Raw genomic sequence first — 144,179 nt, forward strand, 5'->3', positions numbered from 1 at the left:
ATAGTTTCATAATTTCAAACTTCAGTGTTTCTAATTTACACCTTTCTTTACTATATTTTACAAAAAAGGTAGAAACATTAATACATATATCTTTCTGTTTAATTGCTATTAAAATTTAAAAAAATTAATTTCCAGGGGGCGCTGAGTAATATTTTTTTCTGGAAAGGGAGCGGTAGGCCAAATAAGTTTGGGAACCACTGCAATAGACTATAAGCTTCAGTGTGAGAATTCACTGAATCTATCTGTCTTTAGAGTGCTGAATGTTTTAAAAAATATATATTTTATTAATTTTTTACAGAGAGGAAGGGAGAGGGATAGAGAGTTAGAAACATCAATGAAAGAGAAACATTGATCAGCTGCCTCCTGCACACCTCCTACTGGGGATGTGCCCGCAACCCAGGTACATGCCCTTGACCGGAATTGAACCTGGGACCCTTCAGCCCACAGGCTGACGCTCTATCCACTAAGGCAAACCGGTTACGGCAAGAGTGCTGAATGTTGACTGGACTTGGGTTGGTGAGAAGCCTTTTTCCTGATTAGCAGGGAATTAATGATAATACTTTTATAGTATTTTAGTATATCTTCACAACATCACTGAATGTCATTTTAAAAAATCCTTATTTTATGGATGAAATGGAGGCTTAAAGAGGGTAAGATATTCCACTTACCAAGTGGCTGAGCTGGATGGAATTAGAAACCAGATTTTACAAACCAAATGTATCTCTAGGGAAAGATGATTTTCCATTTTGGTGAAATCAGTGAGTACCTTCATGGAGAGGGCCACAACATCCTTTGATTTCACTTTCAGGCGGTCAGTTAAAGTAAAATCTGAAGAAATCAGGGCAATTCATGTTGCCAGATCATTCTAACTGTAGAATTTTGATCCACCAATACTGTGGCTAGTACTGTATCCTATATAATAAAAGGCTAATAAGCAAATCAACCGAATGGCAGAATGACCGGTCGCTATGACGCACACTGACCACCAGGGGGCAGACGTTTAAAGCAGGATCTGCCCCCTGGTGGTCAGTGTGCTCCCATAGGGAGCTGGGCTCAGTGCTGGCAGCTGGCAAGTGCAGCAGCATGGAGGAAGCCTCTCCTGCCTCCTGGGCAGCACTAAGGACCCCTCAGGGGATGTCCAACTGACGCTCCCCCACCCCCACCCCCGTGCACAAATATCGTGCAGTGAGCCTCTAGTATGTCTCATAAAGGACTATGATTCCCAGCATGCCACGAAGTACCGTCGGGAAGACTTCGTCTCCCAGCATGCTGTACTTTGGAACTCCGAGTCCCAGAATGCAACGCTCGTCCTTGCTTCCAGAGGCGGTGGAGCCTACAGTTCCCAGCATGCAGCAGCACCGCCCCCAATTTTTGGTGCCTCGCCGGACCCTGCTTCGGAGAGACCTTTTCGATTCCCGAGGGCGAGTTCTGGCGCCCCGGGCCCCTTTGGGACGCGTGTCTGCGGGGGAATCCTGGCCTGCTGGGCCTGTCCAGACTAAATCTCGGAGAGATGGGTTGGATCCTGGGCCGGGCTTCGCTCAGGCAGCGTTTCAGACAGCCCTAACGGGGTCCTCCTGGGGCCTTCCTCTCTTTGAACCACCGAGGCGGGCCGGCTCGCAGTCTCCGGCTCCCCTCAGAGCGGGGCCCGCCATCACCATGGCCACGGTTGGGAGTTGGCCCTGCGCGGGCGGGTCGCGGGACATCTTGTGGCGCGTGAGTGCTGCGTTCGCTGTGCTGTGCGCGGGACCGCAGTGGGGGCCGCGGGGGTTGCGGGGCCTGGGCGCTGACCGCGCGTGCGTGCTGGGCGGGGGAGGGACCGGCCGGGTGTAGCGTGGGGAGCGCGTGGGGCAGGGACCTCCTAAAGGGGAGCTTATGACAGGGCTGTCGTGGCGTCCTGAGTGGAAGCTCGTTACCGGGTGGGAGGAGTGTGCTCGGGAAAGCTGGGTGCAGGGTGTTTGGGTGCGGGGTGTCCCGAGTGCCAACTTGTTCGGAGGTGAGAGGGGAGTCCAGAGTGGAAACTGGTGGGAGTGGGAGGGCTGACGTGCGTGGGACTCGGGCTGGGAATGGGGAAGAGTGTGCCTAGTAGGAGGTGCAACATAAATGACTTGTCGGTCCGGGATTAGAATGCGATGAGTTGGAGAGAATGTGAATGGCGCACTCAGCAGAGGCTGGGGTGGGTTAGGTACACGGGACAGGTGCTCCTTGTTAACTGTTAGAGCAGCGGTTCTCAACCTGTGGGTCGCGACCCCTTCACAGGGGTCGCCTAAGACCATCGGAAAACACATGTATAGGGTGTCCCAAAATTCCACGCAAGATTTGAATTTTGTGTGAGCATTAACAACAACAACAACAACAAAAAATAAAAGCCTATTTTTTTTTACTTGGTTTATTGAATCAGATTCTGATATCTGTTGCCCTTTGATGTCAATCCCTTCAATTTGATAAGCATTACCAAGTACCACTTATGGCCCAGGAGCAGGGACAATGAAGACCATGGCTTTGCGTATGTGCCAGCAAAGCCGTGGAGGCCATTTACCTGATGTGCTATTCCATACACAACCCTATACTGTATACTTTATGAATCAATCAAAAATTTACAATTTTCAATTATAAACGTGTTTTCTATCAAAATTACTTCTTGCGTGAATTTTGGGACACCCTATATAATTACATTACAATTCATAGCAGTAGCAAAATTACAGTTATGAAGTAGCAACGAAAATAATTTTATGGTGGGGGTCACCACAACATGAAGAACTGTATTAAAGGGTCGCGGCATTAGGAAGGTTGAGAACCACTGTGTTAGAGGAATGTGTGCGCTGTGCGGCTGAGATGAGCAAGTACTTCCTAGCTGATACCTCCTGTCCTGCATCCGTTCTGTGCAGGACAAAGAGATAAGGAGTAATATCCCTTTTAGGCTGCCCCAGCGGTACCGCCAGCTACCCTGTATCCCAAGCTAAGAGCTTTTGAGTCTTGAAGTCTTACCTGTTCTTTACCGCCCCTGGGATCAATCACCGCTGTCCTGTATAACGTGTTTCACAGACGTGGATCCATTTCCCCCTTTAAGCCTCCTTTCCCCTTGCCGCTGCCTTCCTTCAGACACGGGCTGGAACCTTTGGCTTGGGCGGTTGCCCCGTCTGATCCATCTTCATCATAGCCAGGTTACAAACACAGGGTGTTTTACCGCCCAAAATGTAAATCCGATTGTCATGCTTAGAACCCTTCAGTATTCACTTTGCTTTTTTATTCACTTATTCAAAAGTAAATCTTGTTCCTCCTATGTGGTAGGCACTGATGATTCAGACTGAATACCATGTGTCAGTTGCCCAATAGGGAATACGTATCTAGTAATCGTAAACACCATTGCAGTAGACAGATGGTTCCCATAAAATATATAGCTTTTAGATGTTGATATATCTGTCAATTAAACTTAGACAAGTATTAATTGCTGTAAAATACAGTTGTAATTCTGCCCCCCTCATCCCCAGGATATTTAGTGTGGCACCTGACTTTGGACAAACATAACCACAAGTTCACTGATAATGCAAGATTCTACAGTGGTGTGTAAATTAACGTTATTAATAGTAATAACCATTGAGGTTTATGTATACCTGCACAGACTATGATCTGGGTATAAATATTAGTGATTAGCATCCTGTATGAAAAGATAGGATTTGCATAACTGAAATTAGTTTAACTGACTTCATGATTGAATGATTTTGTTGATTTTGTTTGTTACAGGTTTTGGGGTGGAGGATAGTTACAAGTATTGTGTGGTCAGTGCTGCTTCTACCCATCTGTACCACAGTATTTATAATCTTCAGCAGCATTGATTTATTGCATCCTATACAGTGGCTGTCTGGTAAGTGATACTCAATTTAGGGAAAACAAATGTACAGGACCTACTTTTCAACATAAAAATTGCATTATGTTCCAAATTTGTTTTTAATTACCGCTTATTTAGCAAAATAGTCACTGCGGTAATCTTAAGGCATTCCTTTCTAACTTACACCTTTTCGTTATCTATAATAATAAAAGCGTAGTATGCTAACTAGACCGTCGTCCTTCCAGACAACCTCCCAGACAAAGCAGGGGCTGCGAGGGAAGCCCAGGTCCCAGGTGCTGGAGGGAAGCCGGTGCCAGCAGCAGGGGGAAGGAAGGCCTACTCTTGCACGAATTTAGTGCATCGGGCCTCTAGTATAATAATAGGATTAGTAAAACTGTCAGAGACTTTATTATCACATGAAAAAAATCATTAGAAGACCATGTAAAGGAAAACTTAATTTTTGTTTATTTGTCTCTTCTTTTTGACAGCTTTATTGAGATTGTCTTAAGGAGAATTGTTCATTTTATCTATTTAAATATTGTGGATAGAAATATGAGATATCTCTTAAAAAACCTGTCTAAAATTAGGAATACTCTATTTCTATATTGTGGCTAATAAGGAAGAAAGATGAGAAGAGAGAAAAGGAGAAAAGAGTTAAAAACTAAAGAACATAGAGTAAAATGCGAGGATTGATGAGGGGCTATCAATTATCACTATCAACTGTGTGCCAGGCACTGTGCTAAGCACCTGAAGTAGATTGCCTCTTATTCTTCCTACAACCCTGTGTAGTAAAGAGGTATTAACCCTACTTTATAGATGAGGAAACTGAGACTCTGGCTAAAGCCTTCAGAGATACAGCTGGTGAGTAACTGAAGTAGGATTTGAACATTGGCCTCTGACTTCAGAACCAGTGTTTTTCTATGCACTAGGATTTATTTATTTTTAATTCTATACTAGAATTAAAAAATAAAATAAAAAGAGAGAAATGTTGCCAGCCTAGGTTTTGAAGTCTTTAAAGCCTTGCTTAAAGCTAAGAAGCACAAATACTCTTGAAATAATTTTTATATCCTCTTCAACAACAATAACAATAAATTTCTTTTGCTTTAGAAAGTGAGAAGTGTGTTGTTAAATTAATTTTTCAGAAGAAAATGTCAATTTTCAAGGAGTTCAAAGCTTTACTTAGTGGCCTTTGGAGATGTTGCTGCTAAAGAATTAAAGTCATGTTAATTTTTTTGTTGAGATATATCAATCACTTCTTGTATGGATCCCATAGGTCAGATGAAATTAAGCCATAAACCATTGCAGGGATGGCAAGTACTTCTCTCTCCACTTTGCCAGAATCTGTATTACTCATTAATCTTTTGATCTTAGCTGTGTAGTCACAATCTCAGAATATTCAATATTGTAATCCAGAGCCATTATCAGTTGTTCAGAATTGGAATTTAGGGTAAAAACGTTTTGCCATTTCATGGCCAGGTATTCTTTAATCCTAATAGCACTTTCTCACCAGTCTCATAAATTGGATTTGATTTATGCCATTTTTTTCCATCAAATGTTACTTGTCTTCTTTAACTTTTGCTTCACAAAGTCTTTCCAGAAAAGTTGTACTCGTAGCAACTTGGAATAGAATCTGGCATGCCTCAGGTTTTCAGGGGAGGTGATACATCATTTCCTTGGCCTTTCTTTGGCTGCCTACATGTAAAAAAAAAAAAAAGTTGTACTCTTTCCTTACTTATTTCCAATAACATGGATCAATTCTTTCTTTTAGTAGTACAATGTTTGTGTTTAATTGTGGATGCTTAATAAATATTATTTATTTTAGTCAATGAATTATACTTTTAAAAATAATTGGTTTTATAATTGTGTTAATCTATTCAGCAAGCATATGTCCTTGCTGTTTTTATTTCTTTTATTCATGTTTTTAGGCATAATACATACATATTTTAAAGTTTCCCATATTTTTTATATGGATTATTGATGAACTACTCTAAAATGTAAATGTATTAGTATTTCACAGGGATATCCTCATTGTTTTTGTTTTCAGCTAATTTAGATGATTTATGGATTATACTATTTCCAGAAGTGTTACTCTTTTAGCTATAGGGCTAATTGCATCTTGTAGGAAGAAATCTGAAAAATATTTACATTAAAAAAAAAACTTGTTGGTATATTACTAAATGTGGTATTTCAGTTTCACATGATGAAATATATTTGCATATGGTAGTATGTTGTTTGATGTTAACATCTGGGTTATCTAAAAGAAATTACAATATAGCTAGTAGCCCTGCGCAGGAATCTGTGCGCCAGTAGCTTGCTGCCGCCCTCCAGTAGCTACCCCCACGCCCCCCGCCTCCCCAGTAGCTTGCTGCCCTGCCCTCTCCTGTAGCTCTCTGCCACCGGTTTGTGGCTCACTGCCCCACCCTCCTGCTGATCCAGTCGTTACGTGGTCGGTCATTACGCTTCACAGTGTAACAACCATTTGCATATTACATTTTTATTATATAAGATTTTAAAGGACCCAGAGCTTGGTCCAAATAACTCACATTGTAGTTCTTGAGTGGATATCCTATAGGTCTTGTCAGCAGTGTATGAGGACATTCTTAAAGAAAGGATAACTTTTTTTTTTTTAAATATATTTTATTGATTTTTTACAGAGAGGAAGGGAGAGAGATAGAGAGTTAGAAACATCGATGAGAGAGAAACATCGATCAGCTGCCTCCTGCACATCTCCCACTGGGGATGTGCCCACAACCCAGGTACATGCCCTTGACCGGAATCGAACCTGGGACCTTTCAGTCCGCAGGCCGACGCTCTATCCACTGAGCCAAACCGGTTTCGGCGAAAGGATAACTTTAAAATTAAAATTAAAGTTGTGATTCAAGCCCCTTTTCTGTTGCAGTATACTGAATACAACTACACGACTGAATAATCTTTAGTAATTTCTCTTTCTTCTGTTTTAGATTCTTTCAATGATCTATATAGTTCCTATGTAATTTTTTACTTCCTGCTGCTGTCGGTGGTAATAATAATAATAAGTATTTTCAATGTGGAGTTCTATTCAGGTGAGTTTTCAAAAGTTAATTATCTTAAAAATGTCTGAATTTATTTTATTAAGGGCATACTCAATGCATTTTGTATATGAGTGTATAATAGGGGCTGTGTTTTATGTTAAAGTTTTACAAATGGTATGCAGAATCATATACTTTGAACGCTTTATCTTAAAATTTGAGTGCTGATTTCTCTTCTAAAAAAAGTATTTTGACCTCTGCAGACAAATATTATATGATTCCACATAGGAGCTACCTGAAGTAGTCTAATTCATAGAGACAGAAAGTAGAATGGTGGTTGCCCAGGGCTTCGAGGACGAGGGTTTGGGAATTGTTTAATGGGGACAGAGGTTCAGCTGGGGAAAATGGGAAAGTCTGGAGATGGATGATGGTGATATTTGCACAACAATGTGAATGTACTTATGCCACAGAACTGTACACTTAAAAATGGTCAAAACGATAAACTTTAAGTGTATTTTACCACAATAAAACAATTTAGATCTTTTAATGGTTCATAGCTGATGTTCAAGTTGTGATTCACCGTATCTATATTAATAAAAGTGTAATATGCTAATTAGACCAGACCTCCTTCTGGGGAAGCTGGGGCTGCAAGGGAAGCCTGGGTTCCAGGTGCCTGCTGGCAGTCGGAGGGAAGCCCAGGTCCTGGGTGCCTGCCGGCGGCTGGAGGGAAGCCTGGGTCCTGGGTGCTGGAGGGAAGCCAGTGCCAGCAACCAGGGGAAGGATGGCCTACTCTTGCATGAATTTCGTGCATCTGGCTCTAGTGTATTATAAAAGTAACTAGTGGCCTGGTGCACGAAATTCATGCACTCAAGGCAGGGCATCCCTCAGCCAGGCCTGCGCCCTCTCACAGTCCAGGAGCCCTTGGGGGATGTCCAACTGACGGCTTAGGCCCGCTCCCCTCATGGACAGGGAGCAGGCCTAAGCTGTCAGTTGGACATCCTTAGCGCTGCCATGGAGGTGGGAGAGGCTCCTGCCACTGCCACTGCGCTTGCCAGCTGTGAGCCCGGCTTCTGGCTGAGTGGCACTCCCCCTGTGGGAGCGCACGATCACCAGGGTGCAGCTTCTGCGTTGAGCGTCTTCCCCCTGGTGGTCAGTGTGTGTTATAGCAACCAGTCATTCCGCTGTTCAGTCGATTTGCATATTAGCCTTTTCTTATATAGGATGTCTTTGTAGGGTAGGAGATTAGGACAGGTGATTTCTTAGATATTTCTCAAATATAAAAGTCTATAATTCTAAGAGTTTCTCAAAAACTTAAAAATATTATGTTTTACATCGGGATAATCACCTGCTACATTCCAGAGCATTTTTTCCCCCTCAGTTTCTCATCTCTCTCTTGCCTTTTAGATTCCTTGAGTCTCTCGTTAAGATACAATAAGAAGCTTTTTCTCACACTACTTGTTTTAACTAGAATGTCATCCTCTTTTTAGCTCTTCGTAGTTTCTTGTTAGATATGGTATAAAATTTCAAATCCTACTTTGAATGTTACAATACATACCCTTTTCCTTTGCTTTCCTAATCCCTCACTAGCTGACGGATCTTTTTTCTGTTCAAACCATGTACAGGACTCCTTGGCTTATAGCATGTGTTCTTTCACACTGCCCTTTGTAGGCACGTCTTGTGGAGAGGGAGAGGTGATAGCAACCTCTTCCCCAAGGGTCAAGCACCTAAGCCCTTTCCCTTCACACTTTTCCATCTCTGCAGCCTCTTCACTTGGAATATATTGAAAGAAGAATGCCTACATAGATAGGTTAGGGAACCCTGTAATCGTTGTTTCAGTGGTCAACATCCCTCACCTCATACCCACACTCACCTCCCCCAGCTCACTTCTAGAAAACTTTGGATTATCAAAAAGGTATTAGAGCCTGGCCCGTGTGGTTCAGTGTTTGAGTGTGGACCTATGAACCCGGAGGTTGCGGTTCAATTCCCGTCAGAGTACATCACTGTGTTGCGGGCTCAATCTCCAGTCGGGAGTGGTGAGGGTGGTGAAGGGGGCAGCTGATCGATGATTCTGTCTTATTATTGCTGTTTCTGTCTCTTCCTCTCCCTCTCTCTAAACTCAATTAAAAAAATATTTTTAAAAAGGGTATTAGAAATTCCCATATAAATATTTACTTTTGTATTCAGTGTTGTCAGTATTTACCTACTTTGTGATTTATTTTTTACAGATGGACTGTATATTGCTAATCTTCAAAATGCAAATATAACTTGCTAGAAGGCAAGCACTATTTTTTAAAAAAAATTTTTTTTATGACATGAGAGTTCCACTGTAGGTACTATTTGAGCTATTAGGAAATTTTAAAAAGAAAGGAAGTTACTTATACTACCCTTATATTTCATCTTTCTAGGTCCTTTGGTTTTTCTTTCTTTGTGTGCATCCCATTGTATTTAATATTTTCTCAAATTATTTTAACTTACAGATTTTTTAACTAGGACTTTTTCTGTACTCATATACTGCAGATTATAAAGCCACATTAATATGTTCTGTTTGCAGTTGTGCCTTCCATTCCGTGCTCCAGACTGGAACTGATAGGGAAAATCATTCATCCTCAGCAGCTCATGCACTCATTTATTCATGCCGCAATGGGAATGATGGTGGCTTGGTGTGCTGCAGTGATAACCAAGGGCCGATACAGTTTTCTTGTGGTGCCCTGCACTGGTACTGAGAGGTAATATTAGATATTTTTTTTCTAAGGAATCTCATTTAGTTACTAAGCCAGAGATGACTTGTATATTTTAATAGTTTATGGGTATTGTTTGCTTTCTAGACTTATATAAAAGGTGCTTTTTTACATACATCAAATGTTTTTAATGTTTTATGTTTTGAATTCAACAGTTTTTTAGAAAGATTTATTCTCTGCATGGTGCTATATTAGATGCTGTTGGATTTATAAGAGTGATTTACACATAGACTATAGACTCCTTGAGAGTTGAGGACAATAGGGGATTTAACCCATGGACCCCAATGGATGTAATAGAGAAATGGGAATGTGTGAGAAATAGGTTGTACTAGGAAGAAAGTGAGATGTGCAGATAAAACCTGAGGGGAAGCCCTGACCAGTTTGGCTCAGTGGCTAGAGCGTCGGTCTGTGGCCTGAAGAGTCCCAGGTTCGATTTGGGTCAAGGGCATGTACCTTTGTTGCGGGCACATCCCCAGTAGGAGGTGTGCAGGAGGCAGCTGACCCATGTTTCTCTCTCATGGATGTTTCTAACTCTCTATCCCTCTCCCTTCCTCTCTGTAAAAAATCAATAAAATGTATTTTAAAAAAAACACAAAAAACCTGAGGGGAATTCAGGAAGCAGGGAGATGGCATAGCTTCTTAGAGGAAGTGGCAGTTTTTTTTCTTTTGAATTTGTTTTTATTGAAGTATTGGAGATGGGTTGGGATGGGAAATACTCCACTAGGAAAATGTCCATTCTAATCTTCCTGGTATAGTGTTTAGAATTTTTTCTTGGAACTGCTGCTCTTCTGCCAGCAGCTTCTTCAGCTCCACTGCTGACTGGCTGGTCCTTGGATAGAAAGTCCTCTTTTTCTTGGACACCCTCCTGTTACCTGCCTCTTTAGGGTCACTAGCTGGTTCCTCTTCGGGGAAAGATTGCTTCCTTTTGGGAAGACTTCCACTGCCGCTGTTTCTTCAGGATCACTGCTCACCGGCTCCTCCTTGGAGAAAGATTTCTTTTTCTTGGGTTTGGAGAAAGCAGAGACTGACGGGTCCTCCATTTCATTCTCCTGAGGAGCCAAGGAGGTGGCATTGACATGGGAGTTGGAAGAAGGATAGTATGGCAAAAATGAAGAAAAAATCCTAAAATAATTTTAACTAAGCCCTCTAGTAAAATGCTTTCACTGTAATTTATACAGTTCTTGAACACATAACATTGATAAGAATTGCAAGTTGATATCGTGACTTTAAAAATCAGAAAAGTGAAGTGTTCTTAAATTCCCTATTTTCCACCGACTTTAAAACAATGTTCATGAGTACTACAGAATACTTGATTTCCTTTTGTGCCCCAGCTACCCTCATATAAGGCAGTTTTTTCCTAATGGTGATGCATTTTCTTCAGTGAAAAGGATCCCTATGAGGGTTTGCCCAGTTTATGAGACAACACAGAGAGAAGCCAGAGTTGTGGCATCTGGGTGTATATAGTTTATTTATAGTTCCTCTTAGTCCAGGTGCAGTTTTCCAGTTTGTCAGTAGCATTGCTTATATCTCAGGACACATTCTTACCCTTATCAGATTTCTAGGGGATAGATCTAGACAGTTAAGTAAAGGGGTTTTGTTAATCTTTTGCCCACACTTACCTAAACCAAACCATCTTTTTAGAATTTGGGGCATTTCTTAAGTGATTGAGTCAGAACGTTGCTTTCAATAAATACTGAGCCTAAAACAGTGATATGTGTCCCTGACTGTTGAATTAATAACCCACCTTTTTCCCTTCAGCTTAGATGGCCCTGCTGCACAAGCCTGCTTAAATGAATATCACCTTTTTTCCCTACTGGCCGGAGCATTTATGGGCTATTGCTATAGCCTCCTGTATTTTATTAACAACATGAACTATCTTCCATTTCCCATCATACAGGTAAACTATCATTTGAGCATTACCTTATGTCAGAATTTGGCAGAGTTAAAATTGCATTGGTGTATGTGTATATAATTGGCCTCACCTGATTAATTCAAGATTTGATCAGCAAAACTTAGGACTTAAAACTTAGATCTTCACAATGCCATTTGGAGAGGAGATTTGTTCTCATGAGACTTTAGCATGTGTTTGAGAGCTGTAGCCACCTTTCCTGCTGCCACTCTCAAAATTCCGCTTTGCTCCACTCTTTCCCTCCCTGCTAGGTAGTGGCAGTTGCTGTGACCTAGTAGGGTTGGGGGAGGATGAGGATGACATTCATGCAAAGTTCCTCTGTGCAACTGCCAGCTTCTTTTTGAACCTAAGAACTTCATGAGCTTGAGGATGTGCAAGTAAGTATAGAATATGTCAGTTACTGTCTCAAATTCTTTTCACAATAAGGCATGGTGTGTATAACTAAAGCAGTTTTGATTGGTTGGAGTGGGACAGTTTAAACTATCTTTCAGCTAGGTTTTAAAAAGTTTACTAATTGGGGAGGAGCTGTCTCTGGAACTCGGAACCACCTCCTCTGGCAGGTGAGAGAGCGATCTCTTGCAATTTCTCACTGTGGTATCAAGGCTCTTCCCAGCCTGTTCCTACGATTTCCTGACTGTGCTGTTATTTGATTCATTCCCACTCTGGCAGGCTGAGGACTGGGCTTTGGAGCAAACATATTAGAACCAGCCTCTTCCTACTAGAACCCAGTCAGTTGAGAGAGGGATATGTAAACAAATAATGTGTCTTCAGAGTATGAAGTAGGAGAGTGTGGTGGATTATGGTACTCTTGGTTTAACTAAACTTTTTATTTTATTTTTATTGATTTCAGAGCGAAAGGGAGAGGGAAAGATAGAAACATCAGTGATGAGAGGGAATCATTGATTGGCTGCCTCCTGCATGCCCCCTACTGGGGATCAAGCCCACAATCTGAACATATGCCCTGACCAGGAATCAAACCAGTGACCTCTTGGTTCCTGAGTCAACATTCAACCGCTGAGCCACACCCTGCTGGGCGGGCAACATTTTTTTTTTTTTTTATATAAGCAATAACAAGCAAAATTATTGTTGTTATTATTAACATCGTCATCCTTATTTTGGGTGTTGCCTGTCAGCCAACTTCGCAAGAGTATTGTGGTATCATTTTTTATTATAAACTAAGTCCTATAGATAAAGTGAAAGTTTCCTTTGACCTCTGTGACCAGTTTCCATCTTTGCCTTAGAGGTAGAGACTGGTTTAGGATTTATATTCTTCCAGACCCTATACTGTATATTTGTACATATATTTACCTACTAGAGGCCTGGTGCAAAAAAATTTGTGCACTGGCCAGGGGGGTTCCTCAGCCCGGCCTATGCCCTCTTGCAGTCTGGGACCCCTCAGAGGATGTCCACCTGCTGGCGTAGGCCCGCTCCCTGGCCCAAGCTGGCAGTCAGACATCCCTCTGGCAGCCCGGCAGCCTTTGGTGGATGTCCGCTTGCCAGCAGGGAGCAGACCTAAGCTGCAGTCGGACATACTTAGTGCTGCTGAGGAGGCAGGAGAGGCTCCCGCCACCACCACTGTGCTGGCAGCCATCAGCCTGGCTTGTGGCTGAGGAGAGCTCCCCCTGTGGGAGCGCACTGACCACCAGGGGGCAGCTCCTGCATTGAGCATCTGCCCGCTGGGGGTCAGTGTGTGTCATAGTGACCAGTCATTCCCAGTCTTTCTGCTGTTAGGGTCAATTTGCATATTACCCTTTTAGTATATAGACTAGAGGCTTGGTGCACAAAAATTTGTGCACTCAGGGGTGGGAGGGGGGTCCCTCAGCCCGGCCTGTGCCCTCTCGCAGTCTGGGACCCCTTGGGAGATAACGACCTGCTGGCTTAGGCCTGCTCCCGGGTGGCAGAGGGCAGGCCCAATCCCTAGGTGCAGCCCCTGGTCGGGATCAGAGCAGGGCTGATTGGGGAGTTGGGGCGCCGCCCCCTGTCATGCACAGAGCAGGGCAGATTGGGAGGTTGCGATGCCACCCTCAGTCACGCTCAGGGTAGGGCCGATTGGGGGGTTGGGGCACCGCCCCCTGTCACACTCAAGGCAGGGTCGATGGGGAGGTTGTGGCGCCACCCCCTGTCACGCACAGAGCAGGGCAAATCAGGAGGTTGGGGCGCTGCCCCCTGTCACTCACAGAGCATGGCCCATCAGGGGGTTGGGGCTCCATACCCTGTCACGCACAGAGCAGGGCTCATCAGGGGTTTGGGGAGCTCCCCCCTGTCACGCACAGAGCAGGGCCGATCAGGGGGTTGAGGAGCTCCCCCCTGTCACTCACAGAGTAGGGCTGATAGGGGAGTTGGGGCACCGCCCCCTGTCACACACAGAGCAGGGCGGATCAGGGGGTTGGGGTGCCACATCCTGTCACACTCAGGGCAGGGCTGATGGGGAGGATATGGCTCTACCCCGTCACACACAGAGCAGGGCCTGTGGGGGGCGGTTGGGGTGCCGCCCTCTATCACCCACAGAGCAGGGCCGATCAGGGGGTTGGGGCCCTGCACCCTGTCACACACAGAGCCGCAGGGCGATCAAGGGGTTGGGGAGCTCCCCCCTATCAGGCACAGAGCAGGGCGATCAGGGGGTTGGGGCGCCTTCCCCTGTCACGAACAGAGCAGAGTGGATAGGGAAGTTGTGGCCCCGCCCCCTGTCACACACAGAGCCGCAGGGCGATCAGGGGGTTTGGGCGCTGCCCCCTGTCACGCTGATCCCGGTGCCAGGAGGCCTCGCGGCTCTGCTGATCCCGGTGCTGGGAGGCATATTACCCTTTTACTATATAGGATAGAGGCTGGTGCACGGGTGGGGGCTGGCTGGTTTGCCCTGAAGGGTGTCCTGGATCAGGGTGGGGGTCCCCCCTGGGGTGCCTGGCCAGCCTGGGAGAGGGGCTTATGGCTGTTTGCGCTGGTCACCCCCCCTTCAGGGTGGAGGCCCCCACTGGGGTGCCTGGCCAGTCTGGGTGAGGGGCTGAGGGCTGTTTTCAGGCTGGTGGGTGACTGAAGCTCCCAACTGCTCCTTTTTTTCTTTTTTTATTAATTCGGGGCCAGCTTTAGCTCTGAAGCTTGGCTCCAGCTCTGAGGCCTCGGCTGCTGAAAGCAGGTATCTGGTTTGTTTGGGTTCTATAATCAAAACACTGTTTCAACTCCAGCTCTGAGCTCTGATATCCCGGCTGGCTGAAAGCAGGTTTCTGGGGTTTTGTTTAGCTTCTATATTTGTAACAATGTTTCAAACTGCAAGCCCAGAGGTCGGCAGCGGCAGGCGGGGAACATTGGCTTTCTCCATCACTGAAGCAAGCAAGCCTCATGTTCGCTTCAAGCTGCCTGGCTACTGGCCCTCATCTTGGCTGGCAGTTAATTTGCATATCGCCCTGATTAGCCAATGGGAAGGGTAGCGGAGGTACGACTAATTACCATGTTTCTCTTTTATTAGATAGGATTACATATTTTGTGGGGTGGAGTTTTCACAAATAGTTTATATTGTACATATTATTCAGTAAGTTCTTTTATATCATGTATAATAGAAAAAATTAGATCTTTTTAAAAAAAAATTAATTTTAGCCAATTTGCATTAGCTCATTAGATTTTTTTTTCTTTAAATTTGCCTACACTATTTAAAACAGTGCATTAATGATAGATAAGGAAAAGTTGAACATTAGCATGGAATAGAGGACAAAGAAATGGATGCACATTGAGACCAGGCTTGGAAATTTTAGGCCAACAAGACTGAAAGTATTAAATAAGATTGATAGAGCCTGGCACATAGTAAATATTCAGTAAAGGGTAGCTGATAACCAAACCACAGAAGAAACCCAATAGGGAATTGAAAAACACTTGAATTTGGGAGGAAGAAGAGTGTATAATAGCTCTTCTCAGCGTATCTACTGAAATGTCGATCTGCTTCCCTGGCTTCTCAGTACCCGGTGAATAATGGTTAAAGTGAGAGCTACAGTAGGGATAGTCCAAAAACTATGCCAATTTTATTGGTTGGGAGGGCTTGGGGGGAAGGGGGAAAAAAGCACCAACACAGAATAGTGCAATTACATATCTTGCACTTGGAAAATGTTTGAATAAGCCTATGTAACTTGAAGTTGTACAGTTAGTGGCTAAGTATTCACATGGGCTGCTTTTTGTAAGATACTATAGGAATTGGCAGACATGGTAGGAAGATATAACTTCTACCTAAGTTCTATAAATTTTATTGTATTTTAGCTTCTGAAATTCCTTAAAAAAGGATTGGCCCCAATATTATAATAAGCACAAAAGAATTTACATATTCCTTTACATGTATAAGATTATAGTAAGCACAAAAGAAGACCAGAATTTGGAAAGATCATCTTTTGCTCATTAGATTTCCTTAGATTCTTTCTAATAATTTTAAAATATTTTTTTCATTGGCATTTGAGGGCCAAGAACAGGAGAGGGTGTTGCTTGTCAGCCAACTCTTGTTTCATAAGAAATATGTGTTTTGTTTTGTTTTTTCAGGAAAAGTTCGTATTTTTTCTTACTTGATTACTTTCTCTTCGATTGATAGAATTGGAAGGTACCCACTAAGGAACTATTGAGCTGGTTCAGCCTTCTTGCTCAGTGTTGTACGAAAGGGGAGAGCACTATAACTCAGGTCTCCTGTTTCTTAGGCTAGTATCGTCTTCACTGTCTCCTATTTTTCTGAAAATAACATTTAAAAAAATTAGTGTAGAGGCATTATGCATCATCTTTAAGATTACAGGCTCTGAAGCTAGCCTACCTGGATTAAAAATCTCCGATTTTCCTTTTGCTAGTTGGTAATATTGGGTAAGTTACTTAACCTTTCTGTGCCTCCTGGTTTTCTCATCTGCAAATTTGAGGATAATAGTAGAACCTCCTTCATAGGGTTCTTGTGAAGTTTAAATGGATTAATACATGCAAAATGCTTACAGTAGTACCTGATTCATGGTAAGTGCCCAAAGAATGTTAGCTGCTATTATGATGATGATGATGATTTTTTACTTTCTTTGTTTCCATACTCCTTAGTATAATCATAGTTTGATATTGTTAATTTTCTCAATTCTGGTCTTTTATATCAATGATAAACTTGATATAACATCAGAAATAGTTGATACTTGCTTCTAGAATGAACTTTATCTTTTATGCAATGATTGTAGTTTATGTGTGGACTATTATAGTTATGTGCTTGCTTTAGAATGAACCACATCTCTGTTTGGGTGTATTATTTGATTCTGTTTTTCTTTTTCCACAGCAATACAAGTTCTTGCGCTTTAGGAGATCTTTGCTCTTACTAGTTAAACACAGTTGTATGGAATCACTGTTCTTGATTAGAAATTTCTGCATTGTGTATTATTTTCTTGGTAAGAATTTATGCTTTTTGATAGTGTGTTAGCTCATAGCTCAGAAAATGTCAGTGACATTCTTGATTGTTTTTATATGTTTCCTACATTTGTATGTGTGTGATTAGCCTAGCCCAACTGAATCGTTGTTTAGATGGTCAAAAAGTATTTACTTAAGGGAAAATATTGTTAAAGAAAATGTGGAATATACATACAATGGAATATTATTCAACCTTAAAAAAGAAGGAAATCCTGTCACATGCTACAATATGGATGAATCTTGAGGACATTATACTGTGTGAAGTAAGCCAGTCACAAAAAGACAAATTCTGTATGATTCCATTTATATGAGATATGTAGAGTAGCCAGACTCTTAGAAACTAAAAGTAGGATATATTGGTTGCCATAGACTGAAGAGAGGGAGAAAAGGGAGAGAAGTTGGTATGTTCAGTGGGTATAGATACTGTAGAAATATGAAAAAACTCTAATGATCTGTTGCACAAGGCACTTATATCCACATTGCCCACTTAAAAATGTTTAAGATGGTAAATTTTTTATGATGTGTGTTTTTTAGCACAATAAAAAAAAGGTATTTTTTTTTTAAAAAAGGAAAATATATGTGATTTGGTCATTACTTTATATAGAACATATTGCTTTTTATAAATTTATAACGGTACTAATACAATAAAAATATTCTCTTGCTAAGGGAACCTTGTAGAATTTATTAAAGTGAATTTTCGTATAAAAATGCAGCAGCTTCAATATAATGAACAGTACAAGTTAGATGGAAAATATTAATCTCAGTAGCAGCACATAATAGAAACAAAATCCAACGTTCTAAAATACTATTTTCAGACTAATTTTTTCTGTGCTATGGATATAATATATCCATAGAAAAAAGTAGGATCAGAAAAAGGCCATTTTGTTGTCTACCTTTTTCAGTTGTAGTTTATGTAATCCATTTTTCTACATAGCTTTGAAAATTATCATTCTAATGTTAATACTTAATTGTATTAACCTACTACAGTCAGCCTAGCTGTTTGCCCATACAGGCATACTTTGCTTTACTGTGCTTCACATTATTGCACTTCACAGATGTTGCATTTTTTTACGAATTAAAGGCAAGAACCCTTCACTAGCTACAAGATTATGACTTGCTTTATTGAAATACAATACTCTGGAATACCACAATATCTCAGAGGTATGCCTGTAGTTGTATGTTAGTCTGACAAAGCCATGTCAGCGTTCCCATGGTCAGCTATTTCTTTCAAACTTCATTTCTAGTGCTACCACTTTCCATTTTTTTGTTGTACTTTGGTCTTTTTTGGCCAGTTTCCTCTCTTCAGTTATTCATTTTTGTAAAAAGTTATGTGGGTTTACCGTGGAAGACAAGGAGGCAACACAACTACATGCTTCATTGTCTGTGCCTGAACTGCATAACTGATGTGAGCGACCAATCACCAATAGACTTTGAAGGAAGAGATGTGATTGGTCATGGATCTTGCTATCCATCTGTTATCTACATACTTATTTGGTTACTGAAAAGCTAGAAATACTATATTGAGTTGCTCGCAGTTAATATACTATGGTAACTGAAATTTAAATTCAGTTGGAGGACTGGTGTTAGTAACTAAACCCTGGTAATTGAAATATGTACATATCAGAATTGAAAAGCAAAAACTGCCTATATTTAGAAATCATTCTTTTGTCTTGCCCATTCTTAAACAAACTAGACTTTAGACTGAGGTCTTGGTGTCTGTTTGACTATCTCATCAACCTCATATTTCAAAACATGATTAAGGTTTGCTTTTATAACTTTTTATGTTCATAACTTCATATTTCCCCCCCCAGGCCATATTCCCAAAGCTTGGATTAGCACTGCTATGAACCTTCAGATAGATGAGTAAGTGCTCTATGAAAAGTCTGATTTTAACTTTTTTAGATGTTTTCATCCTTTTAGATGTTTACTTCTTTCCACATGCTTTGATTGGTTGAGCCTTTAAGATTTTTAAGAATTGTGTTCATTTTTTAAAAAATTTTTATTGATTTCGGAGAGGAAGGGAAAGAGAGAGAGAGATAGAAACATCAGTGATGAGAGAGAATCATTGATTGGCTGCCTTCTGCATGCCCCCTACTGCATGTGCCCTTTACTGGAATCGAACGTGGGACCCTTCAGTCCACAGGCCGATGCTCTATCCACTGAGCCAAATCAGGTAGGGCAAGAATTGTGTTCATTTTTGAATGCACATAGTTCACATAGTCTAAAATTTCAATGATATATAAAAAGGGCAATGAAGATGATTTATTTTGCTCCTTTCTCCAGTCACCTAGTTACTGTCCCCAGAAGTAATCAATAATTCGTTTATTGTTAGAAACAGCTTTTATATTGTAAAAAAGTAGACTTCTTGAGTTGCGTGGTATGCCTCCTTTTTTCTTTTTTGTCCTCAATAATCATTCTATGCTATGTTGAGCTAGACAGTCATAATGCTGTGACATTATTCTAATTTTGCCTATGAGGAACCAAAATTGAGGAGGGTCATGTGACCAGTTGAAGATCTTAAGTGGCAATCAGGTATATTGTTCTAGTTATTCCCCATGCACTTGGCAAATAAAGCTTTCATCTTGATTTTTGTTTACTTTTTATAAATCTCACCCACAGGATATTTTTTCCATTGATGTTTAGAGAGAGTGCAAAGGAATGGGAGAGGAGAGAGATGCAGAGAGAAACATTGATGTGAGAAACATCAATCGGTTGCCTCCTGCATACACTCAAACTGGGGCCCTGGATTAAACTTGCAACCCAGGTACCTTTGACTGGGAATTCAACCTGAGACCCTTTGGTGCTCGGGCTGATGCTCTGACCATTTTACAACACTGGCCAGGGCAAATCTTATTTTGCAGATAAATGTAAATTTCTCCATTAATGTTCTTTTAATTATTATTCTACTGTGAGACTTTGTGTCATGTATAGTCTTCACTAGTATCAGTTCTTGGGAGTGGGAATATTGGCATATATGGGTGTTTATGAGATATTATGGTTTCTACCGTGTAGATTTCAAAAAGTTCCTAGGTAGTGCCCTGCCTGAGTGACTCAGTGGTTGAGTGTTGACTTCCGAACCAGGAGGTTACGGTTCAATTCCTGGTCAGAGCACATGCCTGGGTTGTGGGCTTGATCCCCAGTAGGAGGTGTACAGGAGGCAGCTGATCAATGATTCTGTCTCATTGATGTTTCTCTACCTCTCCCATCCTCTCTGAAATCAATAAAAATATATTTTAAAAAGTAAAGATAGTTATTTTTAATAGTGCTATGTGCTTTTAACTACGATGGAACTGTTTGTAGGGTATACAGGAGAGGTGCTAGTTATGTTGAATGTTTTTTAAGTATCAAACTAGAAAGCAACCGTAATATAATTTTACTCAACCTCTAGGGGTTGGTTTATGGGTTTGGCTTTTTCTTTTTCCATAGTAAGTGGCAGTGAAGATTTTGAATACAAGAAACTGAGTGCCAGTTTAGGTTTACTCTTCCTTTTAGGCTTCCTTTATGTTCTTTGTTAGAAGGTATTAGGGAAAAAATTCTATAGGGCACAAAATGAGAGGAGTTTATTACCATTACTATTTGCAAATAGGATTTATTTGTTTCTCAGTGTTGAGCCCAAGTCTGTTAAATGCTTAGACTGTATTTTTCCCCATAGGATTAAATAGTAATTTTTGTTTTCATAGGCAATTTCATAGGCCTCTTGATACTGTGAGTGGCCTCTTGAATCTCTCATTGCTCTACCATGTCTGGCTATGTGGAGTCTTTCTTCTGATGACTTGGTATATCTCATGGATACTCTTCAAAATCTATGCCACAGAGGTTAGTACTGATTTTTTTGTTGGTACATTTGTATTTTGGAGTCCTACAGATTTTTTTTAGTAGAGCACTGATCAGCATGCTGTTATGCCCAAAGCCATTTTGGTAAATGGGGTTTTGGTCTCTTTTCTGAGACTTCACTAGGGATGCATCATTTATTAACCATTATTTACTTTGTTGTTTTTTGTTAATTCTCATCCGAGGATATTTTTTCCATTGATTTTTAAGAGTAGAAGGGAGGGAGAGAGAGAGAGGGGAACACATTGATTGGTTGCCTCCCACATGGGGATCGAGCCTGCAACTGAAGTATGTGCCTTTAACTGGAATCAAACCTGGAACCCTTCAGTCCTTGGGCCGATGCTCTATCCACTGAGCCAAGCCAGTTAGGGCTGTTGTTATCCTATATAATAATAGCCAAACATGCAAATTAGCCATCCCTCCGATATGCTGAGCCACGCCCACCAGCCACACCCACCAACCAATCCAAGTGACTATGCAAATTACCCGACAAAGATGGCGGTTAATTTGGATACACAGGTGTCAAGTGCCCCAGATGACGGTGGCTGTGGCCACGGGCTCTCGGGACTTTCGTCGGCCCCAGGAAGCAAGACCATAGCCACGCCTGCGGGCTCCCGAGACTTTTGTTAACCATCACCCCGAGACAAAGATAGTGGCACTCATAGTGGCCGGGGCAGGATGCTGGCGGCGTTGCCCCGGCAACGTGAGCCCAGGATCTGGCCTGGCTGCGTGGAGGGAGGGGAGGGAAGAGGCCTCCGGCAATAAAATATTTCTTCTTTGAATGAAACTTTAAAAATGTATGTTGAAGCCCAGTGGGTGTGGCTCAGTGGTGAACACTGGCACATGAACCAGGAGGTCATCAGACCGATTCCCAGTCAGGGCACATGCCTTGGTTGCAGGCTTGATCCCCAGTAGCAGGTGTGCAGGAGGCAGCTCATGGGTGTTTCTCTCATTGATGTTTCTATCTCTCTCCTTTTCTCTCTAAAATCAATTAAAAAATATATATATATTTAAATATATTTTATTGATTTTTTACAGAGAGGAAGGGAGAGGGATAGAGAGTTAGAAACATCAATGAGAGAGAAACATCGATCAGCTGCCTCCTGCACACCCCCTACTGGGGATGTGCCTGCAACCAAGGTACATGCCCTTGACCGGAATTGAACCTGGGACCTTTCAGTCCGCAGGCCGACGCTGAGCCAAACTGGTTAGGGCTAAAAAAATATTTTAAAAAATGACAAGAGATAACAATACTGGCAAGGATGTATAAAAAAACTATATTGAAGAAATGTTTGTTTATATATATAACTAGAGGCCCAGTGAACAAATTCGTGGGGCCGGCCAGGGGGAGGGGACATGGGAGGTTTCCCAGCTGGCTCCACCCCCAATCAGGATGTGTGGGCGATCAGGGATGGGACCTGTCTGGGGCAGGGGCCCCAGGCAGTTGGTGGGCCGGCCCCACCCCCAGGTTGAACTCCAGTGGAACTGTGGGTGGGTGAGGGGACAATTTGCATATTACCCTTTTATTATATAGGATTTGAATCCTCATCCAAGGATATGTTTTTATTGATTTTTAGAGCGAGAGGAAGGGAGAGAGAAACATTGATGTGAAAGAGAAAAATCGATCAGTTTCCTTTGGTATCTGCCTGACCAGGGATTGAACCCGCAACATAGGCATGGCCCTGACTGGGAATTTAACTCCTCTAGTGTATGGGACTATGCTCCAACAACCAAGCCACCCAGCCAGGGCTGAAGAAATGTTTTTAAATGGATGGGATTTACATTGTCATAATCATCCAAGTGTTTGTCTTGGAAAATGAGTGTTTTCGGTTTCATTTTACCATCTCTGTAGGTTTATATTCTTTAGTGACTTCAAAGAATCTTTGCTTCTAAAATTTGTTTCATTATTGGAAACCAGAAATCTAATAAAATTGGAAGGGTAACAGTTTAGAAAGTAGTATGTTTGGGTATGTAAAGTTATATATACCTTTAATACAACGTATTTTTGCAAGGAACAGTAAAAATGTTAATTTGGTCTCTTTTTATAACTAATATCAGTTAGTACTTACTGACTATAATAAAGCCATGAAAATACTCACTTTCATAGTCCTTTTGATTATGTTTGATAGGCTCATCTGTTCCCTGTTCAACCACCATTTGCAGAAGAGTCAGATGAATGCCTCCCAAAAGTCTTAAACAGTAATCCGCCCCTCATCATAAAGGTACCAGAACTGTGCATTTTATATCTTTACACAGTCATCTCTAACTTACCTTATAGAAGCACTTAATATATAATAATTTAGGTGTTTAGATATGTTTTTTGAGAGCCTAGCACAGTGATGGCGAACCTGTGACATGCGAACCTATGACACCTCTGACACGCGAACTCATTTTTTTGGTTGATTTTTCTTTGTTAAATGGCATTTAAATATATAAAATAAATATCAAAAATATAAGTCTTTGTTTTACTATGGTTGCAAATATCAAAAAAATTTCCATATGTGACATGGCACCAGAGTTAAGTTAGGGTTTTTCAAAATGCTGACACGCCAAGCTCAAAAGGTTTGCCATCACTGGCCTAGCATATTCTAAAACTTTTATTGTAAAAATCACTTACATGCTACATTGCATGCTGTTTACTTTTTCAGTTTTCTTTCCAAGTGACTAAAATGAAAGTATATACTGTAATACGTGTGTACAAGTTAAGCTAATCTACTAGTATATTCAGAATAGATATAAAAATATTTCCACACATAAAATCTGATGATATGCATTAGCTTTTCACAAACACCTCATGGTAGCAAAACAAAGCATTATTGGTTTTTTAAAATCACTGGATCAATATTTATTTTCACTCATGTAGTTGGCCATTATGACTAAAGATAGTGCTTGGTAGTATGTAGACATTCGGTGAACTCCCTTAAGATATGAATACTAATTATGATCCTAAAATAAATTTTAATCCAAAAGAGTTTAAAGAAGTTGCAATAAATTTACAAATTAAATGAAAATAAATTGTTTTAAATTGCATTTTGAAATTTTAAAGTAGATCTACAATATATGTGATCCTGTTAAGAGGTCATAGTAATTAAAAGAATTGAAATAGTTAGAATTCATAGTTTTTATTGTACTGGAAAAGTTATAAACCAATAAGAAAATGAACCACTGAGGCTCTTATTACCTTTAATTATCAATTATGACTAATTAAATAGATAAACAAAAATACCTAACATTGATTTAACAAATCTTTATTGGGCAGGTGTCAGTTACTGCTAGTTACTTAGGGTGTAATGATGAGTAAGATGTAGCACAGCCTAATGGAAAAGGCAGATGCACAAAATAATGAAAATTTACTAGGGTAAGTAGAGTTTGAACCACTTATTCTGCTTGGGACCAATATAAGGAAGCTTTACAAAAGGTATGGTCTCTTGAATGATGAGTGAAGAGGTTTGACAGGGAACAAAATGAAGAGTTTTGGTAAAAAAGTACCACAGACATTGCATGTCTGCTGTGTGCTGGCACTGACTTTGAGTGTGGTAGCAAGCAATACTTTGTTCCTGCCTCACAGTTTAGTGGGTGGAACCAGGTGAGACAAGTAAACAGGCAATTAAAATAAATTATGTTAAGTGCCACAGTTGAGAACTGTGGTGTATGTTTGTGTGAGGGAGGCCAAGGGAAAGTTTCAGGAGGAAGTGATGTTTTTGTATGTTTCCCACCATAGAGTTGGGAAAGAACACAGAAAGTTCTTTGGTTCCATGTAGCGGGACCTGTAGTGAGTGGGGTATCCTATAGAGCAGCAGTGGCCAAGCTTTCAGACCTCGTGGACCACCGGTTGGCGACTGCTGCTATAGAGGATAGAGATAGGAAAGTTCTGGAAATCTAAAAAGGAAGGTTAAATATTATTTTCTTTATGAAAAATTTCAACTGATTTCCTCTTATATACATCATGTTGAGCCCAGTTCATAAGTAAGATTTTATGTAAATATTAAAAAAAGTAAACTTATGTTTTCCCCCCCTTTTAGTATTTGGCCTTGCAGGACCTGATGTTGCTTTCTCAATATTCTCCTACACGAAGACAAGAAGTTTTTAGTCTCAGCCAACCAGGTAATGCTAAAAGTAATAGACCTGACTAGGCATGTGTGTGCAGAAAGTGTTCTATTTAAAATTTTTGGTGAGATAGGTATCCTATATAATAAAAGGCTAATTGCAAATCAACGAACTGACCATTGGGGGAAGACGCTCAATGCAGGAGCTGCCCCCTGGTGGTCACTGTGCTCCCCCAGACGCCAGGCTTGCAGCTGGCAAATGCAGTGGTGGTGGTGGGAGCCTCTCCTGCCTCCGCATTAGTCAGACATCCCCCGAGGGCTCCCCGAATGTGAGAGGGCACAGGCCTGGCTGAGGGCCCCCCCCCCCTCCACCCCGGGTGCACGATTTTTGTGCACCGGGCCTCTAGTATTTAATAAAATATCACACGTGAAAGAGCCCATTAAATGAAGTCATGATTTAAATCTTATAAATAAAACAAAGTGTTTATGTTGTGGTTAGAACTTGTGTCATCAGGAAAGGTATTTTTAAGTTTTTATATTATTTCCTTCAGGCCCCTCATTCCCTTAACTTGAAGAAACTATGAAGTAGATTGACAGTTTTAGAGCGAGAATGCAGTTGAAGAACCCTAAAAGTTTTAATACTGCAGGGGTCTTAAATGTCAGGTGTATCAGGTGGTCTAATCCCTAGGTGGGGGACCTAATTCTCAGAGAGAATAAGTGGCTTAAATAAAGTTAATGTGAGAGTTGGATAAGAAATTTGACTCCCAAGTGCAGAGCTCCCCTTCTTGCCATGCTACTCTGCCTCCCTTAAAAAAATTAGAAAAGAACTAGATTTGATGGTGACCCAAAGATGCTATTGGTGACTCTTACTTGCCAATCTCTTCAAGATGGTAATTGTGCCAGTGCTCTGCCTTATTTCTAGGAAAAAAAGAAACATCCCTAGTCAACACCGGGAAACAGAGAACTGGGTAGCTTTTTACCTTCTTTCTAATTAACTCTTCATTACTTTGCTAAACTTGCCCATTCCCAGATTGTAAAATAAACCTTCTTTATAGTTAAATGTTACATGGAAATAAAATCGAGTTATATAAAATATAAATGAGTGAAGCTAGTCTCCTTTTAGTAACATAAAAAATGTAGCACTGCTGTTGTGGAGAATAACTGTAGCAAGTTTTCTTTTTTTTTTTTTTAAATATATTTTATTGATTTTTCACAGAGAGGAAGGGAGAGAGATAGAGAGTTAGAAACATCGATGAGATAGAAACATCGATCAGCTGCCTCCTGCACATCTCCCACTGGGGATGTGCCCGCAACCCAGGTACATGCCCTTGACCGGAATCGAACCTGGGACCTTTCAGTCCGCAGGCCGACGCTCTATCCACTGAGCCAAACCGGTTTTGGCCTGAAGCAAGTTTTCTATCAGACTTAGGTTAACTTAGGAATTCTCTATTTTTTTTTTTTAATATATATTTTTTATTGATTTTGGAGAGGAAAAGAGAGAGAGAGAGAAACATCAATGATGAGAGAATCATTGATTGGCTGTATTCTGCATGCCCCCAACTGATGATCATGCCCACAACTCAGGCATGTTCCCTTGACCAGAATGGAATCTGGGACCCTTAGTTGCCAGGCCGACGCTCTAACCATTGAGCGAAACTGGCTGAGGCTAGAAATTCTCTATACATTAAATATTTTCACCAGAAATTCAGGTAAACTGTAAGAAGGTGGCATGTTCTCTGCCAGAGAACTTTTTATTCTAGGGCATATTATTAAAATTTAACTGGACCATTACATAGTCCCCCAATGGTCCTGAGTTACAGCAGTATAAAACATTCTAGGGCCTGCTGATGGAGTATGTTGTTAGTTTGCAAGTGAAGTGGTATTCCTCTTGAGTTGCAAAGGGGAAATGTTTAAGGGAGGATCTAAATAAAATGATGATTGGCACCCAGGATGGGAAAACCAGTTTTCAGTGGACTCCTGCTATTCCCAGCACATAATGAAGTACAATTGATTTAATATGACTGACCTAGGAGATAAAAGTCTTAGAAAATCAAAAAGATAATGAGAAAGAAGAGTGTGGGTCATATAGCTCAAGTTAAATATTCAGCAGACATGTAAACTCTTAAAATATAAAGTGTGATTACTACACTTTTACAAATAATGTGTAACTCCTATGGATATAATAGCAAATAGGGACTATTATACAAATGAAAATATAAGGAAGCACAGTGGGTCAGATAGAGGTCACCAGGGGCCATGGTATACATCTCATTAGCATGCTAGTGTTTGTTGTCTTAGTCTTGAGTCTTCAGTATTGCTAATAAAGAAACCCTGGGCATTTGCACTGAAACCATTCTCTAGTGTTTGGCCTTATTTTAAAGATCAGTTTGAGAGGTTTTTATGGTAAAATAGCAACTTTTTGCTTGTAGACTTTGGGGAAAATTATTTCATCCAAATATTTATTGAACTGATATGTATTAGATGGCATGAATATGAATATAAACAGTAGCTTAATAGAGAAAAGTGGGCCCTGATGCAAAGTGTAATGTAGCATTTCTAACTGATTTTTGTCCTCATTTGAAGGACTATACAATTATATACATGTTAAAAGTTGGTGTTTGGACCTTTTAGGTGGACATCCCCACAATTGGACGGCCATTTCAAGGGAGTGTTTGAATCTTTTAAATGATATGACTCAGAAACTGGTGCTCTACCAGGAAGCTGCTGCAACAAATGGAAGAGTAATGTCTTCCTCATACACAGTGGAGCCTAAGAAATTGAATTTTCCAGGTAACTGCTTGTACTACTAAGAGAGGGGAAAACATTTGCATTTTATTTCCTAAGAAAGATGATGGTAGTTAATCTAAAGATATGTGTATGAGTGTGAGATATATGTATATTTAGGGAAACTGATCCAATATGTGGGATATTGCACTGTACCAGGAATAAGAACTCGGTATCATTGTAGGTCAAAAAAATTAAGTCCAGTGCGATGGTGATGTACAAGTGGAGGATCTTACGCTTTTTCACCAAATCCCTTAAGTAGGAAATACCTAGGGATGTAAGAATATAAATAAAGGACTTAATGTTCAGATGCTTTTTGGATCTAGGCATTTAGTAAAAGTGGGTGAAACTGGCTAGGTGAGGATGGTGGTAAACTTGGGAGCGCAGGCTTCACCTGAAGGGGGAAGCTATGGGTTAGCTTTAGTCCATTATTCCCATGTGAGAATTTGGACCCAGTATCTGAATTTGTGGTTTCTTGGTTTTGTTTTTGAAGAGAATCCTGAAATTAAAAAAAAAAAAAATGTTATGTGAAGTCGTCCATATACCCAAAACAAATAGATTACAGTTGAAAAATGATTGAAATGAGTTCATGAATGTCAGATTTTAAAAGGTTCTAGAGTATTTCAGATGTCATCAACTTTCAGATTAGCACTTATTTATAGAAATAGAAGCTCAGTGCACAGATTCGTGCACCGGTGGGGTCCCTTGGCCTGACCTGCACCCTTTCACAATCCGGGACCCCAGTTGTTTGTTATAGTAGAAAGGTGCAGTAAAACTGGAAAGATTCTAATGCAATAATTGAAGTTATTTCCATCTATCTAATAATAAAAGCCTAAGCGGCTGTTATGGCAGAATGACCGGTTGCTATAATGCGCACTGACCACCAGGGGGCAGACACTTAATGCAGGAGCTGCCCTCTGGTGGTCAGTGCGCTCCCATAGGGGGAGCACCGCTCAGCCAGAAGCCGGGCTCATGGCTGGCGAGCGCAGTGGTGGTGGTGGGAGCCTCTCCCGCCTCCGCGGCAGCACTAAGGAGCAGCAAGCAGGCGGGTGGTAAAGAGTAAGGGCTCCCGGACTGCAAGAGGAATGTCTGACTGCTGGTTTAGGCCCGATCCCCCTGGGTATCAGGCCTAAGCCAGCAGTCGGACATCCCCTGACGGGTTCCAGACTGCGAGAGGGTGCAGACTGGGCTGAGGGACCACTCCCACCCCCCTCAGTTCATGAATTTCGTGCACTGGGCCTCTAGTACAAAGATAAAATACGAATTGAGAAGTTTATTCAAAACAGCCTAGAGAAACTGACCTTGAAGATGATATTTGTGGAGGGAAAAAAGCAAGCGAGGCAGTACTAATATGACAGAAAAAGATGTTTAAACCTTCTTGAGTGGTCATTGAGTTGCAGTTGTAAAACCAGGATCTTGAAAATGTAAACCTAAATGGAAACAACCTACTGAGCCTTAGGTAATACATTAAACAAAAAATTAAGATGTATAAAATTTGAGAACCCTCAGGTTGGCCTGTTTGGATCAGCTTGCCCCTTCAGCGCTCTACCTGTTCTTTTGCAGAAGAAACTACCTTTCAGACCCCAAAATCTAGTCAGATGCCTCGGTCTTCAGTGCCACCGTCAGTTAAGACATCACTATTTTCGCCAAAATTATCTACACCTGATATTTCAAGTCCCCTTGGATCTCCTTTTGGCTCTACTGTAATAAATCGGATGGCTGGAATTTTTGATGCAACCACTGGCTATGGGTCACCTCAAAGTTCTCAGCTAATAAGAAGAGGGCCAAGATTATGGTCTTCTACCCCCGGTGAGGACTGTTTATTTTCTAAAATTTGAAATGTCAGAGTTGCAGAGAATTAGATAGCCTAAGTTTTCACCGTTTTGTTTTTTTATTAGATCAGCAAATGAATGGATTTTCTAATCTTCCATCTACGGTTAGCGCTGAGGGTAAGACAATGAGACAGCCCAGTGTGATTTATTCATGGATTCAGAATAAACATGAACAGGTATGATGATATGGTATAGGATTTATATTTGCATGTAGTATTGCGAGCATAAAGAATCTCAAATGAGTAATCAATAAGAATAAATAGGACTTTTTTTTTAATGCTTCATATAGTAAGTTGTCCCATATGAAATCTCCATTTGTTAACTTATTTTGAGCTATGCTTGGTTAGTGGAGGAACATGGACACAAGTGTGGCTGGAGCCGAATGAGTGATGGGAAAGTGGCAGGTAGGTGGGTGATGAGGTCAGAGGGATAGCAGGCACCCAGAGCTCATTGGGCCCATTAGGATTGTATAAGGCTGACATTTTCTTTGAGTGAGATGGAAAGCCATTGTATGGTTTCATCCACAAGAATGACATGATGTAACCTTGTACTTTTAAAGTACTGCTCTAATGGCTGTGTTGAGATGACATTCTCAGAGGACAGGACTAGAAGCAGAGACAGTAGTAAAGCTCTTGAAGTAGTCTAGTGCAAGGTGGTGGTATCTGTGACCAGAGTGGTTGTGGTGGAGACTATAAGGTTTGATCAAGGTCTGGATATATTTTGAAAGTAGGTGCAATAGGCTTTGCTTATGATTTAGTTGTGGTGTGTAAAATAGAGTAAATATTGACTTTACAGTTTTTGGCTCATAGAATCTGAAATACAAGTAATATAGTTATAATTTATTGAGTGCAATTTGCTAATGATTCTGGAAGAAGGGATTTGATGGAGGTGAAATGGGAAAATTTGGAATTTGATTTTAAACATGTTAATTTAAACAGATCTTGGTACATAGCCAATGGAAAATACTGAGTAAGAAATTAGACATATTTCTGAAGTGTGGAGAAAGTTCTGTGCTAGAAATGTAAATTTGGCCCTAATTGGTTTGCCTCAGTGAGTAGAGTGTCAGCCTGCCGACTGAAGGGTCCCGGGTTTGATTCCAGTCAAGGGTACATACCTTGGTTTCAGGCTCAATCCCTGGCCCTGGTCTGGGCCTGTGCGGGAGGCAACCAATCTATGTGTCTCTCTCACATCAATGTTTCTGTCTTTATTCGTCCTTTTCACTCTCTCTAAAAATCAATTGAAAAATATCCCCTGGTGAGGATTGACCAAAAAGAAAAAGAAAAAAGAAATGTAAATTTTGAAGTCATCAGAGTATAGACAGTATTTAAAACCATGAGACTCCATGAAAACTCTTGAGGAGTGTAGATATAGAAGAAAAGAGATGCAAGAACTGGGACCCTCCAATGACTAAAGGTATGGGAGATGAAGGACAGCAAGAGACCAAGTGGCTATTGAGGTGAGAAGAGAACCAAGAAATAACTGTTCCAAGGAGAAGTGAATGTCAGATACTGCTGGTAATAAGTAGCATGAGATTCAAACTGATAATGAATTGTTGCAATGTGCAGGTCATTGAGTCCTCGTCAGGAGCTACTGGATGGAGTAGGGGGAATGAATGCTTGATTGGCATGGAGTCAGGAGAGATTAAGAGAGGACTTGTAGACCACAAGGAAAGCCAGATCTTTCCAGGAGTTTTGCTATAAGTGGAGCAGTAAAATGGGGTAAATGCTGGGGGAGGTTGAGGGATCAAGGAAGGGTTTTACTTTTTAAAGATTGGGAATAATTACATTTGCTGATAGAAGGATCAATTAATAGAGGGGAGAACTGAAGGCATTTTACGACTTCAGTATCCCATATGGCACTAGATGCCATAAATACTGTCAGTTTATAATACTAAGAAATTGTTTTCTCTATAAATGTCAACTAGTAGAAAACCACTTCACAAACTAAGATTTGAAGATGGGGGTAGGGGAAACATACATATATATGTATGTGTGTGTGTGTATATATATATATACACACACACACATACATACATACATCCTATCTAATAAAAGAGAAACATGGTAATTAGCGTACATCCGCTACCCTTCTCATTGGCTAATCAGCGAGATATGCAAATTAACTGCCAGCCAAGATGGCGGCCGGCAGCCAGGCAGCTTGAAGTTAACATTAGGCTTGCTTGCTTCAGTGACGGAGGAAACCGACGTTCCCCGCCTGCCTTGCCAGCCTCTGAGCTTGCAATTTGAAACATTGTTACAAATATAGAAGCTAAACAAAACCCCAGAAACCTGCTTTCAGCCCGCCAGGATCTCAGAGCTGGAGTTGATACAGTGTTTCAATTATAGAACCCAAACAAACCAGATACCTGCTTTTAGCAGCAGAGGCCCCAGAGCTGGAGCCAGAGCTAAAGCTGGCCCAGAATAAAAATAAAAAAGGAAAAAAGGAGCAGTTGGGAGCTTCAGTCACCCACCAGCCTGAAAACAGCCCTCATCCCCTCACCCAGACTGGCCAGGCACCCCAGTGGGGACCCCCACCCTGAAGGGTGTGTGACCAGCTGCAAACAGCCATCATCCCCTCACCCAGGCTGGCCAGGCACCCCAGTGGGGACCCCCACCCTGAAGGGTGTGTGACCAGTTGCAAACAGCCATCATCCCCTCATCCAGGCTGGCCAGGCACCCCAGTGGGGACCCCCACCCTGATCCAGGACACCCTTCATGGCAAACCAGCTGGCCCCCACCCGTGCACCAGGCCTCTATCCTATATAGTAAAAGGGTAATATGCCTCCCAGCGCCGGGATCAGCGGAGCCGCGAGACCTCCCAGCACCGGGATCAGCGGAGCTGAGAGGCCTCCCGGCACCAGGATCTGCGTGACAGGGGGCAGTGCCCAAACCCCCTGATCGCCCTGTGGCTCTGTGTGTGACAGGGTGCGGGGCCACAACCTCCCTATCCACTCCGCTCTGTTCGTGACAGGGGAAGGCGTCCCAACCCCCTGATCACCCTGCAGCTTTGTGTGACAGGGTGCGGCGCCCCAACCCCCTGATCGGCCCTGCTCTGTGTGTGACAGGGTGCGGCACCCCAACACCCCCCCACGAGCCCTGCTCTGTGTGTGATGGGGTAGAGCCATAACCTCCCCATCGGCCCTGCCCTGAGTGTGAGAGTGGCGGTGCCCCAACCCCCTGATCCGCCTTGCTCTGTGTGTGACAGGGGGCAGTGCCCCAACTCCCCTATTGGCCCTACTCTGTGAGTGACAGGGGGGAGCTCCTCAACCCCCTGATCGGCCCTGTTCTGTGTGTGACAGAGTACGGAGCCCCAACCCCCTGATTGGCCCTGCTCTGTGCGTGACAGGATACGGAGCCCCAACCCCCTGATGAGCCCTGCTCTGTGCGTGACAGGGTACGGAGCCCCAACCCCCCTGATGGGCCCTGCTCTGTGAGTGACAGGGGGCAGCGCCCCAACTCCCCGATTGGCCCTGCTCTGTGCATGACGGGGTGGCGCCACAACCTCCCCATCGACCCTGCCTTGAGTGTGACGGGGCGGTGTCCCAACCCCCCAATCGGCCCAACCCTGAGCGTGACTGAGGGTGGCATCGCAACCTCCCAATCTGCCCTGCTCTGTGCATGACAGGGGCGGCGCCCCAGCTCCCCAATCGGCCCTGCTCTGAGCCCGACCAGGGGCTGCACCTAGGGATTGGGCCTGCCCTCTGCCACCCTGGAGCGGGCCTAAGCCAGCAGGTCGTTATCTCCCGAGGGGTCCCAGACTGTGAGAGGGCACAGGCTGGGCTGAGGAACCCCCCCCCCCCCCAGTGCACAAATTTTTGTGCACCGGGCCTCTGATACATATATATATATATATATATATATATATATAGAGAGAGAGAGAGAGAGAGAGAGAGAGAGAGAGAGAGAGAGAGAGAGAGATATTAAAGAGCAAGATAGCCCTGAAGAATTGAGAAAGAATATGGTCTCAGAAAATATTACCAGAACCACTGAAAATTCCTTTAATTATGACAGGTCTTTAATTGGGTAGTTAGACATGTGTACATAGGAATGCAATTTAGGTTAAATGGCCCATCTTGATTATCCAGTTTATTGTACAAATGTATTTCCTTACATGGTTTATTGTAAATACTGTTCTTTCTCTCTAAGATGGGAGGTGTTTTATTTAAAGTAATGTTAAGGAGAACCGGGAAATATGTGATACTACATTTGAATAGAATTGAAAACTGTAAATGTGTTCATTCTTTTTTTTTCCAACTCAGATTAAGAATTTCTTGTCAAAACGGGTGCTGATAATGTATTTTTTCAGTAAGGTAAGAATATGTAGATATAGCATTGGGAATTGGGGGCGAGGAAATGAAATAAGAAATTAAGTAGCAGATAGGATTTGACTTCTAAATATGTAGCTTGGCCTAGCTGGTTTGGCTCAGAGGATAGAGCGGCGACTTGTGGACTGAAGGGTCCTGGGTTCAGTTCCAGTCAAGGGCACATGCCCAGGTTGTGGGCTTGATTCCCTGAGGGAGTGTGCAGGAGGTAGCCAGTCAGTGATCCTCTCTCATTATTGATGTTTCTCTCTCTCCCTCTCTCTTCCTCTCTGAAATCAATAAAAATATATTTAAAAATAAATAAGTAGCTTGATCTTAGCAAGCCAAGCAGCTTTGTATTAGTGCTTCATTAAACCTCTGTTTTAACAATAGCTGCCCATTCTCACCTCACATCTCACCTCAGTGGCTTCCTGGGGCTTGACTGTAGTTGGCCTATTGAGTGTCTTGGCTGCAGATAGCTTTGTGCTGATCTGCAACACTATCCTGCAAAATGAGCAAATCCATGGCGTTCCTTTATGTTTCATTGTCCTGCTAACATCTTTGTGGCCAATTTGCTCTTCAGAAGAGAGATGACTGTGTTAGATTGAAGATGTTAAACTTGTGTTGCATAAAAAGTTGTAATTCAGGCCACAAACTAAAAGACTTTCCAGCTTGTCTCTCAGCTGCTTGCTCCAGCTGCCATAAGAGAGTAAATCTCAGTTGCAGAAGCTGAAAATTCATTCCTGTTTTCACTGGCGACAGCTGTTGTGTGTTAAATAATCCTTTGATGAGGAAAAACCTTTGTCCGTATGGAGGGGAAAGAATATCTGTTTTGTTCTCTTTTTTTAATCCAGCGTCTCTCTTTCTGAAGATATTGCAGTATTAGCTAATATTGCATTCAATTATGCCTTAAAGTGGAAGTTGCATTGAAATACATTATTTATTTTTATTCTTTGGGAGTGTATTCTTGGGAGAAAGAGCTGAGTAACTCCGATAGAATATAGATACACATAACAAAGAAACACTTGAAGTTCTTGACATTTTCCCCCCCACTAATGTGGCAGGGAAGAGCCATCCTCTAGCAATTACCTTTATAAAAAATAACCTACCATAGAGGTTTGGGAAAACTGTGCGACCCCTAAAGAAGGTGTCTTCCACCAAGAGGAAGAGGAATTGTCTGAAGTTTTACTTTAGTGCTTTGTTTCAGAAAGATGTACCCCATGCTCTTTTCACTTAAGTTCCCGCATTTAATTCTAATAGCATTCCTGTGAGTTGTTTTCTTGTCCTCATTTTACTGATAAGGAAACTTGAGGCTCAGAGAGGTCAAGTAGCTAGCCTAAGGGTGCATAGCCAATAAGTGGCAGGCAGAGGCTGAGCAAGATCTCCTTTTTTTCTTGGAGGTGAATGCTGCTTTTGATTCTAGGTTTGCAAGTGGATCTATTGTATGATAAGGAGTTATAGACATTGCTCTTTGATGTTGAGAGATCTAACATGCTGTTGTACTTAATAGGCTTCATTGGGTGCATTACCAAAGCCAGTATTTGTATAAATGGGCTATTGTTTGTTGCGCCATACTATTCGGCTTTGTTTTATTAAAGAAAGTTGGGTGGTTTTTCTTTGGAGTGGGGTTGAGGGTAGACAATTCAAGAGAGGTAGTATGTACTTAGGTAGTTCTTTTGTTTTGAAAAGAACTGATCTCTATACTAATCCTCTGAGATGGGTTGAATGTGTGCAACTCTTATTTTAAATGAGAAACTGAGGCACATAGAGATTTAGGGACTTGGCAAGGGTCACATAGTAAGTTGGTGGCAGAATGCTTTATTGTAATTAGATCACATTGTATAAGAATTCCAGATTTTAATTCTTAAGAGGCAGCTGTGCATTTTCTGTTCTTATAGTCTACACTAGAGGCCCGGTGCACTAAATTCATGCACTGGGGGGGGGGGGCTGTCCCTCAGCCCAGCCTGCACCCTCTCCAATCTGGGACCCCTCAGACATCCCTCTCACAATCCGGGACTGCTGGCTCCCAACCGCTTACCTGCCTGCCTGCCTGATTGCCCCTAACCACTTCTGCCTGCCAGCTTGATCACCCCCTAACCACTCCCCTGCCAGCTGATTGATGCCTAACTGCTCCCCTGAAGGCCTGGTCCTCCCTAACTGCCCTTCCCTGCCGGCCTGGTCACCCCCAACTGCCCCCCCCTGCAGGCCCGGTCGCCCCTAACTGCCCTCCCCTACTAGCCATTTGTGGTGGCCATCTTGTGATGACATGGGGGTGGCCATCTTGTGTGAGGGTGTGACAGTCAACTTGCATATTACCTCTTTATTATATAGGAATAGGATTATGAGGATAGTTGATTAGATGAAATAAGAGTTTTTGCCCAGTGGAACTTACTTAAATGTTTTTGTTGTATTTGTAGCACCCAGAGGCCTCCATTCAGGCTGTTTTTGCAGATGCCCAAATGCATATTTGGGCTTTGGAAGGTAAGCAATTTCAATGATCTGCAACTATGATTTTAATTATCAGTTAAATATTGAAGTGTAATCCATGTAAGGTCAGTTCTGGATTTTGATCTCAATCTTTGAATTTTAAGATACATTTTTATATCTTTGTTTTATCTAGATCATTTTTCTTAAATATTTAGGTGTGTTTTAATCTGGGCAGAAATTTTCCTTCTATATAAGCAGAGAAACTGAGCCTGGAATTCTTGCATATCTTTCTCTCTCCTTCAAAAAAAACTGCAATAGAGAAATTGTTTTTAACTCTCAATTTATGTTGACATAACATTTAATATATTCTAACATATTTAGCTTAAATTAAATATGTAAACTTAGTTGTTAAAGAACTTACAATTTATATTATAGATCTGCCTTCTCAAAGCTTAAATGATACTTCTTCAGAGAGGCCTTTTCTGACCCCTAATGAAAAGTATCCTCATAACCTTGACTGCATTCCCTTATTATGCTTTGTTTTTCTTCCTATCATTTACCATTACCAAATGCAGTATGTGTGTGTGTGTGTATGTGTGTGTGTGTGTGTATTATATATGTATAAGTCTAAGCGACCAGTATGACCAGTTGACCGAACAACCGGTCGCTGTGACATGCACTGACCACCAGGGGCAGATGCTCAATGTAGGAGCTGCCCCCTGTGGTGGTCAGCGTGCTCCCATAGCCAACCTCTTGCAGCTGGCCAACCTCCCACGGTCCCTCCCCCTGGCCGGCCAGGCCCGATCGGCCCCAGTTGCTGGCCAGGCCAAGGAACCCCACCCATGTACAAATTCGTACACTGGGCCTCTAGTCATTTAGAAAAACAGTTTGTTACTAGAACAGAAAGCAGATTATCTTATTCAAGACTACTGCAGCTAAGCACTGTTCCAGTGCCTATTCTGATCTTTGCCCCTTTTTCTGTTGTATTACCTCCTCTCTTTTATTTAGAAGTTCTTCATATATTAAGAGTGTCAGTCCTTTGTCCAGTTGATATATGCAAGTAGATTTGCCTAATTTTAATTCACTTTTAACTTTTTTGTTTTCCCTTTGAGGTTTGTCACACTTAGTAGCAGCATCATTTACAGAAGATAGATTTGGAGTTGTCCAGACTACACTACCAGCAATTCTTAATACTTTGTTGACACTGCAAGAGGTAGGCAAATGTGGATGGAGAGGAGGTAAAGGTCTTTTTCTCTCCCTACCCCACCCTAGTCTTTGAGTTTGTTTTTTATATATCATGATGATATTTATTGAGTCACAAAACATACTAGTATGTTAGAAGTTAAAATAATGGTACTATTATCACCCTCAGGAAATTATAGTCTAATATCTACTAGGAAGAGATCATTTTAATTCACTTATAAATAATTTTGTAGTAACAGAAAAAGAAAGTATATTAAACCTAGAGGCTATACCTCTGGTATTAATCAGATTATTCAGGATATTGGGATTCTGTTCAGTTTGGATCCTTACACAATTTGTATTTACTGAAAGTAACATGTAGTTAAATTACCCATGAAGATAATAAGTTACGTATTGGCCAGAAGCCAAAAAAGAGAGCTGAGGCCAGTGGATCCCCCGCCATCAGGATGGGTGCATAGTTTTCTGTGTTTTTAAAAATATGTTTTTATTCATTTCAGAGAGGAAGAGAGAGATAGAAACATTAATGATGAGAGAGAATCATCGATAGGCTGCCTCCTGCATACCCCCTACTAGGGATCCAGCCAACTGGGGCATGTGCCCTTACCAGGAATCAAACCGTGACCTCCTGGTTCATAGGTCGACACTCAACCACTGAGCCACACTGACGGGGCAGGATGGGTGCATAGTTTTAAATTAATAGATTTTTTAAGTTCTAAACTTAAAGGCAGAGAAATAAACTGTATACTTCTTTCTTTCCAGTAGGCTGCCTTTCCTGACTTCATCTTGGATTATATGTTTTATACCGCCTAGAAAAATTAGTTGTATGTCAGATGAGAGATATAAACACTGAGTGCTAGAGACATTTAGAGGTAGGTAGGGGCTGGTGTGTGCAGTAGGTTTTCTGGAGGAGGTGATATTGAACTACGATTGGAGGATAACAATTGGTGCATCTTTTGGTCTTGGGAGGCAATTTAAGATATGAAAACATGTTTCATTGTTCCTTTCTTTTTTTTTTTTAATATATTTTATTGATTTTTTACAGAGAGGAAGGGAGAGAGATAGAGAGTCAGAAACATTGATGAGAGAGAAACATCGACCAGCCGCCTCCTGCACATCCCCCACCGGGGATGTGCCCGCAACCCAGGTACATGCCCTTGACCGGAATAGAACCTGGGACCTTTCAGTCCACAGGCCGACACTCTATCCACTGAGCCAAACCGGTTTCGGCAATTGTTCCTTTCTTTATCTCAATTCATTTTACCTCTAAGGCAGGGTTATGTGTCCGCAACGAGCAGAAACCGAAGTAACCGCTTGAGCTAAAGCTGACCCTCATTTTACCTCTAAGTCTTCCCCATCAAAACTAGTGATTTTTCTTTTTTGCTTTGAATCCTCTTTGTGCCCATTTTCTCATGTGTGTTACTTGAGACATGTATATACACATGAATAATTTCATTATTTGTCCTCTTCTCCTAGTTACCTTTCTCTAAAGAAATAATTTCCTAGTATTTCCCCACAACTTTTAATATTTGGCTTGTCTAACCACACAATTGGATAACAATGATTTGGGCATATTTTTGGTACTCATTGTGTAATTTGTTTCTCATCAGTCTGGCTGTGTAGTTTGAAATAAAGTGACAATAACAGCACAATGTTTTATATTATTTTTGATCCTCATAACTGTCTTGTGAAATAATGGAGATGGAGATATTTAGCTCTTCTTTACAGACGAGGGAGACTCGATGGTGCAGTGACTTTTCTTACACACACGTCTTGTAGGTGGCAGAGCTGGGACCTGATCCCCAAGCTGATTGAAGGACATTAGCAATGTAGTAGACCCCAGGGAAAGCTGCAGATCCATATTCCTTATTCTCGTTGTGGGCTTTTTATTTTTACATGAGGTTCTCTTCAGAGAGATGGTTCTACCTCTGGAACCATGGCTTTCAAACTTTTTGAACCATGACCTGTAGTTTGTTTACATTAGACTCAGATGTGTATGTGTGTGTAACAGAAATAAAAGGTTCTTAGAACAGTGCTTACCTTTACTATGTGAATTGCATTCTGATGTTTTCCATTCTATTTCATGTTTTAAAATGCTGGTCAAAACTGAATTTATTTCATAAGGTTCACACTGCCCTAGAGATAGTCTGTACCCAAGGTACTTTCTTCTCACTTCCCCACCATAAGTACTTCTAATTCTTCTTTTTTTTTAAAAAAAATATATATATTATTGATTTTTTACAGAGAGGAAGGGAGAGAGATAGAGAGTTAGAAACATCGATGAGAGAGAAACATCGATCAGCTGCCTCCTGCACATCTCCTACTGGGGATATGCCCGCAACCCAGGTACATGCCCTTGACTGGAATCAAACCTGGGACCTTTCAGTCCGCAGGCCGATGCTCTATCCACTGAGCCAAACCGGTTTCAGCTCTAATTCTTCTTCATAGTTGATTATGGGTAGGTATGACAAGGAAAGCAATGTGCTTATTTGATTGTAGTTATTCATACCTTGGTTAGGAAGGTAGGAATTACAGATTTGTCAAGCAGTCAGGTCCTGTTTACTTTGAAACAGGAGTTGGAAAGGAGAGTAGAAGGAGGCAGAGATAGATTTTTGAGAGTTGAAAGGAGTAAAAGGAACAAAGAACAGGTCTAGTAATTTGGTACTTGACTTCTGAGGGTAAAAAACGTTCCGTGTGTGAGGCTTATGGCATCTCATCTCTCCTAGGCCACATCACAGTCAGCCTTTTTATCATACGTGGCAGTCATCAGATTTTGCAAACTACCTTACAGTCTTTCCTTTTCTACCCCATATCCTGAGATTGATTAAAGTGAGTTATTCAGTGTCCATATGGATGGATATTTATTTGTTCCACACCTTGGCACCACAGTTATTTGACTTCCTTCTCTTTGTTACTCTTTCATATACCCTTCAGTCTCATCCATGGCGTTACTTGGGCCTCATTATCCCCTGAATTCGCCACCTCCAAAGCTTAAAAACTTTAGGATTCTGTCTTCTAAGCCAGAATTCTTAAATGTTTTTGTTCCAAAAGATTCCTTTGAGAGTCTGATGAAGCCCTGGACCTCAGAATAATGTTCTTAAATGCATAAAATAAAGTACTTAGGGTTAGAAAGGAAATCAATTATATTTGAAATATAATTATGAAAGGATTAAATTTGTACTATAATGTGTGCTTTTTAATCAATACATTAAATAACAGGACCTATCAGTAAGTCTAATAGCTATTTTCATTTTGAAATAATGATAAGATGAATGGTATTTCAAAATAACTGCAATAGTGGTATGATATGAAGATATTGGTGATTTCTGTTGGTTACAAAGTCACAGGAACTACTAATGATGTTGTGATTTGTTGCTTACAATCATAATTGAAAGACATGCTAAATTTTAATTAGAATTTCGTGAAGATAAATATGCAATTTTTTAAAATTAAAATTTTCTTTATCATTTTTTAATCCTCACTTGAGGTCATGCTTATTAATTTCAGAGAGGGGAAAAGAGAGAGAGGAAGATAGAAACATCAATGTGAGAAACATCCATCAGTTGCCTTCCTGTACATGCCCCCTACCTAGGTATGTGCCTTGACTGGGAATCGAACCCTCTACCTTTCAGTGTACAGGACAATGCTCCAACCAACTGAACCACATTGGCTAGGGTTAAATATACAATTTTATCCTAAACTTCATGCTCCTGAATTTTACCTATAGATTTGAGGGCTCATGTAAGGGCCCTTGCTCCAAGCACAGCCCTCTCATATCCTTGCTTCTTCTGTATACTTTGTCCTCACCAGTGTTTTCACTTCCTTAGACCTTATGTCTGTCACAATCATTTTATTACTAATTCTTTCAACTCCCTGTCCCCATGTTCTTCAGTTGTACCCATGTGGCAAAACCCTAAGGGATCAATCTCATATTCACTAGCCATCAATTCTCTTTGCCCATCCCTCCTGCATTGGCCTTACTGCAGGCCTGTGGCATTCCTGACCTGAATTATTACTGTGGCCTCTTGCCCCTGCTATCTCTTAACAGAGATTCTGACTCCAGCCACTCTCCTATTCTTCCCATGAGCCCTCTGCTGTAGTAACCACCATGACCTATTAAGTTTTTCCTCCCAAATATGTTTTCTTAAGCATACTCTATACCTGATGTCTTTAAATCTTTGATGTCTTTTCTTTCCTTCTTTACCTAGAACACATTTTTCTCCTTTTGTCTGGCTCTGCTCTCTATCCCCATCTTAGTACTTTATTATACTGCATTTTAATTGTCCATTTACTTTCATTGTCTTTATTGGAGTAGAGGCAGGGACCTTGTCTCAGTAGCATCTGACTGGTACTTGGCTATCATCATCATCTAATATTATTATTATTCTACTAGAGGCCCGGTGCACAAAAATTTGTGCACTGGCCAGGGGGTCGGGGGGGGCGGGTTCTCTCAGCCTGGCCTGTGCCCTCTCGCAGTCTGGGACCCCTCAGGGGATGACCACCTGCTGGCTTAGGCCTGCTCCCCGGGGAATTGGGCCTAAGATGGCAATCAGACATCCCTCTGGCAGCCCGGCAGCCCTTGGGGGATGTCCACTTGCCAGCGGGGAGCAGACCTAAGCTGCAGTCGGACATCCTTAGTGCTGCTGAGGAAGCAGGAGAGGCTCCCACCACCACCGCTGTACTGGCAGCCATCAGCCTGGCTTGTGGCTGAGCAGAGCTCCCCCATGTGGGAGCGCACTGACCACCAGAGGGCAGCTCCTGCATTGAGCATCTGGCCCCTGGTGGTCAGTGTGTGTCATAGTGACCAGTCATTCCCAGTCTTTCTGCTGTTAGGGTCAGTTTGCATATTATCCTTTTACTATATAGGCTAGAGGCCTGGTGCATGGGTGGGGACTGGCTGGTTTGCCTTGAAGGGTGTCCCGGATCAGGGTGGGGGTCCCGCGTGGGTGCCTGGCCAGCCTGGGTGAGGGGCTGATGGCTGTTTGCAGCTGGTCACACCCCCTTCAGGGTGGGGGTCCCCACTGGGGTGCCTGGCCAGTCTGGGTGAGGGGCTGAGAGCCGTTTTCAGGCTGGCCAGCGACTGAAGCTCCCAGCCTCTCCTTTTTTTCTTTTTTCTTTTTTCCCCCCTGAGATTTATTTACCTTCTATAATTGAAACATTGTTCCCGTCACTGGCACTCCCAGCTCTGAGGCCACAGCTGGCTGAAAGCAGGTATCTGGGGTTTGTTTAGCTTCTATAATTGAAACATTTTTTTGGAGGTTTTTTTGTGTGGTTTTTTTGGACAATTTGGAAATGTTGAGGAGCCAGGCAGGCAAGTCCAACTCAAGGAGAGGAACTTCCACTGATGCTCAGGCCAGTCCAACTTTTGATTTGATCTGGGGTAGCCCTAGGGTAAGGAGGTTTGTCTGGGGTAGCCCTAGGGTAAGGAGGTTTCAATGCACACAGATACTATCATGATTAAAGGTAGGGAGGTTGCTTCAGCTATTTACATGAATAAAGGTAGGGAGGTTGCTTCAGCTACCATTATCTAGATTAACTGGGTGGTGCACAGTCCTGACCTTTGCTAGGACTTCAAAGGTTACTAACTTTTGGGGGTCTCTGTCTATACTCAGTTAGTGAAGACAATAAATGGACTCTGGCATCTCCCCCTTATTTTTTCTTTAAAAATCAAGTATCTGTAGACTAGAAATATAAGAACAAGTCCCAATTTCAATGTCCAACAGTTCTGAGTCCAAGTTTCAATGTCCGACAGTTCGTGTGTACATGCCAGCAATGAAATGCTGGTTCTGGATGGTGGACAAATGCAGGTCTGGTCCTCTCTGGTCTGGTCCTGTATAATTGAAACATTGTTGCTTTTGGGCTCAGAGCCGCGGCAGATGGGGAACCTTGGCTTCCTCCATCACTGGAGCAAGCAAGCCTCATGTTTGCTTCAGCTGCATGGCTGCTGGCCGCCATCTTTGTTGGCAGTTAATTTGCATATCGCCCTGATTAGCCAATGGGAAGCATAGCAGAGGTATGGTTAATTACTCTTTTTGTCTTTTATTAGCTAGGATAGCAGTGGTTCTCAACCAGGGGCAGTTTTATTCCCCAGAAGACAGTTGTTCATGTCCAGAGACATTTTGATTGCCACAACTAGAGAAGTGCTACTGTCATCCATTGTGTAGAGGCAACGATGATGTTAAAAAGGAACAGTCCCCATAATAAAGAGTTACCCAATCCAAAATGTCAACAGTCCTGAGGGTGAGAAACTCAGGTCTATAGATACTTGTTTAATCTCACAGCTAATTAAGCACTCAGTTCTCCTAACCATGGAGCACGTTTCCAATAACAAGGTCTGCTCTTCTCCTTAGCATTTGTTTGGGATTCTGGCTTTAGTAGAGTAAACTTCCGTTTCCACTAGGTTATAAGTATACAGGGACTTTCAAGGCTCTGCACAGTGGACATTTGTTAATGACCCTGGTAGGTAAATATTCAGGAAAGAGCAACTGGACTTTCTCTTTATTTGGCATTTACTAGTAAATGAGCAAAAAGTATCTGTTTTCATAGTATAACCCCTCTTTAGACTTCTATTAGGGCCAAAGTAAGGCCTTCATGGAATTTTTCACTTTTCCTAAAGAGTATATTGTTCAGTAGTATATTATACTCACTGCTTACCAGTACTCTTTAACTAGATATTTGAGATCCCATTTTTATGATCTGAGTCTTTAGGGCAGGAACCATGTGCAGTGCATAAAATGAGGCTCAATAGATACTTGTTTAAGCTCACAGCTAATTAAGTACTTCAGTTCTCCTAACCATGGAGCACATCATTAAATATTGTAAGCCAGTGTTTCTTAGATTTAAGTTAGTCATATACTGCCTTCATAATTTTAGTCATTTAGATAAATCAGAAGATGAATGCAAAGAGACAGATACCAGCACTCCTGCCCACCTCTGTTCAATAGAAATATAATGCAATACACATATGTAACTTTACACTTTTTAGTAGTTACATTAAAAAAATACAGGTAAAGTTTATTTTAATTAACTCAGTATATCTAAAATATTATCATTTTGTCATGTAATCTATATAAAATAACATTTTATACATGTTTTTTATAGTAAGTGTTCAAAATCTGCTGTGTATTTTTTACTTACAGAATAACTGAATTCAGACCAGCCACATTTCAAGTACTTAAGAGCTACATATGTCTTAGTGGCCACCATATTGGACAGAACAGCTATAGACTTTAATAATGATGATGAAATTGGTCATACATGAGGAATTTCAGATTAAATCTTCAAATGATAATATTCTAGATATATTTTCCAAAACTCAAGAATTGATGACAGAAGAATATATTTTTAAGGAGAAAAAGGAAATACATGTGATATTCTCATCTAGTAAGTCATTCAATAGGAAGGACTTTATCCCACAATGTAAATAAGAACCTGAATCATCCCATTTTGCTAAAAGTATATGTGACAGTATATTCCTTCATCTTCTGTGATATATGTGCACCGAAATTTACTTTATACAATTCATAGTGGATAAATGCTGAAAGTATACAAAGGTGTATACAAAGATGATCGGAAAGCATAGATAATGGCAAAATGGAAAAAGTCACTGATGAATCTTTTGAATTTGTCTTTATAAGCCTAATAATGAAATTATTTTACAATTATGGTGCAAAGAAAATGGTTGAACTCTCTTCAACAAAATTATAAGCTGTCAAAAGTTTTTAAAAATATTGTATATGATGGTACAAATGCAAGAGAAAGAACCAGAAGTAATGATAAGCTAGAACCTATTGGAAGTATATTTTCATTTTGAAATCAGTATTACAAGCTGGATATGTTAGCTAATGTTAGCTTATGCATGATAGCTAATGAGTTGCAGTCAAAGGACATTGTCCATTTCAAATGTATATGTCTTCAAAACATGGAAAATGTTTATGTCTTTATTTAAATGTTTATGAAATTATTTTACATTATCCTGTCATTCTTCTCTAAATTGTAAAATGACTTTAAACTAAAAGGGTCCATTGGACCAAGGTAGTAAATGATGAGGACTATTTTTACCGCTATGCTGCAAGTTAATCAAAGGTTTATAAGAAGATTGGAAAGAAAATAATTTTTCCATTATGATTCAATGTTATTTAATGTTGCTTAAGTATATCACTGAATACCACCTCCCATACTGCCCAAAATTATCTCAAGTATGTCCCAGTCTTGAGAAATGCTCTTATAATACATGATTGGACTTAAAGTTATCATGGCAGACTGAACACACATATCAAATCTTGTTCCTTCCCCCAAACTCTGCTAAACTTCAGTAAAAGAACTTTTAAAAAGACATCCTGTATAATAAAAGCACAATATGCAAATTGACTGAACAGCAGAACGACTGGGTGGGGGTCAGGGCAGGTGGCCCTGCCAGCCAAGGCACGTGCCAGTGGCCAGAGGGAGGGGACAGTGATGGGAGGGGGGCGGCGACCAGCGGCAGCGGTGGTGGAGGGGCGATGGGAGGGGGGCAGTGCTGTCCCCTGATCGGCTGCCTGGTTGCCTCCTGCAGAGGGAGACCAGACTGCGGCTTAGGCCCGCTCCCCATTTTTACTGATTTCAGAGAGGGAGAAAGAAAGAGAAACAATGATGAGAGAGAATAATCAATTGGTTGCTGCCTGCATGTCTCCACTGGGGATCGAGCCCACAAACTCGGCATGTGCCCTGACCAGGAATTAAACCAAGACTTCCTGGTTCTAAGGTCGACACAACCACTGAGCCACATTGGTTGGGCTAGTTATATAATTTTAAAATGATATTATTTACCTTTGGCCTGTAAGAATATACTTAAATTACTCTGTCAACTATAAGTAAAATCTGTTTTACTTCTTTGTTAATCCTCACCCAAGGTTATTTTTGTATTGACTTTTAGAGTGAAAGGGATGGGTAGAGATAGAGACATTGATGTGAGAGAGACACATCAATTGGTTGCCTCTTGCAACCGGGATCGAACCTGCAACCCACATACATGCCCTTGACTGGGAATCCAACCTGTGACCCTTTGGTATTAGACCCAAAGGCTGATACTTGAACCATTGAGCCCCACCAGCCAGGGCAGATGTGTTCACTTTTGAATTCTCTCTCCCCCAATCTATTCTTACTCATAGATGCTTTATCATCTATAATTATAAAGGAAGATAATATAGTTTAGTAAGTAACTTTTATTTTGTAAAGTATCAAGTTTTGGCTGTTTTTTTTGCTGAGTTAATAAAGACTCTAACCGACACACATAAGCAGAGTAGGATATCTGTGTTTCACTTCCCAGCATTGCATTTTCAAGGGTGTTGTGAAGTACAATTTTTCTTGTGTTTTTTTTGGAGGAAAGGTCTTTTTTTTTCAAGTGGTTGTGAAGTATAGCTTTTTTTTTTTTTTTTTTTTTTAAGAGGAAAGGACTATTTTCCAGGTAACTTACTGAAGTGGCTGAACCTCTACTGCATTGTTTTTCAAACAGTTTGTGATCCAAAATAAATACAGTATGTATCTGTCTGAAGTAGTCTTCTTAATCCTTTGGACTCAGTCGGCCTTGGTAGTCTGCTGTAATATGTTTTCTTTCTTTGATCTAGGCAGTTGACAAGTACTTCAAGCTTCCTCATGCTTCCAGTAAACCACCTCGGATTTCAGGAACCCTTGTGGACACTTCCTATAAAACATTAAGATTCGCATTTAGAGCATCACTAAAAACTGCCATCTATCGAATAACTACTACATTTGGTGAACATCTGAAGTAAGTTTACCTGTTTTGATCCCTGATGGTAGTCCATCTTCAAGAGTTTTCCTGAGAAATAGGTTTGAAGTTTATAAAGGCTTGCACGTTGGAAGTGTTTTTTTGGGACCTTCATGATTCCTACTGGGAATTAACAGCTTGAATTTAGACTTCATATTTTATAAAATTTGGCCTATCATATAAGCTTTGGGGCCTTCTTTCAAATGGACAAAAAGGAATAGAAAGTTATAAAAGCAGCAAGTATAATTACATAGTGTTTTTTTTAAATCAGGAAAACATCTTTCAGGGAGGAAAAAAAGGCAAAAAAATAATTCTGTTATTGCATCTTGGTCAGCAAACTAAGATGTGGGTGAGCAGAGTATTCCATAAATGAGTCCTTAGTGCTTTGTGAATCATGCTGGAAAAACAGTGACAGATCACACCTTCAGACACGGAGCCAGAAAGAAAACCACAAATGCCAAGCCTGTTTATATTTAGTTTCATTGATGTTTCTTGCTTTCTTATGAAATAATTTAAGTAGGCAGGATAAGGGATACTAATTCACTGACTAAACTATGTTTTCTCATAATCATAAATGAACTTTAGAAGATGAGAGATTACTCTGTGTTTTCTGTATGCAATCAGTTAATAGTTTCGGACTTCCTAAACTTTATTCACCTGCTTTTAGAAAGAGTAGTATTTTTTAAAAAATGTTAATGTTTTTATTTTATTTTAAATTTTTAAAAATATTTTTTTATTGACTTCAGAGAGGAAGGGAAAGGGGGAGAGAGAGAAAGAAACATCAGTGATGAGAGAGAATCATTGTCTGGCTGCCTCCTGCACGCCCCACACTGGGGATCAAGCCCAGAACCGGAGCATATGCCTTTAACCGAAATGGAACCTGGGGCCTTTCAGTCCACAAGCCGACGCTCTATCAACTGAGCCAAACCGGCTAGGGTGAAACAGTAGTATGTTTTGTTTCACTTCGATAAAACTAGGCAGCAACAATAGCAGGTTTTATGGAACACATTGGTTTTGAATGGGAGTACAAAAGAGCTATAGATAATCCTCTATTCTTAAGATTTGTTTAAAAAGAAACAAAATCTATTATTGAGTACCTTCTACATCTGATCTCCAATATGATAGCCATGTATGGCTATATAAATTAATGAAATAAAATTTAAATTCCAGTTTTTCAGTCATACTGGTCTCATTTCAAGTCCTCTGTAGTAGCTAGTACTAGGCTACTGTATTGGATAGCTTTGATACAAAATATATTCATCACTGCTGAAAATACTGCTGGACAGTGCTGTCCTAGGAAATACACTTAGTACTTAAAATGTATATATTTTTTCATTTACTCTTCTCAAAGAGCCTGTGAGGTATAGATATTATCATAACAGATACGGAAACTGAGGCTCAAAAAGCTTAAGAACTTGCTTAGTAGCACAATCCAGTGAGTGTTAGAACATGAACCTGAAATCAGATCTTTCTTGCTTTTAAAATTTGACCTTCTGCCCTAGTTGGTTTGGCTCAGTGGATAGAACGTCAGCCTGTGGACTGAAGGATCCCGGATTCTTTAAGGGCACATGCCGGGGTTGCTAGCTCCATTTCCCTGGTGGGGGATGTTCAGGAGGCAGCCAATGATTCTCATCATTGATGTTTCTCTCTCCTCCCTTCTTCTCTGAAATCAATTTAAAAAAAAAAAATAATAGCCCTAGCGTTGGCCTGTGGAATGAGGGTCCCAGGTTTGATTCTGGTCAGGGGCACTTGCCGGGGTTGCGGGCTCGATCGCCAGTAGGGGGCGTGCAGGAGGCAGCCAACCAATGATTCCCTCTCATTATTGTTGTTTCCCTCTCCCTTCCTCTCTGAAATCAAGAAAAATATATTTTAAAAAAATTCAACTTTCTGTGTACACCATTAGACTGCCTCTGAGATGTAAACTGCCATGCAGAATACTCTCAGAAAACACCCAATGAATGTAGAGAATGAAGTAGATGATAGTACAAAAACAGGAAGAAGGGGAAAATAGATATTTCTTGGAAAAGAAAGGGAGATAGATGACTGATAAAAAATTATGAGAATGAAGTTCTGCCTCAGTTTCTTTTCTCTGAGAAGAGCCAAATTTTTTATATGTGCATTAAAATTGATGAGGTCAGTAGAGACTATTTTGTACAAATACAGGACAGAATGATATGGTGGGAAAAGTGTAGAGATATACTTAGATTTATGTCTGGTTATCATTGACTATCTGTGGTTGTGGGCAAGTTGCCTAATGATTTAAGTAACTTGCTCAAGATTTTGCAGGTAAGAAAGTTGCAGAGCCAGAATTCAGACTCAAAACTTTCTGACTTGTGAGTTCTATCTATAGTGTCTATAATCTTAACCAGTAAGTTGTGCTGTCTCCTCTAACCTTTGAACCTTTCTGCTACAGTTACCCTCCCATGAAAGGGTTATGTTATTCATCCCACTTTGTTCTACTTGTTGCTAATAGATATACAATGGGAGCTTACATATATAAAGCCCACACTTGTACATTATATGTTGCTTGGAAATCTATTATTATTGTATAATACCTAATTTATTCATTATCCACAGCTCCACCTCTGAGAACCAGGTTTAAATTTGATTTACTGGTTTTCTAACTTATAACACGTTAAAATTTGAGGGGAAGAGACAGATACTAGAGTCGCGAGTACTAGCAGTAGTAGGAACGAGTGCAGTGCCTGCTAGCAGAGAAGATTCATGAAAAAAGCTGCAGACTTGGGTTTGAGAGAGTTCAGAGCCATTTATTTGGAGATGACAGCCTCACTAGCACCTAGGTGGGAATTTGCACAAAAATACTTGAAATGGCTCTATTTGAAGCAGCAACATGGTTTAAGAAAGCAGAGATGTGTGTGTTTAGGACTTTTATAATGATGTGTAGCAAAAATATTTTTAGCAAGATTCTTTGGCACTTTCAAAAGTGGTGACCTTCAATTACTGGTATTTTATTATTGAGTAGTGATATATTACTATTAAACATCTAGAAAATTAGAATCTTCCATTGTATTCACTTTTTGCCTGGAAGTTTTTACTAGTTTCAGTATATTTGCCCTACTTTTGTCAAGGTAATGTATGTTTGTGGGGGTGAAGGTTGGGAGAGAACTCAATTTCCTCATCCAAGACAGAATTTATTTTCAAAGGGAAAAGTAAATCTAAACCAAAGCTGTTACCTTTGAAAACGATTAGTGGAGTCTATTATGTTTTAACCAAACATTTTAGTTTAAAGGATTTTATATTAAAGGCAATTCAAATACTCCACAACTCAAAGATAATGTTGGAATCTGGTTTAAATAAAATAATAAAATCCAGAAAATCTGTAAGGCCTGGAACTCTGCACAGCAGGTTCCATAGCGGAGCAGGTTAAAATCGATGCCTTCACTTGTCAGTCTTAATTTGCTTTGGTCTTTTAAAGGTGGAAGCGTGCCATTACTGAATGCAAGCCCTCCTCATTAGATTAAGGAGAGTTTTCATCCAACTTTTTCAGAAGTACTAAATAAGTGAAGATTTCTCTTCGTTTTTAATTGTTTTGAAAAATATTGACTCTGTGCTCTGTGGTTCACTTAATATGCTTAATGTAAAATAAAGCTTATGCTTTGAATTTATGTTTCATTTAGTGCTGTGCAAGCATCTGCAGAACATCAGAAAAGACTTCAACAGTTCTTGGAGTTCAAAGAATAGTTAAGTAATATAAACTGTGTTCATTACACTGCTGATACAACTACAGATGGGACAGTAAATGTTCAGCATTCTTGGATCAGAAGAAAATGGACTAATTAGATGCTTCCTTTGTCGTGGTGGTTGCTTTGAAAACTATACTTTAATGGGAGAAATCATGGAAAGAAATTCTCAACAGAATAACTGAAAACGGCCTTTTCTGTACCAGTTGCTTGTGTGTGTGGTATAATAAAATCTTTATTCAATTTCACAGTAACATCTATGGCAGTAGAAATGTCTCCAGCTTATAAAGCTGAATAATAATTAGGATTTTTTTAGAATGTACTTTGAGAGGAGTAGAGCCAGTTCAGAAGGTAAAATAGGTTGACTTAACCCAATCTTCCTTCCTAGTCATTCTGAGAGTTTAACTCTTGTAAACTTGAAATACATAAACTTTTTTAGAGTCGTTTCTGTTTACTAAAGGGTTAAGATGGTGACATTGGAGAAAAGTTCACAGGAAAGATATTGTCTAAAGGACATATTCTGTCAATCTGTTAGGTTATGTTTTTGTTTCCAGAGACAAATTAAATTTACATGATTGTCCAAAAAAAGGGTCTCAATTTACAGATGCTAACTCTATATAAAGGAATGTGGAAAAATTCAGTTCTTAAGTTACAAGATTAAACATTCACATTTGGTTTTTAAAAGACAGTCGACTGACATCTATGAATTTGTTTTGTATCATGCTAGTAAACAATTAAGTACATGACTATTTTCCCAACTAATTTTACTTTCTTTTTCTGGAACAAAACATTATAAGTGATTGTAGAGTTTTTCAAGTGAGAGAAAAAGTTTTGCAAGACAAACCAGGAAACTTTTCCCCTTTTTACCACTCTTCATCTTCATTAGATGAAATTATTTTGTGAAGCTTTTTGGCCTCAGAGGGAGCAGTCTCCCTGTGTTAACTGGCTAATTAAAATATATTAGGAAAATCTTTACAGCCAGAAACAACTTAGTCATCAAATAGCAAGTGAGACCAAGACGTCAGAGGGATTACTTAGGAGCATGTTGTATGTCCCAAAAGTGAACGAGGTAATTTTATTTGCTCAATTTCTTTGGCGATGAAAGATTAGAAATCCTACTAGTAGATATCCACTGGACTAGCTTGGACTGAAATGCTTCCTTGTAATTTTTTTTCCTGTTATTTTTCTCCTCCAGTGTCCCAGAATGTTTTCTTTAGTCAACACAGTATTGTATATGAGTCTTTATTAATATGGCATAAATGTCTACAATTTGTCTGATTATTTGATGTACTATATCTTTATTCCTTCTATTTGTTGCCCTTCAGCCAGCACATGCCAAATTATAAATGAATCCTACTGACCTTTAAAGTGTCTTTATGAGACAGTTCCTCAATTGTCTAGTGTGTGGAAGATTTAGGCTATTGCCATTGCTTTTTCTTTTCACCCCTGAAGAGGAGTTGATCACTTTTGAATGTGAAAGTTGAATTTTGAAAGTGGTAGTTACTTACAGATGGCCAGAAAATTGTGGCTAGGTTGACTGAGAACTGTTGAATTTTATGTTTTAAAGCCACTGAGCTTTTTATATTCCATTCTCTGTGCTGAGGCATTTTGGGAGAAAAGGACTCTGACTTCTGCTTCCATTAAAGAATTGTAGTATTTAACCCATTTGATTCCTGAGACTGATGATGGGATGATTCCTTTAAACTATTGGATAAAATGTCTGGCTAAGTGTAGATTTTTGCCAAATACTTGGGGCAAAGGTGTATTTGATGAGCAATGTAAAAACTTTTGAGGTATTCATTCCAAATTCTCTCCAAGAAGAATGTGCTTTGTAAAAATATAGGTCATATAAAGTTTTCTTGGTGGGATCTTGAAACTGTCCCCCCAAATCTGGATTGCATTTAGTTGGTAGGGGTGTCAGTTCCTTTTCCTCTTTGTGTGTCAATAATCTCCATACCATCTGTTGGGGTAGGGTGTGGCTCAGTCACCTGTTATTAAAAAGCTCCTCTGGCTCCTCCTGTGTACAAGAGGAGAGAAGCGTTTCCTTTGATGAAGTCACAGCTTGGTTGTGAGCCCACTGGTGCTCTAACACTGGCCTGAAGATTAGAGTGTTTTTTAAAAGCTTTACTCTGACTGTCGGTATAAAACATGATTCTTTCCGCTCTTGTAATGTTTGCTTGACCCTTATGGAAGCTATAAACCCACAAAACTTCTTTCCCGGAGTACCGCGAAACTGTCCTTAGAATAAACATCGCACCATTCAGTGGACATGGCTGAGCTTCAGTTTGTTACTTTGCTGGATTTGTTCTTGGTAATTGTTTTGTATGTCTTCCTGTAAATATGGTAATCTGTTTATATACTTTTGTATATCACTGACCTTGAATTGGGTAGAAAAATAAATTGACATTTTAAAAAATGGGACAATTAATTGAAATGTGTATATACAGGGTCAATTATTTAATTTCTGGTGTGTATTTCTTTAGCCATTTCATTTACATCTCCACTGTTGTTGCTTATAAAACCTGAAAAGGTTTAACTTCTTGCAAAATCAGCCTTTGCCCTTAACCAGACTAATTTGGTGGGTAATCAGTATTTAATGGTAACTCTAAGGAGCCTGAATTTTATTTTATTTTATTATTATTTTTAAATTTTTAATTATTATTTTAAAAAAATCTTTATTGCTGAAAAGGAGCCTGAATTTTAAAAGTCTCTTTTCTTCATTATCTTGGCTTCCTTTCTTCCAAAACTAAACAAAAGAGGCAGGTGCTGATAGCCATCTTATAATAGAGGTTTCTTTCCTTGCCAGAATAGTGTTTCTGAACGGATCATATTTCCCCAGGCTAACAGTTATGTCTGTCAGCTTTACCTAAATTAGTCTGAACTTCACCTCAAGGTAGTTGAGGTGCTATACTAGCCCTGAAATCCCTCTTTTGCTCTCCCAACTGAGTCATCTTTCTTTAAAGTCAAGTAGCTTATAACAAAGATGGCTTTAATTTATCAGTTAACAATCCATCTAGTCTTAGCAAGCTGCTGACCAGAATCACACTGTGAGAAGGGTTTATTATAGATCAGGAGTTATCAAATTTACCATGCATCAGAATCACTTGGAAAGCTTGTTAAAACACTGGGTCCTACCTCCAGAGTTTCCGATTTGTAAATCTGGGTTGGGGCCTAAGAACTTGCATTTCTAATAAGCGTAGAAATGATGCTGCTAGTCAGAAGAGCACACTTTGGGAACCTTGCTCTGTTGTGTTTTCTTTTTTTTTTTTTTTTTTTTTTTTTTTTTTATATATTTTATTGATTTTTTACAGAGAAGAAGGGAGAGAGATAGAGAGTTAGAAACATCGATGAGAGAGAAACATCGATCAGCTGCCTCCTGCACATCCCCCACTGGGGATATGTGCGCAACCCAGGTACATGCCCTTGTCCGGAATCGAACCCGGGACCCTTCAGTCCGCAGGCCGACGCTCTATCCACTGAGCCAAACCGGTTTTGGCTGTTGTGTTTTCTATGTGGTCTCTCAGATGAGTGTCTGAAGCATATGAACTATCATTTGCTGTAAGGTAGAGATCTTCCATCTGATTAATTTATTGGGAAGCTTGAAGAATATGGTTAGATCCTGGAGGTAAGGCTTTGTGATAGGCTCTGATGGTATAAAGTCACAGACGTTGCCCTCAAAGAGCTCACCACTTTGTGTGGCTAAAGTAAGTGGAGGCAACCTTGTTTTGCACATAACTATTTTCTACTCACAAAATTGATGTGTCTTGCTATTGCTGTTTTCATTGTTGATTGAACATCTATTCTGTTCTTAGCCTGCACTAAATGCATCTTCCTCAGTGTCCTGGTGCTTAGCCTGCTTTGTTACTTGCATTATTTTACAGGATCTGTGTGACTCTACCTTGCCCTCCAGGGTTTTGTTCTCCTTGCACACACATATCTTACCAGGCACTGTTGAGTGTGCCCTGCAAGTGGTTCTGGTGGCAAAGTAGTTCTGGAGGACCTATAGGATGCCTCTGGCAGACACATTGGAAGGTGACCTCTAAATCACAGACCTGTTGCTTTGATAGTCTTTTGACGACATGTTGACTATTGATTGGTTTATCCTTTTTATCTTTCAATTTATTAAAAACTGTTTTATAGCTTGAATAAATATAGTCTCTCCCTAACTATATTATGATTCTTAGTTGCAAGGACACAATCCCACCTCAGTTTAGCTTGAGCATAAAAGGGAAGTTAACCTTAAGGGCACAGAAAAGTCATGGTGAGCACAAATACAGATTTGCTTCTGGACCCCGTGCAGAATCTGAAAGGCCTCAGGATATCCAAATGGTGGTTCTCTGTTTCTTTGTACATCAGTGCTTTAGTTCTGTCTACTGGCTTTCCACCACTCTTTCCACCTGCTCTCTAGCTCCTGAGGTTATTATAATAGAACAACTGTTTCTGAATGCCAACCAAATTTTTGATTGGAAGAAAGTAGCTCAAATGGATCAAGTATTCAAGGGTCTAATTAGGCTTCAGGAACAGGACCATGCAGTATCAGCGTGGCTTCTGAGAGCTTACCTTTGTTGGTCAGCTGTAAGTGGAGGGTAGGGGCAGTTCCCAGAGCCTCTCAAGGACAAAAATTTGAGGTTTAGAGCCTGCAAAGAGGAACTGATAAATTTTGCTTTGAGTTGGAACCCAAGAGGGCTGCACCCTAGAAGGAAGGGTGAAGAGGAAGCAGATTGCATGACTGTAGTTGAGTTAGAATCTTCATTAAATGGAATTGCGGTAATCTCTCTTTGCCAGTGTTTCTAGATCCTGGGAGAGCTATCATGTATCCTCTCTGGAGTAAAACAACACCCTGGGCCTCAATTATTTCTACAAACAAATTTCCAAATACAATGTCTGCACACAATTAAAAACAATCAGGCACAGAAGAGGCAGGACAACATGAATGACAAGAAGAGCATAAGGATTCCAGATATTAAGGTTATCAGATTTTAAAATAATTACCATTGCTATGTTTAATAAGATTAAAAATGAAATTTTAATTTATTAAAGAACTAGAAACTACATAAACATAGTAGAAACTACACATGTGTGTAAAGTATATATTTATTTTGAAAAAGAACCATGGAAATTCTAGGACAACAATAGAATCCTAAAATTAAGTCAATGGGTAGATTTACTGCAGATTAGACAGCTAAAAAAAAATGACTTGGAAGATAGATCAGAAGAAATCCAGAATAAAGCATAGAAAGTAAAAATACTAAGACACAGAACACAACATGAGACAAGATGATACAATGAGAAAGTTTATAGGTATAATTAGTTGGAATCCTGGAAGGAAATAGAAATCTAATGGTGCAGAAGCAAATTTGAAGATTTAATAGCAAATAATAAAATTGATGAGGCATCAAGCCACAGATTGAAAAAGCTCTGTGAACCCTAAACATAAATAAAAATGCACATTGAGGTGCATCATAGTAAAAACTAAAGACAATCTTAAAAGTAGCCAGAAAAGAAAGACCACTTTTAAGTGAGCAACAACTGGACAGCTAATTTCTCAATAAAAACAAAGACAGTGGAATGGAAATTCCAAAGGGCTGAAAGAAATGTAGTGGCCTAGAATGTCATACCCAACATTAATCTACAAAAATGGGCCCTAGCCGGTTGCTCAGTGGTTAGAGCATTGGCATGTACATTGGCTGCAGGCTTGTTCTCCGACCCCAATCGGGGCGCATGTGGGAGGCAACTCTCTCATGCCAATTGATGTGCCTCTCTCATATCAATGCTTCTCTCTGTTTCTACCTCCCTCCCCCTTCCACTCTCTCCAAAAGTCAATGGAAAAAGAAAATATATCCTCAGGTGAGGATTAACAACAAAAAATTTAGGGAAATAACATTTTCAGACAAATAAAAGATGAGAGATTTCATCAACAGAGGTCACTCTAAAGGGAACTTAATTTATAAAGGCTTTTTTTTTTTTTTTTAAATAAAAGCTCCCACCCCCCCTCTACCCCCCCAGGGAGAAGGGAGGACAGAAAAGCAGGAAGAAATTAATGAGGAAAATATGACTATTGACTTATGAAACAATAATATCTGAGGGGATTTTAACTATAGAGAGCGTTAAAATATACAAGTCAGAGTATTTGGGAGTTAAAATATCCTAAGATCTTTACATAGTCTGGGAAGAGAGTAAAAGAGTCAACAATAGACTTTGGTATATCAAAGATGTGTATTGCAACTTAAGGGTAACTACTAAAAGAATAAAGTTCCAAGCCGAGACAGGGAAAGAATGAAATAACAAAGTATAAAAGAATGGAAGCAGGAGGGGGAAAATCTGTAATAAGCAGGACAAAAAAAATGCACATAGCCCTAGCTGGTATAGGTCAGTGGTTAGAGCATTGGCCCACACACCGAAGGTTTGTGGGTTCCAATTTCTGGTCGAGGGCAAATACATGGGTTTCAGTTTTGTTCCCCGGCCAGATCAGGCATGTGCAGGAAGCAACCAATCAATGTGTCTCTCTCACATTCATGTTTTTTCCCCTTCCTCCCTCCCTCCCTCCCATCCCTCCCTCTCTTTCCTTTATCTAAATGGAAAAAATCCTCAGGTGAGGATTAACAACAAAAAAATGCACATAATAAGATGTAGATTTAAACTCAAATATATCAGTAATTACATTAAATATAAATGGACTAAATGTTCAAACAAAGTTCATCAAACTAAATTTAAAAAAACCCATCTGTTTGTTGTTAATGAGTCACATCTAAAACATAAGGATGGATTATATTGAAAGCTAGAAGCCCAGTGCACAAAATTCATGCACTTTGGGGGTTTCCTCAGCACAGCCTACACCCTCTCACAGTCTGGGAGCCCTCGGGGGATGTCTGACTGGTGGCTTAGGCCCACTCCCTGCAGAGAGTGGGCCTAAGCTGTCAGTTGGACATCCTTAGCACTGCCGCAGAGGCGTGAGAGGCTCCCGCCACCACAGCTGTGCTAACCAGCTATGAGCCCGGCTTCTGGCAGAGCGGCCCTCCCCCTTGGGAGCACACTGACCACCAGGGGGCAGCTCCTGCATTGAGTGTCTGCCCCCTGGTGGTCAGTGCGTGTCATGGCCACCGGTCATTCCACTGGTTGGTTGATTTGCATATTAGCCTTTTATTATATAGGATAAAAGGATAAGAAAGATAAGCAAACACCTAAAAGAAAGCTGGTATAGTTGTATTATTTTTTGACAAAAGTATAGTTTAAGGCAGAAAGCCTTACTAGAGATAAAGATGGGCACTTCAAAATAATAAAAGATTCAACTTATGAGAAAGATGCAGTTTTAAATGTTAATGTTAAGGCACCTAATAACATAGCCTCAAAGTACATTAAAACAACATGGGCAAGCCCTAGCTGGTTTAGCTCAGTGGATAGAGCGTCAGCTTGTGGACTGAAGTGCCCCAGGTTCTATTCTGATCAAGAGCACATGCCCGGGTTGCAAGCTCGATCCCCAGTAGGGGGTGTGCAGGAGGCAGCCGATCAAGGATTTTCTCTCATCATTGATGTTTCTATCTCTTTCCCTCTCCCTTCCTCTCTGAAATCAATAAAAATATATTTAAAAACAAACAAAAAACAACATGGGCAAAAGATGAACAGGCACTTCAAAAAGAATTGCCTTGTAGGAGAAGGTAGGTTTTCAGCATCATTAATTATTAGGGAAATGCAAATTTAGGCTGAGATACCACTACACCCCCATCAGAAGGGCTAAAAGTAAAGACTGACAGTGACAGGTGTTGATGAGGATGTGGAGCAACTGAAACTCATAATTCCTGGGAGGAGTGAACAAATTGCATGTGCCCTGACTGGGAATTGAACCAGTGACCTGGTGCATGGGGCAACACTCAACCAATTGAGCCACACCAGCCGGGCCCTTCTATACTTTTTCAATGTGCATATCTTTTTTAAAAATATATTTTTTATTGATTTTTAGAGGAAGGGAAAGGGATAGAGAAGTATCAGTGAGAGAGAAATATGCTTCCTGCATGCCCCCTACTGTGGATGGAGCCTGTAACCCACGTATGTGCCCTAAACAGGAATCGAACTGTGACCTCCTGGTTCAGGAGCCAATGCTCAACCACTGAGCCACACCAGCCAGGCTCAATGCACATATCTTAACGTATAATTACCAGTTTACTTGCTCTCACTGGAAACAGTGATCTGTGAGTTCTTTGGGCTCAGGGATCATGTTTTAGTCTTTATATCCCCAGTGTCTATTAAAGTACCTTGCACACGATTGACACTTGTTTGAACTGAATTCAGTTCAGTGCTTTAGGGTTGTTAGAAACCCATGGTCTCAAACGCAAGTGTTTACAAAAGCCAGGCAAGTGATATGGGTGAGGCCGAATTTTGGGGAACATGGCAAACTGGAGAGAGCATGTGCCCCTCTAAAGGGACGATTGTGCTGCGGCTTGGCCCTGGTTGATTGCTGCTATGGGAGAATTCTTGCCTGGTATGTCTAGATCTCCCCATTTGTTTATAAGAAGGCAGAGATTCAGATTTTGATGTGAAGTCTCCATGTTTAAAGTGTTGGAAACTAATTAATTAAAAAAAAAATACAGCTAGTGCCAAACCAAACTGCACGGTCCTATGGCTGCTAGTTTGCAACCTCTCTTTTATTTCACACCTTTAAGAGGTGGGAATGTGTTTCATGTCTAAGTATCCCAGCCAATAGGCTCTTGAGCAGCCTCTTCATGAAGCATATTTCTGCCTGGAGAAAAGGGTCGTGACTGCTTCCTCATTGCGTTTCTGGGTCATATCTGTAAGAGATTTGCAGGGTTTTTTAAAGCCTTCTTTGTAGCTGGCTGTTTACCCCAGCTGAATTAGACATGTGTTCCCAAGGATTCCCCCCCCCCCTCCTTTTGTTTTAATATTCTTAATGATGCATTCTGACTTTTTCACTCTGTTTTCTACACATTTGTCACCACTTCTGCTTTTGGATCTTCATGCTGGAAAATCTGAGGCTTACATGGAAGATTGATTTTTAATGCCCCTTGTGTTGTTTTTCAGCTGTAACATTTGCATGCAATTATGACATTTTAAAAATAGGAGACAACGCAGTTTGGAAAAAAGAATCTTCTGGGCGGATGAGCAAATGGAAAGGCCAGCCTGTAATTTTGTTAACATCCCAATTACATCGTAGTAACCCTTGTGACGATTTCTGTCCCTTGTAATGCAACAACACCTGGTTTTTGTTCCAGGGACAGGGACCAAGTCTGGCTGACTCAACTCAGCCCTTGCTCAATCATGAAAGCGTAGGTTGGAAAGTTCATGTTTTCCACGGGCCAGCAGAGGTCACTATTTCAAAGTTGTTAGAGGAAAAAGTGTCTCTAGTCCACACCTCTGTTGTTTGGGGGAGGTTCATAGTACTGGTGGAAGATTTTTTTTTTTTTGAGTAATACTTTTGGTATTTTCAAATGTTCTGTAAAAGTCAGTTGTTTTTATATATTATGTTTAAAAGTGCTGATGGCTTGAGTGGGCTTCTGTAGGTCATTGCTTATGGGAGTCATATCAGCTACCTTTTATTGAGCACCTACTGGGTGCTGGACCCTGTGCTCCACACTCTACACACATGATCTTTAAGAGCCTTTTATCTCCCAGGCCTGTTGTGAAGTTTACCTCAGTTTTCTGGAAGAGGAGCCCAAGGCAGGAGAAGTAAGATGATTTGCCCAAGGACACACAGCTAGTGGAGATGGGAGTCAGATGCAAGGAGATCTTTCTTCAAAGCCAGGCTCTTCATTTTCTTGGGCGCTGTACTGTTCTCCCAGAGAAGGAATAGTTTAGCAGCTTGAAGCAACAATCACCTATAATATATGAGAGGAATATGTATGTCTGAAGCAAACGCTGACACATAGCTTGTTATTTTTCTTTTGCAAATTTCAGCTTGTTATTTTCTTGAAGGAGCTAGACGTCTTAGTCTTCTTTGAAAATAGGAACTGTAACGTTCTGTCAGGCTTTGCTACTTTCCACATGAAAACAAATATTAGTCATATATTGTCTCCAGAAATGTCTCAGGCTGGAGACCTATTTCGTGAGTGAAGTTTACTACAAAGATTTCTTATTTCACTTTACAAGTTCAACAGGAAACCTCCTCACTTTGGAAGAAATAGACTGTTTGTGAATGAAAAGATAAATCTGTGTTCGTGGACTTTTATTTATTCGTGTTTGAAAACACGAATAAACCACCAGGATTTTCCATAAAGCTGGAGAGTGATGAGAGGATAGCTGTGTTCATCTCCAGATAATGGGTGGTCGGTTCGACCCCCTGTTCTCACTGAAGGGCTCATGTGTGAGCAGTAGGACAGGCTTTGTCCCTTTGGGGCTGCTAGAGAAGGGCATTTGGTTCTGGAGGCAGTCTTACGGGCCCACTGGCTGGCATACTGCTGTCTATTATTCTTACTTCTAATTTTTTAATGTTTTGTGGTTGCTATATACTGTATTTATTGTTATTAGAACAGAAAACCATGTTACACTTTTAGATCTTGGTTAACTGATAAGATGGAGTTGGCTGCCGAAACCGGTTTGGCTCAGTGGATAGAGCGTTGGCCTGCGGACTGAAAGGTCCCAGGTTCGATTCCGGTCAAGGGCATGTACCTGGGTTGCGGGCATATCCCCAGTAGGAGGTGTGCAGGAGGCAGCTGATCGATGTTTCTAACTCTCTATCTCTCTCCCTTCCTCTCTGTAAAAAATCAATAAAATATATTTAAAAAAAAAGGCAATCTAGCAATTAAAAAAAAAAAGATGGAGTTGGCTTATTTTTGTTGTTGTCAGCAACTATTTAACAAGCTTTCACAGGGATGGCAAGTAGCACAGAGTAACAAAACTACTGGGGAGAGATAGACAATGAATATAAATAAATGCCCGGCGGAGGTGGGCACTCTGAAGAATAAGGAGATAGTAGGGTGGGATCTGTTTTAGATATGGTGGTCAGAGAAGGCCTTCCTGATAAAGTGATGTTTGGCCAGAGGCCTGAGTGAGATAAGAGAGAGCATAAGTAGATATCTGAGGGCAGAATTCCCCAAAGCAGAAGGACCCGGAGACCAAGGTGTGCTGACAAGTTTAAGGATTAGCAAAGAGGGCAGGGTGGCTGGGTACAGTGGGTGAGGAGGGGGCAGAGACATGGGAGGGGATCAGATCACGTCAGGTCTGATAGGCATAATAAGGACTTTGCTCTTACTCGGAGTCAGAGGCAGCCATCGGAGAGTTCTGAACAAAGGACTGACAGGGCCCACTTATGTTCAAAAAATTAAGTCTGGCTCTTCTGTGGAAAATTGACTGGGGAGAGGGGGTGGGAGGTAGGATGAAAGTAGGGAAAGTAGGGAGACGAGTTAGTAGGTTTACTGCTGTAAACCAGGTGAGCGAGGATAGGGACTGGGACCAGAGTGCTAGAGGTGAAAGCGATGAGAAACACACAGGGTTGGGTCTATTGAGAAGAAAGAGTGGACGAGACAGCCTATTCCTGGATCTTCCTTAATGTGAAAAATAAAGGTCTAGGTTACTTAAGCCTCAATTATTTTGAGTTCTTCAGTTATACGCAGCCAAACTTAACCCATCTAACTTGCCCCCTTGTAAGCCCATTCTTCTCCCATTTCAATAAATGGCAATTTTATTCTATCAACTGCTCAGGCCAACATTGGAGTCAATAGTAATGACTTGTTTTCTTTCATTCTCCACAAGTCTGCCAGCAGCAGTTCTCAGGAGGGCTCTGAGGGACCACCCAAGGTGAGGTCCTCATCCTCAGGGTCCCACATGGGTGCTGGGCTATAGCCATCATAGCTGCATCCTAGGCAACAAGTAGGAAGAAGAGAAGGGAGGCTGGTGGACCCCCTCCCTTTTTTAGGAGATTCCTAAAAGTCTACACATGTATCCATGCATCTCATTGGCTGGAGTATATGTATGTTTGAGGCAAAACCTGAGAAATAGCTTGCTGTTTTTTCTTTTAAGTTCCATTTTAACTATAACATTGCATGAGCCTTTGGCTTTGTCATATAATAAGGTAAGTGTAGTTTTCATAAAAGGTAAGTCTTGAAGAAAAGTTTACGCAAGAAGTCTGTCAGATGTCTTAAAATTGATTTTTGTAATTGAAAGATTAATTTCAAACTTACTCATGAGTAAAATTCCATTCTATTTTTTTCAGGAATGTTTTCTGCTTATAGATATAGATGATTTAAACCTGTGCTTTGAAAAGAAACGAGTTATATAATACTAGTATGTACTGGACAAACTTGATATTTATTTTATAATAAAAGTGTTTTAATAAAAAATTTAATAAATATTCCATTTCTTACTCCATATGTACAGTTGTTGTAGCTTCATTTCTCAACTTTTGACCTGTTTAAAAAATTCAGTACCTGTGTTCAAGTTCACACACTACCGCTTATCTCCCATACACATTAAAGCCTGTGCCTTCAAGGGGTCTGCAGTTTATTGTTGGGAGTACGATGATGTCATGAGGCAGAAAGTAAGTGCTCTGAGAGGGGCTTGGTGTGCTTGGTGTTTGGTTCGAAGGGGGAGCTGGTCCTGTGGGAGAGAGGCCATTTGAGGTGAGCCTTGGAGACTTGGATGGGTCCGGGTGGGAGTGGTCAAGGCATTCTGGATGAAAAAAAAGGAGAGGTGAGGTGAGAGAGAATGTTCCAGTTCAGCTGTAGATGAGGTACAGTGGCACAATGGAAAGGTCATGGTATTTGGGGCCAAGTAGACCCAGGTCTGAACTGAACCTGCCACTTCCTAGCTGAGACCTTGGGCAAGTCACTTAACCCATTTGGGTCTCATTTTCCTCATCTGCCTCCTCATAGGAGACACTGCCTACCCTCTTCATAGGGTTGTGTCTGTATTGAATGTGTATATGTCATGTCCTCTGCAGGAATTTATATCAAAGAAACCACCACAGGACGTGGTTCTCTGTGCTTCCATAAATAACAAGCCCTTCCCTAGATCAGCGGTTCTCAACCTGTGGGTCGCGACCCCTTTGGGGGTTGAACGACCCTTTCACAGGGATCGCCTAAGACCATTGGAAAACACATATATAATTACATATTGTTTTTGTGATTAATCACTATGCTTTATTTTCAATTTGTAACAATGAAAATACATCCTGCATATCAGATAGTTACATTATGATTCATAATAGTAGCAACATTACAGTTATGAAGTAGCAACGAAAATAATTTTATGGTTGGGTCACAACATGAGGAACTGTATTAAAGGGTCGCGGCATGAGGAAGGTTGATAACCACTGCCCCAGAGGGTGTTGAGTGGGCTCTGTCGCTGCTGCTGGATTGCTCAACAAGCCCTTGCCCATGTGACAGGGTTGCTCGGCCCTCAGCAGGAGCAACTTCTCATCCTCTGCGACTTTCATCATCACGTCCTCCATCAAGCCTCAGGTCCTCCTCCCGCTTCCTGTCCTCTCCTGACATGGAGCATTTCTCTGTCAGGGCCTTTTCCTTGTTGGAAAGTATGCATTCATTTGTATGCTTAGTTGGATACTAAGCATCTACCCCCAGTTGGAAGAACCATGAATCTCTGGCACCTAGGACAGTGCCTCGGATGTGGCAGGTGCTCATTTGACATTGTTGAATCAGGATGGAGGCTCTCTGGGATACAGACCTTGGTGCTTCCCCCTACCACCCCGCCATTGTCTTCTGACCTCTCTGAATGAGTGTCTGGAGGGCCTGCACCCCCTTTCACAACGCCTTCATCCACTTTACTAACTTATGCATTCATTCAACCATCTTTCACTGAGTGTGCGCGGACAGTGGCTGCTGTGCGTGGTGCTAGGGCTATAGTGGCAGATTAAACAGTACCTGCCCTCAGAGAGCAAGGGACACTCAGAAGGCTTTATGCTAGGAGAGCAACATGGTTGGGTCACTGATTTAGAAAGTTCACTAGCTGCAGAGAGGAGGATGATTGGAGGGGCCAGGCTGGAGCCAGGGAGACCCAGAGGAGAAGCTGGTCCCGTGATTCAGACAAGAGGTGAGGAGGCCTGAGGTGGAGGTAGGGGTACTTACAGAAGGATACGCAGGTAGGAATCTCAGGCCTGGGAGTCTGAATGTGGGTGAAGGGAGAGAAAGGGGCCTAGGAGAACCCCTAGAATCCCAGTTTGGTGTTGTCATCATTCATCACACACAGGATGAGGAGGGGAGGAAGGAAGGAAAGGCTGGGGAAGTGAGTTTAGTAGAACATGGTTTCCCAAGTCACTTAATAGTTTCTGTTTCTAAAGTGATTAATACGAACCTTCATTCAAACGAGACTCTAATGTTAAAAGTAATCAACTTGACTCTTTTGATTGTTTTAAATTTGCATATAGTAAAACCCACTGTGTACAAATCTCCAAGGTTTTTAAAAAACATATATATTTTTATTGATTTCAGAGAGGATGGGCAAGGGAGAAATAGAATAATCGATGATGAGAGAGAATTATCGATTGGCTGCCTCCTGCACGATCCCCCACTGGGGATCAAGTCCACAACTCGCAATCCAGGCATGTGCCCTGACTGGAACCAAACTGTGACCTGCTGGCTCATAGGTCAGCGCCCAACCACTGAGTCACAGCGGCTGGGCCAGAACTCCAAGTTTTGAAAAATACATAGAATCAAGAAATAGAACAGTTCTGTCACGGCCCCTTCCTCTCCTCTCCCCAGTTCCCTTATCCCTTTGTAGTCAACTCTTTTCCAGTCCTTACCTCCCGGCAATCATTGATCTGTTCTCTATAATTTTGCCTTTTCCAGAATATTGCATCAGTGGAATCATGCAGTGTGTAGTCTTTTGAATCTAGCTTCTTTTATTTACCATAAAGCATCTGGTTCACCCATATTGTTATGTATTTCAGTAGTTAAGTTGATATTCTTGCTGAGTAGTTTCCATCCTATGGATTTACTACAGTTTATGCATTCTGCAGTTGAGGGGTATTTGTTTTCCCATTTTTGAGGATTACAAATAAAGTTCTTTATGTACAGATTTTTGTGTAAACACGGATTTTTATTTCACTTGGGTAAGTATTAGAAGTGGGGTTGCTGGCTTGTATGGGCTGTATGGTAAGTATTATGTTTAACTTTATGAAAAAAGATCAAACTGTTTTCCAAAGTGGTTGTACCTTTTTGCATTTCTACCAGCAATGTTTGAAAGTTATAGTTGTTCCACATCCTTGCCAGCATATGATAGTTTTTTATTTTTAAAATGTAACCATTCTAATTGTTGTGTAGTGATATCTCAATGTGTTTAAAATTTGCATTCCCCAATGACTAGTGATGCTGAGCATCTTTCATCTACATATTTTCTTTGATAAAGTATCTGTCCAAATCTTTTTCCCATTTAAAAATTTTGGTTGTTTCCTTTTTATTAAGTTGTAAGAATTCATTATATATTTTGAATACAAGTCACTTGTTGGATATATGATTTGCAAATATTTTCTCCCAGTTCTATTAACAGCCAGTATCTTTTGCAGAACAAAAATTTTAAATTTTTCATGAAATCCAATTTAACATTTTTTTCTTTTGTGAATTGTGCTTTTGGCATCATATCTAATTTCTCTCTCTTAAAAATATTTATTTACTGATTTTAGAGAGAGAGAAGAAGGAGAAAGAGAGACATTGATTTGTTGGTCCAGTCATTTATGCATTCATTGGTTGCTTCTTGTATGTACCCCGACCAAAGATCGAACCTGGGAAACCTTGGCGCATCAGGCCAACGCTCCAAACAACCGAGCTATCTGGCCACTGCCTCATTTCTCTTTAACTCAAAGTCACAAAGATTTTCTTTTAGGCCTTTCTTCTAGAAGTTGTAGCTTTGCTTTCTGAGCCATTTTGAGTTAATTTTTTGTATAACATGTGAAGTATAGGTCAAAGTTTTTTTTTGCATATATGTGTGTATATATGTATATATGTGTGTATGTATATATATATATCTTATAGTATGGTTTGTTGAAAATGGAACTTTGACAACAATCTGTTGGCCGTATACGGGTTTCCATATATTATGGAACATTCTGTTTAATTGATCTGTGTGTATATCCTTTTGCCAATATCACACTGTCTTGATTACTATACCTTTACAGTGAGCTTTATAATCAAGTAAGGGTTCCTCTAAACTTTTCTTCAGAATTGTTTTGGATATTCTAGTTCCTTTGCCTTTCCAAATAAATTTTAGAATCAGATTGTTGATTTCTATTGAAAAGAAAATAGAATTGGATTTGGGAAGAATTGACATCTTAACAATATTCAGTCTTCCAAACCATAAACATTATACTCCTTTCATTTATTTAGAACTTTGATTTCTTTCATCAGAGCTTTGAGCTTTGTTGTTTTCAGCATACAGAGTCTGCACATATTTGTTAGATTTATATCTAACTATATCATTTATATTTCATTTTAAAAAAATATATTTTTATTGATTTCAGAGAGGAAGGGAGAGGGAGAGAGAGATAGAAACATCAATGATGAGAGAGAATTATTGGTTGGCGGCCTTCTGCACACCCCTCTGGGGATCGAGCCTGCAACTGGGACATGTACCCTGACCTAAATCCTGGTTCATAGGTTGATGCTCAACCACTGAGCCACCACAGCTAGACTCTAACTATATAATTTTAAATGCTATTATAAATGGTACTTAAAATTTTTAATGTCTAATGATGTGCTAGTATATATAAATACAATAAATTTTTAAATATTAACCTTGTATTCTGTAATCTTGATAATTTTTTTTTGAAATATATTTTATTGATTTTTTACAGAGAGGAAGGGAGAGAGACAGAGAGTTAGAAACATCGATGAGAGAGAAACATCGATCAGCTGCCTCCTGCACATCTCCCACTGGGGATGTGCCTGCAACCCAGGTACATGCCCTTGACTGGAATCGAACCTGGGACCTTTCAGTCCGCAGGCCGACGCTCTATCCACTGAGCCAAACCGGTTTCGGCTAATCTTGATAATTTTATTGTCTAGTTCTAGGAGCTTTGGGGGCGGTGTAAATAGATTCCATGGAATTTTCCACATAGATGATCATGTTGCCTGGCAATAGAGAGTTTTATTTCCTCCTTTCCAACCTGTATGTCTTCATTTTTTTCTTGCCTTACTGCACTTGCTAGGATTTCTAGAGTGATGTGAAATAAAAATGTGAAAAGCCGATATCCTTACCTTGTTCTTGATCTTAGAGAGAAGTGTGCCCACCCTTTATTTAGTTAAGAAAGCTCCTTTCTATTCCTAGTTTAAGTTGGTTCTTATTCTCTAACTAGAGGCCCAGTGCACAGATTCGTGCATTGGTGGGGTCCCTTGGCCTGACCTGTGCCCTCTTGCAATCCAGGATCCCTCAGGGGATATCATACTGCTGGTTTTGGCCTGATCTGCACAGGCCAGGCTGAGGGACCCCCCCAACAGTGCACGAATCTGTGCACTGGGCCTCTAGTATGCATATAAGATTTTTGGTTAATCTCTTCCTGCTCTTTACTCTGAGATTCATCACTCTGTTCCGTGTTTCCATGCCTGTGTGTTGAGTGTCTGCCCTCTGGTGATCAGTGCATGTCATAGTTACCAGTTGAACAGTCGAATGGTTGAACACTTAGCATATTAGTCTTTTATATATATATAGACTAGAGGCCCAGTGCATGAATTTGTACACCAGTGGGGTCCCTCGGCCTGGCTGCAGGATCGGGCCAAAACCAGCTCTCCAACATGATCAGTGCATGATCAGGGCCAGCGGGGGATGCAAGAGGTTGGTCAGGCGAGGAGGGACCATGGGAGGGCTCCAGGGCATGTCCAGCCCGTTTTGCTCAGTCCCGTTCGGCCAGACCCCAGCAGCAAGCTAACCTCCTAGTTGGAGCATCTGCCTCCTGGTGGTCAGTGCACATCATAGTGAGCAGTTGAGTGGCCTTAGCATATCATTAGCATATTATGCTTTGATTGGGTGAACGGACAACCAGACACTTAGCATGTTAGGCTTTTATTATATAGGATCATATGTGAGAATTTTTTTTCTTTTTTAAAAAAAATATATTTTTATTGATTTCAGAGAGGAAGAGAGAGAGAGATAGAAACATCAATGATGAGAAATCATTGATCAGCTGCCTCCTGCACGCTCCCCACCGGAGATCGAGCCCACAACCCTGGCATGTGCCCTTGACCGGAATCAAACCCAGGACCTCTCAGTCCACAGTCCAACGTTCTATCCACTGAGCCAAACCAGCCAGGGCCATATGTGAAATTTTATCTCAAACATCTTTATTGGCTTTTTGTAACTGTGCTCCATATTGGGATTCTCTGGGCTCTTTTTTTTTTTTTTTTTTTTTTTTTTGCTTTAAAAAGATCATCTTTGAGTTATAAGATAAACTCTAGAAATGGTGGGAGAAGTCAGTTGGGTATTTCATTAATCCTCATCCTCATCACTTCTCATTTTCCGGTTGATTTGATTTTTTCCACCTTCTCATTGAGTCTCCACAAGTCCTGTGGGTTGGGCACTATCTTTATTTGGCAGGTGAAGTATTCAGGAATTAGGGATAGTGACTTGTTCATGTCCCTCAGCTTAATAATACAGTCACCACCATTATAAAAGTCATTCTATGGACTTCCTTCAATGAAGGCCCTGACATTCAGTGAAGAAAACCCAAGCTTTGGACTCAGGTAGGCAATCTTTTAAAATTTTAATTAAATTAAAAAATTGTATTTCAATGAAATTCACTTAACATAAAATTAACCATTTTAAAGTGGTCAATTCAGTGGCATTTAATATATTCAAAATGTTGTGTAACCACTATCTCTAATTCCCCCCAAATTTCACTATAGGAATTTTACAATTCCTATAGGAAACCTATACCCATTAAATTGATACTCCCTATGGTCCCTCCCCTAGCCCCTGGCATCCACCAATATGCTTTCTGTCTCCATGGATTTGCCTAGTAAGGATATTTCGTATAAGTGGAATCATATAATATGTGAACTTTTATGCTTAGTTTCTTTCAGTTAGCATAATGAGGTTCCTCCATGTTGTAGCATGTATTAGTACTTCATTCCTTTTTGTGGCTGAAAATATTCCATTGGATATATATACTACAATCAGTTTACCCATTCATCCATTGATGACCATTTGGATTGTTTCCACAAGTGTTCTTTTGGTATATACCTAGGAGAGGAATTGCTGGGTCATATGGCAATTCTAGGTTTAATTTTTTTTTTAAATATATTTTATTGATTTTTTACAGAGAGGAAGGGAGAGAGACAGAGAGTTAGAAACATCGATGAGAGAGAAACATCGATCAGCTGCCTCCTGCACATCTCCCACTGGGGATGTGCCCGCAACCCAGGTACATGCCCCTGACCGGAATCGAACCTGGGACCTTTCAGTCCGCAGGCCGACGCTCCATCCACTGAGCCAAACCGGTTTCGGCCTAGGTTTAATTTTTTGATGAACCATCAGACTGTTTTCCACAATCGCTGATCCATTTTACATGCTCACCAGCAATGTACGAGGGTTCCAATTTCTTTATATCCTTGCCAACACTTGTTATTTTCTGTTTGTTTTTTTTAAAATTATAGCCATCCCAGTGGACGTGAAGTAACATCTCATTGTAGTTTTTAAAAAAAAATATATTTTATTGATTTTTTTACAGAGAGGAAGGGAGAGAGATAGAGAGTTAGAAACATCGATGAGAGAGAAACATTGATCAGCTGCCTCCAGCACACCCCCCACTGGGGATGTTCCCACAACCAAGGCACATGCCTTTGACCGGAATCGAACTCGAGACCCTTCAGTCAGGCGGACGCTCTATCCACTGAGCCAAACCGGTTAGGGCTCATTGTAGTTTTGATTTGCATTTCCTTATTGACTAATACTGTTGAGCATATTTTCATGTACTTGTTGGCCATTTGTATGTCTTCTTTGGAGAAATGTCTATTTATCCCCCTTGTCCATTTTTTGTTCAGTTGTTTGTCTTTTTGTTGTTGAATTATAAGAGTTCTATATATTCTGGATACTAGACCCTTATCAGATGTATGATTTACAAATATCTTCTCCCATTCTGTAGGTTATCTTTTCACTATCTTCACAATGTCCTTTGATGCACAAAATTCTTTAATTTTGATGAAGTCCTATTTTTGTTGTTGTTGTTGCTTGTGTTTTTGGTGTCACATCTAAGAATCCATTGCCAAAACCAAGATCACAAAGATTACCTCTATGTTTTCTTCTTCTAAGTGTTTATTGTTTTTAGGAAGTTGATCCATTTTGAGTTACTTTTTATATGTGGTCTGAGATACAGGTTCAACTTTATCTAACTGTGGATGTCCACTAGTCATCACACCATTTGTTGGAGAGCTTATTCTTTCTGTAATGAGTGGTCTTGGCGCTCTTACTGAAATTTAGTTGGCCGTAGATGTACGGAAGGCAGGCACTCTTGATTGAGAACTTTGGCAGATCATTTATTTTTGAACTTTTATTTTCTCACCTTTAAGATGGTCTTTCAAATTGTCAGGATAAAATGAGATCACATATGGAGATTGTCAGCCATATTACCTGGCACATAGTAGGTTCCCCAATGAATGTTAATTTTTTTTCTTGCTGCAAGAAATAGAGGCAGGGTAAGCAGTGTAATATTCATCACCTCTATTTCTTCTCCTTCCTCATGTCTCCAGGTCGCAGAAGACTCTAAACACAGAGAAATGTTTATTTTTGACATTTTCACAATGGTGAGGTGGAAAACAATGATAGGGCGAAGAAGTACTTAGCTAGATATTCAGGCAAGCATATGAAGTACTGGCCAGTCTTTAATAATTCAATCAGCATTCAATAAACATTTACCTAGTGTTGACTTTGTGCCAGAATCTGTTCTAGGTTCTGGAGTTACAAAGGCAAAAGGCTGCCTCTGCTTTTAGAGAGCTCTTAGTCTAGAGCAGCAGTTCTCAACCTGTGGGTCGCGACCCCTTTGGCGGTCGAACGGCCCTTTCACAGGGGTCGCCTAAGACCATCCTGCATATCAGATATTTACTTTATGATTCATAGCAGTAGCAACATTACAGTTATGCAGTAGCAACGAAAATAATTTTATGGTTGGGTCACAACATGAGGAACTGTATTTAAAGGGCCAGAAGGTTGAGAACCACTGGTAGAGGGAGAGACCGACTGTTCAATGGGTAGTTATAAAGCGGTCTAATAAGTTCCGAGATAGAATGAAGCAGAGATTGCTGTGAGAGTGCCCAGGAAGAAAACAATTCCAGCCAGAGGATTCAGGGAAGGCTTCTGGGAAAAGATGACACTTGAGCTAGGCATTAAATGATTCATAGGAGAGAGTATGAAGATGGACAAGAGGGGAAACTGTTAGTATAAGAAACATCATATACAAAGCTATGAAGGCATGAACACATGTTCTGGGTTCTAGGAGATAGAAAATACTCTAGGGTGCTTGGGACATAGACTAGGGCTAAGTGGTAGGTTAAGGGAATGGTTTGAATCTATTTAGATGGCTATTGGGATCACTGGTTTAAACAGGGAAGTGACATGGTCGAATCTCTAGTTTAGAGATTACCAGGGAGACCAGCATGGAAAATGAACGACAGTGAAGAGGATGAGACTGGGGGTGGGAAGAGGAGGTGGGAAAGTGTAGTAGAGAGGATCAAGGGGAAGAGGATCAATCGATGATTTTTGGCAAATAAGTTATGGGAGTGTGGGAGAGCAGGGGCCTAGGATGATTCTCAGATTTCTGACTTGGGGGACTTGGCCATGGGGCCATTTACCTAGGAAGAGACATTGGAACGAGGAGCAAAGTCAGAGAAGAACACATGTTTGTTTTTGCAGATGGATCCAGATGGATATGCAGACTGTATGTGGGATTGGAAGGCAAAAGAGAGTTTGAGCTGGAACATGGATGTGTAAAAAACACACACATTGGTTTGCTGAAGAGAGAAATGGGTTTTATTTGTCTTGCTTTATTTTCTTCTTTTTTAAAATTAATTTCAGAGAGGAAGGGAGAGAGAGATAGAAACATCAATGAGAATCATCCATCGGCTGCCTCCTGCACGCCCCCTACCAGTGATCAAGCCCGCAACCTGGGCATATGCCCTTGACCAGAATTGAACCTGGGACCCTTCAATCTGCAGGCCAACACTCTACCACTGAGCCAAACCAGCTAGGCTTGTTTTGTTTTTGACAGTTAAAATATTAATGAGTTTTATTTTAATACTAAAAGTATAAGGAAAAATACAGCCCATAATCCTACTACTTAAATAACCCCTGTTGAAAGGGAGGGAGGATAATATATATTGTCAGAAAATACACACAGTTCAGAAAAGCATAACATAAAAAGTACAGGCCAACCCCCAGTCCTCCATTCCCTTAACCACTTGTTAACACTTTCTTGTGTTTCCTTCTAGGAAAACAAAATGCATATACCCACTGGATTCTGTATATCCCCAAAGGGGTCCTGCGATATACAGTGTTTAAGAAGTCCATTTTATTGAGCAAGTTAACTTTCTCGTTGCTTTGCCCGGCTTCACAAACCCATCTGTCCTGGTGGGGCAGGTCTGTGTACTTACTGGGGAGAGACAAGATCTCCATACTCCTGGCTAGTATGGGGGCTAGCTCAGGGTAGGATTATGAGTAAAGAGTAAAAAGTAAATGAATGAACTGTTGCTGCATCTTGGAAACTTGAAGGCCTTTGTCTGCAGTTCCAGTTGGTTAAGTGACCTATTCAGCAAATGTTTGCAGAGTCTTGACTAAGTTTGCAGTGTTGTGTGTGGTGAGGGAGGAAGGGCAGAGGACCCAGCTTCTGGACTCACTGAAGTTAGAACTGGAAAGGCCAGTGATCTTCCACCCTCTCACTTAAAAATAAATGTTTTTATTGACTTTAGAGAGAGAGGAAGGGAGAGAGATAGAAACACTGATGAGAGACATGGATCGGCTGCTTCCTGCATGCCTGCTACTGGGGATCAAGCCTGCAACCCAGGCATATGGCCTGACCGGGAATCGAACCAGTCACTCTTGGTTCATGGGCCGACGCTCAGCTAGGAGACACATGGGCTGGGGCCACCTTCTCACTTTTTGAGGGGAACAGTGAGATCCAAATGAAGGTTATGATGTGCCTGAAGCCACAGGACTTGACGATTCATAGGAAGGAGTGTAAGGATGGACAGAGGGGAAATGTTAGCACAGGAAAGGTCAGTACAAAGCTATGAAGTATATAAGCCAGCACAGGAACCCCAGAAGTGTTTGTGGGAGGGGAGGAGCGCCTGGTGGCAGGGTGGGAGGGTTGGTAAGCTACTCTTGCTCCTTTCCTTCCCTTCCCCTCCTGCCATACAAGCAGCAACTCTAAATCCCTAGACAGAGACCAGATCTTTGAGATGCCCTATGCAGGCCTTGGCCTGTGAATAATGGGTGTGGTTGGTTAATAGCTTGCACCTTGTAGACTGGATGGTATAGGAGGAAGAACACTGGACTGGGAGTTGGGAAGCCTGGATTCTGTGCCAGCTCCGCCATACCCACCATACTGCTGTGGGCCAGTCACATCCTCTCTCCGCCGCATGTGGGGTGGGTCTAACTCAATCTCCAAGGTCCTTTCCACCATTATTGCTCTCTGAATGTCAGATGCTATATTTAATCACTTAGAGGAAATCAGATTTTAAAAGCCTGTGATTCTAAAATCCTGGTTTTTGACGGTTCCGGGGATGCGGTTTAAGGCATATCACTGTGCAGAATCCTGTGTTGTGACACCTCACCATATGATTTTCAATCTGAGACCAAGGCCAAAGCGTGTGAAGCCAGACAGGACCCTTAGCGCCTCCCAAATCACTACACGCAGGGCAGGAGGCCAGCCCAGATGAAAGGCAGGGCCCTCCTCCGGTCCTGGCGGGATCCCCCAGCAGCCTCGGCAGGTTCGCTGGGCCCGGGGAGTAACCCGGGTTTGCACGCGGAGCAGAGAAGGGAGCTGAGCCGCTGCTCCCGGCGCCCTGGACCTTGTTCTGGGTCCAGTGTTCTCTCTGCACATCGGGCAGGGGTCTCCGAGACACGGCTGTCTGTGCGGGGAGCCACGCAGGGGCCCGGGTCCAGGCTCCGGAGGAACGGAGACGCGGACGAGCGGGTCTCACCCCCAGGGCTGTCCGCTCCTGGGAACTCGCAGACGTCTCGGCGCGGGAGCCCCACCCCGGGCAGAGGCACAGGTTCACTTGCAATATTTTCTCATCTGCTTTTGCTTGTTTGCCTTTTATTCTTGGAGTCCGAGCCCCTCTCGCCCGGCTCTTCCCCGCGAAAGACACCACACACCCAGGAACATCCGGAGAGTGGCCCCAGAGCCCTGGGTTAGGGTCCCGGCTGCCTCGAACTCGCTGAGGATCTGTGTGAGCGCTCAAGGGAGCGCGCTGCGTGCTCAAGGCAACTTTTTTAAAAAAATGTATTTTATTTATATTTTACAGAGAGGAAGGGAGAGGGATAGAGAGTTAGAAACGTGGATGAGAGAGAAACATGGATCAGCTGCCTCCTGCACACTCCCCGCTGGGGATGTGCCCGCAACCAAGGTACATGCCCTTGGCCAGAATCGAACCCCGGACTCCTCAGTCCGCAGGCCGACGCTCTATCCACTGAACCAAACTGGTCAAGGCTCAAGGCAACTTTTAAAACACTTTCACGTCGATCTCCGCCCGGGGTCCCTTCAGCAGGGCTCTCCCTTCCCATGTGAGCGGAAGAAAACTGACCAGGGACGGGGGAAGGGTCCTGCCCCAGCCGCCGGGAGAGAGAGGGACGTCGCCGGGGCGAGCGGTTCTCCTCACGCCCAATCTCCCCGCCGCCCAGGCCGCGCCGGTCCCCACGGCAGAGCCCGGCCTCTGTCCCCGCGGCACCGCCCCCCGGCCCGGCCCGGCCCGCTCTTCGGCTGGAGGGCGGCGGGCAGCGCAGGACTCCGGCGGCTCCGGCCTGTCAAACCTTCCGCCAGCCCCGCCCAGGCCCCCCAGCCGGGGAGGCTCCGCCCCCGACCCGCGATTGGCCGCGGCGGGGCGGCCTCAGCGATCCAGTGGCCGGACGGGCTGTCGGGCAGGCCTTGGCCCCGCCCCCACGGGTGCCGCCCCACGGGACGCCGGGGCCGCGGCGGCGGCTGCGGGGGCCGCGGCGCCAGTGGAGGCACGGCGAGTGGTGCGCCCCGACAGCTGCGGCGGCCGTGCGAGGTGAGAGAGGGCGCGGCCCGGCGCGGGAGGGGCCGGTCCGAGCCGGAGATACGGGGGTGCTCTCCCAGCGACGCTCACGTCTGAAGAACTTCGGGATAGCGTGGGGAGCCCCCGGGGGAAGGAGAGGTGGGGTCCCGGGCCCTCTTTCCGGGAGGGGTGATGGAGGGGCGGAGGCGCTGTGGAGAGGGACCCGGCGTGCGTGCGGGTGCGGGTGGGAGACCGGCGGCTGCGGGGTGGCCGAGTGTCTGCGAGGGTGAGCGAGAGAGCGGTGTGCGTGGTGCGCGGTGTCCCCGTGTGCGTTTGCGGGGTGTGTGGTGCGCGTGGGGTGGGGGGGGCGCGTGCCTGGTGTTACTGCCTCTGCGGGTCCGTGAGCGCTGCCGGCTCCGTTTCCGGCTGCGCGTGGGAGTGGGTTCGCCTCGCGGGAGGGAGCGGCCGGCGCGGCTCAGGTGGCCGTGGGCGAATCTCTGCCCCCGGGACCGGCGGTGCGCAGAGCGCGACTGGTGCGCATCCCTGTCCCGGAGCCCCGGAGCCCCGGAGCCCCGGAGCCGGCGCCGCCCGGGAATCCTCACCCCGCCCACCCCGTCTCACGGGGACGCCGCCCAGGCGCTCTCCCGCCCAGGCCTCAGTTTCCCCAGGCCCCGGAGCAGGGCTGGCTTCGGGGGAGGCGGGTTTGGGTGGGAGGGTGGAGGGCTCCGGAGGAGGCGCCGAGGCCGCGCGCAGCGGGGACCCCCGGCGCCCGGGGAGGAAAGTGCGAGCCGCTCGGGACCGCCCGGGGTCAGGTGGGCTGGTCAGGGCAGGGGCAGGGTGCTGTGGCCGCCCGCGGGGGAGCGAGGGGTAAACCGAGGCGGGCGAGCCGCCCAGTCTCGTCCCGGCGGCGACGGGAGCCGCCCTTCATGCTAACGCTCCCGCGGTCTCCTCTCCGCAGGAGCCGGCGCGACCCCCGTCTGCGCCCCGCCCCGGCGCCATGCACTGCGAGGTGGCCGAGGCGCACTCCGACCGGAGGCCGAAGGAGGCCCCGGGCCCCGGCCGCGGGCCCGCAGGCCTCGGCGCGCACATGGCCTTCAGGGTTGCCGTGGGCGGTGGCTGCTGCGGGGATGGGGACCCTCGTGAGCTGCTGCCCCGGCTGTCGGCGCCCCCGCTTCGAGCCCACGACCTCCTCCGGCCCCGGAGCCCCCGGGACTACGGTGCATCCAAGGCCGCCGTGGGGAAGGGTAAGTGCGGCCCTGCCAACGCGCGGCCCGGAGCCCGCAGCCTGTGCAGGAATCCTCCCGAGAGCCCGAGAGCTCGGTGGGACTTCCCGGAGGTCACCGTGTTCTCTCCAGTTGTTCGGTATTAGCTGGTCATCCTAAAGCGGTGCCTGGTTAAGCGGCATCTAATTCAAGCTAAATAAGCTTATTTGAGGGACGTGTGCCTCGTAAGGTCAGATTACATAATTTTGCTTATGTTTCTGATAAAAGTGTGAAACTTGTCAAAAATCTTACTATAAATTGGGGTGAGTAGCTACTAGAGTCAGTCTCTCTCTCTCTCTCTCTCTCTCTCTCTCTCTGTCTCTCTCTCTCTCTCTGTCTCTCTGTCTCTCTCTGTCTCTCTCTGTCTCTCTGCTAGTTAAAGGCATATTTTCAACTATTCCAATCTCCCTAGATAGCAGAAACCAGAGGCCAGCCAGACCCCTCCCCTCTTGGGACCCTCAGTTTCCCCATCCGTCAAGGAAGGACTTAATTACACCAGATGATTTCTGGATTCCTGATGGAAAGTTTCATGATCTATAGATACAGCCTGAGTCAAGTTCTGACTTGAAAAATGGCTTTTCTGTACCTGATGCATCAGAAGCAGAGTCTTTGGTAAAAAGTTGCTTTGCAATACTCTCCCTCTCCCCAGCGAGGCCAGTGGGTTTAAGGTACAGGCCCCAGTACAGTTTATGGGCTCAAAGTCAGTGATGATGCCAGGATTCTCATGAACATGTTCTCATCACAGTTAATTATTATTGAGCCATTATTTATAAGTTTCATGCTGACAGATAATTAACCAGAAATTGGGGGAAACTGTTAAGGCAATGTGCCCCCCCCACCTCCTCCCCCCTGGAGAAGAAAGCAAGGCTTTGGGCTTTCATTGTTTTAGCATTTGGGACCCCTTGGTTCTTTCCAGGTGATTCTCAAGGAAGACAGAAACAGCTTATTTTATCACTCCTTTAGCAGCGGCCCAGCAACTTTGAAAAGGTAGGGCAGCTTACCTTGAGAGAGGAGACCTCCTGCTGGGTAAAAAAGACCCAGCTCCCCAGTTCAGGGACTGGAAAGGTGAAAAAGACATACACAGTGCGTTTTCTTCTTGATGGAAACACCTGACTTTGTAGGAGAGCGCTATTTCTTACTGTTTTAGATGTTAGTGTCCTTCCCAACAGACAGAGATCACACCTGAGAGGAAAGATATAGAAAAACCACCTTTAGAGCATTTTTGCTGGACGACACACACGAGGTTCTCTCATACTAGAGAGAGAGGCGTGCTGTGCAGCAGGACGGGAGTAACGTTTGCTGGCCTGAGCCTCCTGGCTTGCCCCCCTCCATGCACAATCTTCCCTTAAACAGATACCCTCTTACAACGTTTGGGATTGGGATTTTAAACTATCGGAGTGATCATCTGAAGACGGAGTCTCCGCAGACCTAGTGAATGCCTATCAAACATAGCCTTTGTTCCTTTTATCTAGATGCGTTGTGTACTGATCTTACATTTCCATTCTCCAAAACCCAGTTATTTTTATGCATACCCCCCCCCCCATGTCTAAATTATGAGATCTTTAAGTTAGGATTGTATTTGGAAACTGTAGGAGAGGATAAAGGCCTAGGAGGAAGAACCACTTTCTTTGTACCATATAAGATGATCTTTCTGGTTATGCATTTTGTAAGAGGCTTCTAAACTGTTTTCTTCAGTCTCTGGCCAGTCTGGTAGGGTGGGATTTATCACCCCCATTTGAAAGATGAAGACATGGAGGACTAAGGGTGGGGGACGGATCTTGAGGGAAAAAGCTACCCAGCAGGTCTAGCTGGGGTTCTCTGGCCAACCCAGTGCTCATGGACCTGGGCTTGAAGAGATTTCTAGAAGTGTCTGACCCAGCCTCTGTCCCAGCCTCTTCCTCAAAATGGGCCTGAGAGAAAACCAGAGCTTCGGCAGCTCTCTTAGCGTGCCGTAAGGAAACGGCGCCCTGATACTGCCCCATTCCCACCAAAACATCCCCCAGACCATGCAACCCTTTGAATGTTTGGTGTTTAGTTCCAAGCCTGGGGCTTATTGGAAACAGACAGATAGAAATACCAATAGGAAAATATTTATTGACTGTGCTGGGAATTGTGAGACCTTGCCACGGGTGATCGGTGGCGCCTTGGGGGCAGTGATTTTACTCTTTGAGCCTTAGTTTCCTCGTCTGTAAATCTAGCGGGAGACTTCCTTTGAAAGACTGAGGAGAGCATTAGTGAGAGTGTGAAAGGGCTGCCTCCATGCCTGGTTGGCTGGGGGATTTATTCTTGTAATGTATTTAATGTTCTCCACCTCTGGTTTTTTATTTGCGCGACAGGTCATAATGCTTACCTCCCAGGGTAAATGAGACAATGGTTGCAAGAATGCTTTATAAAAAAGGTGGGAGGGGTTTCTTTTATTAATTCATGCAGGGCACCAAGCGGGAGTCAGTGATACTTGAGGTAACGGAGAGACGGTGAAGAGGGAGGAAGGTCTGATTTTTAAAACGTTGAATGTGAAGAGCCAGAGGTGTGCTAGCCAGAGGAAGCTGAGAGGAACCAGGCTTCAGGTCTTTAGTGGCCACGGCTGCCCAGTGACCGGAGAGAAGACAGTATTGCTTGGTCTGGAATCAGGTTTCAGATGATCTGCCTTCTGCCTTGGACAGACCCTAAGCCGAGGAAGGGAGCGTATCCGTCAATGTTGAGGTCCTCTGTGTTTCCAGGTCTCTAGTCAGGAGGCGCCGGGGATGGTGCGACGTCATGGACTCACATTATCATCATTTACAATAAGAATCATGATCTGTTTATGGCAGAGTCCCGTTTATCCAGATTCCAAACAGCTGAAAAGGCCAAATTACCAGATGCTGTGTTTTTCTTTTTTATTATTAAACACCCGACACTCTGCTTTTGGAAGTTCTGACAAGGAAAGAAGGTAAACATCTGGGCTTTAAGGAGGCGGTCAGCTTTGTGGCGATGGCCTGATGACTCTCGGTCCCGTGCACAGAGCTTTACAGTTTTCAGTGCGTGTTCCCACACACTCTCTCATCTGCCCTCACGCCAGCTGTGCTCTGCCTACCTTGTGGGCTGTTCCGGGGGAGCAGACGGAGAAGTGCTTCCCAGGCTGTAGAGTGCTGGGCAGATACTGGCTCTTATACTGTGATCCCCGTTTTATAGATGAAGACCCTCAGGTTCTAGGATGTGCTCAAAGCTACAGACAGCGAGTGGCGTTTTTTAAGGTTTCCTGTTTCCAATATTTGTTTCTGTTTCTACAGCTTGTACCTTCTACATGCGTGTGTTGTCGGTCGAGAGCTGGTGTTCACTACATGCTCCAGATTGTTCCCAGAGAATTTAAAATATTTTGCTTTTGGTATTTTTAGAAATTGGTAACTAGTATCTATGTCATCGTTAGAAAGCGTCTTAGTTTACCAGATAATTCTGTTTGTCCAGAGTTGCTCTTCCCAGACCAACACCAGATAATTCACAGAGACTCACTGGGTCCTTTTCATCATGTACTGAGGCTAGACACGTCCTAGCAATAAAAGGGGGCTGATGATCATGACAAATGCGGGCTCTGCCATTAGTAAACAGCCGTCATAACGTGACTGTAAATGCCAAAAAGAAGTCAATCTTTTTCTTTCCTTCCTTTCTTTCTTTTTTTTAAAGCTAGAACACACACACACACACACACACACACACACATTTTTAAAGGAAAACTAAAAAGGAAAGCAATTATAGGTTGTCTGCGTGGATGTTAGGGGCTGCTGGTGGTGGAGAGTCAGCATGATGGTTTTGGTGGTGTTACCTGGTAGAGTTTCTTCATCTGAATCAGAAGCCACCCTGATCTGATGTTCTGGGAAAGCCGTGGAGGGGCTAGCACATTCGTAGCAGAAAGGTATGAGTTATTTTGAAAGCATTTACCCCCTCCGGCTCTGGTGGGCAATTTGCTTGCATTTCATCCATTTTAAAGTGCTGGTCCTGTGATCCGGAAATAATCAGATCCAAATTTTTTTCAGTGCTTGAGATTTCAAATAAGGGGGAGAAAAACCTGCTGGCCAAATGTCAGGCTCAGTGAGACAAAGAGAAACATGTATATGTGTGGCTAGGCAAACGAGATAGGAACATGTTGCGGTCTACAGTCGTAACAGTTACATATCCAACAAATCGTTTGTAGACATATAGTGGAAATATAATTCCCAAAGATTTCCTAAGAATCTTGTTTGGCTAAAATTTCTCTCCACTTCTTGCCTTTTTAGCTCTTTAGAAGCTAAGACTTGATGTACAAAATAGAAGGGGGAGTATCCTATGAGATCGTAACTTAATTTTTGTTGTTTCTGAGGTCTCAGGGGGGGTCCCTCTTAGCTGTGGAAACCTATTGATAGGCTGTGTTGCTCTGTCTGTGATTAAAAAACAAGCTTCTTGCCCTGGCCGAGTGGCTCGGTTGGTGGGAGTGTTGTCCTGTATACCGAAAATGTTTCCAGTTCAGTTCCCAGTCAGGAAACATATCTAGGTTTCGGGTTCAGTTCCCAGTTGGGGTGCGTATGGGAGGCAACCGATTGATGTTTTTCTCTCACATTGCTGTTTCTCTCCCTCTCTAAAATCAATGAAAACATACCCCCGGGTGAGGTTTTAAAAAACAACAACACCCATAAGTTTCTTTATACATCCGAGGTTTCCCTTCACACTTCTCCTGAAAAAAAAAAACAACCAAAACCCACCCCATCTTTGAGTTATTCAGCTCCCTCCGTAAGTTTTGCGTGAGAAGCTAAGTGAGCCAGCGCACTTATTTTTACAGTGCGTTAAAATCCCATTACAGGCATAAGTGCACAATGAATCATTTAAAAAAATATATTCTTATGTTCTTTGTTCTGAATGTTGCATAATTATCATCATTTTCTTCAGTTTTATTTTGTGGAGTTTGGCCAGCATCCGAGAAAAGGGGAGAAACCAAAGTTTGGAATAGGGTTTGTCATCCCTTTTTGGATAGGATTAGGGAAAAAAACAACAAGCAAATACCAACTTTATTTGTAAGTTGACCAGTGACTCTTGCTAACTGTGGCTTTTGCGTAGAGAGGGTAATTTCCCTTCTTTCTCTCCATTTTCTTGGAAAAGAATTCCCTGTATGGAAGCCCATATGATGTATTCCAGCCATCTCACCTTATTTATATAGATCGTTAATTTCAAGGTTAAGCTGTAATGTGGTTTGCTAATTATTTTTCCTGCTATAGATTTTAGGTGCAGTCAGTTTGGGCCTAGAGAGGTGTGCTGTTTCTTTCGGTGGGGGGTAGCTTATTTTTGTGTTTAAAGAAACAAAGACACTTAGCGCAGAGGGGAGAAGGAATGAACCAAGCTCTGCAGTGGGCTTTGAAACATTCAACTGCCTTATGCGAAGAGCACAGGGCAGTCCCACGGCCAGGAGAAAGAGCACCCTCTGAAGTACTTGTGCTGCTCGCCTGCACTGTGCTCATGGTCCCCGCAGTTTAAGAACGGACTTCTTGTTTATCAACAGCCGCTGCCCAAATTAATAGTTTACAATGAGAAAAATGCTTCAGCATTAGAAGCAAAGTCCGGGACTGATAGCTGAGTTACTGAGTAAGAAAAGAAAAGAAAAGAAAAGGGAAAAAAAAGGAGGGGGGATGTTTTGTGGCTGCTTTGGTCTCCCAGAGTCTTATTTATAAAAAACTGAAAGAAAACAGAAGCTTGGGATGGGGAGGGGCGGAGAGGATGCAGCCCTAACCCAGTGGCCTTATAGTTTCAAGTCACTTAAAGCATCTGTTTTTTCCTTTCCTCTGTCTTCCCCTAAACTCCAAAGGGTTATTCCTTCAGAAGGTTTCCGGCGGGTCGGGGCGGATTGTATTAGCATTACGAGCTGTGTTTTTAAAGTCAGCATTTGAGTCGGATGCACTGAGAGGAGACCTTCAGCCTGCTGACTGAATAATGCATTTCCTGTATGGCCTGAATTTATTTGGTGGTTATGGTTGGGCCCGTCTGGAGCAAACACATGCGCCATTGTACAGCCTCAGTGCATGCGGGCCATGCCCGGCCCTTTGAGCCTCTGTTGCAGCATCTGTAAAATGGGAAGCAGTTTGTTGGGATGATCCAGAGCCCTTCTTGCTCTGATGCTCTGGGATTCCACGGGAACTGGACTGGGAAGGTTGATAAGGATCTAGGGTGTGGACACAGGCCACCTTTGTCTCAGGCCAGGTTACAGACTTGGCCTCTCCTTGGAACTCTTGACTCCTAAAGCTGACCACAGAAGGAACAGGAAGGGGGAGGTCAACTAACCTTCATTGAGTACCTCCTCTGTGCCAGGCCAGATACTTTATAGCTGTGATTGATTTAATAATGACCCTAGGAGGACAGAAGGCCGTATTGTAATTTTATAGGTGGGGGAACTGAGGCTTGGAAAGGTTAAGTGATTTGTCCTAATAACGAGTTACTATTTCATTCACAGCGACGCCCTGCTGTGTAAGCAGTAAGTAGCAGAGCTTGGGATTTGAACCCAGCTCTGTCTGACAGCAAAGCCAGTATTTCCCCCCCAAAGCATAGTGCTCTCAAGGGCAGCCTGTAAAATCCAAGCAGTGGCACGAAGTTGCTGTGGCTGAAGAGCGTGCCCTGAAGTCGGGGGAGAGGTAGCAGAAGGCCGCAGGCTGGTCCAAACAGCCATTCCCTGGAGTGGCACTTTGTGAGCCTCAGGTGACAGGACCAGGTGTGACTTTCAGGGGAAACTCTCTACCTCCCTTAGGGCTCTCCCCACTGCCCTGCTGGCAGAAATGTGGGAAGGGCAGTGGTTCCCAGTTGTGACATGGGGAAGTCCTCTCCCGCACTATGGAGGGGCCCCTGGAGCGCTCCTTCTCGGAAGCAGAGGCCTGACCAACCTAGTCCCTTCCCACCCTCGAGTCCCTCTGTGAGTCTTTTACACAGTTTGGGAGGTTCCTGGCCGTCTCTCTTCAACTGCTCCTGAAGACATCTGTTTGAAGAGAAATTCTCGTGATCCCCACCACACTTGGCGTGCAGAGTACATGCTTCACTGGGCATGGTTGCTCGAGATCTATTTAATAATCTCGTATTAAACGCTTGGTGGGATGAAGAAGGCCTGGGAGGGAGAACAGGCCAGAGATCAGAGTGAACTTGAGAGTTTGTGGGCAATGAGTCTTTTGTGTCAAATGATGAATGAGCCAAATGACCCCCTTTGGAAGGAAAAGGTGCCCCTTCTGGTTTGTATTTGTGGCCTTGCATGGTAAGTGCATTCAGGAGAACGTATAGATGGACGATGTTCTCAAGGAATCATACTCTTCTGAAGGTGAAGTTGCAGGAGTCCTTATTGCCCAAGGCTCCTCTGCCTTGGATGTGGAGGCTGGGCCTGAAAGGAGAATAATATGTATCAACGCAATGTTCCTGGTTGCATTGTGGCCCAGCCTCTTCCTATTTGTCTCTTTTTGGCAACAAGATTACTCTTTCAGATATTGTTGCTTTGTTTTTAAATAACAGGTTTGATGGAAAAACAAGGCTTTAGCAAGAAACCAGGGAGCATTCTAAACCCGACTTAAAAAATACAGATCCCATTTGCTGTTTTAAGCTCTCTGGAGCGCTGCAGATTGGGTTTGTTTTGGAACGTCGCTGGACTATATGAATTACTTCTCTGAGGCTTGGGTATTTAATACCTAGTAGAAGTTTGTGTAAGAGTCGATGATGTATTTTGCCGACTTTCCAACCCTGTAAATAAATTACACGTGCCGGCAGAGGCTGCCAGCCAGGCTCCACTGTGTCAAATGAAGCTTAATTTTTATCCCAAACCACTTAATACTTTTGTCCCAGCAAGTAGAGAACGTTACGGGGTTCTGCCTGGCAGCGGGCCGTTCCAAGACACAGACGGCTTCACGTACTGTGAACAGGCCTCGGTGGATTCACCGATCTTGACACAGTTTCCAGTGGTTAAGTAGCGTTAGCGCTCTCAAGTCCAACCCTCCAGGCAGAGAATGATAATATAATTTTAAGTGTATCGTAAAAATGAAACTCAATCGCTTCCACTCCCCAAACCTGTCTCACTCCCCTTCTTCCCCTGAGAAATCGGCTGTAATAATTGTGTATTTAATCTCAAGGCCGCCTGTGTGTTTCATCTTATTTGAGTGCAAAGCCCAGGTAATAACGCTGGCATTTCCAGTGTGAAACAAAATAGGGTTTCTAATGTGGAGAACACTATTAAATATTTCATGCTTCAACCAAACGCAATTCTTTTTTCCTATAATAAGTTTAAATATTAATTCTCTGGAATGTCAGATGCCTAAAGCTAGGCATTTAGTGATCTGCAGTTTCAAGTATCTCGAAGAAGGTTTATGAAACAGGATATTTCTCTGGGAGGGATGAGTAGTGTGTTTCAGAGATATTTGAATTCAAGGCAGCATCTTCTGATTTACTTTTTAAAGGGAAAAGATCATAAAATAAGTTGCTTTATGTGCTGAAGGATTAAGTGGCTTAGGCTGAAATAACAGCAGAGACTTTACTGTTTTCCCCCGTTATATTTTAACAATGCTTTTTGAGGGAGGGAGTGGGTCATTTTCCCGCCTGCTTGTCTCCTCCCCCATCACCCCCAGCCCTCCCCCCCTCAGCCAGATGGCTTTAATTCTAACCAAATCCCACGCTGAGGCCAAATGATTGATCAAACAGTCATTTGTACTTACGTAGCGCTCTTTGTGAGAATATCTCTGCATTGGAGCTTCTCGCCGGGCTAGACTCCTCTGCGGGCCTTCAGATGGTTGATTTCCAGCAGATCCAGGGGCTTGAGGGCTGGGTGGAGAACAAATGTTCAAGACCTTCAATCCTAGGAACTCCTTGCTTAAAACCTTTCTGTTACTTCCACTGCATGACGGCAGGGCTATTCAAGTTTTCTAAATACAGGGACAAAAGTATTTCCCCTGTCCATATGATAGTATTTGTGTTTTTTTAAAAAAGTTATTCTTTTTTTTAATTAAATTTATTGGGGTGATATTGGTTATGTTTTCAGTATCTGTTGATGGAAAAATATCTAATGAGGTTACTAGTTTTAAGAGCTCTTTGAAAAAGATTTATTTTTTTAAAAAATATTTTTATTTATTTCAGAGAGGAAGAGAGATATAGAAACATCAATGATGAGACTCATTTGTCAGCTGCCTCCTGCACGCCGCCTACTGGGGACAGAGCCCACCACCCGGGCATGTGCCCTTGACCGGAATTGAACCCAGGACCCTTCAGTCTGTAGGCGGACACTCTATCCACTGAGCCAAACCAGCAGGGAGAGATCTGTATTTCATCAACTGCTCTCATGTCTGTAGAGACACTGATTTGTTCCATAGACTCGGCGCATACTTTAACGCTCTCCTCTGAACTACATCTTGACTTGTAGATTGGCAAGCAACTGGCCAATGGGAAAATCCGAGTCTTTTTATCTGGCAGTCAAGGCTTTCCCCCAGTCCAGCTAATGCTTGGCTTGTTCTCAGGCAGCATCGGACATTTCCTTATGCAGCCCCAGAGCTGGAATTTTCTCTACTTGTCCTTCTGTTCTTATCTTCTGTGAGCTGTGTTTTATTCATCTTTGTGCCTCCTAAAATCATTTTTAGGACAAGTTGGAAAATAAATAGTGAATATTCAAATATTCATCTTTGCATCCTTGTGTTCAGTATCAGGTCTGGCACAGAGTACACATGTGAGAAGTATATAGGGTGCTCAGTGAGGCTGTGGGTGTGGAATCAGGCCACTAGGTTCAAATTCTGGCTCCGGGAACTAACTTGGGGATCTTGGGCAAGTTATTGAGCTCTCTGGATCTCAATATTCCTATCTGTAACATGGGGGTTTTAATAGTAGTGATCTCAAAGGACTGTTATGAGGATGACATGAGTTAATACATGCACATATAAGCGCTTAAATGCAGATATTGGCACATGATAAAATGCTCAGTTAATGTTGGGGTTATTATTATTATTGTTATTGCTACCAAGTGTAAATATTCAGTAAAAACCCTTAGAAGGGTCTTCTTTCCCTTCCTTTCTACCAGACTGACTCCTACTTCTTTTTTTGTTAATCCTCACCCAAGGATATTTTTCCATTGATTTTTAGAGAGAGTGTAAGGGAAGGGGAAGACTTTGAGAGAAGACAGAGAGAGAAACATTGATGTGAGAGAGACACATCGATTGGTTACCTCCCGCATGCGCCCTGACCAGGGCTGGGGATCAATCCTGCAACCCAGGTACATGCCCTTGACCAGATCAAACCCCGGACCCTTCAGTCTGTGGGCTGATGCTCTATCCACTGAGCCAAACCTATTTATTCTTTAAGACCCAGCTCAAGGGCCACCTCCTCCCAGCAGCCTTTCCTTTCTTCCTAGGCCAGGTTATGCTGGAGCTCTGGCACCTACAACCCTTATCTGTCTTTCTGCTATAGCGCTGGTCACTCTCTGTGGTGATTTCTATTTACTTAAGTGTCCTTGAGGACGAGGGTGGAGTCTCATTCTCCCTGCACTCCACGTGCCCAGTACAAGGCCTGGATCAGAGTGGGTGGTCAGGAAGGTTGGGAACCTAGTTCCTGCCCTTAGGGAACATGTAGCCTGTGAAGGAGGAGCCGAGTGTTAAGTTCTTTTTCCACAAGGTTGAACACATGCTAAGTTCTCAGTGTATATGAGATTCCAGTAAATGCACAATGACTTTTCACATGTAGACAGCGGTCATATTCTCTTTCTAGCATCATCTTGGGGCTCTACATAATGAGGTCTGACTCTCATTTTCAAGGTGATATTGGACAAGTCTTCTCACCTATCTGGGCTTCCTTCCCCCTTCACCTCCCCTTCCTCTCCCCGTCTCCCCACCCCTCCCCTTCCCCTTTCCCTTTCCCTTTTTCAAAGAGTTGACTTCAGTGATTACAGACCCTTCTTTTTTATTTTATTTTTATTTTTTTTAAAATATATTTTATTGATTTTTTACAGAGAGGAAGGGAGAGAGACAGAGAGCCAGAAACATCGATGAGAGAGAAACATCGACCAGCTGCCTCCTGCACATCTCCCACTGGGGACGTGCCCGCAACCCAGGTACATGCCCTTGACTGGAATCGAACCCCGGGACCCCTCAGTCCGCAGGCCGACGCTCCATCCACTGAGCCAAACCGGCTTCGGCAACCCTTCTTGGTTGCAAGATTTCAGAGCTACTAGACCAGGCCAGGTGAAGGAGCTAGGGACCTGATGGCTGTCCTAGCGTGACTGGCCCAGGACGGTAGGCACTCTCTACTAAGCACCAGCCCTCTCTTCTAGGCAAAGTCCCAGGCACTGTAAAATGTGTCTGTCTTGTGGTTTGAAGAGCAGCTATTGATGGAAGCCATTCTGACAGGAGTGAGGTGATAACCTCATTGTCGTTTTAATTTGCATCTCTCGGATGATTGGTGACTTTGAGCATTTTTTCATATGTCTCTTGGCCATCTGTATGTCTGCTTTGGAGAAGTGTCTATTTAGGTCCTTTGCCCATTTTTTTTAAAAAATATATTTTATTGATTTTTTACAGAGAGGAAGGGAGAAGGATAGAGAGTTAGAAACATCAATCAGCCGCCTCCTGCACACTACCCACTTGGGATGTGCCCGCAACCAAGGTACATGCCCTTGACCGGAATCGAACCTGGGACTCTTGAGTCCGCAGGCCGACGCTCTATCCACTGAGCCAAACCGGCCAGGGTCTTTGCCCATTTTTTAATTGGATTGTTTGTCTTCCTTTTGTTAAGTTGTATGAGTTCCTTATATATTTTGGATATTAACCCTTTATCAGATGTATCTTTGGCAAATATGTTTTCCCATGCAGTGGGCTCTCTTTTCACTTTGTTTTTTTTTAAAATTTATTTATTTATTGATTAAGTTATTACATATGTGTCCTTACCCCCACATTATCCCCCATTCCCCCCTCTCATGCTCTCACCCCCCTGTTGTCTGTGTCCATTGGTTAGGCCTATATGCTTGCATGTAAGTCCTTTGGTTAATCTCTCCCTCTTACCCCCACCCTCCCCTACCTTCCCTCTGAGGTTCGACAATGTTGATGGTTTCTTTTGCTGTGCAGAAGCCTTTTATTTTGATGTAGTCCCATTTGTTTATTTTCTCCTTTGTCCTAGGAGATATATTGGTAAACATATTGCTATGAGAGATGTCTAAGATTTTGTTGTCTATGGTTTTTTCTGTAGTTTCACTGCTTACATTTAGGTCTTTTATCCATTTTGACTTTATTCTTGTGTATAGTGTAAGTTGGTGGTCTAGTTCATTTTTTTGCATGTACCTGTCCCATTTTCCTAGCACCATTTATTGAAGAGCCTGTCAGAATGGCTATCATCAACAAATCAACGAATGACAAGTGTTGGCAAGGATGTGGAGAAAAGGGAACCCTAGTACATTGCTGGTGGGAATGCAAACTGATGCAGCCACTATGGAAAACAGTATAGAGTTTCTTAAAAAAATTAAAAATGGAACTCCCATTTGACCCAGTGATCCCATTTCTAAGAAACTTAAAACACCAATCAGAAAGAATATATATGCACCCCTATGTTCATAGCAGTGCAATTTATAATAGCTAAGATTTGGAAACAACCCAAGTGCCCATCAGCAGATGAGTGGATAAAAAAACTGGTACATCTACACAGTGGAATACTACACAATGGTAACAAGAAGGAACTCTTATCATTTGCAGCAGCATGGATGAACCTGGAGAGTAAGATGCTAAGTGAAAATAAGCCAGTCAGAGAAAGATAAGTATCACACGATCTCACTCATATGTGGAATCTAATGAACAAAATAAACTGATGAACAAAATAGATTCAGAGACATAGAACCATGAACACAGATTGATAAATTTCAGAGGGAAGGTAGGGGTGGGGGGAGGGTGAGAGATTAACCATATATGCATAGCCCATGGACACAGACAATAGTGTGGTAAAGGCTTGGGAGGGGCGGGTGTGGGGAGGAGGGTGTCGGTGGGGAAAAAACAAAGCAATATGGACATCTGTAATACTTTCCACAATAAAGATTAAAAAAAAAAAAAAGAGCAGATATTGCCCGGCCAGTGTGGCTCACTGATTGAGCATTGACCTGTGAACCAGGAGGTCATGGTTCAATTCCCAGTCAGGTCACATGCCCTGGTTGTAGGCTCAATCCTCATACAGGAGGCAGCCAATCAATGATTCTCTCTCATCACTGATGTTTCTACCTCTCTCCCCCTTCCTTTCCTCTCTGAAATCAATAAAAATATATTTTTAAAAAGAGCAGATATTGGTGGTTATAACATATCTGACCCAGATTTCTCTAAGATGAAGAAGATCCTTGGACCAAGTATTGGAACTTAGGAGCCGGCTCTCAGAAGCCCTGCTGGGGTGGAGTTGGAGGTACACTCTGGGTTTCATTCCAGGACAGCTTAGAGCCCCCAGAGGCATTGCATTGACCTCCCGGCCCCTCCCCAGGCACTGTTGTGGTTTGAGCTTTGTAAATGGTAAAGCTGCATCTACATCATTATTACCATTCAGCCTCCCTCTTAACAGATGGGAAGAGGAAGGTTCAGAGAGGCCATGTTACTTGGGTGAGGGTGGCCACATGGCTTTTGGAGTTAGAGCCGGTTTCAGATCCCAGCTACACCACTTGCTGGACCTTGGGCAAGTTCATTGAATTTGAGCCCCGTTTTCCCCACTGGAGGAAATTCATAAAATGGAAATAATTCCTATCGCATTGGGTTGATGTGGGGATTAAGATGAGAAGTCTGTAGAGCACCGAGCTCTGGTGCTAGCACATAGTAGGCATGTAACAAAGCTGAACTGTTGCTATTGGTCTTACTGAGTGCAGAGCTGGGACTAGGTCTCTAGGTCTGACTTCATCTGATGCCATTTCTCCTCTACACTTCAGTATCCTATTCTCTTACTCTGATTGGTTTCTTCTTCTTCTTCTTTTTTTTTTAAAAATATATTTCTTTATTGATTTCAGAGAGAAAGGGAGAAGGAGAGAGAGATAGAAACATCAATGATGAGAGAGAGAATCATTGATCGGCTGCCTTCTGCACACCCCCCACTGGGGATCGAGCCCGCAACCCAGGCACGTGCCCTTGGCCGGAATCGAACCTGGGACCCTTCAGTCCGTAGGCCGACACTTTATCCCCTGAGCCAAGCTGGGTAGGGCGGTTTCTTCTTCTTTTTTTTTTTTTTGGGGGGGGGGGGCGTATAATTTAAAAAAGTAGAACTTTGGGGTCAGAGAGACTGAGGTTCTAATCCCAGTGCTGGAGGACGCAGATCTGACTGGCTGGTGTCCTGGCTTGACTTAGGGCTAGGGGGAAGTTAGGAGCTGTCCCTTGCGAGGTGGGTGTGAGCTGCCTCTGCACAACTCCCTGACAGGTTCTGGCTCTGGGGTCAGCAGGGCCCTCACTCAGCCTGTGGTGGCTCTGGTGTCCAGCAGGGGGGGCTGTTGGTGGTGCAGCTCAGACCCCCTCCTGTCCTTACTTTACTGGGTTGGGAGTTGCCTTCCAACTCTAATACCCAGCTGAATTACCTTGATGGGACCTCTAAATGTATGATGCCAGTACTGTTTTGCTTCCCACACCCCTATGTTGGCGGCCCTCTACAGTACTACAGCGGCTTCCATTGGTTGAAACTCGCACTGAGTAGAGATATCCCGTCAAGCCGTTTAATTCTTCCTACACTTGCTCCTTGTGTCGGGGGGAGTATCATCACTCTCATTTTACAGCGGAGAAAAACGGAGGCCCAGAGAGACTAAATAACTGCCTGAGGTTCTAGACTGAAAGGTGGGAGCTGTGGGCCTGTCTGACCCCAAGACCCTGCCTGCCCTTTCTCACCTCCTCTGTGGGCCTCTGCTGCCTTGGGTCCAATCGTACCCATTCATCATAGTCGAGAAACTTCCTCCTCTGGCCAGAATTACCATTTCCCTCCTCCTTCTTCTGACTGTTCTTTGTCCCTTTTCTCTCACTGAACAGTCAGGTATTGGAGCTGCGTGGCTCCATGTTTCCTCCCCGACGACACTCTGGAGTAGGGTCTGTGGTGAATGAATCTCTGGCTGGCAGAGGGAGTGTGGATCAGAGAATAGAATGAGCGCAGGACCCCTGGTCACTGTGCACTTCCTGGTTGGTTCCCTAAGCAGATTTTCAGGACAGCAACTTCTGAGCCTCAGTTTCCCATCTGTAAAGTGGTGCAAGCGATCCCTGCTCAGTCAGTTGTCGGGAGCATACAGGATGAAGTGTGGGAAAACGGAAGGCTGCATCTGAATGTGGTGGCTGCTTGGTTCATTCATCGATACGTATTGAATGGCTGCTGTGTCCCAGATATTGGGTTGGGCCCTGGGACACTGTGATGGTTAACAGAGCCCTCATCTGCACGGAGCTCACAGTCTGCAAGGCAGGTGGATCCTGGGAGAGTGTTCACAGCCGACTGAGTCCTTGGTTCTCCTCTGTGCAGCTTCACCACCTTATCACTTGGCTCACTGTCCTAAGCTGACGCCTGGGCTCCAGCCAGTCCAAGGCTCGTGACCGCGGACAATCTCACTGAGCCTTGTAAAATGGAAATATTTGCTAGCTAGCTCTCCTTGCGAGGCTAGTGAGAGAGTCATTGTGGTTGGGGTGGGAAAGGGCTGACTGCTGGGCCTCTGGGGGCAGTGGAAACTGGGGTGTGTAGAGCAGCCCTCTGCAGGACCTGGTGGTGGAGCTGCGTGGGTTAGTCAGCCCTTTCCTTGCACCCGCTGCCAGTTCCTGATTGCTTAAGCTTTCCTCTTAGAGGGGATTCCTCTCTCCTTGTCTCTGGCAATACAGGCCAAGAGCTTTCCTTTTGCAGACTCTTTCGAGTCTCTCCCATCCCAGCCTCACACTCCTTCCTTTCCCCTCTTCCCAGACTTTCATTCCCTCAGTGGCTCTGGCTGCTTATGCACGCAGACTACAGCAGAGCTGTTTGCTAGGGATTCAGGAGACAAGTCAATTCACATTGTGTGGTACTGGCCCAGTGGAGTGGGAGTGGGGCTCTGGGCTGTTAGGGGCCCTCTTCCTCTTCCTTCTCTTTCCCTCCCTCCCTCATTTTTAGTATCCTGCAGTGATTGTCTGTTGAGGACTGCAAGACACTGGAACATGACTTTTTTTAAAATTGAGCATCCTATATAATAAAGAGCTAATATGCTAATTAGACTGGATGGTGGAACAACCTCCCGGAATTACCTTCTGGAATGACCTTTAGGAATGACCAGTGGGTGGGGGGCGGGGCCCAGGGGCCGCGAGGCAGCCGGGGCTGTGAGGGCTGAGGCATCCAGGGCTGCGAAGGCCTAACCTTGCACGAATTTCATGCATTGGGCCTCTAGTCTTGTTAATCCTATACTACCTTGTGATGTAAGTGTTCTTATGAAAGAACTTATAGCTATTAAAATTAAAATTAATTAATTCACAATACAATACATAAATTAATTAAACGTTCAGTTTCTAAGTCATACTAGCCACATTTCAAGTGGACACATGTGGCCCAGTGGCTACCATATTGGACAGAGCAGATATGGAATATTTCCTTCATCACAGAAAGTTCGATTAGACAGCACTAGTCTAGAATATCATTCTTTAATTTATCAATTTGTTCAGTAAACATTTCCTGGAGCCCTATCATATACTCGGCTCTGTGCATGCTAGTCCCTGGAGAAGTAAGTGTAACCCAGGCCTGGCCTCTGCCTTAAGGAGCATCCGGTCGAGAGGCAGATGGACGTACCAGCTTGGAGGTGGGGCCAGCATGCTGGTCACCAGGCCTGACTCCTGTTAGGGACACAGACATGAGTCGTAGGATCTGTCCTGCTCTCAGAGAGCCCACAGTCCAGCACTGATGGGAGAGGTCACAACAGGCTTCCTTGAGAGGTGACATTTGAGTGGCTGGGACCTGGTGGGTGGGCTCTGCTGGTTCCCCAGGGCGCAGTCCAGGGAGGGCAGATGGTTCATGCAAGTGCCTCTCTGCATCGACATCATGCTCAGGGCTCTTGACAGTGCCCTGCACAACTTCTTAGACAGGAATGGGTTCCTGACTTCCAACAAAGCCCTTGGTCTCACTCCTGACCCTTTGCAAGGTGGCTGATCCTTTAAAGATAATCTAATGTAATATAATAATCTTTCTTTTCCCTACTATGTCACTGGTGCACACTTTTTGTAGAAAATTTTGGGAGTTATAGAAGCGTATAAAGATGGAAATAGTATTTGCTCATATTTCACCCCCCAGTAATGACCGCCATTTACATTTTGGTATATTTCATTTCATTTATACTGTGTTAATATATTTTTTATATTATCAAGATCATTCTGAACATAAAGTCTTGTGTACTTATTTTTAAACTTAACATTTTAACATAATAAAATTTTCCATGTTATTAATATTCTTCGTAATCATTCAAAAATATATCACATTTTATGAAATTTGCTAAATTATTTTGAATAGGTGATACATTAAAATGGTACAAAATTGAGCAGATGCAAAAAGCCTTCCTCTTCTCTTTTTCTCCAGTCCCCAGTTCTCATTGCCGGAGGCAACTAGTAATACTCATGTTTTTGTCTGGCCCCTCAGCGATTGTTTATGCTCACACACATAAGTATATATATGACTTGTATGTGCATAATGCTTGGGCTTTTTCAGCCTTTCTCCTAGTGTAGATAATGCCGCAGTGACTATCGTTGTGCAGTAATCTTTATTTGCATCTCTGATTGTTTTCTTAGGATAGATTCCCAGAAATGAAAATTACTGGGTTAAAGGGTAGTAACATTTGACACGTTACCAAATAGTTCTTTAGAAGATTGCACAAATTTTCACAACTGCAGGCAGTCTTAGAGGATTTACTTTCCTGCATCTTCACCAGTGTTTCCAAAATAATTGCCTCATTCGAAGGTGGAAATGACATCTGGTTATCATTTCATTTTACATTTACTTGATTGTTAGTTAGTTGGACGTATAGTGTGTGTTGACTTACATTTCATAGTTCCTCTTTTGCAAGTTGGTGTTTACGTTGGGATCTGAATATTTTACTTATAAAATTAAAAATTTACACCTTTAAAAGTGCTCAATTAAGTAAAGAATATTAATGCTCTGTTCATCATAGTTATTGCTGATATTTTTATGAATCTACTGTTTTAAAATGATTTTGAAACAAAATCATTTTAAGATGATTTTGAAACAACTAAATTTGTTTATATAGTTATATTTCCAAAATTTTCCATTGTCTTTCCTTTATTGCTTTTCTTTTTATCTTTCACCAAGTCTAGTTTTTTGCTGTTATTACTATTTTGGGGAGCTTGTCTTATTAACATTCTAAAAATAAATTTTTATTTTTAGCAAAATAATGCTAAACATAGTTTTAAAATCACCTAATATTAGAAGACTTTAACGAGAGTCTGTCAGTTCTCTTTCCTTCATTGTCACACTGAGAGCCAGCAAACTTAAACCAGAACTGCTGGGATGCCCACCTCCAGAGGGCACAACTTATGCCCCATCATGGACCTGTGTTACGTGGTGGCCCTGCCTTCAAGTCATTTAGTATTTCTTTCTCCGTCTGTCTCAGTTACAAAAATAAAAACAATAATAGCTAAACATAGTGCTTTCCATGGCCCAATCATGCTCTAAGCACATTATAAACATAATTCCCTTGATTCTCCCAACAACCCTATGAAGGAGTTACTGTTATTCCCGATTTGCAGATGAAGAAACAGACCCAGAGGAGGAAAGTGACTTGTCCAAGGCTACACAGCTGGTGAGTGGTAAAGCCTTAACCACTGTGCTGCACGGCCTCTGAGTAAGACTTATGCTGCTGTCCCTGGATCAGCTGTACTCACTGCCTCCTGGCTTCTTGTTAGGATAGATGAGGATTAAGTTCTCGCCGAAACCGGTTTGGCTCAGTGGATAGAGCGTCGGCTTGCGGACTGAAAAGGTCCCAGGTTCGATTCCGGTCAAGGGCATGTACCTGGGTTGCGGGCACATCCCCAGTAGGAGATGTGCAGGAGGCAGCTGATCGATGTTTCTCTCTCATCGATGTTTCTAACTATCTCTCTCCCTTCCTCTCTATAAAAAATCAATAAAATATATAAAAAAAGTAAGTTCTCTTAAACCCCACCTACACCCCAATTCTTACCCCACTCGCACTGCCCTCCCCTCCTCCCTGGCTGCAGCACATTTCTTTGGTTGGGCTAGTGCCTAGGCCACACTGTGCAACAGGATGCCACTGTGGGGATTTGCTCTCTTGGTTCTGGCTGAGCCCAAGACAATAGGTATGGACAGTGGGCATTGGATCCTACCTTCTAAAGTGGGACTTTAGGTGCCTAAACTAACTCTGGTTTTGAGATCCCAACCTGGCATTCACTTTGAGGGTGTCAAAGGGTTAAGGTGGGAGAGACCAAAGAGAGAACTTCCTTGGAGAGAGCTGTGAGGAAGCTGGGAGGACCTTCACCCCCATACTGCCTTCTCCTCACTCAGGGGAGAGTGGCTCTATGAGGCCCATGCAGAGAGCTGGGCACAGCCCCACTGCTGCAGGACTACTGTGCTTATCCAGGTCTGAAGGAGTCAAAGGCGAAAGCTGTGGCCAGAGCCCTGGCCCATGGAGAGGGAGGAGAGGCAGCCGCACTGTTGTACTGGGATGGGGCAGGGGGTTGTGTCCCAAGGGACCTGCCTGGCAGTGGTTTTCAGAGCAACCCTCCCTGCCCAAGAGGGCTGCCTGCCAGGCAGAGATGAAAGAGACTGAAGATGTCCCATAGGATGCAATGAGGTGGGGGGACCCTGACAACTGGGGGAGCTCTCCTGGGAACCCACAGTAGTGGGCACTGAGCATCAAGTCCAGGGAGCTCCCATGGCATTTGGCAAGTGAGCCCCTTCCAGCCACTGCAGTAGGCAGGGTAAGGGGAACTGAGACCTTGCCCTTCCACCCTGCCCAGGGTTCCCAGCCTGAGGCCGGCGGAGCTGGGGGAGGGGAAGAACTTGATTGTACCTGACACTTGGAGATTATTAATCTGGGTGGGACATCTTAATGATTAAACTGAGACCATTCTTGGGACTCAAACTGTCTGAAAGATGTTTTATAATTTAAGAGTGAGCCAATGAATTAGAGCCGTGGTCGGCAAACTGCGGCTCGCGAGCCACATGTGGCTCTTTGGCCCCTTGAGTGTGGCTCTTCACAAAATACCACGTGCAGCGCGCACGTACAGTGCGATTGAAACTTCGTGGCCCATGCACAGAAGTCGGTATTTTGTGGAAGAGCCACACTCAAGGGACCAACAAGCCGCATGTGGCTCGCGAGCCACAGTTTGCCGACCACTGAGTTAGAGGAACTGCCATAGACTTCACAGGGGAGCAGGTCTGCAGGTTGGGTTTTAAAAGGGACAGCTGGGGTGGGGTGGGGCTGGGGCAATGATACATTGTTTCTGTAGCCCCCTCCGCTTTCTCAGCAAGGTGATTATGTTTGGAACAGGATGTTGAACCAAGGCATGCACTGTTGCAACTTTTCCTTTGGAGAACAACCTGTTGTTTTTCCTGGGGTTAAATATGACCTCTTTTTAAATTTGCATAGTTTTATGTTTATGTGTCTTATTACCACCCCCCCCCCCCCCCACATATTCCATCAGTTTTGTCAGATGCCTTCTTCATAGTTTTCTAAATGCTGAAATGCATCAGGTTGTCTTAGTTCTGTGTCTCCTGCCTACCAAGCAAGGAGGAGACATTTCCAGTGCGTAGCAGACTTGCAGAGGTGCTTCTTTGACGCTGTCCTGTGTAGGATTCCCTGTTTCCTGGCTCACACATGGACCACGTACTCTGGCTGATTTAACGGAAAAGATATTTTATTACAAGGATGCTGCATGGCTCTCAGAATTTTCTATGAAGAGATCCAGGCTTGGAAGCGACATAGCCTAGAACCTTACCGCAAATCCTGCCGCAGGGCTGTGCGTGAAAACACACAGCGAAAGTGGACGCCAGACATTGGCAGCAGAGCCACCCTCCCTGGTCACTGGCTGTTGCCGACTCTCTGTTTTTACCTGTACAGGTGGATTTGAGCCATTTTCTTAGAGTCATGTTTTGGGATGGATGCTCGAATGGGCAGTGCCAAAGCATCTAGGGAGGCTGGAAAGCATATATTTTCTTTATTCAACAACTTTTTATTTCCTTTCTGTTGAATTTATTGGGGTGACATGGGTTCATAAAATTACTATATAGGTTTCAGGTGTACAATTCAATAATATACCATCTGTATGTTGTATATGTGTTCACCACCTCTAGTCTCCTTCCATCACCGTTTACAGTCACCAGCTTCTTATTGAGCACCTGCTATGAGCTAGGCATTTTTCTAGAGGCCAGGAAAACGAGAAATCAGGCAAAAACTTCTGCACTCATGAAACTTAGGTTGAAGAGGGGAAGACACAGTTTCCAAACAAATAAGTTAGTTTATAAGCGATGGTACCCACTATAGAGAAAAAGCTGGAGTGCCGTTTTACAGTGTGGTCATGATAGGGTGATAAGGAGCAAAGGCAAAAATGTGAGGGAGCTGACATTTTCAATTTCTGTTTGAATTTTCAAGTGTGTGTGTGTGTGTGTGTGTGTGTGTAGGAGTGGAGTTGGGGGTTGCCTTAATAGGTGAGTAAGTTTTTCTAGTAGAAGAAAGGTGTTCAAGTCCTGGGCACTAAGAAAGAAAGGCTGTGTTTCCCTTTTGCTTGATTTAACCCTATAATTTGCTGGAGCACATCTTCCAATGACTTTGTAAGCCAGTTAAGTAGGGATATTTGTCTGAAAAGTACCTAATTCCTGATTAGTAGTTTGGCGGAGAATTTGAGTAATAAGAGCGAATCTTTATTACTGTGTGCCAGGCACAGTTCTAAGTGCTTTGCATGGATTTATTCCTCCTCACAACAATTCATTGCAGTAGGTGGTAGAGACTATTACTACATGCATTTTGCAGATGAGAAAACTGAGACCCAGTGAGGTTAAATAACTTAGCCGTACGGGGCCACACAGATAGTAATTGGCAGGGCAGGATTTGAACTCAAGCTGTCCGGCTTCAGAGCTGATCTTCTTGATAATTTTGAGGATAGTGTCCCAGTGTTTGTGAGCTTCCCTCATGGCTGTTGAGCAGGTCAACGCTGTGCTGATTCCTGATACTTTTCATAGATTCTGGGTGCCCCTCCCTTTATTTTCTAGATTTTTTCTGGATATTCTCTCCATCCCTGGTGTTCTGAAAATTCGCAGTGATAGACTTTAATATGGATTTTTCTTCCCATTAATTGGACTGGCTGTTTGGTGGCCCCTTTGTTTCTGGAGGTTAGTGACCTTCAGTTTTAGATATTTTTGTGTATTCTTGGAATTCCCCCCACCCCCATACCATTTCTCTATTGTCTTTTTCTGGAAGCCCCACTAGTTGCATGTTTTGCTTTCTGTATTGCTCTTGTAATTTTCTTATTGCCTTTGTCTTTTGATCTATTTTCTGAGAACTTCCTTGACTTTATCTGCCATTTTACTTTTTTAGTTTGTAAGAGCACCTTTTTGGTCTCTGTGGCTCCTTTTCATGCATTCTATCTCTGTATGGATCGGCAACCTTATCAGACCTCTCTGAGGAGACTAGGATTTGAAGCCATCTTTCGTCCTATTTCCTCTTTTTCTGTTTCCTATTGCTGATTGTTTGGTCTTTTTTTTCCAGGTTGAGGGCATTCCTCACATGCTGGTGACAGTGATCTGACCTTACAAACACATCTATAAACTCTACTGCTTTTTAAAAATATATATATTTTTATTGATTTCAGAGAGGAAGGGAGAAGGAAAGAGAGATAGAAACGCCAATGATGAGAGAGAATCACTGATCAGCTGCCTCCTGCTTGCCTTCTACTGAGGATCAAGCCTGCAACCCAGACACATGCCCTTGTCCGGAATTAAACCTGGGACCCTTCAGTGGACGCTCTATCCACTGAGCCAAACCGGCTAGGGCTTTACTGCTTTTTGTTGCCATTGCCCCTCATGTCCTGGCTGCTGCCCTTACCCAGCTTAGAGTCCATCATTATGGTCACTCCTTTCCAAACAGCCGCTCTTCTCATTGTCAGGCCCAACCCTGATTAAGACCATGCGTCCGTGCCTGCCCGTCGTTGCAGGGTGCTGGAGGAAACGCAGCTGTGAACAAGCAGTGGTCAGCTGAGCGCTCCGGGGCCTCCGCCTCCACACACTGCTCGCAGTGCCTCTGCTTCGTTAAGGGGAAACCGTCCTTATTCCGTCCTCTTCCCTTTTTTACAAAGACTTACCTCTGCAGTTACCACTCCTGCAGTGTGAATCTCACCCTCTCCAGCGGACATTCCATCAGCATCCACATCCGCTCCAGAACCTACGAGTCAGCATGTCTTCCTGACTCTCTCTCCCTCCTGGTGCTGCTCCATTTCTCTGCTTCTGCGGAGGGTTGCACTTCTTCAAGGAGTTGCCTCGGTTGGCAGTCTTTCTTCCCTCCTTTTCAGTCTTGCCCTACCCTGCCCATAGACTGCCCTTGTCAGGTTTCCCTGGGCCTCTGTGTGACCAGACCTAGCCATCTTCATTTCAGTGCCCTCACAGGAGTTCGCAGTGTCTGCTCCTGGTTCTCCGGGGCTGCCTCTCTGCAGTGGTTGTCCCTTCTCCCTGCCCTGGCCGCTTCTCCCCCTGCAGTGCCCACCTCCCAGTGTCACGGGGCCTCCGGGCTCAGTTCTGCGCCTCCACCAGCACCACCTGGTGTGTGCCTCCCGGCTCCTCTCTCCTGGTAGCTACTGGAGTCGCCTCGTTGGTCTCTCTGCTGCCATCCTCATCTCTGTAGTCCATTATGTCCCCAGTAGCTGGTGTAAGTATGATCTAAAATGTAAATCATGCCATGGCGCTTCTCTGTTTCAAGCCCTCCATCATTTTCCTGTCCTGTCCTGAGGCTGCTGTGATGTTGGTCCTCATCCTCTATATCCTTCTCCGCTTCCCTCACTGTGCCTCGGCCATGCTGACTTTCTGTCCTGTGTGCACGGTAAGCCTGCCACCTGGGTAGGGTCTTTGTACGGCCTGGTGGGCTTCCAGCTCACCTTTGCATGGCGGACCCAGGTGTCTGCTTAAGAGTCACCTTTCAGAGAGGCACTCCCTGCCCACCCAGCTAATTTGTGTTATTTTACTTGGTTGCATTTTCATTTGAGCACTTGTCATTCCTTAGTAATTTTTTGTTCACAGTTCTCGCCAGGGCCTAGAGCAGTGCTTGCAGAGAGTAGGCCCCTGACCTCGGGTGGGTGGAGTGCCCTCCCACTGCTCCTGTCCGTCTCAGCAGTGGTCACACTGCGTTGTCCATCTCTGCCGGAAGGTTTTATCCACCTCTGTGCCAGTAGAGGCTTGGCTACTTCTTGTAGGCACATAATGCATTTCTTGTTACTCTTGTGTGGGCTTTAGCTTTGTTGCTGCCTGCAGCTAGTATAGTAGAAAAGGTGAGGGTGGGCATGGTGGACCTATTTTCTAAACTGTCTTGAGCATTGGGCTGCCACCTAAAATCTCTCAGTTTTCTCTTCTGTAAAATGGGGTGAGAGTCTATGCCCTGGTGCCTGTGAGGTTTAGGGGAAATACAGGGTAGGAAGGGACCGAAAACCCCCTACAACTAATAAAGGGGATGTTTGTGTGACCCATCCTGCAGTTTAAATACAGTGACCGTTTATGAAGCACCTATTAAGTGCTTGAGCAAGGTTCCGTTCTCATGTTCACGTAACTCATTTAATCTTTGAACACTCTCATGCGGCTCCAGGTGATTTTTGCACCTGAAGGAGCTGAGACTTGGAGGAGATGGATGGCGTGCTGGTAATCTGGCGCTTGTGATGCCTGTGCTTAGGCTCAACTCTGTCTCCTGCATGGTTTGGACTTTGTCTTTAGACACCGCCCCCTCCCTCCCCCCCCCCCCCCGCCCAATCCAAATTGATGTTTCCAGTATTTTTCATGTTGGTTTTTTTTATTTAATAACTTTTTAAAATTGATGAGAGAGAGAGAGAGAGAGGGAGAGGGGGAGGAAGCCTGTGTGTGTGTGTGGGGGGGAGGTGGGGGGTGGTGGTGTGGAGAGAGAAACATCGATGTGGGTATGTGCCCTGACTGGGAATTGAACCCACCACCTTTTGGTATACGGGGATGATGCCCAACCAACTGAACCACACTGGCCAGGGCTCTTGTATTTCTTCATTTAGTAACTTTATGGGTGACGGGGAGGGTTGGGGAAGGTGGAGGGAAGTGGAGAAAAGAGCTTAGGACTTGCCTTGTCCAGCCACATACCCCCAAGCCAGGGATGGAGGTGACAGGCGTGGCAAGAAGAGGCCAAGGCCCTCAGGGGGCCAGGGTGACAGTTTGGAGTGAGGCTGTCATCCATCCTGTGGTGAGTGCCTTTCGGGATGAGTTGGCTGCTATCTTGGGGGCCGCCCTTTCTCCCCTTTCATTCTCCCCACTTCTCTTCCGTCCTCCCTTGTCCACTGGCTTGCTCTCTCTTTGTTAGTTGTGCGTTTTTTTCAGTCCTTTCCTACCCTGTGTCTCTCTCCCTCGCCCTCTGGCTGGTGCTCTCTCTATACCTGGTCACTTCTGTCTGTTGCCATCTGTTTCTCTCCTCTTGGTGTCTCTCTTTAGACTCTCTCTATTGCTCACTTTCTCTTTTATTCCCTCTGGAGCTTTCCATGTCTTCCTATCTAGGCTTCTCTCTGCCTCATTTTTTTCTCTCTGTGTTTTTTCCTTCCTTCTCTATTTCTGCCTTTTGGGTCCATATTGACATTTAGGCCCCACTACCTGCTGTTTCTGACAAGTGCCACTTTTGAGGTTGTGTTGAAAAAGAACCTATGTGGCAACCCATGGTCCTGGTGGCTCTTCCCTGCACCTGAACTGCCTAGAAGCAGAGCCCTGATAGAACCAGGTGAAGCCTCATGGGGCCCAGTCCTGGGGGCGGGGGAAAGGCAGGCTTCTGTGGGCCATCCTGGCTGCTGGCCTCTGGGGACAGATCTGACCTCACAGCTAAGGGATGCTCACTGACCCTCCCTCTGTGAAAGCTCTGTGCTGGGCACTGGGACACTGCCACGCCCTCAGGGACTCTTGGTAGGAACAGGGACCCAGAAACTGCTTGTTGTGAGCAGCACTGGGCTGGTGATGGTCAGTTACACACACCAGAGAAGAGGCTGTGAAGGATGGGGAGGCCCTTTACTAGGTGAACAGGAAGAAGGCATTCTAGGCCCTCGGTATTCAAAGTGTGGTTTGCAGACCAGCAGCATAAGCATCTCCTGGGGGCCTGTCAGACAAACAGACTCTCAGCCCCACCCGGTTCTCCTGTACCAGAATCTGCTTTTTAACAAGATTCCCAGGCGATGCTTGTGCACACCAAAGCTGGAGAGGCACTGGTCTAGGCAAAGACTGGATTGGTCCATGGGGAGGAATTTGGTGTTGCAGGAGCAGTGATGTGGCTGAAAGTGGCTGGAATGAGGCTAGAAAGAAAGATTGAACTCAAACTGTGCTGGACCGAGAATGACCCGCTAAGGACGAGAACGGACCTGGGGCCCTGCCTGATACTTCCCATGGCCTGCCAGACCCACAGACCCACGAGCCACCTTGTCAGCAAAGACCTTTTGGGATCATCAGGCCTTGTCTTCTCATGAGCTGAATGGGGAAGCTGAAGCCCAGAGACCCTAAGTGATAGTGCATAAGGTCACACAGCCAATAAAGGGGGGATGGGACTGAGAAACATGGCTCTCTGACCCCACAGGGGGTGCGCTTTTGGCAGTGTGTTTGCTCATGATAAGAATGCCAGCTACTTATTAAGGTCACACTGTGGGCCATGCATGGAACCAGTCGCTTCCCATTGGGCTGATGAAATAGGTAATTTCCCTTTTGTGATGTGCATATACCGGACAGGGAACTAAGGCTGAGAGGTAAAGCCACTTGCCTAAGGACAAGTGCCTTGAGAACAGAGCTGAGCTCAGAACTTACATTTGGCTGATTCCAGGGACACTGTGCTCTGCCCACCGGGGACAGGCAGAGAAACGCCAGCTTTATCCTACAGGTGATGGGAAGCCACAGGAGACTATTGAGCAGGGGAAGGCCCTGGTCAGACCAGGTGTTTGGAAGATTACCCCGGTGCCATGATCACTAAACTCTTTGAATGGTTTTGCGTGAGCAGGTTCCTTCTTCTTAGTCTTCTCGCCTGTGGGTTTCCACGGCAGTGCTAGAGAGGGTCTTGGGCCACCCTGAGTCTGGCTGTGTATAGGTCGCGCTGTGATGGCAGAGCTGCTGGTGGGTGGCTTGGCGTTGGTCCCACAAGTATTTTCCTGTTGGTCTGTAATAGGGCGTGGGTAGTTTCAGTCCTGAGGTGGGAGGTAGGGGGTATGTAGTCAGAGAGACGTGGCTTAAAGAAGGCAGAAGGGGTGGCAGTTGTGTTAGGGGAGGAGACTGACCAGCCCCCTCCAGCTCAGCCACCATGGCTGACTCCATCCCACATGTGATTCTGATTAGGGAGCCTGTGTCAAAGTTACCTAAACACCACTCTAATTACTCTGTTTAGGAACATTCACATGCGTGGGAGGGTGCTTGGCACTGGCTTTCCACATGTGCTGGGGGTCTGCAGGGAGGCACCGCATTTGCACGAGCGTGACCGGCACCGTGTTGGAGCTCCACAGCCACCCGGGATGGGGATCCTGCAGGATGAGTTCAGGAGGTTCATCTCAGGGGCCCGCAGGCAGATGGGTATAGGCACTTGCTGGTAGAGGAGAGCTTGTTTAGAACACCTCACCCTCCCTGTGAAGTAGGTGGCCTCATCCCCATGAGGAATGATGTTGAGCCTCGAAGGAAGGGACCGGTAACAGAGCAGTGATTCCGAGTCAGCCAGACTGGTCCTCTCACTCTGTGACCTTGGGCAGAGCCCTCACCTCTTTGAGCCTCGGTTTCTTCATCTGACTAGGACCGCCTGCCTCTCGGGCTTGCTGTGAAGATTAGATGAAGCATCGTGCGTGAGGACTGAGGGTTGCATGCTCGGGGCTGCCGTAGGGCACAGCTCCTCTCATAGTGTCAGTGCCAGCTCTGCAGCCACATGTAACTCCTACATGTGAGATGTAAAGGCTGGGGGCTGTTTATTTCATCCACATTCTAGTGGGGGAGATGCCCTCAGGCCCCGGAGATGGAGAGGGATGGCATTTGGGAGTCTGATTGAGCATAGGGCAGCTCCCAGGACCCTGGATCCTCATGAAGAAGGAGCCCTCATCTGAGTGGACTGGGCAGACCCAGTGGGACTTGCAGCTCGTGGACTGTCAGTGTCTCCCCATTCCTTTAGGCTTGGATGAAGGGATGTGCCGTCCTAGGGAAAATTATGACATAGATAAAGATCTCTTGTGCCTTGTGCTTCCCCACCCAACTTTCCTGTTCTTCTGTGCAAGGACTTCTGCCCATCCTCTGTATCTCTGGGGTACTCTTTTGTGCCTCCACATCAGGCCACATAGCATCCCCCACCCTCAACAGCAAGGCTTTCACTTATCCAGTTGTCCACCGTTCTTTAGCCCATCCAGTCCCAGCCCCATCTTCATGCCCATTTGATGAGCACCCACTGGTATTTTCATCCATCCACCCTGTCACCCATCAGCCAGCATTCACCAGGCCCCATCATATCGCCTGCTCTTGCTAGATGACACTGAGATGAGTCAGAGCTGCCTGTGTGTGAGGGTTCATTGGAGGTGGGTGTGGCTTTCTGTCTTTGACGTCAAGGAGGGCTATAAACACTGACTCTCCTTTCAAGATGAATCAGATCAGAGAGTAAATCTGAATGAGTCTTTCCCTTCTATTTACTTGTCCATCTACCCATTGCACCCATTTATCCATTATGTGTCCACCCACCTAACCGTCTATACACTCACTCACCTACCTACCCACTCACCCCCCCTATATAACCAACCACGAAGCCATCTAACTGCCAGGAATCATCCAACTACCCTACTACCTATTTGACTACCCAACTACCCACACTATCAACAAATAATGTATATTTTAAGATCACAATATGTATGAGGCAGGAATACTAGCCTGAAATATGACCTGGGGTCGTTGAGTTACTGGCACTTGATTTTAAATCTCTGATATTCTGTAATGCACAGAAGCCTAAGATAGGGATCCTACTCTCATTTCAACAAATTCGTATACCCAACAGTTACTGCCTGCCTGCTGTGTACCTGACACTTTTCTAGACACTTGAGATACTGTGGTGAACAAGACAGATGTCCTTGACCTCATGGAGTTTACATTCTAGTGGGGAGACAGACAGTAACTAGTAAACTAGCAGAGGTTATAGAATGTGTCTCTGTGTGCTAGGCTCCCTCAGGGAGCTTCCAGTCTAGTTGGAGGTGAGACAGGTCTGGGCAGAGATAACACTCCCAGGCTCTGTGTTCCAAACGGGAGTGCGCTTGCACACAAGGACTGCAGATGGTCAGAGGGGTTCAGCCTAGGAGGTCACAGTACCAGGCGACCTGCTGAAGTGTGCAAAGTGCTTTCTGACCCTGAGTGCCATCCCAGTGCCTGGGTCCAGTATTGGTCTTGCTCCCAACTTGCTGGGTGAAGCCGGTCCCTTGCACACTCTGAGCCCTTGTCCCTGAACCACAAAATGAAGGAATTGGATTAGATGAGCTGTAAAGTCTCCTGGGCTGTGACTCTAAATTTTGTGAATTTAAAAGGGGAGGTATAGCCGTAACCGGTTTGGCTCAGTGGATAGAGTGTCGGCCTGCAGACTGAAAGGTCTCAGGTTTGATTCCGATCAAGGGCATGTACCTTGGTTGCAGGCACATCCCCAGTGGGGGGTGTGCAGGAGGCAGCTGATCGATGTTCTCTCTCATCAATGTTGCTAACTCTCTATCCTTCTCCCTTCCTCTCTGTAAAAAAAATCAATAAAATATATTTTAAAAAAATAAATAAAAGGGGAGGCATGTTTATGTCATGTTTTATAGTGGCATTCTTGAATATACCATTTTGAGTAACAGTCCTTTGAAGGAGGAGGTGATATTCCCATTTTGCAGATGAGAAAACTGAGTGTTCCCATTCTTATCAAGCTGCCTTCAGCCTTTGCTTTCCTTTCACGGTTCTGGGGAAAGCTTCTCTGGTGGTAGGTGGAAGGGTGTGTCTGAAAGCACCAGTCCTGAGCAGGGTATGTATTAGGCTCACATGAGCCCTATCTTTGTCCACCTAAAATGACAAATGCTCATTTTTATTTCTTTTTTAGGAAAAAAACTCAGTAAAGGGTTTTGACATCTTTAGTAGCAGGAACATTGGAACAGAACATACTGTAATTAACTGCTTTCCTTTTAAATGAAGGTCAGACAAGACTCTGGCAGCAGCCACTAAGTCCTAAACAGCAGAGCTGGGTCTTGAACCCAAGGCTGCCTGACTCCTCGGACATCCTTATCCTCTTTCCTGCCTCTCTTTCAGGGTCTTCTAAACAGCCTGAGGGAAGAAGGGGACTTAAAGGAAGAGGGAGGGCTTTTATCATACCCCGACTCCTGCATCTTCCATATGAGGAAGATGGGGGAAATGCCTCCTCTTTTAAAAGCAAGCTGCTTGGGCTTGCCGAGTGTGGAGAGAGCCCATTTTTGGTCCAGTTAGGCATGCTTTGTGGTTTAACAGGTGCTGCAGGGGCAGACTCTTTTGTTGAAGGGCTCTGCATGCCCTCACACTATGCAAACAGGACCAGCTTCAGCCTCCCTATTAATTATGAACATTTCGAAATGTTCCCGACTATACCCAGCGTCCCTGCTCGTGAAACTCCCCAGGTCAGAGGCCACACATGTTTTGATTTTCTTATTTGAGGTATTATGTGTTCAAGGTAGATTTATGCTACAACCTTTGTTTATTGACTTGTACTTTTCCCTGTGAACCTAATGGAACATGACAGACGATATTTACAAGGCACGTGTTTCCGATTAAATCATGTGAGACATTAAAGCCCGATAAATGAAAGGCCCTTTGAAAGGCCAGGTTCAGAGAGAAGGAGGCAGCCCCTCGTGGGGCCTTGATGGTGGAGCTGCCCCACGCTGGCTGCAGAACTGCGGACGGTGGCAGGCCATCCCTTGGCTTGCATGGGACCCACTGGTCACTGGACTGAGGCTGCAGAGAAGTCTGAAAAGATGGACACAAAGAGAAAGCCCTTCTTACTCTCAAACCGTCACAATTACCTTGGTGACGAGGGACGAGGCAAGGGAAGAAAAGCTCCTTTTTAGAGCACCTACTGTGTGCCAGGCTCTGTCACCTAAGTGCTTTTCTACAGAGTCCAGCTGAACTTCTCAACAACCTGAAGTTGTTACCTTCTGGAAGGGGAGTCAGAATGGCATGGGGTTAGGAAGGTTGATTCAAGCCGCAGGGAGACTCTCAGGTCCTGACTGGCTCTGCCATTTACTGTCTGTGACTCTGGGCCAGTGACTTAACCTCATTAAGTCTTGGTTCCTTCACCTGGAAAATAGGGATAATGCTAACTTCTCTTATTACCCGTGCTCCATAGTACACGAGCCAGCGTTCTAGTCCTTAGGAAACGGAGGCACAGAGAGGCGGGGTAACTTGCCTGTAGTGGGTGACATCCAGAACCCAGGTCTTGAGCTTCCAAATCCTTTCCCGATGCTGCTCGAGCTGCCCTAGTTGGGCTGTGCTGGCCAGCAGATGGCCAGTGAGGGCGGCCTGCTGAGTCCTGCACCAGGATGTGGGGTATTCCCTAGGCCTTCCTCAGACTCCCTGGGAGCATTAATGGGAAAGCTCGGTAGGCAGGATTAGCCTAATCGGGAGTCTTTCCATGGAGGTCAATTAAAGGATTTGGGTAAATATAAAAAGTGGAAACAGCTTGGGATGGAAGGCTTCCCCCACCGTCCCCCCGCTCTCTCTCTTTCCCTCCCTCCCTCCTTCTCTCCATCCTCCTCCCTCTCCTTCCCTACATTTGCCCCCCGTTGTCTCAGAAGGGGCCTGGGTGTGCTGTTGACCCATGGGACTGAGCATAACCAGAAGACCCCCTTTCTTTCCTTTTTCTGGACACCTGGTGGCAGGTGACCTAAGAACTAATGAGGTCAAGTTGGATTATTTTTTTATGTTTAAAATTTCTCTTTAGGACCTCTAACTTGCTTAGCAGCATTATGGGAGCAGAGATGGACAAAGAAGAGCAGGAAAGATGCCTCTCCCCTCCACCTCCCTGAATGGAAAAGCTTGCTTTCGGAAGCATTGGCTTCCTCTGTGTGTAAGAGCCTTTACTGACCATCAGCGGCCATTCCCTGGAGATGGACATCTGATTTTCATCGGGTGGCAGGGGTCAGGCAGATTCTGTGAGGTAATGGGGAACTGGTTTTGGAGTCAGCCAGCTTGGACTCACCCCTTGGCTCTGCCACTTGCCAGCTGGTACCTTGGGCAGGTAGCTCTTCTTCTGGGCCTTGGTGTCCTCATATGATAAAGCACTGCCATGGGAGCCAGATGCTGTAGCAGATGGGAAGGTTCTGGACTGGGACCCATACGAGCTAGAATCTGCCTGATTTTCCCAGGAGGCAGCACAGGGCCTAAGAAAGCCCTGAGAACAAAGGCCTCCTTCATTTGTTGCCTGGTGTCCCATCAGGTGCCTGTTGGGAGTGGGTGTGAGTTCATGTCCCCCTCTTATTTTCTCTCCCCTAGCCTCCCTTTACTCATCTGTCAAATGGGGAAGAGAACCCCCTTTCTGCCTCCCAGGAGGTGGTGCATGTGAAAGCACTTGGGCGGCTGCAGACCGTGCACATGCAGTGATAGTAGCCGTGATCACGCTTTTGTGGAAGGTTCCAGAGAGCATCGCCTCCTTGACCCTCAGCACTCCTCTGGGGTGGCTGTCAGCTTTCTCACTGTGAGGCAGTACTGGGAGGGGAGGTGACTTGCTCAAGATTTGGGAGCTACTAGGTCCCACAGAGCCAGGATTTGAACTGAAGTCTGTCCCACTGCAGGTCAGGCCTGCTCTGCCCTTGCCCTGGTGCCCCACTCTCCGAAAAACCCTAGCTTCCTGGCGTCAGAATGGCTCCTGCGGCAGGAGGCTCCCCTAGCTCTGTCTCCAGTGAACTCTCCCCTGCCCCTCTTTGCCCTTCCTTCCCCTCCCTGCTTTTCGCTACCGCTTCTCTACTCACTTGGGCTGAGGGTGGTGTGGATGAGTGGTGCACATGGGTGTCCACTGAATAAAAAACCCTGTGAATGACCAAGGGAATGGCCCTACCACTCCTCTGTGTGTTCTTGAGCAAGTGGGTTGCTTTCCCCCTCTGTGCCCTGATTTCTCCATCAATAAGTCAGGGTTGATGATACCCGCTTCATCCCTGCCACACATGAGTTACAAGGGATCAACACGGACAGTGAGCAGGTGGGACCCAGTTAAAAGTGCTGCCAGGCGGGTCTGTTAGGAGCAAGGTGTCCTGGGAGAAGGCCCCGTGTTCTGCAGCCTCAGCTGTGAGCAAACATCTCTTCCGTGGAGAGAGGCTTTTAAAGGCCACAGAGAGTCTTAAAAGCACAAGTGGGACCGAGGGAGAGGGTTTGTTTCTTTAGTAGGTAACACTGATTCTCGGAACAAGCTAAACAAATCCCCCCTTATTGGAGAATGTTGCTTGGGGCTAGGCTTGATTAAAATCGGAAAATCTAAGAGGCTTTAAATGTGTGCGGTTTGGGTTGTGGAGGGATCTGGAGTGCTTTGCCCTGCTCTGCGTCTCCCGGGCCGCGGTTGTAGAATTGGGAGACCACAGAGGGTCTGGCTGAATGGCCATCCAGCACCTCCTTTGACCAGCGTGGAGCTGGAAAGCCTTCCATTCCCAGGCAGGCGGAGTCCAGCGCACCTCCCCAGGCTCCAATAGCCTTGGGTTGGGAGGTTTGTGTTAAGAGCTGTGTGGGGATCAGTTTGCTCCTTGGACCCTGGGACAAAGGCTGTCCTGTTACTCTCAGAGACCCTCAGCCCTGTGCCCGTCTACTCGGGATGGAGGACTCATGCTTTTCAGCAGCTCTGGATGCCAGGGGCGGGGCCAGGGACCCTGTATAGGTATCTCCTGTACATCTCTCTGTCTTGTTCCCTCCTCTGTAACATGGGGATAATGACAGTGCCTGCTTCAAAGGGCGGTGGTGACAGTAAAGGGAAAGAAGTGCCTGGAAAGAGCCTGGAACAGGGCCAGGCATCAGGTAATGCACAGTAAACATCAGCTCCCATGAGACCCTGCCAGCAAGGGATGGAATTACACTTACATTGAATGTGACTGAGGCTTACAGGTAAAGTCGTTTGCTGGCGTTTGTGAGTGGCAAACAGGGGATCAAGTCTGGGTCCAGATGATTTGGAAGCCAGAGTCTGTTAAAAGACAAGAGCCTCGATGCCATGCTACCCTTTAGGCAGTAGGAGCACCCCCACAAGGGGACAAGCTGTCGTCGTCTCCAAGGCCACTTTCTCCCATCAGCCCTGTGGACAGGCTGGGCTTGTGAGGACAGGATCGCGAGGTTGTGGGAAGTTTAGCAGACTGGCCAGGGGTGGCTCTTGGCTTAGGATTTTATGGCCATGCAAAGAACGTGGCGAGAATCTTCTGTGGCTGACTCCCAAGGCAGACGGTCCCTTACTGGCGCAATTGTTCCTCATTAATTGGGTTGGGTTAAGTTTTGGGGCAGACTGCCTAGTGGCAGTCACCCCTAAGCTGGAGAACAGCCCTACCTTGCACCCTTGCTACCTGGGATTGCCAGCAGGAGTGCCCTGGGCCTGGGCTGTGAGTGTGACTCAGGCCCACAGCTGGGTGGCTCGGGGTCAGCCATCTCTCTCCCCTGTTTCTACCCCAGCCAGGAAGCCCTGCTACCCCATGCCACAGGCCACAGATCTATGGTTCCCCACTTTTGGGCAAGGGGACAGATGCAAGGGGAAGGCTCCCCTCACGGAGCTGATGTTTACTGTACACTCATTCCACACCTGGCACTCTAAGCTCTTCTTTTCTATTAACTCACTTAGCCCTATGAAGTGGTACTATTATTATCCCCATTTTACAGGCCAGGAAAGAGCCTTGGCATCCTCCTGGAGGGGCCGCCTGGCTGCGGAGGAGCACTGACCTTGGAGCCAGGACTGGACTTCAGCCCCAGCCCCAGCCCCATCTGGACCCTGTACTGCCCAACTGCCCCTGATGGAAAGCGTGGAAAGGAATTTGAGGTAGAAGTCACTTATGTGAGCAAATGCAGGGAGGGAGAAATATGTGAAGCCCACCTGCCTCCCTCCTATAAACATTTATTAAATGCTTACTGTTTGCTGGGCGTTGGGCTGATCGTGGAGGAAGCTGAGATTTCTGATACCAGTATAGTGGCTAATGGTTGTGCAGTCTTTAGTTTTCAAACAAAGTGTGTTCCCAGCATTCTCTTTTTTGACTCAGGCAGAAGATTCTGATGGTTAAGAGCCAGGATTTGGAGCCAGACTCCATGCTTTGAACCCTGAGTCCACCACTTACCAGCTTGGGGCAATCACTTCTTTCTGTGCCTCAGTTTCTGCACTTATAAAATGGGGATAATAACAGGGCTTAGGACAGTGCCCGACATATGACGAGTGCTCTCAGTAAGTGTTCCTCTTGACAGGAGAGGAGGGTGTGGGACAGAAGGGGCAGAGGTAGAGCTGACTGTAAGCTCTAGAGGCATCAAATCCCAAAGTTCCTCTTCTTCATTTTTTTCTGTGTTCTTTATTTATTTTTAAAATTAAATTTATCAGGGTGACATTGGTCAACATGATCATACTGGTTTCAGGTGTGGGTTTCTATGTTACAAGATCTGTATATTGTACCATGTGCCTACCACCCAAAGTCAAGCCTTCTCCTGTACCATATATTAGGACCCCTTCTCCCTCCACCCCCTTTTCTCTTGCAGTCACCACACTGCTGTTTGTGTTCATGAATTTCAGTATTATATTCCACGTATGAGGGAAATCATATGGGTCTTAGCTTTTTTTTGAGTGACTTATCTCAATGTAATGTTCAAAAGGCCCATCCATGTTGTCGCAAATGGCAGTATTTCATCATTTCTTATGGCTGAGTAGTATTCCATCGTGTATATGTACCACATCTTCTTTATCCAGTCCTCTATTGCAGGGACCAAAGTTCTTCTTTATTGGAGAAGAAGACTGTCCCAGTCAGGAGTTCAAAACCCTGCCAAAACCCTAGTGAGGTGCCACAGCACGCCCCCTAGGGTGGCGACAATAAAAAAGACAGACAACAAGTGTCGGTGAGGATGTGGAGAAACTAGAATCCTCATATACTATTGGTGGGATGTAAAATGGTGCAGCTGCTATGGAAACAGTATGGCAGTTCCTCAAAAGCTTAATCATAAAGTTACCGTAGGACCCAGCAATTCCACTCCTAGGTTGATACCCAGGAGAACTGAAAACATACATCTGTGCAAAACTTATACATAAATGTTAATAGCAATATTATTCATCATAGCCCCAAAGTGGACACAACCCAAAATGTCCATCACTTGATGAATGGATAAACAAAAATATAGTTTATCCACACAATGGAATATTATTCAGTCATAAAAAGTAATGAAATACTGATATATGTTACAACATGGCTGAACCTTAAAAATATTATGCTAAGTGAAAGAAGCCCGATACAGAAGGCCACCTATGGCATGATTCCATTTGTATGAAATGCCCAGAACAGGCAACTCTGTGGAGAGAGGAAGTAGGTTAGTGGTTGCCAGGGGCTGGGGGGAGGGGGAAATAGAGAATGATTGCAATAGATATGGGGTTTATTTTGGGGCTGATGAAAATGTTCTGTAATGCCCTGGCCAGGTAGCTCAGTTGGTTAGAGCATCATCCTGATGTGCCAAGGTTGCGGGTTTGATCTCTGGTCAGGGCATATACAAGAAGCAACCAATGAATGCATCAATGACTGGACCAACAAATCGATGTTTCTCTTTCTCTCTTTCTCAAATCAATAAATAAAATGTAAAAAAAAGAAAATAAAGTGTTCTGTAATTAGGTAGTGGCAATAGGTGTAGAGCTCTGAGAATATACTAACAACCACTAAATAGTACACTTTAAAAGGGTGATTCTTATGGTATAGGAATTATGTGTCAATTTAAAAAATTAAGGAAAATGAAAGCCCTGCCGGATCAGACCCCTCGACCTCCTCTGGGGATGTGCACCCCTTCTGTGCTTCAGGCAGCAACACCCTGTGTAACCAAGCCTTTATGCATGAGCTTCTCTGTCCTGTTCCTCCGAGACAGGCTGTCTGGGGCCACGAATTAACTCTTCAAAGGCGGTATCTCAGGAGGATTGCAGCTGCTGAGCCTTGCATTTTTCCACTCCCACTTCTTCCCCTGGGTTTCAGTTTTCTTACGTGAAAATGTGGTGTAGGACTGTTGTGAGGGGGAATGAGGGCAGGCAGGGGCCTGGGATGGGTATCCAGAGCAGAAGCATCTGATTTCTCCATTATGCATTAGTTCCTCCAGGTTGAGTGCCTTGCACACTGTAGGTGTTCCAGAATGTTTGGGGTAGGGGAGCCCAGGGCTGGCTGAATGTGTAGCTGGGTTCTGCCATTACCTGGCAGAGGCAGCCCAGCTCAGAGTCCTGGCTATAAGTCAGGGGGCCTGGATTTGAACCCCAGTTCTTCTCCTTCTAGCTGAGTGACCTTTGCAGATCACTCAACCTCTCAGTGCGTCAGTGTCTTTAGTAGACACAGGCTGTGACAGGCATGCTATGGACTGAATTGTCTCCTCCTGCCCCATTCATATGTTGAAGCCCTATCCTTAGTGTGCTGGTGTTTGGTTGGAGATGGGGCCCTTGGGACATAATTAGGTTTATTTATTTTAAAATATATTTTATTGATTTTTTATAGAGAGGAAGGGAGAGGGATAGACAGAAACATCGATGAGAGAGAAACATCGATCAGCTGCCTCCTGCACACCCCCTAACTGGGGATGTGCCCGCAACCAAGGTACATGCCCTTGACCAGAATCAAAACTGGGACCCTTCAGTCCACAGGCCAAGGCTCTATCCTCTGAGCCAAACTGGTTAGGGCCATAATTAGGTTTAGATGGGGTCAGGAGTGTGGGGCCCTCATAATGAAATTAGTCCCCCAATAAGAAGAGACTCCAGAGAGCTCTCCCTTCCTCTCTTTCTCTGCTATATGGAGACACATTGAGAAGGCGGCCATCTACAAACCAGGAAGAGAGCCCTCACCAGAAACTGACCATGTGCCACCCTGATCTCAGTTTTCCAGCCTCCAGAACTGTGAGAAATAAATGTCTGTTTAAGACCCTCAGTCTACGGCAGTTTGTTGTGGCAGCCCAAGCTGACGAAGACAAGGCATTAAAAACAATAATGACTGTACAGCTTGCAGCGCAGTGCTTGGCATGTGGTAAGCACACCTGCTATTACTGGTAGGTGGCTCCTTTTAAGACTGTGATGGTCATTAGTAGGTGTAGGACCTTGGGCGAGTCACTTCACTCTCTGAGCTGTTTTCCTCCTCCGTAGAATGAGATTGAGATGCCGCCCACAAAGGGCTGTGCCAAGGGTGAGATAAGATAATCTAGATCGAGGGGCTTGCGGACTGAAATGGCGTGCCTGCAGAAGAGACTGGGTGTTTATGGAATGGAAGTGATGGGTAAGCCCTGCAGGGAAATGTGGACGAAGTGTGTGTCAACAGCGCTGTGTGGATGACAGCCCGTGCAGAGGGCAGTCCTGGCTGGGAAGCTTTCCATGTGGCCTTTTCAAGAAGTTACCGGCAGCAGCATCTGTCTGCCTGTACCCAAGTGGCAACCGCCTTGCAGAGGTCCCTGGGCTTGACCCCAGGGGCTGGCGTTCTGGGCTTACAGGTGTCTCATCACTGAGTGAAGCCAGGAGGAGAAGAAGAGGAAGCGGGGCCAGTGCCCACAGGCAGCCGTGTGTGCTCAGATGTAGGAGGGGAGGACAGCCCGCAGACAGCTCGTGACCTTGCCTTTCAGTGATGTCGGACCCTAAGTAAGGGAGAACCTTGGGTAACAGAAACCTCACTGGCTCTGGCCAATAGCGGCCCTTGGGGAGATGAGGAGACCTAGAAGCACGCGCCCAGTTGGCTCCTATCCCTGCTCCGTGACATCAGGACTCCCAAGTCTCCAATGGAAAATCACTGTCTGGAACTCCTTCCGAGTCACCCTCTGGTGCGTGTCTCAAGGGACTGTTGCCTGTTGCCTTTGTCTTCAGAGCTGTGGGCTGAGGTTGTCCTCCCCAGCTCAGACATCTCCCCCAGCTCACACATCCGCACCGGAATGGAGGGAGGGGCATGTTCCGGGAGAGTTTATGGGATTTTCTGGTCGGTCCTTTAATCGTGTCCTGTTTGTTTGCTGTCTGGTCTGGGGTGGTGGGGTGGGGAGCCCTTGGAATGTTGGCCTGAGTAGCACAGAGGCCTCTCTGGGACAGAGGAGGACAGACGTCAGAAAATGGACATGGAGACAGGGAGGTTTTCAAATGGAAAGAGTAAGGGGTTTGGTTTCTAGAATAACTCTGGTCTGGCCCCATCCCATAGGCCTATGTATTTCAGAGAGGTGCATTGACTGTTGTGGTTAGAATCCCTGGGTTTGAGCCCAGCTCCACCTCTGATGGGCTCTGTGACCTCAGCAAGTTTCTTAACTTCTCTGTGCCTCCATTCCCTCATATGTGAAATAATAATAGTAGCACCTACCTCATAGGTTGTTGTTAGGATGAAGTGAGGCGATAACATGGACAAGCACTTAGAACACAGTGTCCGGCACAGAGTAAGTGCTAAACAAAGTCAGCTGGGCTGTGCAAGAGGTTGGACGAGGGTAGGTCCTTCCAGCAGAACTGTTTCTCCTTCATTTCCACTGACACTCAGCCCTTTGTACGGCCAAGCCCTCTTCTGGGAATGGGTCCAATCCTCTGAGCCTACCCCAGGAATGCTCACAGCTTGGGCAAGGGAGTTCTCAAGCACAGACAGTGGCTGCCCAGAGGAGGGGAAGTAAAAAAGGCAATACTGGACTGTGTTTTGAAGGATGAATAGGAGTTCCTTAGGCAGAGTGGTGGGGAGCAATTGCATGTGTTAGGTGAGTAGAATAGGAAGTGAAAGTGGAGAATGGGGTGACAAGGCTGGTGACCTTCTCACAAGGGTAACCTTGAATGTCAAGCTAAGGAAGCCTGAACTCTGCCCAGTAGACAGGGGGAACAATTGTAAGGCTTTAGGTGTTGTCTTTCCCCCCAGTTTTCTTACATAACCCACCACTGCGTCATTCTCAGGTTGTGTGATGTGTGACTGTCTTCCCCATTACCTGGTTAGTGTCCAGAAGGTTTATGCCCTGCTTCCGCCCAGCTCTCTTTCGCAGTCTTGAGGGAAGTAGGGCTCAGGAGTTAGTGAGTTCAATTATTAGTTGACCTAATTAACCTGGATCCACCTCCTGTAAAACCCTGGGCACCACGCTAGGCACAGTGGAGGGGCTCACAAAGAAGAGCTGCGTGGCAATGCCATGCCGAAGGTGTTCTGTTCCAGCCAGAGGTGGTTCTCCCAAGAGGCCATCACTCAAGGTCAGAAGGCTGTCACTCATGAGACAGAGAGTTGTACGAGCGGAAGACCAGTTCCAGCTGGGGAACCTGGCCAGGCTAGTGGGGGAGGTGGGCCTTGGAGCACGGGTGGGAAGGGGACTCCAGGCAGCACCATCAGCGTGGGCAAAGGCCCAGGTGTGGGGAAGCAGAGGGCACACATGAGAAGCAGCAGTGAGTTCTGCTTGACTGGAGGGAAGGGTACTGGAGGGAATGGAGAGAAATGAGGTTGGAGGGCCTGAGGCCAGGCCAGGAGGGGTGGGGAGCAGGGAAGTTTCGTTTGTTCCCAGGCAGCTTTTAGTGGTGCTGTTCTTTGGAGAAGGGGCATAGAGTGAATTTATCAGTCTTTAAGATGGGGGTGGGTTGTGGATCCTGTTTTTGCAGAAAGGTGACTTATTATGAAGCCATTATAAAAATCCTCAGAGATTTCTGCCTTAATGAAGGAGGCAATTTTTCTCCCATAGATTCTTTAAAACTTGGGTTTCAAGTGGGGACTAGCGACACATAATTTATTTCTCCTGGTGCTTGATCTGAGATCCCTTGGGAAAGAACAGGAAAGAATTAGTGAGCTCTATATTACAATTTAATTGCTTGAAGGAAAAATATTATTTTTTATTGTTAGCCATTAGCTGCTTCTAGTTTTATTAAATTCAACGCTCTGCTGCGCACAGCATTAGCCACTTGGAGCTCCCCAGCTCCCTGAGGGGAGGAAAACCCTTAGAATCGTCCCACCTTGTAAAGCAGGGTTACAAGGTGGGATCTGAGCAGCCCCGGGGACACTAGCATTTCAGACATCCTTGTACTTGACAATGGGGTCAGCTCCCACTCTGTCCACCCTCCCCACCCCCCGCCCCAGGAAAGGACCCTGTACCTGGTCAAGCCGGAGTCTCTTCTAAGATGGGTGAAGTTGGCTGCATTGCTTAACCTCCTGTTTTTCTAGGGGTAGTGGCTAAGGCTAAACAAGACACCGCGAGTAAACCAAGTAGCCTGGCATTCAGTAGGTGCTTGATAAATGCCAGTTAATGGGTTCCATTACCTTCCTTTGTTCTGGCTCCAGGCTCCAAACTCTTGCCTTCTGGGACCCTCTTCAAAGGGCCAGCCCCAGCCCCTCCCTGTGCAGCCAGGTGGAGGAGAGAGGCCCCGCTCAGCCTGACCCCCCTCAGTGCTGGGCAGTTCACTCCTTGATGCCGGCTCTGTGTCTGCCATGTGTTGGCACCGAGAGTCCCGTGACTTAGATAGGCCCCTGCCCTCAGGCAGCTCCCAGAGAGATGGATGAAGGCAGATGAGTGACCTGTGACCGTGAGGAGTGGGCAGGGTGGGCACCTTATCCGCCTGGGGGCCCGGGAAAGGCTTCCTATGCAGGGGCTGGGGAGAGTTCTGGGGGACTAGGAGGAATGAGCTCACTGGGGAAAACCGCCTTTATTCGCTGGTCCAGAGCCCTGTGGCCACCTCTGCTGGCTGGAAGGCTTCAGCTCCCAGCCCTGCAGGGACTCTTCTGGGACCTCCACTGCCTCTAGCACTCCACCCCTTACTTCACCTACCTCTTGTCTTTTGCACACATCTTTCACCAGGACCTTGGAGGCGATCACCCCCTTTTACAGGCGGGTGGTCACCTAGCTGGGATCCGGGCTAATGTCCAGCAGAGAGCAGCGGACCCTGCTGCTGCAGACCACGCGGAGAGCTTGTTAAACAGATGTGGGCCTACGGTGGTTGTCCCGTTTTCATCGACTCACCTTCCCTGACTGATTAGGAACCATTTGCCACCTGGCTCTGGTCCTTTGCACTGATCAGGGGAGATAGTGAGCCAACCTTTTTGCCAGCCCTGTACCGAGGCTGCCCTCTCCCACTCCCTGCCCTGATGACTTTGGCCGCCCTCTGCATCAGCGCTGTTGCCTGCACAACATTGCATGCTGATTGAGGGATCCTGTGACCAGGATTTTTGGAGCTAGCCTCAGCTTGCTATGATTGTAAGAAGTTAGCATCCGTTGCTGAACACTTAAGGTGTGTACAGGGCTGTGCTGAGAGCCTTGTGTACCTGTCTACAGTAACGTCCTTTACCTCAAACCCAGGCTCTGAGCCCTGGAGTGATGTGCCCAAGGCCACACAGCCATTAAGAGGTAGGTCCAGGGGCAGCATCTGTCCAGCCTGGGTTTTTTTCCTGGGTGGCACTCCTGCCTCATGGGTCTCCCCTCAGCATGATCTTAATTAATGGGCTGGCCCCCATTTGGAGCCCCAAAAATCATGTTCGTGGGGCTCTCTTGGAATAGTAGGGCCCAGCCCATGGAGGAGAGAAGGCAGAAAGGGCCCAGCCCATGGTCAGCCAGCTTGCAGAGGGGGAATGTGGAGTCCTAAGCTTGGACCTGAGTCTGTGGGGGGTGTGCGGTGATGGGAAGAGGACGACCATGTTCTGTGCACCTACTGTGTGCTATGTGCATGTCATCTCTTCTCGTCACCTCTTCCCCCAGCACCCAGCTACACCTAACTGTGAAAGTACCACATGCCTTCCATGCCCATGCTTTCCTCCACACTCCTCTGCCTAGAGTGTCCTCACACCCTTCTTTATTTGACGAACTCCTGTTGATCATTCAAGACCCATTTCAAGGCCAACCCTAGGAGACCTGCCTTGACCCCAAAGGCCCCTGAGCATCCCTTTGCACAGCACTGAACTCCTATGTGTGTGGTGATCACTTGCTCACTGTCCGTCTCTCCCAACAGGCAGCAGATCTTGGGGTCCAGGACTGTGTTGTTATTCCTCTGTGTCCCCAGTGCCTCCCACCAGGCCTGGCACGCTCAGGGAAAGCGTTTCCAATTTGATTAGTAATGATAGTAATGTTGGAACCCTATTGTCTCTTATCCAAAGCATGTCACATCCATTGTCACGTTGAGCCGCACAGAAAGTTAGGTAAGATAGTGGTGATAAGGGAGGAAACTGAGGCTCAGGAAGCTGCCCAGCATGATGGTGGTAGAGCCTGGCCTTCAAGTCCAAGGCTTACTATGTTTGCTGTCTCCTACATCGTCTGCACGATGCCACAGATGGCGCCTGCCTACGGCGCCCACACCCTTGGCGACCTTGAGGCCAGGACTGCTTATAATCAGATCACTTTCCTCCCCATTGAGCTCATGCTGCTGAAGGAATGGAAATTTGGATCAGTGGGCGGGGGTGAGAGGCTGGGTTGTGGGGGCAGCTCTGGGTGTAGATGCTGGGGGACCTGAATGGGGTGAACATATTAGAACCAGACTTAGTGGTTTTGGGCTGTGGTCCTGAGGACTGCTGAAAACCATCCTGAGTGGCCAAATGCCTGCATCACGTATCTGGGTGTTCAGAAGATTTTGAATGGTGAAAAGCAGCAAGGAAAATGGGTCTGACTACTCTGGCCTATTGAAGTTAAGTTGGCCATGGTGGTGGCTCCAGAAACTGACCGCCCCAGGGAGACCTGGGTTCAAATCCTGCCTGGACAGTAATGCCACTGACTTGACATGGGGCCATGCAAGTTACTTCCCTTCTCTGTGCCTCAGTTCTCTCATTTGTAAAAGAGGGATAATAATAGTCTCCGAGGGGGTTAGCAAAGATTAAATCATTAAACAGTGCCTGTAACAAAACGAGTACCACGGTTATTTCCATCTCTGTGAAATGGAGTTGGACCCTACCCTGCTTATCTCCCTGGGTTGATGGGAGGTCCAGATGCAGCAGTGTGCAAACTACAAAGTGCTGTGCATGTGTCTTCTCTGAGAAAGAGGGGAGGTGGAGGCAGAGAACAGAGCTTGGCTTTTGAGCTTGCTTCCCGAGGAGGATAGGCCCCCCAGAGTCAACCCAGGGCTACTGACAAATGGGCCAGTCCAGCCAGCAAAGACGGAGCACCTCCAGCCAGAGCACAGGTGAGCAGGCAGAGGGGTCCGGGGAGCGCTGCGGGGTATCTGAGGGTGGCCAGGCTGGTCCAGAGAACCAGGCTTGCAGGGGAGAAGTCAGAGAACTCCAGGCCCCCCACCTTCCGCTTTCCTTCTCCCTGTTGGCCAGTGTGTGGTTCCAGCCCAGCGGGGAGAAGGAAAGCCGAAGGTGGTGGTGGTGGTGGTGGTGGTGGAGGAGAGCCTGCAATTCTTTAACTTCTCAGCCCTATCCCTCACCACAACCCTAGGGACAAAAATAGTACCCACTTGGCAGGTTGTGATGAGAGTTACTATAACTTTGTGAGGTAATGTAAGTAATGGAAGTGTTAATATGTGTAAAGTACATAGTAAGTGCTCAATAACTGTTAGATGGTATTTCTGTTGTTATTGTTACATTCCTCACATTGTTACTCCATTCTTTTCCCACACCTCCTGAGTACATTGGCTACCATTTGCTGTTTTATGGTTGTTGAATCCTTTTGTCCTTTAGGCAGTGGGGAGCCATGGAGGGCTTTGGAGTAAGGGTATGGCATAGAGCCGGGCTCTGGGATGATTAATCTGGCAGTGGGTGTCACCCTCATTCGGAGGTGTGGTTAGCTTAAAAAGGGATTTATTGTTCTATGGGATTTAAAAAATGACTTTTCAATTATTTCCTTCTTTAGTTTGGGGGGGGGGGGAGGAAGAGAGGTTGGATGAGAAAGAAAAGAAAGCTTCCGTTAAGAAGAAAGGAGGCAGTTGGAGTGGGTAAGGTATTTAAGAGATAGGAACAGTGGGCTGCAGGCAGACCTGGGGTTGCCAGATAGTGTCCCCAGATCAGGTTGTGGTTATGGCCATGCCCTCATCCCTCGCCCCTTCCATGTGGGACTTGAGAATAATCATGATGCAGATGATCTCTGTGCCTTCAGAGTGGCCAGCCCCCAGGGTGGGGCTGGTTCAATGGGGAATCTGGTGATGCTGGTGGGTGTGACCCTGGATTGGGGTGGGGGTGGGGGGTTGGGGGGGAAGAAGTGAGCTTGGGATTGACCGTGAAAGGACGGGCCAGTTAGAGGAACTGTAAGCTTGGTAAGGTGGGGCTGTGCAGAGATGAGGACCCTTTTTTAGCAAGTCCGGAGCTCAGCCAGGGTATGATTTGATGCTGGCCGAGAGGCTGCAGGGAGTGGCCAGTGGAAAAGCTAGAGGGGAGACTGGGAGGTGGGGGGGGGGGGCGAGTGGGGTAGAAAGCGGTGTGGGGGTCAGGGGTGGGGAGGAGAAGCTGGCAAAGCAGTGAAGTTCAGGGAGATGGCGAGGCGGGGGGGGGGGGGCGGGAGGGTGAGCAGGGCACTCAGCTCCTCCAAATGTGTGCATTTGGGACCCTGGTCCCAAGGGTCTTCCCAGGCTTCATTTTCAGTGATTCTGACTCGAGTCCTGGGTGGAGCCAGAAATCTGCATTTTAAACAGGAGTCCATGCACAGAAGGCAAAGAAGCAGGCTCTGAGCACACGGATTTAGGTCCTGACTCCTGTGGGGGTGCAGCTGGTGCAGGGAGAGGGAGAGGACAGGCCCAGGTGGGGGCAGAGGTGAGGGGCCCTGGCCTGGGGGTGGGGGGTGGGAGTGAGTTTTTGGAGAGCTTTGTTTAGAAGCTGGTCATGATTGATGGTAAAATTGAGGGCATATGGGGATCTCTGAGCTGGGTGGGGACTGGACAGGTGTGGGTCTCGGGAATCAGACTGGGGAGTCAGAAGTAGGGTGTCCACAGCTAGGGAGACAAAAGATGGCGAGAGAAAATCTGTTGATAGTGTGGATGGTCAGGGTACAGTGGGTCCTTCCCAGAGAGAGAGGGTGAGGTCAGAGCAGGACCAGTAAACCTCCCTGAGCACCTTACTCGGGGTTCCTTGAAACCCTCGAAAATCTCCCCGCTGGTGGCTGGTGAGGCCCAGAGCCTGGCTGGGATGAGCATGGTATGCTGTGAGGGGTTAGTGGTCCCAGCAGACCGGGGAGCTAGTATTACAGGTGGGGAGAGATGCCCAGACTCTCCATTCATCCATCCACTGTTTGCTCATCAAATATGAATTAAGGGCCAGGCGCTGAATGGGCAGCTTCGCAGGCTCCCTTCCTTTTTGAGAGGCAGTGTTGCCTGGTGGTTAAGAAAGAACGGGGCCCTGGAGCCTGGTTCACATCTCCCTGTTCCTTCAGCTGCCCGCTGGGCAGCTTGGCAAAGGTACTTAATCTTTGTGCCTCATCTGTGAATAGGGGGAAATAATTCTACCCACCCGAAGGGGTTGTCATTAAATGTCTAAATACAGCAAAGCGGTTAGAATGGCACCTCGTTCTTCTTCTTGCTCCAGCCACACCCTTGGACAGTACATGCCAGGCACTGTCACCAGCGATTGTTCCTACTGACGCCTTTCCCTCTGTCGGAATGCCCTTTGCCCGCATCTCTGCCTGTTAAGGCCCAACTCAAGCATGCCACCTTCTGCCTCTCATTTTCTTAGCGGTGAAAAGGGGATAATCAGCCCTAACCGGTTTGGCTCAGTGGATAGAGCGTCGGCCTGCAGACTCAAGGGTCCCAGGTTCGGTTCCTGTCAAGGGCATGTACCTTGGTTGCAGGCACATCCCCAGTAGGGGGGCGTGCAGGAGGCAGCTGATCGATGTTTCTCATCAATGTTTCTAACTCTCTATCCCTCTCCCTTCCTCTCTGTAAAAAAAAAAAAATCAATAAAATATATTTAAAAAGAAAAGAAAAGGGGATCATCATCCCTTCCCTGCCTGCCTCACTGGGTGACAAAGGGAAGAAGAGACAGTCCTGGCCCCATGAGCAGCAGTGTGCAATGCAAGCTCCTCTGCAGTCTTTACTTGTTTCATTGTGTCCATTTTAAGACATAGAGGTGGAGGCTGAGAGGCGCTTGCTGTGTTAAGAGTCCTGCCTGCATCCAGGGTCTAGCTCAGCCTTGGGGCTCAGCCGTGGGCAGACTACGGCCCGCGGGCCGGATCTGGCCCATTTGAAATGAATAAAACAAACAAACACAAAAGACCGTACCCTTTTATGTAATGATGTTTACTTTGAATTTATATTAGTTCACACAAACACTCCATCCATGCTTTTGTTCCGGCCCTCCCATCCAGTTTAAGAACCCATTGTGGCCCTCGAGTCAAAAAGTTTGCCCACCCCTGGTCTAGCTAGTTCAGGCAGAGGACACTTGATATTTGCTTCCGGTAGGAGACTCTGATATGTCTCACATGAGATTGGCTGAAGCTATCCCAGCTGTGTCTTACATCACAGACCTTCAGAGGTGATCAGCCCCTTCCCCATCATGGTGCTGATGGGGGGCTGGAGCTGGGTGTATGTGTGAAGTGACAGACAGCCGATCTCTGCCCGTGGCCCTGGAGATGCTGCAGCGCGGTGCTGAGTGGGTGCTGAGGGGCGAGGCTCAACTGCCTGATGCCTTCATTATAGCACGTGGTTCAGGCTTGCTGGGCCAGCTGCTGTTTGATTCCTGTTTTCTGCTCCTTTTGGCCAGTGCTGGATGCTGAGGACCCAGAGATAAGTCACATCCAGGCCTGTTTTGAAGAGCTCACAGCTGAGGGATCAGGCAGCTGGGTATGAGATAATGACCACATACAGTGACTCAGGGTCAGGACCCACAGGGAGCTTCATAGGTGTGCTGCCTGCACAGCCAGGAACCTTCCTTCTGTCCTCCCTCTCCTGCCCATGTTGGTACCTCCAGGCTGGCTGCCTCTGTGGGACACTTTCTCTGCCCCCTCCCTTTAGGGCAAGGACCAGGCCTGTCACACAAGGCCACCCTCTGCTATGTCTGTCTTGCTACTTAACTCCAGCCACACTGAACCATGAGCTCTTTCCTCACAGCACTGTGCCTTCGCCTCTGCTATTCCCTCTGCCCAGGTTGCCCTTCTCTGTGATTGTGTTTAAGTATTTTCTACCTGCTTTCCAAAATTCAGCTCAGATGTCACCTCTGTGAAGCCTTTCCTGAGAATGCCTTCCCTCCAATGCGGCCTGTGGCCCCTCTGTGCACCCAGCACCCTCTGTGCTCCCAGCACCCCTCTCCTTTCTCTGTGTCTAATTCATGCTGTTGAGTGAATGATTAAATGAATGGATGGACTGTAACTTTGAGCTGACCTGTTACCCTCCCCCATCTCACAAGGGTTGTTTCTATGGAGACAATCAAATGCCCTGAGAGAAAGTGCTCATTATCCACAAAGTGCTATTAAAAGCAAAGGCAGTGCTACCATTTCTAAAATCACCATGATTGTGTTTTAGTGTTCCCCCTTCCCCCCAGTCATAGAGTCAGCCTCTGACCTGGGAGGATGTGGCTGGTGCCAGATCTGCCTTACTCCTGGGTCTTAGAAGACTGCCAGCAGGTGCCCCTCTAGAGTTCTCAAAGTGCTCACCCAATGAATTCTTCACCATTCAGTAAAACATTGTTAAAGTGAGAACATTTACTTATTTAGCAGATTTTTCTTCAGCGCCTACTGTGGTACATGACACTTTATGGGTGCTATGGGCCTGCCCTTGGGGAGCTTATGGTTTAATGGGGAAAGCAGGTGTCAGACAAGGGAGGAAGCACATGTTGTGGAAGCTCAGGGAAGGAAGGCCTCATTCCCAGTGAGGGCAAACCAAGGAAGACATCCTGGAGGAGGGGGTATTTGCCCTGGAGATTGAAGAATTAGAAGGGTTTTAGTGGTGGTGATGGGAGGGAGAGCAAAGAGGACGGTGGTAAAGGCAGGCACAGATGTGTGGAGGAGGGCGTGCGCCTGTTCACTTGCTTCAGCAGGGGCTTGCACATCTGCCCAGGAAGGAAAGAGATCCTTCTCTCCTCCAACCCTCCTGCCGTCCCACTTCCCCACCTCTTCCGTCGTCCCCACTTTTCTCTTGCTGAGTGCTCAGAGCACATGCTGTAGGGACTAGTCAAAATATAGACTCAGACGGATTTATCCCCTGTGAGCCCATGGTCGCATTCCTGGGCACAGGAGGGGCTCAGCTTGTGGAGATGTTTGCAGAGAAAACAGAGCCTAATGAGAGTCTGATGAGGTGCTCACCATGAGCTAGAGGTGGAGCAGGCACCGCCTGCCACACACACGGTGCAGGAAACACTGCTTATCAGGCAGTGGGGTCAGTCTGGCCTCCAGCGGGTGGCCCTGGGCCTCAGCCTCAGCAGTGGTCCTGATGCAGGGGGACGATGGGGGGTCCCACATACTTGAGGTTGGTCGGGCATTGTGGCCACTTGTGGTCTAGTTTACCTTTGCGACTATTTCCTGGCCTGTGACAGATGGATGCTACTGGCCTCCTGAGCTGGAGTGAGAGGTAGATGCAGGGAGATGAGCCTGCACCTGGGACCCTTCACATATGGAGCATTATCCCTATCACCTGGTCACGTGGGGCTGCCGTGAGGGCCTGGGCTGATAATCCCCGTTAACTGGAACTCCCGCTATCCAGAATTCCTGCCTTGTTGTCCTCGGTGTAGAGGAGCTGGCCAGCGGCATAGCAGAGACTACTGGAATGGGTGGCAGGAGGCAGGTCTTTGGTCCAGGGCTGTCACTTCTCAGCTGGGTGGACCTGTCATTTGTTGAGCAAATCTTACGAATTGAGGAAGAAAATAAACACACTCTCTAGCTGGGTGACCTTTAGGAAAGAAAGGGTAACAGGGACATAATAGTATCTCCCAAGAGGCATCATTATGAGGATTAAACTATACAAGGCCTGACACAAGAACTTAGTGCTTCAGATTTTGGTAAAAGCAGGTTGGATGGTTTTACCAGGTGGTCAAATTTGCCTCAAAGTCTTGAAATTTCTGGGAATAAATAAGTAGTAAAAGAATTCCGTGGGAAGCCCTCAGGAGACCTTTACTTTCTTTGCTCCTGCCTGTTACCCCCCACCCAAGAGAGTGTCTGAGAGCCACAGGCAGCATGAAGGGTGTAGAAGGTGTGAGCTAGGACCCACTTCCCTCTCAAGACTGCAGAAGAGGCAAGTGGCCCCTTCCCGAGTCCAGCTTTCCTGACTGGCTCTGGCTCTGGCTCTGGCTCTGGCTCTGGCTCCCACCTCTCACCTCCCACCTCCCACCTCCCACCTCCCACCTCCCACCTCCCACCTCCCACCTCCCACCTCCAACCTCCCACCTCCCTTTGCTCATCTGTTGCCATCCTGTAAAGATCTTAACTCAAGAAATGCTGGATTCCAGCCCTGGCTCTGCTTCTCAGAGGCTGTGTGACCTTGGCCAAATCACTTGGCCTCTCTGAGCCTGTACTCTCACAGGAAAAATCCTGGCAATGGAATAACTCTCTGGAGCTTCCTACACACAGTGCTGGGATCCTTTGCATATCAAAGCCAGGAAGCACTCAACACTCTCAGGAAACTCAGCCAGGTGACAGACACAGCTATCCTGGAGGACATGGTCTGACCTCCCTAGCAGGTGGGCAGCGTCCTTTATGATCTGGCCCCAGTAAGCATCCCGCTTTTTTCCTGCTTCTGTTTTGGTCACCCTGAACTTTTTTCATCCTCTGAACATGCTATGTGCTCTTAAGTTTCTGTGCCTTTACATGGTTGCTCTTTTCTTGGCTGGAAAACTCCTGATTATCTCTCAAAACCCTGCTCAGATGTTCCCTGCCTGAATACTTCCAATCTCCTTTGAGTAGAGTCAGTTACCCTACCAGGTGCCAGCATTCTTACCTTGTGCTCTAGTTTATCTTCTCCCCGCTCTGAGCTTCCCAAGGAGAGTGAGAGGGAGACGTCGGCTTCATCTGGGCCTCAGTGCCCACCCAGCTCAGGGTCTGGCACAGGCCCTGCAAGGCTCATTTCCCTATGCTGGAGTTTTGCTCCATTTCCCACCTGTTCTTCTTTTCCACGTTGTGGGGCGGAGAAAGTACTGTGGGTGAGAACAGAGCAGTGTCCTCTGTGCAGAGGCTGAGGAGCTGGTGGAGAGTGGAGTGTGGCTGAGCCAGGGGAGAACTGACCCACTAGTGTGCTGCTTCCAAAAGGAGCTGCAAGGGGATTTCCATTTGCTCGTCTGTCTGTCCGTCTGTCTGTCCATCACTTAGAACCCAGCTTCATGTCAAGCATTGCTCTAGTCCAGTGATGGCGAACCTATGACACGCGTGCAGAGGTGACACGTGAACTCATGTTTTTTTGGGTTGATTTTTCTTTGTTAAATGGCATTTAAACATATAAAATAAATATCAAAAATACAAATCTTTGTTTTACTATGGTTGCAAATATCAAAAAATTCTATATGTGACACGGCACCAGAGTTAAGTTAGGGTTTTTCAAAATGCTGACATGCGGAGCTCAAAAGGTTCACCATCACTGCTCTAGTCCTTAAGTAAACAGTGGCAAGTCATAGAGAGACCCTGCCCGAAGGGAGAGATGGAGACAGCAGGGACAGTGGGTGGGGTGGCTGGAATGATGGAGGGGAACCCAGGACCTGAGAGTTGAGAGGGACCGGCCCAGCAGCCTGGTGTGAGTGAGTCTGAGCTGGGCATGTGGACGATGGAGAGATGTGAGCTGGATGAACGGTCCGGACAGAGGAAGGGACATGTTTCTGACAGAACCTGTAGGTGAGAGTTGGCGTGTCCGTGGTGGGGTCAGGGGTTACAGGTCAGGCTGGAGGGGTCAGCAAGGAAGCAGTTCCTGTGGCCAGATGGTTGGGGACGGAGGTGGCTCGGATCAGAACTGGCTGTGGTGGTGGCATCAGGGAGAGGAGGGTGGATCCGGGTCTGCTATTTGAGTCTTGGCGACTGACTCGATATGAAAGATGAGGGGGAGGGAGACAGTCACGGACAAGTGGGGAAGTGACAGTGGTTTCAGGAAATAACTCGTTGGAAGAGAGGAGAAAAACACAAAGAACTCAGCAGGGATCTCTATAACTCAGGGTAATTTTGGCTTTGGAGAGCCAGCCCTACTAATCAGATTGTAAAAATCAGGTACTGGGTTTTCTGCAGAGAATGAAGCAGATCAAAGCCAGGGTCGATTAGGCTCTGATTAAACATTGCCGAGGAGGGTCAGACTCATTACCCAGGAATGTACACAGGCCGGCAGCCCTGACGGGGGATAATAACAGATCGCACCCGGCAGCGCAGACACTACGGCGCTCTGGGGACGCGGTGCTCTGCGGCAGGGTGGCCACAAGGAATGGTATGTCCGCGGGCTCTGGTGGGAATGAAGGTGGCAGGGGGCGTGTGAAGAAGCCTCATCCTTTCTTTGTGGCCTCTGTTTCCTTCTCAGCAGCCCCTGTGGACAGGACTGCTCCCCTGAGCTGGGCGTTGGCTGAAGTCACCGTTTTCCACCTTTGCTCATGTCCTCCTGCTGTGGTAAATGTCTCTCACCCTCTTCTATCTTCTGTCTCTCTCCAAGACACTGAATGCTCGCACCTCCTCGGGGAAGCCTTCCCTGACCCCAGCCTGGGTCAGGTGTCTCCTCTAAGTCCCCACAGACCCCATCACTGGGGTTGTTATGGTCTGTTTTCATGTGTGTCCCCGACCCTCTCCCACCTGTGAGTCCCTGCCTGGTGGTGTGCCTCTCCACGTCCTGTGTGTCCAGCTCAGGTCCAGGCACAGAGCAGATGTCACGCTGTGCTCACTGATCTGGGCAGAGCCACGTCCCTGAAGCCACACGCCTGGGAATAGCAAAGCTGGGTCGGGCTCTGCTTGCCTGCCCTGGGAGCAACACCAGACTTTGACCCAGAGGGGCTTGTGGGTGGGTGGGTACCAGGAGTGTGCTGGCAGGGTAAGCAGTCCCCAGGCATCTCACTCACCTGCTGCCCAGCTGAGAGAGGCCATCTGCTCCACCAGGCTGCAGTACATTAAGGAGATTCATTGGGAGGGAAGATGGGAATGGGTACCAGGCTGAAGAGTGTAGATATGACCTTCTGGGCACTGGGAACCACTGACGGTTCTTGATTTGGGGCCCTGTCAGAAACGGAGCTCAGTTTCTTCTTCTGTGAGAATGGGATAGCTCTGAGCCACCAGCTTCCCGTGCATCTGACCTGGATTAGCTGCTTCGCCTTGCAGTGTAGTGTGAGGCATACATGACCCCAGGGGGGCCAGGCTGCTCCTAACCATGGAAAGGCCACATCAGCCTAGGCGTGAGAGGGAGCAGGGTTGGGCTAGCCTGAAATCCAGCTGAACTTGGTTTACATACCCCACAAACATACACCCACTGTGTGCCAGCTCTGTGCTGAGCCCTGGGATGCTCTGGGGTCCTGGCAGCCTGGCTCCCTCTGGAGATGGGAGGAAGAACTGGACCACTGAGGACTGGGAGGGGAGGGCACCCATGGAGGGAGAATGGATGCCTCCAGGCTTGGCTGGGAACATTTGGGGTTTAGAAGGAAGGAACACAAAAGCCCTTAACCTCCCAGCTGGAATGTGGACACTTCATCCAGCCTACTCCTCTGTCCCTACTCGAGCCCCATAAATGTCCACTTTGGTGAAAGGATTCAGCGCTGAGTCCCGACAGAATAAGGCTGCTTAGGAAACGGAGCTCCATAAAATTGTCCGCGCTCCAGCAGGCTGGCGGGTTGGGAGAGTCACCTGACCTCGGGCCTGGAAAGGACTGTACAAAGCCCTCATCCTTTTAACCCAGGCCCTCCCAATGCCCGGATCGCTTCTGTAGCATCCCCAGCAAGTGACCACCCCATGCGCGCTTGAGTATCTCTGGGACAGAGATACCTCTCCCCTGTCCCCACTTCTGGATGTAACACTCATTACCTGACATGCATTTACTGGGCACCTGGGTGGTTCCTCCATTCCGTATACCTGTCCTCTGCCAGGCCTTCCAGCAGTGCTGGAAATACCGGCTGCTAAGGCGAGCACTGGCTTCTGTCCTTCGTGCTCACTGCCAGGCAGGCACCGTGCTGACTCTTTGTACCATTTGATCTCATTTGATTCATGCAGGCACTCAGTTTCTTCGTGGTAGGTGGTATCATCATATTCCCATTTCACAGATAGGGCCCACAGAGGTAGAGCAACTCATCCCAGGTCATGCAGGAAACAAAAAGCAAAGCTGGGGTAACCCAGGACTCTGACCACGGTCCTGCTTTTGGTCACTGTGTTCCATGGCTTGCTGAGAGGGGGCCTTTGGCGAGGTGCTCAGGCTCTGGAGACTGCCTGCTTGGGTTTTTAGTCACATCCATGCGGGACTAGCAGTGAAGGAGGGAGAGTGAGGAAGAGGGATCCCAGACTGCGTGTGCCAGGACTGAGCCTCACCTGGTGTCCCAGGCTCAGGGAAGGATGCTCTCGGAACTATTCTCGAGGGCAGTTCTGACTCCTTACTTCCAGTCCCTCTGCAAGCCCTGTCACTTCGACCTCCTGGATCTTGCTTGAGTGAGTCCACTTCTCTCCATCTACACTGTCATCACCCTAGTCCAAGCCTGCGCTGATCTCCCTGTTTTCCCTCTAGGCCAGGGGTGGGCAAACTTTATGACTCGAGGGCCACAATGGGTTCTTGAACTGGACCGGAGGCCGGAACAAAAGCATGGATGGAGTGTTTGTGTGAGCTAATATAAATGCAAAGTAAACATCATTACATAAAAGGGTACGGTCTTTTTTTTTTTTAGTTTTATTCATTTCAAATGGGCCAGATCCGGCCCGCGGGCCGCAGTTTGCCCACGGCTGCTCTAGGCTGTCTCCCATCCTCTAGTTACGGTGACTTTTTTTAATTTTAATATATTTTATTGATTTTTTTACAGAGAGGAAGGGAGAGGGATAGAGAGTAAGAAACATCGATGAGAGAGAAACATCGATCAGCTGCCTCCTGCACACCTCCTACTGGGGATGTGCCCGCAACCAAGGTACATGCCCTTGACCAGAATTGAACCTGGGACCCTTCAGTCCGCAGGCCGACATTCTATCCACTGAGCCAAACTGGTTAGGGCAAGGGTGACTTTTATAACACAAATCTGATCCTGTCACATACCCTTACCCGGCTTAGGACTTTCACTAATTTGTTTCTGTTTTCAGAATAGCACTCACATTTTGCACCTTGGCTTGCAGGGTCCTGTGTGACCTGGCCCATTGACTTTATACCTCGATGGCTGTCCCTTCAGTCTCCATACTCCAGTCACACTAGTCTTTCCTTCCCTTTCAAAGCAGTTACCTCTTCCTTGGGGCCTTTGCACAGGCGGTTCCCTTGACCTGGAATGCTCTTCCTTCCTCTGCGCACTTAGTATGTACTCATAATTCATTCATTCTCAGTTCAGATGCCTCTTCTGCAGGGAAGTCTTCCTGACTTCTCTCCTATGTTCTCATAGCTCCCTGTACACACCCCTCATGCTGCTAACAGAGTTTATGATGCATTTATTTAGCACCCTCACTAGGTGCTAAGATCAAGGCAGGTACATCTGTTGAACTCACCATTATGTCTGGCACGTAGTAGGCCCACACAAATCCTTATTGAATGAAAGTTCAAAGAAAAGAAAGGCAAGGTACTTAGGGGCTTTGGGAGGAGAGGAAGAGACAAAAGTAGACCTGGCCTGGGTCTGACGGTGGTCAGCATTTCCAAGGACCCTCCCTGCAACAACTCCTCTTCATTGGCTGGGAAGCTTACCAGTTATTGATATCTTTGGGTCCGTTGACATTCTCCTTTAGCCTCCAGGATGGCTGTCTGGGAGGCAAGGGCAATCTGGACTAATAAAACCAGCCTTTCTGCTGGATACCACATCTGGCTTCCTGTCTAGGTCTTGTTCCTATCTCTCTGTGAGGCCTGGGGCCTGTCCTTCTCTTTTCTGGGCCTCAGTCTCCCATCTGTAAAATGGCAGGATTGTCTACGGAAATCTTGAGGTCCCTTTCTACACTCTGATCATATGATTTAATGCGTTATTGTGGCCCTCTCCCCCCACTTTTTTTTGGTAAAAGACAGAACCTCATAGATTGACTAATGGTGAAAGGACCTCTCCTAATTCTTTTTCTTCTTGATTGCCCTCTCTGGTTTTAAATGATTGCTCTTGAAGAGTCGGTTCAGACAGGGGCATGGATGTATTCTAATGAGAGATGCCAAATCCACCCTTGTGAAAAGTTACCAGTCTTTTGCACCAGCACTTAGGGCCCCAGCCAGGGTCCTTGGCATCTGCTTCTGCGCCTGACTCCTTTATGGGGACCCATGTTGAAAGGTAAGCCACAGAGGAAGGCCATGTGCTGATTACATTCAGTTCATTTCAGCCATATTACATGGTAAGAGGTAAATGGCCCCGGCTCCAGCAGCCTGTGACTCCTCGCTCAGGGACACAGGGACTGTGCCTGCCTGACCTCTCATCCTCCGGCCTCGCCCAGGGCCTGCCGCCAGGTGTCAGCTCTGTCAGTGACTGCTAAACAGCTGAAGGAGAGGATGAATGGTTGCAGAGTGGGTCCCGGGCTCAGGGTTGTTGAAGGGGCTTCAGAGAGGGAGAGAGGCTCCTCACCTTTACAACAGGAAGCATCTGTGCAGGGCTGGTGCCGAATCTGCCTGGAATGTCCCTGGCCGGCCAGATGCCAAGAGTTTATTGCATGCAGCACAGCAATTTCAGATTTCCTTTATTCTCCAAGAACCGATGAATTAGTTGAAAGATTAAGAACACTTGCAAAGTAGCTGACAAAGTGGTTTAAGTTAGTGTAGTACAGTGAACCTTTTGAGCTTGGCGTGCTAGCATTTTGAAAAACCCTAACTTAACTCTGGTGCCGTGTCACATACAGAAATTTTTTGATATTTGCAACCATAGTAAAACAAAGATTTATATTTTTGATATTTATGTTAATATATTTAAATGCCATTTACAAAAGAAAAATCAACCAAAAAAAATGAGTTCACGTGTCACCTCTGACATGCGTGTCATAGGTTCGCCATCACTGGATAAACTCAGCACAGGAGTGAGTATGTGTGTGTGCGTGTGTGAGTGGGAGGGGGAGGGTCAGGGAAGATCGCTGACCCAGGGAACAAATGGCTGACTGTGTGCTGTGGCTCTACAGAAGGAGATGAAGGGAGATCAGAAAATGGGTCTGAGTCCCTGCCCCACCACCTACCAGCCGTGTGGCCCGTAGCACATTATTTAGCCTCTGAGCCATTAGGGAGCAGGTGAGATGTTCAGCGTAAGCTACCTGATGGCAGGGGCCATGCCTGGGTCCTCGCTGGGTTCCAGGCACCCACAGGTGTAGTGGGACAGGTCACGGGTGGGTCAGGCCCTTTCACCTGCCCTCCCTGGTCGTCCTGGAACAGCGGTCACCATCCTGGGGCGGTTTCAGGAAGTCCAATCCTTCGCTTTGTCAGCGCAGAGGGAATGTAAATGGTCTCTTTCTGGGCTGCCTTTGACTGGACACACTTGCCCAGGCCAGCAGCATCCACTTCTCTCATCTTACTCACAGTTTTACATTGGTTTTCCCAAGTCTTCCTGCGGGGTCCAGGCCCCTCTTCTGCCTTTGACCAGTATATTCCACCCCACTTGGCATCGTCTCTGGAGCCGTGCAGCCACAGTCCCGACGAGAGGGTGTGAGGCCCTGGAACCCTGCCTTGATGGTCTTTGCCCACGATGGACTGCATTCCTCATTCTGGTGAAGAGCGTCCCAGGTGCCCATCACCCAGTCCAGATACTCAGAGCTGGGCACTCATCTTTACGCACCCACACACTCGGGAGAGCCCTGCGCTGCTGTGGCAAGTGTGGATCCCAGGGGGCTGGGAGAGTGCTTTTGTTTTTCTGTTGGACTTGATTTTGGAGACTCGGAGGCTTGCATGGGCCCAGGGCTGGGAAAGAAGGGCCTCCCTCTGACACGGCAGATGGTATCAGTGTAGTTGGGCCCGGGCCCAAGAAACGTTTACCCAGCTGTGTCCAGGGTTGAGATTATCTGGCCAGTGTCTGCTGCAGAGTGGATGTGTCAGATGGTGGCAGATATATGTGCCACCACCTTTCAGAGATATTCTCCTTGAGGATGACAAGGGGTAAAGCTGTCGCCTGTGGTCAATTTCGAGTCTTCAGATGTGCCTCACCCTGCTCGTTGATAGCAGTGGCATATTCTACTCATGTTGCTTGCTTATTAGGAAGAATTAGTCTTAGCATACATTCAAATGGCCTGAGCAGCTTTGGTTTTGGAATGTCTTTTGTTCATTTACTCAGCGTGTACCAGGAGCATCGCAAACACACGCACACACACACGCACACGCACACGCACACGCCTACACCTAACCCCTCCCCAAATAGGATTGATCTGTTTTCTGACCATGTGAATTTTAAAACCTTTGATCATAACAGGGTGATAAGCCCTCACATTTCCATGTTGTTTGTAGTTTACAGATACACTCTCTTCCATTATTTCATCTAATATCCATTAGGTGGGGTAAAGAAATTTTATCTGTTTTTTAAGAGAAGGAAATGGAGGCTCAGAGAGGTTGAGTATCTTGCCCAAGATGACACAGCTCTGTCAGTAGCAGAGGGCTATGGCTGTCCCCTCTCCCCGCAGTGCCCCAATCAGGTACTGGTGCCGTGGGTGGCAGGCCCCATGTTCATAACATGGATAGCATCCACCTCCTGCCAAAGAACAGAGATTTGTAGAAAGGGAAGTAAGTTTCCTTAATCTGTTTGAGTCTCATAGTATTCCTACCTATGAAATCAACGTGGTGGAAATTCTCTCTTTGCCTTCCCTTATGAGGACATTAAGAACAAATGCTGTATTTTTTATGACAACATTTTAATGCTGTTAGTAGCTGAGACCTCATGGACATTCTGTGCCATTAGACCCTTCCTAGAGTCTGTGGAGACTTCCTGACTTCATTCAGCAGATGTCTGGGAACCACTGCTCTGTGTCCAGCTCTAGGCTGGGCACTGGGGGCTCAGAGATTCTGGCCTGGTACCTGACCTTGAGGAGCTCACAGAACTTGGCGATGGCCCTCCCCAGCCCAGCTGCCTCAGGCAGGCAGCTTGGGCATCATTATTTTAAAGAAAAGACTGACAAGCCCTGGCCGGGTAGCTCATTTGGTTGGAGTGTTCTGATACACCAAGGTTGTGGGTTGATCTCTGGTCAGGGCACATACAAGGAGCACCCAATGAATGCATAAATAAGTGGAACAACAAATCGAAGCCCCTCCCTCCCTCCCTCCCTCTCTTTCTAAAATCAGTTAAAAAGAAGAGACTGACAAGTTGTGGGGAGAAGCAGAGAAGTGAGGCTGGCATTGCCCTCATGGAGCCCCCGTGGCCAGCACTGTGCTAGGGGCCTTCCAGACCACCATTCTCTCCTCCCAGAGTGCAAGAGGCAGGCCTGTGCCATCCTGGTTTTACAGCTGAGAAAATTGTCTCAGAGCAGCACAGTGACTTGTCCAGGGTTGCACAGCTGGCATTGAACTGTCATCTCTGTGATTCTGAAGCCCAGACTTCTTTCTGGACACCTTGCCTCTGAATTAGCCCTCTGGGATTCTGCATAAATGGGAGAAGTAGTCAAATGGAGGCAGAATGCAGGCTTTCTGGGCCCTGACCTCGAGATGCTGGAAAGGAGTGCGCCATGTGCCCATCACCCAGTCTAGTTACTCAGAGCTGGGCACTCATCCCCTGGGGTTCGGGCCGGGGGTCTGGGTCTCTGGGTCTTCAGTTCTGGGCAGCCCCTTCCCCCGAGCATGCCACGGCTCCTGCGGAGCAGCAGATGCTGCAGGTCAGATGTTCAGCCTCACATCTGGTCTCCCTCCGCCTTTCATCTGAAACCCAACTCGGATTGTCTCAGTAAACAAACAGTAAATTCAACAATACAATCTTCTTGAAATGCCTTGTAGTTATTTTAAGGCTGTTTGGGGGTTTATTTTAATTGCGGGCCCAGCTCTCTCAGTCACCCAGCTGCTGCTGGGGGCATTTGTGGCTGCTGCCTCCCTCCTCGTGGACCCTGTCCCCTCCCACCTGAGGCCCGGAGTGGCCTGGAGTCTCCAGGGAGATAGAATAAGGTGCAAGGCCACGCCCTCCCATTTCTGGATGCTGTGTCTAAGAACCCGAGGGCTGCAGGGGCCAAGAGGCCAGCTTCCGATGTGGGCCTGCTGAGAGGGAGACCCGGAGGTGGGGTGTCACCTCGCAGGCTGAGGAAGGGTCACTAGGGAAGGAGCAGCAGGGCCTGGCTGTAGATTCACATTGGTTACCAGGGCCACAGGCACACCCCTCCTTACAGCTGAAATGGCTGCAAAGTTGGATCCAAGGAAGTCAGATTTCTGACTAGGGAAATGACCCTGGGGGAGACAGGTACAGAGACGGAGGGGGCTCATTGCCCCTTCTCACCTCCCCCGACTCTGAGGCTTCACTCTTGTTCTGCCCCCAGCTAATCCTGTCTGTGTCCTGGCTGATAGTACCAGGTATTACCCTCACCCCCCACACCCCCTCAGGGATGTGCATTTAAATTAGTGGCTCTGGACCTCAGAAGCCTTTAAGTCCCAGAGGACTTAGGCACTCTTGGTGGATGTGAGTACTTGTACAGGCCGTGAGCTGATGTTTCTGTGCCATGAGTGCATCCCGGCGGTGGCCTCCCCATCACGGCTTGGGTGGCAGGTACTAGCTCTGTCTCATGGGTGTGAATTAGGCGATATTGGGGCTGGGAGTCTAGAGACCTGGCACTTTGGGTGATGCCAGGCCAGTGATCTCACCTCTCTGGGCTTCAGTTTCTTCATCCTGTGGGGGTTGCATAGCCTCGGCCCACTCAGGGTCAGTATCTCCTGAGCCTTCTGAGAATTGATCCTCTCTGTGTTTTGGAGACAAGTCAGTAGTGAGGCTCTTGTCCACAGGCTCCCCCGGGAGTGTGCTGTGCTGGTACACAGTGTGGATCTCGGGAAGAGCCACAGGGTATCTCCAGGGACTGATATGGTGGGGAGCGCAGCCAGATGATGGGGGCGCTCATTGCCTCCTCTGAGCTCGGGGCGTCCACAGACAGTGTGCTTCCCAAGGAGCCTGTGGTGCCATGGAACAGTGGGGGACCCGGGGGACCCTACAGGTGGGGCTGTTGTCTAAGTGGCAGGCGCGAAGGCAGGGACTTTAGGTGTTTTTATTCTCTCAACAGCTCTGGCAGGAAGATACCATTATCCCGATTTTACACTTAAGGAGACTGAAGCTCAGAGGAGAAAAGTAACACCCTGAGGCCTCACAGCAGGGAGGGGCCTCCCTGAGACCTTGCTCCTTCCCTGGGGGGAAGAAGGACTGGAGGAACCCCACAGCAGGGCAGGCCTTGAGGTGGTGACGGAGAAGGGGAGAGGAGGCAAGGAGGGATGCCGATCCCAGAGATAGTGTGAGAGCAAGTGAGGAATGAGGGTGAGCCTCGCTGCACCCGGGTCCAGATCCAATCGGAGTGGGGCCCAGGCCCTGGGAGACGTCTGGTCTGGGCCTGGCCAAGGCCCCTCTATTTATTTGTACATCACCAGATGTAAACTAATTTGCTTAGCAAGAAAAAACACATTTTTATTGCCTTCCAAACGGAGCTGTTTTTCCTCCGCTGGCCGTCGAGCGTTGAGCGGCCAGGCTCGGGAGCAGACCTTTTGGGAATACACTGAGGTGTCGGTGAGGCAAGGCTGTCATTTACAGGGTGTTTCTCCCCACTGGGCCCTGGAGCCAGCAGACCCGGATTCCAGCCCCAGCTCTGTCACCAGTGGTTGGCAGTTTTGGCGAGTTGTCTGGCTGCTTTGTGCCTCCATTTTCTCACCTGGAAGGTGGGGATGACCCTGTGCCCTGCATGGAAGTTGCCTCTCGGGTGCCACCAGTCTGGTTCGTTGGTGAAAAGCAGTTTCAGCAATCGTTACCTCTTATATGACTCAACAACGAACGGCACCCTTGGATGGCACCGTCCGCCCCAGCGTGAAGCTTATTACACCCCTCACCTACATCTGTAATTATGATCTGTGGACAGCGGCTAGCCTTGTTCTCACAGGGAGAAACAGGGACTGCACCCTGGGGGAGGGGAGGGGAGGAAGGAGAGCTTGGGTGACTGTGTGCATCACCTAATCCTTGAGATTGATGTCACATCACTTAATCCCTGAGACCCTGCAAACTAGGTATTATCGATATTCTTATTTTGCAGACAAGGCTCAGAGAGGCCAGCAGGCCTCTTCAAGGTTGCATGACCAGTCAGTGGGATTCAAAGGCATGTTTGTCCAGAGCCGATGCTCCCGGTGTGAGGTGAGAGTGAGAGAGAAATTTTAATAACTTTAAGTGATTATTCAAGCTCCCAGCTCCTCCATGAAGCTGAGGAGGAGGATGCAGGGATGGCTCAGCTGTAGAGGGTGCTACAGGGCACTCAGGAGGTTGGGATGGATGGTGCTTCTGGCCCCAGGACGCAAACATGGGACACAGGAAGGCTCAGCCTGAGGGTTGGAGAAGGACCAGTGCCTTGTTTCTGCCTGATTTTCCTTGAGGAACGTGTCCGAGACAGGCCCAGTGGGTAGGTGATATCTGACTGAGGACCTACTGTGGCCATGCCTGTGCCTGGCATGGGGACCTGCCCACTGGGGACCCCAGGGCAGAGGGCAGGTGGAAGGATCATGGGGGAAGACCTGGGCTCACTGAGGGGTGGTGGTTGGAGCTCTTTGGAGGAGGTGCCAGAGGGTGGGGGAGGGGTGGCACAGGGCCCCCCCCCTCCCCCGCAGCTGGGGCGCTGGTCCAGCACAGCCGGGCTGAGGGGGAGATAGAGCTGGACAAGGAAGGAGGCGTCTCCATCCAGGCCTGGGCGCACTGCTCTCAGAGCTCTAAGGAGAACCAGGACTCCTGCCTGAACGGTCTTTTCTTATTCCCTGTTCCTCAAATGGAGCCACTGAGACCGATGCCGTTGGGGTCTGTGGAATGAGGTTCCCCAATTGTTGCTTCCCAGATTTGACCAAAACCTCAAACCCCAAACCAGAGCAAACGGTGTTAATTTGCTGAATCCCAAACAGAACCCAAGAATTATTATTTTTTCCTGAACGGTGAACCAAGTCAACAGTTTCTTCCTAAAAATAAAAGAAGGTCTGTTCAAGAAATTTTAAATATTAACTGTGCCTCTTTTTCCCCTTCTGCTTTTGCCTGGGGATTCTTGGACAGGGTCCTGGTGGCTGCTGGCTCCAGGCTGGACTCTCTGGGCCAGGTAGAGAGAGGTGGTGTCGTGGAGTGGGGTGGGGTACAGCGGCGAGGGGGGTGTTTTCGGGGGTGGTTGTGGGAGGAGGTTTGGTGAACGAGGTGGAAGGGGTCCTGGCTTAGGAGCCAGAAGACCTGGGTTCAAGTCCAGCTTTGTTGCTGTGTGCCTCTGTGAGAGCTACACGGCTCTAAAACTTTGCTAGAAAGAGGGAAGCAATTCCCTTGCCTATGGGGTCCTGAGGAGATATCCCCTGAAAGTGTCTGTGTCTTGCAGCCAGCAGTGAGCAGTGACCAGACAATGGCACACACACTTTGCTCATTTCTTTGTTTCCAGCCTTTAGCATATTTCTCCAGATAAGACTAGGAGATAGATGATATTTTCCCTGCTGTCTTTGGGGAATCTGGGCTCACTTAGAGTGGGGTTGTGACTTGTCTAATCTGGGATCTAATTTGGGTTCAGCCAGGCACAAACCCAACCTTCTAATTTGTGGGAGCAGCAAGAGCACCAACAGAGAATGAGGTTCTGTGTCAGCTCACCCTAGTCTGCCTCCCTCAAGCTGTGTGACCTCAGGCAGATCACGTAACCTCTCTGAGCCTCATCTCTAAAAGCAGAATAATAATCCCATATGAACAATTTTCTTGTCTTTGCTGGGATTAAAGCCATCTGCGTGGAGCTTGACACACAGAAGATGCGTAGAGAATAATTGTTGAGTAAGTAAGGGAATGAATATGAGTTTAAGAGTCAGGGTTGGGGAAGGTGGCTGTTTTGAGGAATTCCAGTTTGCTGGAATATCCAGACCCCTACCATGAATCCTAGTCTAGCAAAGCAGAGGGCCCAAGAGAACCAACCGTTGCCAGGTGTGAGATGCCGTGGTTCCTCACCTTGCACATCAGCCCATGTGGGGCTTTGGCCAGGAGCGAGTTGGAGATATTGAGTTGGCCCCTATTGTGTGCAGTCAGCCTGTCCCCACTGCTCTTGGGCTGAGGTGAGTGAGGGGTCCTGCAGTGGGCACTCCTGCTTGAAATCTGCTCAAAATCTCCCTGGAAGCCTGTATCCCAGTCTTGGCTCACCCGCACTGACTGGGTGACCTCAGGCCAGGCTTGCCTCTCTCTGGCCTCAGTTTCCCCCTATGTAAAATGAAGCTTCTGGGTTCCTGTAGGTCCCTTATGGGGACAGCTCCAGCTCAGTTCCAAGGGCCTCTGGGTCAGCCATGAGGTTTCACTCACATGACCCCAGACATACCATTGAGCAGGTCCTTAGATCCCCCTGGGTATAACATGCCTTTATCCCAAGACTGAGCTGTGTCTGTGTCCCTCTGTGTCTCCTGGGGAGGGCTCTCAGGGACAGCAGCATGCCTGCCTCTCTCCTGAGCACATGTACATGTGTTGTTACAATTTTGGAAAGGTGGAACTAGAGGCACAGAGAAAATATAAGGAACGTAGACCTGTGATGGGAAATTTCCTGTGCAGAAAAGCCACTCGACAGGCTTGTTAAAATCCAGATCTCTGAGCCCCACGCCCAGGGAATCTGCTTCAGTGGATCTGGGGTGGGACCAGGGGATTTGCATTTCTGATAAGTACCCAGATTATGCGGATGCTGCTGGACTATGGCCCACACTTGGGTAGCCCCGACCCTAACCACCCTCCTACAGGTGTTTACAATGTATTCATCCCCATCTCAGCTGCTCCTCGCCACAGCCCTAGGAGCTGGGCCACACCGGCTTCTGTTCATTCTTGCCTTCGTTTATTTATCCATTAGCATCTACCTCACGTAACCTGGCATTATGCTTGGCATAAGGGGTATAGGTAGTGTACACAGGCTTAATCCTTGTTCTAAAGATAAAAATAGGCACAGAAAGTAGAATTTTGTTCTTTCGTTTTTCTATCCATCTAACCATCTGTTCATCCAACAAATGCTCACTGGTGCTTCCCTGTCCCCTGAGCTGGGTGTCTCTGACTGGGAAGAAATCCCAGTATAGTAAGCAATGCATGCCTGGCTGTTGTGGCTCAGAGATTGAGTATCAACCTAGGAACCAAGAGGTTTCTGGTTCAATTCCCAGGCATGGCACATGCCTGGGTTGCAGGCTTGATCCCCCGTAGGAGGTGTGTAGGAGGCAACCCACCGATGATATTCCTCTCTCATCGGTGTTTCTATCTCTCTATCCCTCTTTCTTCCTCTCTCTCTAAAAATCAATAAAACGTATTAAAAAGAAAAAAAGAGATGTATGGGAAGCTCAGGAGTAGATAGGGGCCAGTGGGGGTGGAATCATGGAAGGCTCCCTGGAGGTGGTTACTTGCCCAAGACCACGTGGCTGATAAGGCTAGAATCAGGGCTTGAAGCCAGGTCTCCCCTGCACTGTGCTGCCTTTCCATGCTGGCTCATTTTCTCAATATGGTCTAACTGGAGGCATGGATTTACTTTGTTTTTCCTCTGTATCTAGGGCTGGTTTTTTCCTGGGCAAGTGGCCCCAATGTTAATCCAGGCCCTTTTAGAGTCATTTTATCACTGCTATCTCTCTAAACCACTTGAATGTTCCACTAATAAAAAAATTCTGTGGGGACAGTATGGACAGGAAGTTAAAGACATAAGACTTACGGTCGAAAATTGAATGTGGCTCAGGGAAATGGATGGGGCCTTGTGGGGACACAGACTGGAATGAGGCTTCCATGACTGCTGGCGCCGCTCTGGCCTTTATAGGCACGGGATTGTGGGGAACATGGCGTGCTGGCCAGCTCAGGGAATAATGCCACCGACATTAGAGTGACCTGGCTGGGCAGAGACGTGGGGACAGGCTGGGCCTGGGGAAGGCCTGCACTGCCTCCCTACTGGGTGGGGTAACAAGTTGGAGAGGACCAGGCAGCAGTCCCAGCAGAGAGCAGGGTGAGGCTGCAGTAGCTCCAGGGTACTTTGCTGCTGTGGACAGACAGATTTGGGCAGGCATGGTCCAATTAGGTGGCTAGCTCTGAGCTGGGTGCTGTACGGCACAGGAAGGAGAAAGAGAAAACAGGCGTGTGGAGGGGAAGTAGGTCAGAGGAGCAGGTGGAAAACTTGCTCTCGAGGCGGCGGGTGGACTTCACAGAGATCTGCAAATGCGAGACCTTAAAGGCCGCCTTGGTTTTAGGTTGGCGCAGAGGCCTTGCAGTCAGTCCAGCTCACTCATCTGTGCAGCACGTGGCACCTGCTCCAAGGCCCACAGTAAAAGAAATAGTCCAAGGGTAGGCGTGTTCTGAATACTAGAGAAGCACAGAGTAACACATCTGGGCCCAGGGAGATGAGGTCATCAGAGGCTTCACAGAATAGCTGACATGGGGCTGGGCCTCGAAGGATGTGTAGGAGTTCATAGACAGGATGGTGAGAGAGCATTGCAGGCAGAACCCCATGCAGCTCTGAGTTGGGCCGGGTGGGTAGAATGGTTCTGTTTTGTACAAAGGTGGGAAGGTGGAGTGGCTTGCCCAAGGAGCTGAGGGCCAGACCCTCTCCTGATTCCTCCTCTGGTGCTCTGACTACTGCCCCACACTGCTTCCTAGGTCTATTCTCAAAGACCCACAGTAGCCCTGGGAAAGCTTAGGATATGCTCTGGACTTCTGTTCCATTTTAGCACCTGGACTTAATGGCTGGGCAGGGTGGTGTCAGAGCTGCCTGGAGACGGG

The 144,179-nt window shown here is 45.6% G+C and overlaps 1 protein-coding gene across 1 annotated transcript; it reads left to right on the forward strand.

Annotated features, from left to right (window-relative positions):
* Nucleotides 1-1,641: 1,641 nt before the first annotated feature.
* On the forward strand, nucleotides 1,642-53,174 carry NDC1 (NDC1 transmembrane nucleoporin). The gene is made up of 18 exons (XM_081085540.1): nucleotides 1,642-1,713; nucleotides 3,742-3,862; nucleotides 6,787-6,888; nucleotides 9,386-9,560; nucleotides 11,331-11,469; nucleotides 16,751-16,859; nucleotides 18,690-18,741; nucleotides 20,559-20,694; nucleotides 22,839-22,931; nucleotides 24,732-24,813; nucleotides 27,387-27,545; nucleotides 29,103-29,348; nucleotides 29,438-29,547; nucleotides 33,630-33,680; nucleotides 36,089-36,152; nucleotides 37,211-37,311; nucleotides 46,904-47,064; nucleotides 50,703-53,174. Exons 1-18 carry the CDS (start codon nucleotides 1,657-1,659, stop codon nucleotides 50,764-50,766), a joined length of 2,022 nt encoding a protein of 673 aa, XP_080941666.1. The 5' UTR covers nucleotides 1,642-1,656; the 3' UTR covers nucleotides 50,767-53,174.
* The last annotated feature ends 91,005 nt before the right edge of the window (nucleotides 53,175-144,179 follow it).

Source organism: Myotis nattereri (genome assembly GCF_964212035.1).
Source record: "Myotis nattereri genome assembly, chromosome: 3".
Lineage (NCBI taxonomy): Eukaryota > Metazoa > Chordata > Mammalia > Chiroptera > Vespertilionidae > Myotis > Myotis nattereri.

Bases quoted from the DNA above. Each gene is read 5' to 3' on its own strand.
- NDC1 (XM_081085540.1), top strand. From the start codon at position 1,657: ATGGCCACGGTTGGGAGTTGGCCCTGCGCGGGCGGGTCGCGGGACATC. The intron at 3,863-6,786 runs GTAAGTGATACT...CTTCTGTTTTAG, and splicing joins TCCTATACAGTGGCTGTCTG to ATTCTTTCAATGATCTATAT. The intron at 22,932-24,731 runs GTACCAGAACTG...CCCCCCTTTTAG, and splicing joins ATCCGCCCCTCATCATAAAG to TATTTGGCCTTGCAGGACCT.